General features: G+C 65.0%; 1 protein-coding gene and 1 long non-coding RNA gene across 10 annotated transcripts; one reads left to right on the top strand and one right to left on the bottom strand.

Annotated features, from left to right (window-relative positions):
• Positions 1–19,286: 19,286 nt before the first annotated feature.
• On the bottom strand, positions 19,287–24,618 carry LOC146407331 (uncharacterized). The gene is made up of 2 exons (XR_014842337.1): positions 24,558–24,618; positions 19,287–23,142 (listed from the first exon to the last, which is right to left on the bottom strand). It is a non-coding gene; the product is annotated as an uncharacterized LOC146407331 (long non-coding RNA).
• On the top strand, positions 24,265–118,648 carry RXRA (retinoid X receptor alpha). Of its 9 annotated transcripts, XM_085019682.1 has the most exons (11): positions 74,816–75,051; positions 75,264–75,343; positions 92,017–92,282; positions 97,331–97,481; positions 97,835–98,014; positions 106,054–106,223; positions 108,420–108,549; positions 110,202–110,334; positions 111,770–111,861; positions 113,370–113,475; positions 115,057–118,648. In XM_085019682.1, exons 3-11 carry the CDS (start codon positions 92,073–92,075, stop codon positions 115,202–115,204), a joined length of 1,320 nt encoding a protein of 439 aa, XP_084875808.1. In that variant the 5' UTR covers positions 74,816–75,051; positions 75,264–75,343; positions 92,017–92,072; the 3' UTR covers positions 115,205–118,648. The 9 variants fall into 9 exon arrangements, with proteins under 9 accessions (XP_020927113.2, XP_020927136.1, XP_020927173.1 ...); XM_021071477.2 differs by lacking the exons at positions 74,816–75,051; positions 75,264–75,343 and adding an exon at positions 24,919–25,106; XM_021071514.2 differs by lacking the exons at positions 74,816–75,051; positions 75,264–75,343 and adding an exon at positions 26,599–26,662.
• The last annotated feature ends 17,317 nt before the right edge of the window (positions 118,649–135,965 follow it).

Consider the following 135,965-nt stretch of genomic DNA (forward strand, 5'->3'; position numbering starts at 1 on the left):
CTAGTCACTTCCTCTCTGTGACACCTGCTGCTCACGTGTCCCCCGCGTGGCCTCTGACTTCTCCCACAGTCCAGCCCGTGGGTGGCAGCGTCCCCACTTCACAGATGAAGAGACTGAGCACAGGGGTCGGGGTTGGGTGGCGAGGTCAGGAGTGGCTTTGCCCCAGCCAGGCCCTCCCTGACCCCTGACCTCAGGGGAAGACAAGGCCAAGCTGACCGGGGGTCTGCTCACCTTTGAGTATCGGGGAAACGGGGCTTGACTGGAGGCTCAGGTCTTGGGCAGGCCCACCTTTGCTCAGGGCAGAAAGTCCTTGTGGAAATGCAATGACACAGGCTCCTCCCAGGATTGATGGCAAACTGAACCTGAAATGTCAGTGTTGACGTTTCCTGTAACAAAAGGATCACTCATCTGTTTCCTTGGCTGGTTCCTCCTTCATGGGGGGGGGGGTGTGGAGCATCTGTATTCACAAGAGCCAAGAGCTGGAAGTGGCCCTCATGTCCATCAGCCAAGGGACGGACAACAGCCTGTGTCCATCCACACAGTGGAATATTACTCAGCCGTAAAAAGGGAGTCTGATGGAGTTCCCTGGTAGCCTAGCAGTTTAAGCATCTGGAGTTGTCCCTGCTGTGGCTCCGGTCAATGCCGTGGTGTGGGTTTGTTCCCCGGCCTGGGAAGTTCCGCATGGTGCCAAAAAATAAAATAATAATAATGAAAAATGAAAATAAGACACATCTTTTTCCAAAAAGGGAGTTCTGACACATGCTACGGTGAGGGCGAATCTCAGAAACATTATGCTAAGTGCAAAAGGCCAGACACAAACAGTCACGTGTTGTATGATCCCACTTACAGGAAAGTTCCAGAATGGGCAAATCCCCAGAGACAGAGAGGAAATGAGAATTGCCAGGGGCTAGGGGAGGGGGAAGGGGAGCAACTGCTGGATGACATAGGGTTTCTTTTTCTTTTTGGCCCTGCCCAGGGCATGCAGAACTTCCTGGGCCAGGGATTGAACCCCGGGCACAGCAGTGACCCAAGCCACTGCAGTGACAACGCCTCGTCCTTAAACCACTGTGCCACAAGGGAAGTCTAGGGTTGCTTTTCAGAGTGATGAACATATGGAATCAGTGGTGATGTTTATACAACTCTGTAAATATACTCGAAGTCACTGAGGTGTACACTTTCCAAAGGGAGACTGATGGTTAGCCAATGATTTCTCGATTTTTAAAATACGACGACAGCGACAACAGCAAAAGCCATCCGGGGGAGCTCTGCTTGGCTGGGGGCAGGACCCTCCTCTCCGGCTACACGAAGAGCAGAGCAGGTCCTGTTCCTGGAAGGGGGCACAGGTGCAGACCAGGCTCCGCTCCAGGAAGGGAAGCAGGTGTCAGGAGTGGGATGGGCTCTGTCCACGCTGACCTCAGAGCCTCAGAAGGTCAGGGCTTCCCAGCCCAGCTCTTTCATTTTACCGATGGGGAGACGGAGGCGCAGAGAGGGACACTGACTCCGTGGGGGGGCTCTGAACCCCCGACCCTCGGTCTTGAACTCTCCTCCCTGAGATCTGCCCCAACCCTTGATTTCAAATGGTTCTGCAGTTTGCAGTGAACTCTTATGCGTGTACCTACTGCTGCAGAAGATTCCGCTACGTGTTGCAGCTTAAAAGAACAGTAACCATTTCTGTTCCTGCACTGTTTCTGGGCCTCATGGCGCTGGAATTCAGGAGCCCCTTCGCCGGGCAGGGCTGGCGGGCCGTCTCTCTAGAGGTTGCTGTCAACGTGTCAGCGGGGCTCATGTGACCTGACTGGGAGGGAAGGGGCCACTCCCAAGGGGCTGGAGCACGACCTCCCTGGCGAGGTGGTGCTGGCTGTGGGTCGGAGGCCTCGGTTCCTCCCCACCTGGACCTCCCAAGGGGCTGACCGAGCGTCCTCACTGCAGGGCCTCCAGTGATTGAGAGGGAGCCAGGCGGAAGCCAAGTGTCTTACAAGCTGGACCCAGGAGCCACACGCCGTCACGTGCACGGGGTCCTAGTGGTCACACAGACCAGCGCCACTCATGGTGGGGGGACACAGGAGAGCAGACGCCGGGAGGCGGGGTGGTGGGGGCCGTCCTGCCTGCGGCACAGGAACTGCCAGTTTGCCTTTGAAACCAAAATATTCTTGGAGTTGGGGGCCTGCAGCCTCTTCACCCCTTGATGTTCTTTCTCTTTTCTTCTGTCTTTTTTAGGGCCGCACCCTCGGCACATGGAGGTTCCCAGGCCAGGGGTCGAATCCCACAGCAACATGAGATCCGAGCCACATCTGCGACCTACACCACCGCCCACGGCAACACCAGATCCTTAACCCACTGAGCGAGGCCAGGGATCAAACCCACAACCTCATGGTTCCTAGTCAGATTCGGTTTCCACTGCGCCACAGCAGGAGCTCCTCATTATAAATGATAATCTGAGTATTTAACGAGAGAGGAAAGCATGCATTATATAATTTTCCCCCCCTTTTTAGGGCCACACCTGCGGCATATGGAAGTTCCTAGGCTAGAGGTCGAATCAGAGGCTGCAGCTGCTGGCCTATATGCTACAGCCACAGCAACACGGGATCTGAGATGCATCTGCAAACCCTACCACAGCTTGTGCCAGATCCTTAAGCCCCTGAGTGAGGCCAGTGGGACACAGGGTCAGGTCCTTAACCTGCTGAGCTACTACAGGAACTCTGCATCACATAATTTTGGTTGGAAAAAAAAAGAGGGTACGAAATGGCAAATATAGTATGATCTCTAGGTTAAAAAAATGCACATATGTGTATAGCCATGGAAAAAAAAAGACTAGTGGAAAAGACTATTTTAATAATGATTATTTCTTTGTGCTGGGGTTATTAGTATTTTTATTTTGTCTCTTATCCTTTATCTGCATTCTCCAGTCTTTCTCAAACAAATTACTTTTTTCCCTCGTTTGTTTAAAAAGGAAACAGTCGAGGAACTTCCTGTTGTGGCAACGAATCCGACTCGGAACCATGAGGTTGTGGGTTCGATCCCTGGCCCTGCTCAGTGGGTTAAGGATCTGGCACAAGCTGTGAGCTGTGGGGTAGGTTGCAGACACGGCTCAGATCCTGCGTTGCTGTGGCTGTGGCTTAGGCCGGCGGCTGCAGCTCGGATTCAGTCTCTAGCCTGGGAACCTCCATAGGCTGCGGATGCGGCCCTAAAAAGCAAAAAAAAAAAAAAGCAAAAAAGCAAAAAGCAAAAAGCAAAAAAAAAAAAGACGGCTCCAGAAAAGGCAGGTACATTCAGAAGACACACCCGGGGAGACCGCATGAGGCGACCGGGACGGCACCCCCCACACACACACCTGTGCACCGCACGCTCCAGTTTCCCAGTGACAATCGTGGGCATTGTCTGCGGGGAAAGACCCAGCAGAGGGTCCTGGGGCCGTGGTCACAGGCAGCTTAGGCCTGTCTCACTGCCGGTCATCGGTCCCCTCAGGCGGGGTCAGGATGCCTGCCCTGGGCCTGACTCCCTCCGCACGCTCTTCTTGTAAGCCCTCTGCCAGGGGGCACCGAGGTCGGCCGGGGCAAGGAGGTCGCGTCCCAGGGTCCTGAGTCTTCCGAGCCGAGCTGGCGCAGGGCCGCGGGGCCCCGGGAAACGTCCGCTCATCGTGCACCTAAAGCCGTGGAAGAAAAAAGTGGCAGGTGGCGAAGGGTCCAACCGAGGTGAAGGGTCCAGAGATGGCGGGACGGCAGGACAGAGGGAGCAGCCGAGGCTGGTTAGGGGCAGACAGAGAGAGGGTTGCCACAGGGACCGCACAGGAAACAGGACTTTATAGAGAAATCTTGGGAAATGCAGCTGCGTGGACGATGGGCAGGTCGTCCGTCACATCCCGCACCTGCAGGGCCGACCTCTGAGGCCCTGGACCTAAATTTGCACCTGCAGTTTTGCATTTGTTTCTCTGACAGAGGCCCTCACGGCGCTTAGGCTCCCTGGCCCTCAGAGCCTGGACCCGCCTGGCAGGGGTGTCCGTCTCAGCCCCGTGGGTCCCCTGTCGCGGCCAAACCCCGCGGCAGGTGGGCCGGCTGTTTCACCTCGGACGTGCCGCTTGTCGGTAACACCCTGCTCCGAGCTGAAAATACCCTTTCCTCCTGCTGATCTTTTTCCTTTTCATTTAGCAACATTGATTTCCCTCCGTCATGCAGATGGAAGAGAAATGAAGTCACACACGTCTCTTCGGGGTGATGGAGCTGTCAGAGCCGGAGGCGGTGGGCAGGCGCCGTCTTCTCTGTCATGTCATCCGTGTGTCGCCTTGCGACCTCGGAGAGTCATTTAGCCTTTCTTGGCCGCCCGCCCCTCCTCCCACCCCCACCGACTAGAAAAGGAGACCCCCGTGCCCCTGGGCCTGAGGGATGGAGGCGCTATTCACCGGCCACAGGAGAAGTTCAGAAGAAACCTTCCGTAAAAAAAAGCCAAGGTCAAGGCTGTGTCAACACCAAACACCATGAAGGGGCAATTATCCAATTAGCTTGATTCGTGTAGACAGAACCGCCAATGTCTGCTCAACACACCCACTTCCGCCGTCGCCCGAGCTTAGGCAGCTGCGGCGGCAGAGAGGATCTGTTGGAAACGAGAGCCTGGGCCCCCGCCCTGGTGTCCCCAACTCTAATTTGGAGGTGACAGAGCCTCCAGGTTTGTGCTGAGACTTTGTGGGCTGACCTCGGCCAGCGCTCTGGGGGGGGACGAGGAGCGTGGGGGGCGGGGGCAAGACCAACCTGCATCTGGGGACCGTCACTCTTTTCTTTGGTGACGCCGAGGGCTTGCTACCTGTGCCTCCCTTGGGCGAGCTGCTCTGTGTCTGTGTTTCTTCACCTGTGCTCAAGGGGCGTCGAATGGCCTTGGCCTCACACGGGGAGGCACGGGCCCAGGTGGCTGGTCACCACACCACGAGCAAGATGATGGCGGCGGTGCGGGTGACGGTGTGTCGATGGCAGTGATGGAGGTAGGGGTGGTGGCGGTCGTGGCGACAGTAAGGAAGGCGAGGGTGGTGGTGATGAGGGTATAGAAGGTGGTAGGGGTGGTGGCGGTGGCGCTGATGGCAACCACGGCAGGGAAGGTGGCGGCGCTGATGGTGGTGGCAGTGCTCGTGCTGCAGTAAAGATGGCGGTGTTGGTGATGGGCTGGTGGAAGATGCTGGTGGTGGTCACGATGATGGCGACGATGATGCCAGGATGGAGGTGACCAAACACCCTGCTCGTGGGCTCCCTGTACACCAACCAAGGAAACAGCCTGCCAGAGAGCCCTTCCCAAGTGATCTCTCCCCACTGAGAGCTGGAGTCAAATCCTTTCTCCTTGAATCTGGGTTGGCCCTACAGCTTGCTGAGCCGATAGAATGCCGTGGAAATGGTGCCAAGTCTCGGTCAGATGAAGCCTTCCAGCCTGCCCGCCTCCATGCCGGAGAGGCCATGTGGAGGCCATCTGGGTGACAGTCCCAGCTAAGCCCTTCTGGCCATGCAGCAAAGAAGCAGACCAGCCTGGCTGTCTACCACATACCACCAAGTGAACCCAGCCAGTGCCACGTGGAGCAGAAGGGTTGCCCATTGGACCCCACTGGAATTCCTGACTCAATCTTGAGCTACTAAATTTGGGGGCAGTACGTCATGCAGCAACAGCCATGCGTCCAGCCATGGACCTGGATGGCTGGTTCTCAGCCACTTCCTGGGCAGACATGCATCCACCGTGGCTGCTTGGTTCAGCATCACAGACCTGAGTGACCTGCCTGGGCCTTGCTACCTTGGGGCCCACTTCAGACAAAGGGCAATTCAACTTTCTCCAACTCCTCAGCGTAGGAAAGGCAGGTAGGCACTGAATCTGGTGTTCACAGAGCTGCGAAAAGACATCAAAATAAGGCCCCATGGGCCCAGAAAGAACCCAGCACAGTGGGAGCCAAGAGCTCCCCGGGCCCTCCTGGGGCCCCAGCAGTGGCCCCAAGCACGTCCACTTAGGGCAGGGCGGCTGGACAAGAGCGGCTGGAGGGCAGCTCCAGAGGTCCCCAGGCTGGCCACAGCCTGGCACTTTCTCCTGCCAGGCCCTGCTTAGGGGGGTCCCCTGGGAGGGTGGGTGGGGTCCTGGCTGGCTGCCCTGAGGGAAAGGGGGGTGGAGACAGAGGCAGGAGAAGGAGTCGGAGCAGGGACAGTCCACCTGGTCCTTCCTGTCCCCAGGCTGGAGGGGAAGAGGTGCCAGCGCCCCTGCCAGCAATGACTCTGCTTAGCTCTGCTCCCACAGAGCCTCGGAATTGGCCTGTGTGAGGGGGCTTCCTCTCCCACCCATGTTACAGTGAGAATTTGGGGTCTCAGAGTTTCAGGACTGGACCGAGGTCACAATGCAGTGGACGGATTTGAAGCCAGGACTGCCTGACCCCCAGGCTGTGCCCCTGTCCCTACTTGGGCTGCCACGAGGAGACATAAGGTGTTTACACTTTAGGGCAAGGGAAATCCTTTCTCATCTCTTCCTCCTTGGAGGCCCCCAGTTTTTTTTTTCCTTTCTTTTTAAGGCCATTCCCACTGCATATGGAAGTTCCGGGGCCAGAGGCTGAATCGGAACTACGGCTGCAGGGCTACACAACAGCCACGGCAACGTGGCATCTGAGCTGCAACTGTGACCCACATGGCAGCTTGTGGCCATGCTGGATCCTTAACCCACAGAGCGAGGCCAAGGGTGGAACCCGCATCCTCACGGAGACAACACTGGGTCCTTAACCTGATAAGCCACAATGGGAACGCCCCAATTTTCAAAGAACAATCACCCCTCACCTCCTGCACAAGCGAAGTTCAAAACCTCTGATCAGACAAAACCAGCACGAGTAGCTCATTGTCATTTATTTTGGGGGGATCGGGAAGAAAATGCAGCCACATTCCAGAAGGCTGGGTTCTGGGGGGCCGGGGGGCCCAGAGGAGCTGAGGGCTTGCCTCTTTGGGGTGGGGGCATCTTTTTAACACCAGCAGGAGCCACTTGTGGCCCTGGGTCCCAGACATCTGGGGAAGCCCCCGACGCAGACGGAGGGTGAGGCCCCTCTAACCCTCTCTCACCTGAGAGCCGGGGAGGGAACAGTTAACAGGTGGCCAATCCCAGGCCTGACCTCCGGGCCTCCAGGTCCCCCTTCTTTCTTGCATGGCCCCCGGGGCCCCATCCCAGCCCTCTCTGTTTGCTTCCTCTGCAGATGCGATGCAGGGCTGGAGGAGGACAGCCCGCTCTGGGGGCACCCACCAAACATTCGGGTCTGTGAATGTACATCCCGGGAGCGCGTGGCTGGGGCACACGGATGACGACGATTTACCGTTTCGAGAAAACAGGTAAAGACTTGAGAAAGCGGAAAGTGACTTTCCCAAAGCCATCGACAGGTAACCAGTGCACGAGCCGCCCGGGGGCCCCGCATCCTCATCAGCGGTTGGATTGGCAGGTCCTCTTAATTTTAGCCAATCCAGTGAGTGCGTCGCGCTGCCTCAGGATGTTTTCAGGGCAATTCCCCGATTGTTAACGTGGCACTGTTTTCGGTGTACTTATTGGCCGTTTGCGTATTTTCTTCTGTGAAGTGTATGTTTAGATCTCTTGCCTGTTTTTAATTTTTTTAAATGACTCTTTAAAAACTTATTGAAGTATAGTTGATTTACAATGTTGTGTGAATGTCTGCTGTACAGCAGACTCACGATGCATATTTTTTTCATATATTTTTCCATTGTGGTCCTGCCCATTTAAAAATTTGTTTCCCGTCTTCTTACTACTGAGTTTTAAAAATTCTTTATTTATCCTAGACACAAAACTTCTGTATGCTGTATTTCTTGCAGCTTTGTCTCTCCATGTATGCCTTGCCTTTTTTTTTTTTAATGGTATCCTTTGAAGAGCAAAAGTTTTCAACTTTTTTTTTCTTTTTAGGGCCATATCTGTGACATATGGAGGTTCCCAGGCTAGGGGTCCAATCAGAGCTGCAGCCACCAGCCTAGACCACAGCCACAGCAACGCAGGATCCGAGCCGGGTCTTCGACCTGCACCACAGCTCACGGCAACGCCTGATCTTTAACCCACTGATCGAGGCCGGGGATCGAACCCACATCCTCATGGATCCTAGTCTTGTTCGTTACCGCCGAGCCACAATGGGAACTCCAGAAGTTTTTAATTTTGATCAAGTCCAATACAGCTTTTTAAAAAAGGTTTCATGATTTTTGCTCTTAGATTCCTTTGCCTATCCCAAGTTTGCAAAGGTCTTTTTCCCCAATATTTTCTTTTCTTCTTCTTCTTTTTAAATCATTTGGCCTAATTTTAATATGAGATTTTTATTTTTTTAAAATTTTTATTACTCAAATGAATTTATCACATCTGTACTTGTATAATGATCATAACAATCCAATTTCACAGGATTTCCATCCCACAGCCCAGGCACATCCCCTCACCCCCCAAACTGTCTCCTCTGGAGACCATAAGTTTTTCAAAGTCTGTGAGTCAGTATCTGTTCTGCAAGTAAGTTCAGTCTGTCCTTTTTTCAGATTCCACATGTCAGGGAAAGCATTTGATGTTGGTGTCTCATTGTGTGGCTGACTTCACTTAGCATGATGATTTCTAGGTCCGTCCATGTTGCTAAAAATGCTGGCATTTCATTCCTTTTAATGGCTGAGTAATATTCCATTGTGTATGTGTAGCACATCTTCTTGATCCAGGCCTCTGTCGATGGACATTTAGGTTGTTTCCATGTCTTGGCTACTGCAAATAGTGCTGCAATGAACATCGGAGCACATGTGTCTTTGCGAGTCATGGTTTTCTTTGGACCCAATATTTTCTTTTACAGGTTTTATAATTTTAGGTTTTCCTCTTCGTTTCTGATCCATCACAGGTTAATTTCTGAGTGTGATGTAACAGTGGATGTTTACTTATTTATTTTTTCTTTTTAGGGCTGAACCTGTGGCTATGGAAGTTCCCAGGCCAGGGATCCAACCCTGGTCCTCATGGAAACCAGTCTGGCTCATTACCACTGAGCCACAGAGGGAACTCCTAATTTTTTATATGGATGTTGAAAACTCTCCTTCCTCTATTGAATTGCTTTGGCCTTGGATTGATTGTAGGGAGGTGGGTGTGCGTGTTGTGTCATCTCTATTCTATTACATACACACATGCATGCATCTTCCAACTTTGTTCTTTTAAAAATCCACTTTGGTTTCTACATCATTTGCATATCGATAAACATTTTCAAAGTAATTTGCTGACTTCCATCAGAAAGCTTGATGAAATTTTGACTGGGATTGTGTGAAATCATTGTGGAGAAATTGTCTTCTTATCTGTCATATGATCCATGAACATGGTATATAGTCTTTTTAAAAACATTTAAAAAAAAATTTTATGGCTGCACTCATGGCATATGAAAGCTGCTGAGCCAGAGACTGAATCCAAGCCACAGCTGTGACCGATGCTGCAGCTGTGGCAATGCCAGATAATTTAATCCCTTACACGGGGTTAGGGAGGGAACCGTCGTCTCTTCAGCGACCCAAGCTGCTGACGTCAGTTTCTTAACCTACCGCACCACATCGGGAACTCCCTGGTATAGTCTTTCATTTATTTAGATCTTTATTTTTTTCTCAGCACTCTTTTGTGCTTTTCAGTGTCGGGACCTTGGATAATGTTGTCATATTAATTCCTAAGCATTTTACCGTTTTGTGCTATTGCAAGGGCGATGGTTACGACTTTAGTTTCCAACTCTTTGCTGCTCACCTGTGGGAGCGCCATAGATTTTTTACATTGACCTTGTATCCTGGGACTTTTGCCAAGTTCATTCATGGGTTTTCAAGGTGGTTTTGAATATTCCTCAGGGTTTTCTACATAAATAATCGTATCATCTGCAATAGAGACAGTTTTACTTCTTTTCGGATCGTTGTGTCTTGCATTTCTTTTGTCCTGGCCTGTAGCGATGTCTAGAACAGCCTGTATAGTGCTGACCAGGAGGAGCAAGAGAACGCCCTTGCTTCCAGGCAACACGTCGGTTTCTCACTGCGAAGAATGATGTTGTCTCCACGTTGGTTTTTTGTAGATTCCCTCTAGGAGTTTGAGTACATCTCCTGTTGTACCCAGTTTAATGAGCTTTGTAAAAATACTGAATGGGCAGTGACTTTTGTCAAGTGCTTTTTCCGAATCTTTTGCAAGAATATGATTTTTCTCCTTTAGTCTGTTCATAGGATGACGTCTCTAGCTTTTTTCAAATGCGAAACCAGCATCACGTTTCTGAGATAAGTCTCAGGAATTGAGCTATTATCTCAATTTAGTACTCTCTCATGAGGTATTATCCCTTTTCAATATTGTGGGATTTAATTTGTTAATATTTAGATATTTTATTACACCGTTGAAAAATACTTTTATTAAATCTTTGGCATAGGACTTGAATGACTGATAGATTTCATCAATGAAACCATCCGGGCCTGGCATTTTGAGATTATTTCTGATGAATTAAATTTCCTTAATACCTTTGGAAATGACTGAACGGATTTTCCATTCCTTCTTCTGTCAATTTGGGTGAGTTTTTTTTTTTTTTTTTTTTTTTGCCAAGAAATATGTAAGTATCATCTACACTGGCATATTTGGGGTATAAATCTGTAGAGAATACTCTCATTATCTTATTCATACTTAGAGGATCTGAAGTGACAACCCCTTTTTCATTCTGTTACTGGTGATTTTTCTGCTCTTTTTTTCCTGATCATTCTGGGTAGGGGTTTGTCAATTTTGTTGATACTTTCAAAGACCCAGTTTTGGCTTTGTTAATTGTCTCTGAGGCCTATTTCATGAATTTCTGCTATTACCTTTATGACATCCTTCCTTTTTCTTACTTTGGTTTTAGCTTGCTCTTTTTTCTTTCTTTTTTTTTTCTGAATCATCTTGAGGAGAAAACTCAGGTCATTGATTTTAGATCTTTCTTTGTTTCTAATAGCATTATGTAAAGCTATAAGTTTTCCTCTAAGCACTGCTTTAGCTGCATCCCATATATTTTGGTATGTGGGATCATTTTTATTGATTAATTATTACGATGATTTTAATTGACAATAGACATTTACTTTTCCCAGTTATGGAGGCTGGAGAGGTCAAGATCAAGGTGCTCACATGGTTTTGTGAAAGCCTTCTTTTTATTTTATTTTTTTAGTTGAATTTTTATTAAAGTATAATTGATTTACAATATGCCAATTTCTGCTGCACAACATAGTGACCCAATCATACGTGTGTGAATGTGTGTGTGTGTATGTGTATGTGTGTCATATATATATATACACACACACGCACTCCTCTTCTTATATTCTCTTCCATCGTGGTCTATCCCAAGAGACTGGATAGAGTTCCCTGTGCTGTACAGCAGGACCTCAATGCCCATCCATTCTAAATGTCATAGTTTGCATCTACTTACTCCAAACTCTCCCTCCATCCCTCTCCCTCCCCTCTGGCAACCATAACCCTGTTCCCGATGTCTGTGAGTCTCTTTCTGTTTTGTAGACAGGTTCATTTGTGCCCTGTTTGAGATCCCACATGTAGGTGATATCACATGGTATTTGTATGGGATCGTTTTGAGATTGTACCTTTATTCTCTATATTTGGAGAGAACAGACTGGACCCAAGAGTCACACCTACGATTCCATTTCTGAACACTAGGACAGAAATCAGCCCACGATGCAAAGTCTTTGGCCTGATGTGGAAAGGGCAGGGGATCACCTAGATTCTCATGTGGGTGCCATCCTGCACCCCCTCCTATCGCAGGCCTCGTCACCCTCCTCCTCTCAGAAGCCATCCTGCCAAGCTTCTGCCTGAGGCCCTCTGTCCTCTGTGTCATTGCTCCAGGCTCAGGTCAAAGCGACCTGTGCCAGCATCCATGGATCCCTCTGGACCTCAGTTTCTTCATGCAAAAAGGCAGTGTCTTTTTTTTTTTTTTTAAGTTTCGTGGATTTTATTTCATTTAAACTTTTTTCTGGCCGCACCTGCTGCATGCAGGTGTTCTTGGGTCAGGGATCAAATCCGAGCCACAGGGATGAAATCCCTAACCTCCTGGAGTTCCCTGAGCCCCGTGCTTCCAGGAACTTAGAAGTTTGTCTGGCCTCCTCCTCTAGGCTCCACTGCCGGAAGCCTGGGAATCGTGACAAAGCACAGCTTACCATGCTCTTGTCTCCTCACTGACTCCTGGGTGGGGACTGTTCCCCATTTGCAGATGGGGAAGTGGGGTCTGACATGCTGGGGTCTTGTCCACACTCCCGGTCACAGGGCTCATCTGCTGGGGGGAAGGGGATTCAGCCCAGGCCTCTCTGCTGAAGGACCGGGTGCGCCTGGGGTATGGAAGGGCTGCAGTGTCCTCCTGGTCCAGCTGCGGGGCTGATCCTTTGCTTCTGAGGGGCCCCTTCCTCCTGAAGAGACCCTAGTGAAGACAGGAGGCCAGCTAGTTGGGTGGGGGGGGCTCAGAAGTTTGGGGGCACTGCTTACAGGAGAAGGGCCAGCCTCCTTCCTCAGCCATGAGGATAATTTAAGGAGTCTCTGGGAGTTTCCTTTTCTTCTTCTAATGGTCAAGTTTTACTTTATTTGGGGGGAGGGCACACCCATGGCATATGGAGGTTCCCAGGCTAGGGGTCTCATCGGAGTTGCACCTGCCGGCCTACATCACAGCCACAGCCACAACAACGCAGGATCTGAGCTGCACCTGTGACCTGCATCACACCTCCTGGCAATGCCGGATCCTTAAACCACTGAGCAAGGATCGAACCTGCAACCTCTCAGCCCACCGAGCCACAACGGGAACTCCCCGGTTTTATTTTTTTAAAGCAAAAGTATGAAATGGGTGCTCTGTAAGTGCACAAAGTCACTCTCTTTCTGCTACACTGGGTCCTGCAACCGTCCCCAGGGGGTAGGGGTGGTGCTATTACTGGTGCCTGTTTTATAGGTGAGGAAATTGGGGCTTGGAGAAGTGATTGCCCAGGACACACAGCCAGAGGAACAGGACAAGCCACACGTCCTCCCATTGTTCCTGGAAAGCCTTGGAGAATGCAGGTACCTGAGACCCAGGGCTCTCCTTTGGGGGCCTGCGGGGGGAGGCCGTCGGGGCTCTGCAGGGTGTTTCCCTGGGCCAGTGGAAGCCAGCATAGCCTTGCTGGAGAGAGCGACACAGATGGCTGCCCAGGACTTCTCAGCAGCCCCAGGCAGAGAGCCTAGACCCCCCAGGGTGGGGCAGCTGCAGCACTGGGGGGACCTTTCCTCAGGGGACCCAGCAAACCCAGTATCAGTTAAAAGGTCCCCTAGAATGAGACACGAGGCTCGGTTAATAAGCATCCTTTGCGGTGTCATTGGTCCAATCACCTACTCTGTGCCGACGCTACAGGCTGCAGCTCTGACATTTACAAGGGTCTTCCAGGGAGGTCCAGGGCCCTCGTTTCGTGGGGGGGGGGCACGGGGAGCAGGGGCAGGGCAGCCAAGGTCCTCACCCGGGCCTCAGGGACGTGTGAGCCAACAGAGCGGGGATTCCACCTCGGGCCGCTTCGAAGGCTCCGCTCTCTTTGTGCCCCCACCCGTGGGCCCCCAGCAAAGGGGCAGAGGGCTGGCTGGCTCAGGAGAGGGTTGGCCTTCCGTGCGGGCACCGTGGGCTGCTGGGCCCGGTCGGAGGGGCCTGAAATCCGGCTTAGCTGCGAGGTTGACTGTTAACACACAGATGCAGGGGAGCGGCTCAGGGCTGGTGGTCTGTCTGGGCGGAGGGAGGGGCGTCAACACTAATTCGTCTTCCGATGGCCCGAAGGGGGTGGTCGTGGGACGGACAGGGCTGAGAAATCCTGTTAGTCCTTTAGGCAGCTCCGTCTGTCAAGCGGCGTCCAGACAAAGCCGCTCCCGGAGGCAGCGGGCGTGGTGAAGAGCGCAGGCATGCACGAGGGCAGGCGACAGGGACCCCGGAGAGGCACTAATCCCCTGCAGCTCACTGGAGGGGGACTGGGGGGGAGCGCTCAACTTCAGAGCCTGGGGGAGCCTCTGGGCTGGAGGGCCTGGGGTGGGACCGGGGAAGCCCCTCTCTCCCTGGGCCCCTGAGTCCCAAGAGTAGAACTGGGGCAGGGTGGGGCCAGGGGTGGGGGGGAGTTCCTGTTGTGGCTCGGCAGGTTAAGAATCCGACTAGTATCCATGAGGACACGGGTTCTGTCCCTGGCCTTGCTCAGTGGGTTAAGGATCTGGCATTGCCATGAGCTGTGGGGTAGGTTGTAGATGTAGCTCAGGTCTGGTGTGGCTGTGGCTGTGGCCTACGCTGGCAGCTGCAGCTCCAGTTCGACCTCTAGCCTGGGAACTTCCATATGCCGCAGTGTGGCCCTAAAAAGATAAACAAATTCCTTTTTTTTTGAAAACCCATGGGAGTTTCCTGGTGGGTCAGTGCGTTAGGGATCCAACGTTGTCACTGCTGTCCCACAGGCTCCATCCCTGGCCCAGGAACTTCCACAGGCCGCGGGTACAGCCAATAAAGAAAGAAATAAAGAAAGAAAATAAAAGCTGGGGTGGGGCAGGGAGGGAAGACCCCCGTGGGGGGGTCAGTGTGGTCTGGGGGCATCTGGACTCCCGCCTGGGATAGCTTTGCTCACCAGGCCTCTGGAAGGCGGTCTGGACAGGCAGAGGCCACAGGCTCTTCTTTTGGCCCAGGGCAGTGTGGGCCCAGCGCTGACCTGACCCAGGCTGAGCTGGGCTTGGGCTCCCGCACCAGTGCCCACAGGTCTCCTTTACCGGCCAGTTTTGTCCCCTCGGACCGCTCCAGCGGAGACCCGCCCGGACTGCGTTCCAGGCAGCGCCCTGGGGGAGCTGCGGTGCAAAGCGAGTCACAGCATCTCGAAGCCTGGTTCCTTCTGCAAGATGGGCGCCCTGGTCACTTTCCCCTCCGCGTGAGCGCAGCACCTGGAGGCGGGGCGCCCGGCGAGCTCAGCCCCCCCGGGGCTCCCAGTCCCCCTGTTTCTGGGCACTTTCCGGGGTGATGGAGGCCCTTCCAAACCTGGGCCACTCCGACCTAGAGCCATTGTCCCCCACGGAGCAGCCTGACCCCCATCCCCTGCCCAGCAGGGCTCTGGCCTCCCCAGCAGGGGCCCGTCACGTCCCCAGGTCCAGGTCTCTGGGGAGCATGTGCCCTGACCCCTGGCCAGAGGGCGCAGAGCCCCTTCTGAGCGTGTCTCATCCCTCCCTCCTTTTCCGCCTTGCTCTGTGTCCTGTCCCCTCTCTGGCCTGTGAGTATCTGGTCCATGAGACTTGGTGCACAGGGTGTGTGTCACCTGGAACGGAGGAAGGAAGGGGCCTGGACCGTGTGGCGTTCCCTTCCGCATCGTCCCCACCCCTTCGAGGGAGGGAGGGGGTGATTGCGGGGTGCTGGGGCCCAGGGCGCCGTCTTGCAGCTCAGAACCTCTTGGATGAGCCCAGCCATTCAGTTGCGTTGGCAACAGACAGCCAGGAACAAAAGCCAAGTGGCCTCTGTGTCAGCCTTTAAAACCACTGAAATGATCTCACTTGTCACGCTGTGGTCCAAGTGTTTTGGCCATTTAGGCGCAACCTTCTGTGCTTGTGACATTAAGTGTATTATTAATCTCACCTGGCCCAGTGACAAGGTGTGCAGATCAGATAAACGTCTGCACAGTCGTCGAGCAAGTGTGAGCGCGTCCTTCTCGGCCCCACGGAGACCCGGGTGTCTTGCCAGACTTCACGAGGCGCTTCTGGCAAGACACTGATGGAGCAGCGCCTGCCCAGGGTGGCAGGAGGGTGGCTGTCGCCACAGTGAGGAGGATGGGGGGGTGCAGGGGTGCTTCGAGAGGAGACAAGACCACTGGTTTCTAGGACCCACGAGGCTGTCACGTGTCCCCCCCCCCCCGGGGTGGGGACGGCTGGGGTCTTCTGAGATGGGATGGGAGCAGGAGGGGGCCATAGCACGAGTCAGGTTTCAGATGCGCTCACTCAGACAGGCTTTTGTGAACTCGTTTTTGTTGTGTGTGTGTGTGTGTGTGTGTGTTTTTCCGTTTTAAATGTAATAAAGGCTCATTATAGAAAACGAAAATTGCAAAGGAGGATGTGGAAAGCTCCCTGGCTCCATTGCTACAACTCGCCACCGGTAACAGACAGAGAGGGGCTTCTTTTGAGACTTCTGTGTGTGCCACTGCAACTGGAAGCTTTCTGTAGACGATTCGAAGCGGCCTTTTCCCACGTGGCAGCATGTTCTTCTCAGCACCCGTGTGCGTCTTATTGAGCGGATCCCTTGCTGCGTAACCGCTGACTGGGAGGCTGTTTTCCACCTGCTGCCCGGGCGGTGCTGACCGCCTTCCTTGCTGAATCTCCGTCCGAGTTTCTCTTTTCTTAGGATGGGAAGCAGCCGGCTCAGATTTGGGCAGGGTTCCTGCTCCTCGCTGGGCACCGCTGAGCCGCTGACGACGGGGGCACCCCCAGGAGAGGGTTCTGGAACCCCACACCAGCGCGGTGTGGGAGGCAGGCTTATGTTACAGCAGAGGAAACAGGTTGGGAGGGGACGGCCAGCCAGCAGACAGGCTGAGCCCATGGGGGCGCCTCGTGGAGTCTGAAACCAAGGATGTGACACCGGTCAGGCTATCAGGGTGACAGTGTCCCCGTCAGCTAATGTTTCTTTGAACCTGGGGAGCCGAGGGGACCAGCCGCTGGGCTGCCATGTGCCAGGAGCTCCAGGGGCCAGCTCGGCCAGCCCGCTCCTTGGGATGGCCTGACACAGGCGTGGGCCACGTTGTGTGGGGACAGCCGGCTTCTGGGTTCTCTGACTCACCCTCTCTGCCCAGGGCTGGTGGGTGTGTAGTGGGCAAGGCCAGAGCTCACCTCTTTGCCGGTGCCCGGTGCCCTCTGCGGCAGCTGAGTAGCCCCGAGGGCCCCCTGGGAGGCCTTTCTACCTTCCCAAGGAGATGCTTCTTAGGAGTGAGACCTAGGGCTCAGGCAGCAGAGCACGGCTCGTGGGGCAGGGCCTTTCTTCATCCAGCTCTGCTCTGAGGGCTCGAGTCACGGCCGTCTCCGCTCCACGTGGGCAGACGTAGCTAAAGCAGGCCTGTCCCCGCCGCGAGGCATGGCGGTCTGGATGATCAGGGACCCCCATGTCAACACTAGGACGGTCTGGAAATTTCCGGCCACGAGGCTTAAACTGGGCGATGCCGGGACCAGGCCTGGGTGAGCTCGTCTTCTGCAAAGCCACCGGGGCTCTCGGCTGTGCCTTGGGGACGTGGCGTGAGATGTGCCCTGACGGTCACTGTGGAGGCTGTGCCCAGCCAAGCTCGGCAGCACTGCTACCTGCGCCGTTTCCTCCAGGCTGGCCCAGGGCAGGCCCAGGGGCGTTGGGACTTGGGGGTCTGTGATTTGGTGGGGTGGGGTTGGTCCAGCCTCTCAGGGGTGGGGGGCTGGGGGGCAGGCTCCAGCATCACCAGGTGGCCTCAGCTGGGACATGGGACCCTCCCCTGTCTCAACTTCGGCCTCCACATCAAGGGCCTCGGAGCAAAGAGCCTTGGTGCAAAGCGCACTTGAGGCCACTGGTCCCGAGCAGCGTGGGACCCGAGAGCGCCTGGTATCCCGGTCCTGTTCCCATCGCCCTGGGCCGGGAGAAACATCCCAGGGGGACACGAGGATGGAGGGACCAGTGTGGGGGGCAAGGTGAGGGCAGCCTTCTGCACGCACGGCCCGGGGGCTCTGGGGGTGGAGTGGGGAGCCCGAGGGAGGCCTGGCGGGTTGCCACGACGCAGCTGAACCCCCTGTTCTGGGAAGGTATTGGTGGAAGGTCTGGCAGGAGCCCACACATGGCGAGCGCTGCCTGGAGCAGGGCGCGTGGACTGGGGGTCGGGGGAGGGGCAGGTTCCCCCAAAGGGGAAATTGAAGGCCCAGGCGGTGCCTGCGGCCGAGGAAACTTGCTGTTCCCTTTGGCTCATCGGTGATGCTCCGGCCTGGGGCTCACCTTTCTGGTCTGAAGGTGGCGTCCCCCCCCTTGGGGGAGGAAGGGTGCTGAGGCCGCGCCAGCTGCAGGCTGGGGGGTCTGGGCTTCTCCTGGGCGACCGCGTTTCCAGGACAGCCCCTCCTCTCTGGGCAGGTTCTGCGCTCAGAAGCGGCTCCTCTGGGGAACGGGGACTCCGGTTAGTGAGAAGAACAAAGCCTGTCATCAACCTGGGGATGGCCCCCCCGAAGGGCGCGCTGGGGCCCAGGGATTGGGACTAGATGGGGTGATGGTGGAGGGGGCTTGACACCCCCCGGAGGTCTTCTCAGGGCCAGGCCTCTGGGCTCCTCCTGAGGCAGAGCCTCCAAGGCCTCCGCGGTGTCCAAGCCTGGCTCAGGGGCCGAAGACGCATGGCGCTGATGCGGAAACCGAAGCCCTGGGAGGAAGGAAGTGCTTCTCAGTACAGAAGACCTGGGGTGTCAACGGGGATATGCTGAGAGCCCCCTACCCCGGGGGTGCTTGGAGAGGAACCCTGCTGTGGCGGCAGGAGCCAGGCCCCTCGGGGCTCCCATCATATGTCGGGTGAAGAATTGGGAGCTGGTAGTCCCATCCCCTGGTCCCCAGCTCTGGAGAGCTCACAGGCTGGGGGGGAGCCTCACAGAGGGACAGAGGGTGCAAGCTGCCGCTGGGCTCAGGAAGCCCCGGCCAGGCTCGGGGCTGGTCAGCCAGCTGCCCACGGGGCCACGTAGGGGCTGGGCCTTCCCGTGGCATGTGGAGTGGCCAGTGTGGAGCCGGTCCAGAGCAGCAGTCTGTCCCGGGGACAGGGGTGGCTTGTGGGCAGGGCTGGGTGCCCGCGGGGAGGGAGATGACTCAGGGAGGGAGGGAGGCAGGGCCCGGCCGGTGTTCTCAGCAGTTTGGACTTTATCCCAAGGGCAATGGGGAGCAGGGAAGGGTTTTAAGCTGGGAGGGACCTGATGAGTGACGGGCGCTCTATGCTGGGTGGAGGGAGGCAGGGGACAGGCTGACCAGATGGGGGGCTCTGGCCAGAGAGTGCGAGGCCTGGGCCTTGCAGGGGCCCCCCTGTGGAAGGGCAGCTTCATCAGACCCAAGCTGTAGGCCTGGAGCGAGTCCAGGCCCTCCTTGGACCCGCCGGCCAAGGGCCGCAGGAGAGTGTGTGCCAGGCCGCCTTTACCCCGCTTGCTGGCCGGTCTGGGGCTGGGGGGCCCGCGGTCGCCAGCCCAGGGAGCAAGGGGCCAGCCCCTCTGTAACTTCCCCGTTGCTCGACGTGGAACAGCTCCTCCGATGGCCGCTATCAAGAACCGCTCTCATCGCCCTGCTGCGGCAGTGGCCACATACATAATATTTAAACCACGCCGGTGGGTGACAGAGACGTACGGATATTTTTAATCCCAACAGGCTATTACGGTTCATATCATGTCTGTCAAATAAATATTATGAATCATCTCCCGTTATCTTTATGGGGGCAGGAAGACTACATCAGTGAGACTGAGCACGGCGGCTCGGCCCGTCTTATTTATCCATCTCTTCTGTATATGTATGTGGATTCGGGGAGATTTATGCAGCAATTGTCGATAATAAATGGCCCCGATAAAACACATTATCTTCTGGGTTGGTGGGCGGCGTCTGGATAGGAGAGCCGTCATCAGAGCCAGGCTGGGGACGGGATCGGTGCCCCAGGCTGGGATTCTTGGCTTCGGCTTTTCTCCTCAGCGCCCAGGATGTGTTAACACTGAGGTCCCTGTTGATAGGTTCTTACTTCATGTGAAAAAAACAAAACAAAACAAAACAAAACAAAAAACCTCTGTGATTAGCTGGCTCTTTCCTCCCATTTTATGGACGAAGAGACTGAGGTTCAGAGAGGACCACGTGAGAGTCGGTGGCGGAGCCAGGCTTGGCCTCCCGGTTCCGGCTCCTGCCCCAGCACCCAGTTTTCCCAGTCTGCAGCCTGGCCCTTGCTCTGGACTCTGGTCTTAACACCTGCACACTGGTGGGGAGCCTGAAGGTGGAGCCGTTCTCTGACGGCAGGAGGCCGAAGTGGGTGCTTGTCCCTACGGGGTCGGACCGTCCACCTCGATTGTGACTCTGCTGACCTCGGCGCTGGAGCTGCTGCATGACCTGCAGCCTGTCACGGCTCCCCTCAGCCTCAGCATCGCCTTCTGTGAGACGGGAAGGCAGGAATCCGTCGGCAGAGCTGGGGGTGGAGCTGGCAGTGTGTGGCAGGTCCCTTCTCTGCTACCCCGGGCTCGCTGGACGCCCCCTGGCATCCTCTAAACCCCCGAGCCGCTCCCCGCCCCTGCATCCATGACCCCTTCTAGGTGGCCTTGGGGTTTTGGCAGGACCATCTGTTTGGAGGCCTCTGGAGGGAACCCACCAGCTCCTGCCTGGAGCCGCCCTGAAATCCTGGGCTTTGTCCACAAAGCAGCCCCTATGCCCTTGGGCCTGTCCCACAGGAGCCGGGGCGCCAAACCGCCCTCAGCTCCCAGAGGTTTGGAACGAGGCTCCCTCGTGATGGAGCAAAGCTGCTTGCCTTGAGGTCACCCGATTCACACGGAACCCAACCTTTCTCTGGCCTGTGCACTGGGCTGGGGGTGCAGGGCCAGCTGTCCTTCAGGTCTGGGAGCTGCGGTCAAGGTCCTGCAGGGCTGCAGACATTTAACAGAGGGCGTCCTCTCCTCCCCCGCGTGTCCCCCCCCTTCTCCGAGTACAACAGACTGGAGGCCGAGTGTGGCCAGGCAGCTTCCTGGTGCCCCCCCCCCCCGATGACGGCGAGACAGGCCAGGACTCCGGCCAGCTCCATCTGCCTCCCACGTGGGCTCGGCCAGCCTTTGCCTCTCTGGGCTCCATCCCCACCCGCCACCCCTCCCCCAGCTCAACTCATCCGTCACCAGGGACAGAGACTGTCACCCCCAAGAGGGCCTCTGGGCTGGGGGTCTTGGAAGACTCTTCCCTGCTTGATGAGGGCTGAGGGCCCCAAACCCCTGTGACATCCCAGGGGTCGCCAGGCTGGAATCCCACGGACTTTCCCTTGGGGGAAGGAACCGGAAGCGCCAAGGTGCCCCCTGGTGCCCCTGGAATTGCTGGGAGCCGTCCACCCAGACGCCAGTCTCGGGGGCCCCAGCCTGGCAGACACCGGCCTTTAAAAATATTATTCACCAAGCGATTCCGGAGACTGTTTACAAGACTGAGCTGAGACAGGCGCGTGGAAGAGGCCAAAGTACCTTAAAAAGCATCCTTCAGGGGGAAAAAAAAGCCAAACAAAAAACAAAACCCTCTCAGATCCCAGGTTGTAAATAGATGGATATTACTATAAAAATATTTTTGGCTGCAGAAGCACATGGCAGGAAGGCTGGGGGCGGTTTTTTCCATGGTTAGCTTGGGCCTGGCGTCTCCAAATGGGGCAGCCACCGTCCAGGGCGGTGTCCTGTGGGATCATTCGCACCAAAAAGCCCCAGCTTGAGGGGAGAGCGAGGACTAGGAATAGCACACAGCGTGCACACTTGCCAGCAGGGAGCGGGGCCTTCGCCTCCCCTGCAGCTGGCTCCCTTTCCCGGTCCCAGCCGGCCGGCTCTCTGAGCACCCTTGCCCCCCGCCCCTCCGCAGATGGGGAGGCGAGGCTGAGCCTCTGTAGGCCCTGAGGCTGGACTGGAGCCAGGTCTGCAGGGCTCTGGACTCCGGGCTCGCCCCACTGTGCCCGCGGCCTGGAGCCCTGGGAGAGGCTGGGGCTGGGGGACGCCTTCGCGGGTCTCTGAGGAATAGAGGCCCCCTCTCGCATCCTCAGCGGATCCGCCTGCGTGTGGCTCCCTGGCTCCAGGCGCCAACAGTTCCGAATGGAGTCTCAAGTTTTCCGTGGCCAGGGGGTGGGAGGAGTGGGGCTGGGCGCCCAGGTCCCAGGCAACCCACTGTCTCAAGCAGGTGACTTCGGATGCTTGAGCTCAGCCTTCGAGGCCTCCAGGACCAGCTTTCCCACAATTGCCCGGCGTGTTCTGACCTGCCCGCTGAACGGGCTGTTCCTGCGACGTGCCGACTACCTCCCACCTCCGGGCCCTGCTCATGCCGGTCCTTCTGCCTGCAGTGCTCTCAGCCCTGCTTCTATCTGATGAAAACCTCCCTCCTTCGAAACCCAGCTCAGGAACCAGCCATGCCCAGAAGCTGTCCAGGCCCCCTGGCTGGACACGTCCTCACCCTCCGGTCACTGTTCTCCCACTCCCGGGCTGCCCGTGACTCTCCGTCTCAAACAGCAGCTCCTGTGGGCGTGTCCTACCTGCCCTCTGCGCTGGGGCTCCCAGGGGCCTAAGCCAGCGATGACAGCAGTGGTCGCAGCATCACTTACGGAGCTCCTCTTCCTTGAGGCCAGACTCTGCCTGTATGACCTCAATGAGCCACCTCCGTGACTCAGCGGGAGGGGGTGGCCATGCCCACTTCACAGATGAGAAGACTGAGACACAGAGAAGGGAGTGACGGACCGGGCCACACAGCTGGTGAGAGGCAGAGCTGGGATCCCATCCACGCCCGTCCAGCTGGGACCACACCTCCACCCAAGGACCCAGCCCGAGCACAGGGTCTGGCCTCGTGGTGAGCGCTGAGCAGATGTTTGTCGAATGACTGACTGATCTACGGCACTGGACATGGGGACCACTCACGTTTCTCTCACCCCCTCACCCCCACCCACACAGCCTCGCCTTCTCCACCTCATGACCTGGGGTGACACAGCATGGATGGCCTGTCCCCACGGGGTGGGGCAGGAAGGCAGTGCTGCATCGAAGGTCACTGGGGACCCCTGAGGCCTGGGCAAACTTACCCCCTCGGTGGCCCAGAGGTTCCAAGGACAGGCCTTGGGCTCAAAGGTTGGCTTCCCCCCTCACCACAGAGTGACGTGTCCCACGGTGTCCCCTCTCCTAGCCTTGCTGTCCTCACCAGCCAGGTGGAATGGCAGTGCCCGCTGCCCACAGGCTGTTGGGATGATCAGCAAAGAAGTGGGTGCCATGGCTCCGGGTCACCTATGCCCAGAGGGGCGGCCGAGTGGTGAGGGCATCTGGCCTCCTCCTTGCCAGGAGAGGCGAGGTCTGCTACAGGTCAGGAGGACAGGATAGGACGATGGGTGCACATGCGTAGGGCCGTGCCAGAGGAGCTGGAGACAGGCCTTCGAAGTGGGGCTTTCTCCCCAGACACGTCAGCACCATGGCTGCTCCTTCCTGCATGCTTGCCAGCCCCCAGCCCTGGCAGGAGGAAACCAGGTTTAGAATCGGGTGGCCGTGGTTTGGAAAGGGGGGGAGTGGGTTTGCTGTGATGACAGTGGATGAGAACCACAATTAAATAGGCTGCTGCTTGGGGCAGGGGATGGTGGTGGACCGGGCGCAGTGGGCAGGTGGCCCAGGATCCAGCAACCAGGAGGCCTTCTAGAGTGGGGGAGGGGAGCACAGGTCAAGCAGAAGCCAGGAGGACAGGACAAGCCTGGGCCATGACCTGTGGTTGTGCGGGGGGAGGGAGGGCTCCCCAACCAGCGCTTTCCCCCCTGCTCCTGCCCCAGGTGGCTCTGGGGTCTTCCTCCTGGAGGGGTCTCAGTGGCCCTGGTGGTATCTGACTCCTGGCTGCCCGGTGGGAGGGGTCCTGTTGCTCCTCCATTCCACAGAGGGCAGGTGAAGCCCAGAGGGGTGATGAGGCTTCTCCAGGTCTCACAGGTGGCAGGTAGGACTTCCTCTCTTGCCAAGAGCCGTGGTGGTCCCTGGGCAGCGGTGATGGCCACCCGCTCTCAGTCATCACCCCCTTCCCTATTAGAGGCCCCCCCCACCCCCCACCTGGCAGCTGGGTGACCTTGGGACGCCCCCCTGCCTCCTGGAGCCTGGATCACCACAGGTTCACCTTTGGGAATATAGGTGTCCCATGGCAGCAAGCGGTGGGGCGGGGCAGGGGTGGGGTGAGGAGGGAAGCACAGCCTGGCGCCTGGGCTGCGCATGCTCAGGAGGCTCTGCTCCGCGCAGGTAACTCACACCCGAACCCCAACTGCAGCGGCAGGGTCAGGCGTCCTTCCTTTCGCTTTTAAACAAACGAGTCATGAATTTAGAAGTCAGGGCAGAGGACTATCCGAGGCGTAAAAATAGCCACCGGCCACAGAGTCAGCACCCATCTGGGGGCAGCTCGTCCCCAGCCCGGTGCCTTTCGACAGGGCTCCCTGAGGGCCGGGCCACCGCTCAGCACAGCGTGAGCCCCTACCCCCCTGCCCGGCGGCGGTCAGTCCCCGCCGTGGGGGCGGGGCTGGGGGTGCCCTTCGGTCTCTGGTAGTCCCAAGCGGGAAAGTGGGGGCGGACTGGGGGCTCCAGAAAGTAAGACACTCCCCAGACCACGGAGCCGAGCCGATGCTGCCGCGACAGGGCTCGCGGCCACTCTGGGCCTCAGTTTCCCCACGTGTCACCCAGGGTCGGCGCGCAGCGCCGCTGGCCGCTTTGTGTGGCCGCCCAGACAATGGCCCGGCCGTGCCGGTGCGCCAGCCCTCCTCTCCGCCTGCTTCGCCGGGTAGTTTTTTGGGGGCGGGGGGGAAGGAATTCGGCCCCGGCCTCGCCCGCCCGCGCCCCCCCGCCCCCCCCCCCGCCGCCCCCGCGCGGCTCCCGGGAACCCCTGGCGGAGGGAAACTTGCAAGTTTGCACTGCGCTCGCTAGCTTGCAACTCGGCGGCAGGGCGGGCGGCGCGCGGGGGGCGGGGGGCGCGCTCCGGGCGGCGCGTCGGGGCGGGGGGAGAGAGGGGGGCCGCGGGGCGGGCGGCGGGGGGGGGGGTGCGGCGCGCTCCGGGCGGGCGGGCGGGGGGACCGGCGGGGGGGTGCACTCCGGGCGGGGCTGGGCGGGCACGCAGGCTGGGCGGGCGGCGGCGCTGCGCCGAGTCCGCGCCCGTCGCGGGCCCCCCGCCGCCCCCCCGCCGGCGCCGCAGCGGTCGGAGCGGGGCGCGGGCGCGCGCGGCGGGGGCGCGGGCGCGGGCGCGCGGCGGCGGCGCGCAGCACAAGTAGTTTACATTGTTGGGCGACTTTTGCAACAACTCGCCGCGCCGCGGCCTCCGCGCGCCGCCGCCGCCGCCGCCGCCGCCGGCTCCCGCCGCCCGGGCCCGGCCGGCCGCGCCGGGGGCCGCCGCGCTCGCCCGCCCTCCCGCCGCGAGATCGCCGCAGACATGGACACCAAACATTTCCTGCCGCTCGGTGAGTGCTCGCGGGCGGCGGCGGCGGGGGCGGCGGCGGCGGCGGCGGCGGCGGGGCGCGTTCCCGGCGCGCGCGGGGGCCCGGCCCGCCCCGCTCGGCCCCGCGCCCCCCGCCGGCCCGCGCGGAGTTGGGGCGCCGGGCGGAGCGGGTGGGCCGGGTAACTTTTCCCCGGGCCGGCCGGGAGGGGAGGGGGCGAAGGCGGCGGGCGGCCCCCGGTCAGCGCCGGGCCGCCGACTTGCTGGCGGAGGGTGATCCGGCAGCGGGCCGGCGGCGGGGCCAGAGAGGCGGCCGGTCGGCGGGACGAGGGGGCTGCGGGCCCTGCCTGGCAGCGTCCCGAGCCCCCGCGGCCCCGGGCGCCCAGCTCCGGCGGGGCGGTGCAACTTGTGCGCTCGCAGCCTCCGGCAGCCCTTGGCATCGGACGGCCTCTGCGCCGCCGCCCGGGCTGCTGCCGAGTCCAGCAGGCCGCCGGCCCTGGAACCCTCGGGACCCCTCCTCCCCCAGAGCGGCCCAGGCGCGGGTGGGCAGGGTCATGAAGGGGCCGGCCGCCTGGGCACATCAAACCTGGGAAGGCCCTATTCCAGAAACGGGGCCCCTCGCTCTGGCGCACCCGACTGTTCCCCGGGCGGTCGCTGGAGCTGGCCCTGCTCTTGCGGGAGGACACGCTAGAAGCACGGAGGGCCAGTTTTGCTGCCATCCCGCCCTGTGGCTCCCCTGCCCCAGACTGCCGTCCAACTCCGGGCCCACGCAGGAGGACGAGGGGGCCTGGCCGGGTGCCCCCAGCCAGTGTCCTCCCCAGGGTTTGGGAGCCCGGGAGAGGCTGCGAAGGAGGGAGGGGGTGGGGAGACTTTATAAACGAGCGCCGGGAAGGATATTAATTTGGTGGTGGGGCCGGCAGCCAGGCTGTCAGGCTGGGTGAAGGATTTGTGCTGAATGGAAATGAAAACAGCTGATTATGAATGAAACTCGCGCTCTGTTGCCCCTCGTGCCTGCCCACCCTCCTGCAGCCTGGGGTGCAGTTTGGCCGCGGGGTTGGCGGCCAGAACGCAGCACAGCTGCAGGGACGTTTGGTGAGATTAGGCGGTGGAGGGGAGCCTCGTGGAGCCGCACCCCCCCCCATGTCTGGGTGGGGGTGAGCGCGCTGGGGAGGGGGGTGTGTGGCTGGGGCACTGGGGTAGGGCTCCAAGTTTGTCACACCGAAGAAGATCCTTCCCTGACTGTGTACAAGGAAGACCTCTGCAGGTGCCAGGCTGAGCGCCCTCCTTCTTCGCCAGGGCGGGCCCTCGTGCCCATTCTGCAGATGAGAAAACTGGCTGGGAGGGACTGGGGCCACAGGCTACAAAGGGATGGGCCCCCAGCCTGTGGTGGCTGTGGGTGTGGAGCAAAAATGAAAGCTGAGTTATCTGTGATTCGCCGTGGCTGCCGGGCCTGGCGTGGGGCGGTCAGCATCTCCTTTGCCCCATTAAGGCTTTGCACGCTTGCGTCCCCCCCACACAGAGCCAGGCTCTCCTGGAGGATCCTTCTGGAACAAGAATGCTCCCCTCCCCGCCCCTGATAAGGTAGGGCCAAGGTTGGGTGCTTGGAGCAGGACAGGTCCTGACATCCTGAGAGGGCCCTGGGAGTTGGCACATGCAGGGCCCGGGCCTCAGGGTGGCTGTGCTGGAGCCCCCACGAGGAGAAAAGGGGGTGCCCCCGGAACCTGGAGGGGTGTCATGTGCTGTCCCCTCCCCCAGGCCGCAAGGAGGCTCAGCGGCTTCTCCCAGACCCAGCCTGCGGCCTCCCAGGCAGCCCGCGCCCCAGGCCTGAGCAGAGAGCCCTGGGCTCTGATTACACTTTATTTTTTTCTAAGCTTGTGACCAGCTCTGAAGTCCAGTGGAGTTGAAGGTCCATTTAAGCGGCTACTTGCCTAAGCCCTTTTGTCAACACGGCCTAATCCCTCGTGGGGGCTGAGTGTCAGAAGGCCTGGCTTGTCCAGGCGTGGCCAGGGGCCTGGGGCAGACCTGGAGCTGCTGGGAAGGTGGCATTGCCCCTTAACGGCTGTCGGGCCACTTTCGGGGCCTTGGACAGAGGGCTCCTCCTTCCAGCACCCGCGGCCTCGGGGCTTGGTGGGCCGGGGCGCTGGCTCTCCCCACCCAGGAGTCCCCAGGGACGGGCAGGGACGAGCCCAAGGTACAGGTCTGGAGGCCCAGGAGCTTGCCCACGGCGGCCCCTGCTTCCTGCTCCTGCTGCCCAGGACTGCCCACTGCCTCGTGCCCGGTGGGGAAAGCCTGTGCTGGCGTCGGTCTGGACGGTGGAACGGGAAGGCTCAGCCTGCGGAGACCTCAGAGGCCCCACTGCTGGAGGCCCGTTTCCCCGGGGAGGGATGGGGGGCCAGTAGCCGAGCACTAGGCCCGCAGGCCACCCTCTGGGCGGCTCTTGGGGACACGGAGGAGCTTAGAGTCCTGATGAGGGGCTTCTGGTAACATCAGAGCCCTCGGGACCCAAAATAGAGCACATTCCGGGGCCTCCCGAAATAACAGGGTCACGTGACTCTCTGGAGGCCGGGCTTGGAGGCCGGGCTTGGAGGCCGGCCTACCAGGCAGTCCTGTCTTGGCCTGGGCACTGCCGACTGTTGGGGCGTTTGTTTGGGTAAACTCCGGAGGGGGCTCTGTTTGTTGACCGGGGAAGTGTCAGGGTGAGAAAAACAGCCCTCAGATGGGCCCGGCCGTGGCCGTGGCCTTGCTGGCCGGCGTCCTTGCCTGGGGTTGGCTGCCTGTCTGCGGTGCCTGGGCCCAGCATGCAGCCCAAGCAGGGGTGGGACGAGCTAGGGGCGCCCAGGAAGGGCCACGGATGGAGGGCCGGGCAGCTCTGAGCTGGGGTTTGGCGTGGCGGAGCTTCGGGAAGCCGCGCTCGCATGGGGGTGGCTCCTGCCCCCAGCTCCACCAGCTCTTCCAGCTGTGCCTGTCCTTCAGGGCCTGCGGGCCGCTGCACCGCCTCCTCCAGGAGGCCCTCTGCCTGCCTTGCCCTGGCCCCCTGGCTCCACCCCCTCTGTGGCTCTGGGGGTGGCTTTCGATTGGTGGCCCTGGGAAGGGAGGCCCAGGGGCTGGTTGTGGAATTACTGTGTAGCGCGGAGTGGGTGCGCGGCGGGGGTGGGGGGCACGGGCTCTTGGGGGGCAGTAAGTGGAGGCGAGACAGACTTCGGCTGCACAGGAGGTGATGGGGGGGATGAAGGCCCCAAATGCCTGCCCGGAGCCAGTGGAAGCCGCCCGCGGAGTTTCATCTTGCCGGTGGCCCTGACTCTTTCCACAGTTGCTGTTTTTCAGGGCTGTGGTCTCGGGGGGCGGTGGTCTCCGTCCTTTAGGGCTGCGGGCCCCTGGGCTCGTAGGACAGAGCAGAGGCCCCTGAGCTGGCCCCGGACAAGATCTCCCTTCCTTCTCCTCCTTGTCCTGCTTTGTCAAAGTTTGTCCTTTGTAGCTGGCTCCGGGGACCCGGGTCTTGGGGCGAGCCACGGACAGGTCCGTTCCCACGGAACGGGCCACCGGGCAGGGCCAGGGATGGGCAGGGGTCCGGGCCCTCGGGGGCCTGTGTGTTGGGACTCAGAGCCTGGGTGGCTGGCGGGGCTGGTGTCCGTCTGGGGGTCACCCTCGAGACCTTTGTCCCACGCACGCTCTGCAGGTCTGTTTCCTGGACGCCACGGAAGCGGGGGGCGGGGGGGAGAGGGCCGCGCCCCACCCTGCCTCCCCATCTGCTCCCTTCACGTTTCGTAGGTGCAGGTGCGTCTTCGCTCTCCCCCTGCTCCTCCTCGGCCTCCTCCTCGGCCCCCTTGTCACTCCCGGCACCTGCTCTCTTTCTGCAGTGACTGACCTGGCCGTCCCTGGGGTGGTGGTGGGGCTTGGGAGCTGCACCTTCCTGGGGGGCTGTGTCCCCTTGGGCTGGTGGTCAGGCCCCTGCGGCTTGGGTCCTCTGTCCCTGCTGCCTGTGTGTGTGGCCTGCCCACTGGCCTCCCAGAGCCTCGACTCTCCGTCTCTAGAAGGGACCCTGCGTTGGCTTCTCGGTGGTGCTGCCCATCTTGTGGTAGGAACGTGTGTACCTGGTGCCCCTCCTCAAAGGTGAGGCCGGCAGCCAGAGCCTCCCCGTGTCCCCTGCCCGAGTCCGGGTGAGCTCCAGGTCTCGAGGGTCAGACCAGAGCAGGACCACGGAGCAGACGAGGCGGCTGGTGCCGTCCAGGGTGCGGGGCAGACGCCGGGTGGGAGGGCGGCCCCCGGCGCCCTCCTCCGCGCGGAGCGGGCCCTGCCGGGGCCCCGGGTGGCCCCTGCTCTGCACCCTCCCCGGGCCCGCAGGAGGCGGGTGGGGCGGGGGCCTCGCGGGCACGCACCCGAGCCTGGTGCGAGATGTTCCGAGCAGTTGTGGCCCAGCGCCTCGCAGACGGGGAAATTGCACCCTAGAGTTACAAAGCAATTGTCTAGCTCAGCAGCCGAATGAGCGTGAAATGGAGCAGAAAGCAGCTAAATAAAATTGGCCCAGGCCGACGCAGGGGAGAGTGGGACGCACACGCGCGTGTCGGCCCGCGTGAGCACGCTCACGCCGCACTCGCTCCCCCTCCCGGCGGCTCCGGCTACACCGGGCTCTCCCGCCTGTTACGTGCGCCTGCGTCTGCGTGTCCCCTCGTCCCGCGTCCCCCTGTCCCCGCGTGAGTGGAGGTGAGCCAGGCGGCCCCTCGGGGCCCGATTACCTTGCTCTCTGGCACCCAGGTGGGTCTCCTTGGTCCCTGCCTGTCCCATTTTTCTAAACTTCTCCCGGCTGGTCTGGGCCAGGGCCGCCCCTCCGAGCACGTGATGGCTGCATCCACGGGGCACCTGCTTGTGGACCTGGGTCTGGATTCGCAGGACCTGGCGACGGGCACGGGGATGGCCCACTGAGCCGGTGGGGAAGCCCAGGCCTGCCCTGAGGTCTCTCACAGCCTCTGCGAGGTGCCGCGCCTCTGGGCCGTCTCGCTGCTCTTCCTCTGTAAACTGGTTTCCCAGTCGGGGGTCCCGAGCACCAGCTGGGCCAGGACTGGTCCCTGGGGTGGGGCACTGCTGCCCCCCTCAGGTGGCATCTTCGGAAGCCACTTGCCTGGTAGAGCCTGGGTCTGCGCCCCCTCCTGGCTCCCGGGGCGCCCTGGGGTGAGAGGGTGGGAGACGCGGTGGGGGCCAAAGCTTCTCTGAGTTTGCTCTGTCCCGTTCACCCCGGTGGGTGAAGGCTGTCTGGGGAGTGGAGACCCTGAGCCTCCGCCAGCGTTGTCCTTGGCTGGGGGTGGGGCAGGGTCGAGGGTCTGGATAGGCTGGAAAACCGTGGGCTAGGTCAGCAGCCAGAGGTGCTGCCCGAGGACCCCCGTGGCTGGTGCCCCCGCTTCCTTCCGCCGCCAGGGCAGACCTGTCTGGCAGCAGATTCCTGAGGGACCTGGGGGTGCTGGGCGAGGACAGCCACACTGGGTCCCCAGGGCAGGGCGGGGCCTCGGTTATCTCCCTGTTCCCCGCCCCCAGTGCACTCACACGTCCACATACAAGACTGCACACGTAGACACGTCCACGTGCACACACAGACATGCACGCACACGCTCACGCTAGTGCTTGTGGGCACGCGTGCCCACACACGCACACACGCACGTGTGCACGGCCTTCCCGGCTGATCTAACAGGGTCGGGGTGAGCCCTTCCTCCGAGGGACTCGGGTCTGCTGGTTGGGCTCCGTCCGCCAGGCGCCTGGGGCGCACCTGCCGAGCGCCGGCCTGGTCCTGCCGCCCCGTGGAGGTGGGTGTGTGCTGTGGAGGTGGCGCAGGCGTCCCGTTGGAGCCAGTCCTGGCCTGGACGCTGAAGGAGAGGCGGGTTGCGACAGGTGGTGGGGGAGGGGCGCCCGGCGCAGGGTCAGCTGAGACAAAGGCCCGAGGCCTGTGTGGCCAGAGCTGGGGGAGGTGGCATCGTGTGAGAGGTGGCTGGGAGGCACAGCGCCAGGCGGGTCCCGGGGCCATGGGGGTCGTGGTGCTATTCAGTGGGAAATAGGCCTCCAGCTCCGTGCAGAGGGTGCGCTGGAGGAGGGGGGGCCCTGGCTGGGCCCGGAGCCCGACCCGCCAGGTGCTCCCAGCCCTGGGCCCTGGCTGGGCCACTCAGCACAGCAGCCTGGGTCGGGGCGAGGACTGCCAGGGGCTTCCTGGGGGGCTCAGGCTGGGCCGGCAGGCTGGGCTGGGGCTCTCCCCTTCCCTGAGCGTGGGGCGGGCAGAGGAAGCCCCCCCTCCTGCCCGGCCCTGGCTCTCCTCCTGTCCCCTTGTCCCCGCCTGGCCCTTGGCCTGTCCTTGGGCTGCGTGTGCTCCTCCCCATGTGCAAATGGCAGCAAATTCTTGAGGGACCTGGGGGGCTGGGCGAGGTCGCGTCAGGCCCAAAGCACCCGATAAAGCGCGGGGAGCAGGGGATGGGCCGTCTGTGGGGGCCAGGGCAGGGACCTGAGAGCTAGGGTGGGAACTCGCCTTGGGGCTGGAGACACAAGGGCTTCCGTGTGAGGTGTCCCCTCCAGGTTCTCTGTCCTCAGATGGTCGTGGCTGGCCCTTGGCTCGAGTTCCTGAGACAGGGACCAGGAGCACCGCCCGCTGGGGCTGAGGTCGCAGAGGCGTGACTCCGAGCCTGAGCCTGGCCCTGGCCACCTTGCTCGCTGCAGGCCCGTCTGAGCAACAGGGGCGTCCCGCTGTGCCTCAGTTTCCCTGGCTGGGCGGGGGTGTGGGGCCGGCGGCCGTGGGTCTCAGCCGAGGCTGCGGCCCTCTCAGTCCCGAGCCTCCAGCGTGGAGGGGGGCGGTGAGCGAGTTGGGCCCTGGGCCAGCCGTGTGTAATTCCTGCAGCGGCCGTGGATAAACCCTGCGGAGTTCAAAGCCGGCCCGGGTGTGGCTGCCGGGCTGTAATGAGGTTACTGATTCAACAGGCTTCCTGGTGCTGCCGCCCAGAACCGAGGGAGCCCCCAGGGAGGGATCTAAGCACCCATAACCGACCCATTTAGCTTAAGTGTCCGCGCTGGCCCGGGCAGAGGTCAGGTGGTGACAGCCCAGGTGGCCGGAGTCGCTGTGCTCTTGAGCGCCTGATGGACGGCCGCCTTCCGCCAAGCCCTCTGGGGCAGGCGGGGTCAGGCGGCTGGCCCAGGGCCCCCACCTGGAGCTCCCTGTCCTGGTCCCCTCCCGGCCTTTCTGCAGGGCCCTGTCCCCTGGAAGCCTGCGTTCCCCAGCCAGCCTGCGCCCTGTCGTGGGTTTGTGTGCCGCGTAGAGCGGGCACGGGGCGGGGTCCCCGGCTGACTGGGCTCATTGCCGTCGTGTCCCATGTGTACTTGAGGTAACGTCACCGCCTCGTAAGGACACAGCAGGGTCAGTTGAGCGGTGCGGTTGGCAGGCTCCTGGCCGTCCTCGTAGAGCAGGTGCCAATGAGGGTGGGCGCTCTGAAGCGTGGGTGCCCCCGTGGCACCCGGCCTGGCATCCAGGAAGGCACGAGTGGTGGAGGAGTGGGGTGGAGGTGACCCCAGACTGGCCATCGGTGGCAGCTCACCCCACACTGTGCAGAACGTGCCCGGGCCCATCTGGCCCTTGCTCTCCAGGAAATCCAGGCCTTGTGTCTAGAGCGTCCGCTCCGCCGGCCTCGTGCCCCTCAGAGGCCAGGCCAGGTGATGGGTGGCCTTGGTCGGCGGTGGTGACTTGTGCTGAGCTGTCCCCGAGCTCAGCCCTCCATGTGGATGGGCCCTGGTGGCAGGGAGGAGGGCTTCAGGCCCCGGGAGCTCGGCTGGTGAGGGCCCACCTCGGGGGTCCTTCTAGAGACGGGCAGTGCCTGCTGTGCACCCTGTGACCCGGCCTCTTCTGGAGTGGCTTTGAGGTGCCCTCAGCAGAGACTGCCATTGCTCTTCCTGGGAGCTTTGGGGGGGACCCCTGAACCCCTTTGTCTTGCCCTGCCTGGGCAGGCAGGTGGTCACCCCCCCGGGGGCGGGGGGCAGGAGAGCCCCTCCCCTGCAGGGCCGCAGCCTGGGGTGGGGGATGTCCCGTTTGCTCTGTGACCCGCCTGCCGCATGTCTGGGCTGGTCTCGGTTTCCCTGAGGCCCCCTCGCTGCCAGAAGCCTCCGTCCGTCCCCCCTGAGCCTTGTTCCCATGAGCTGGTGGCCTTGCGATTGGGGTGGCATAGCTGGGGACCAGCTCTTCAAGAAATGGCTCCATGTCTTCCTCCTGTGGAGGGGACAGGACGTGGGCTCTGGGGGAGAGGTGGGTGCCTGGGGTGGGGACCACGGTCCCGCAGCTGGGAGAGTTGGGGCGAGGTGCTGGCGGGGAGCCGCCAGGAACCTTATGAGTGGGGGGCTGGGTGGCTCAGGGCAGGGGCTGCAGAGGCCCGAGCCGAGGCCAGGCCGGCCCCTGCCGTGCTTGAGCCCTGGCATTCCCAGCCCGGAACTCAGGCGGGCCCCGGTGTGGAGGTCGGGGCTCTGCTGGGTGTCCGCAGCCCCCAGCCCTCCCACTCACTCTGCCTTCTGGCTCTCGTGCTCCCCGCTTGCTGGTGAGAGAGGCTCCCCCGTGGGGCGAAGGAGCGGCTCCGAGCTGGGGGCTGTGTGGCCCTGGGCTGGTGCAATGACCTTTCTGGGCCTCCGTTGCCTCACCGGTAAACCGCCTGAGAAAGCCAGGGAGGCTTCAAAGAGGAGGCGACGTGGGCAGGTTTTCGGGGATACATCAGGGTTGCTGGCGGGCTGTGGGAAGGCGGTCCCTGGGGAGGGGCCCTCCCTGGAGGAGCGGGCTGCGTGGCCTCTGGCCGCCGGGTCCCGGGGTCTGTGCGGGGCTGTGGTCAGCTGCTCTGGGAATAATTAACCTTGGGAGGAGGTGAGGCTGGGAGCGGGCCTGGCTGCGACCTGGCGGCCCCCAGCCTGGCTGCCTGCAGCCCCTCTGAGCCGTTCTCGGCTGGCCTGCTGTCCCCTCTGCTCCCCGGGCCCTGGGATGGCCCTGTCTGGAGTGTGACCCACGCTGGCCCGCCGTGTCCTTCTGCCAGCTCGGAGCTCCAGCTCCTGGGTGCAGGGGCCAGGGTTGGGCCCCTCTCGGCCGAGCAGTTGGGGGGCCTTTCCCCACCCCTCCGTCTGTCCCCACATCCCTTGGTCCATCCCCAGCGCCCCTGCCCCTCTCGTGGGCAGCGCCAGATGTCACGTGCCCTGGAGCCTCCCGTGTGAGCTGAGCTGCGTGGTGGCCTCTCCCTCCTTGCGTGCGTGAGGAAAATAGCTGTGACTGGGGCCAGAGTCCGCGGGAGGTGGCGGAGCAGCCCCCGCCCCACCCCGGCTCCTGGACTTTCTGCCCAGGATCAAGGTCAGGAGGAGGGCTGGGAGGTGGGGGCCTTGGGCCTTGGGTGCCAGACCGCTCCGGGCTCATTCAGCGGCGAGCTGAGCCATGGCCCGGGGCGGGGCAGTGCTGGGGGCTGCCTTCCTGGGCCCGGCTGGAGGGGCAGGACAGCAGGAGGGAGCCAGGGCTGTCCCCTTCCCTCTCCTGTGTCCCTTGGCAGCCGTTCAGGGGCACCAGCCTCCCCCCGCCCCCAGGCTGGGACTCCAGGGCCGCTCACCCCCAGGAGGCCGGCCCCTGCATCCTGCCGACCAGGGACGGGGACGGGGTGGGGGGCACGCTCGGAGCCCCAGGCCCGAACCGATCCGGCTCTGCCACGTGAACGTTGTGACGGGGGCTTGTGGCTTCTTCCCCGCTTATCTGGGTTTCCTCATTTGCGAGATGGAAGGAGGGCCATGGGCCGAGCTGGAGGTAGGAAGCACACGGCCGCTGCTCCCCCGCCCGGACCCTCGGCCGATGCCGCTGATGAGCGCAGCCCTTTGCCCTGTGGGGCCCCGAGACCTCTGGGTGCCCCAGCTCACCATGGGCTTGGCTCAAAGGTCTCGTTTGCTGCCCGGCCCACCGTGCCAGGTGCCGCACCAGCCTTGGAGAAAGCTTGTTGATTGAATTGGTGCTTTCGGCAAATGACGCCCCTGCCCCACCCCCCCGGCTTCGGAAGTGTCGTGGGGGGTGAGCCACCCTCGCGAGGCACACTGTTAACATTGCTGTTATTTGAATCACCCCTCCTCTGGGGGTCCGTCCGCCTTTCAAGGGAGGGAGGTCCTGCTGTTTTTCTACCCTGGTGCTGATTCCTGCAAGTGGGGCTGGGAGAGCCTGGGGCCACAGGTGGGGGCCCACTCTGCAGGACCCCTGGGTCTGGAGTCACACCTGGGGGCCCGAGGAGCCCTGGAGGCGGCCTGAGGCCAAGGTTGCTGCCTGTGTGTTCCTGCCTTGGGGGGGCCTTGCCCCCAGCCGTGCCCGTAGATGAAGCTACCCCTGCTGCTGGCCGGAACCTGGGTTGCCCCTGGGCTCGGTGCCCACATGCAGAGTGGGGGCCTCAAGCCCCAGCTGACTGTCCCTGTTGAGACCTGGTTCCTTCCTCTGCTGCTCAGCACATCTTGTTGAGCCTTCGCTGATGGGGCCAGAGCAGGGGAGTCAACGCCTGGCTGAGAGCCTCTGAGCCAACCTCTCACCTGCCCGCCGTCTCTTCATCCGTCCGTCCTTCTGACTGGCTGTCTGTCTGCAGGCGTGGGCCTCCTGCTGGCCAGCGCGGAGGCAGAACTGAGGCCCAGCCCCCTAGATGCTGAGTGGTGCTTGGAGTCAGATGGACTGGGATGGACTCTAGCCCTACCCCAGCCCTACCACTTGTATCACCTTGGACCAGAGTTTTTTTTTTTTTTTGTCTTTTCTATGGCCGCACCTGCGGCATATGTAGGTTCCCAGGCTAGGGAGCTGTAGCTGCCGCCCTATGACAGAGCCACGGCAACGTGGGATCTGAGCTGCGTCTGCGGCCTACACCACAGCTCACGGCGACGCCCGATCCTTAACCCACTGAGCAAGGCCAGGGATCGAACCCAAAACCTCATGGTTCCTAGTTGGATTCGTTAACCACTGAGCCATGATGGGAACTCCTGGACCAGTGTTTTAAGACCTCTCTGGGCCTCAGTTTTCTCTTCTGTGAAGTGCGGCTGATAGTGTGTGTCGGGGTAGATTACTCGTAGTGAGTGGGGAGCTGAGGTTGCCTCTTGTGGTCAGGCCTGCCTTCGTGTGGGCGAGGGGACACTGTGAGTGTGGTGGTGGGGGGACGGACTACTGGGAGCAGAGGGAGCACAGAGGTGTTTTCAGCTTGCCCTGGTGTTCAGTGGGTTGGGCTTTCTGATTTGGGTCATGAAGGATGCATAGGAGTTTGCCTGGGAGACGTTAGTTTCTGCATGCTCAGATGTGTATGTTAGCTCTGTCTGTCTGGGCCTCCCCCTCAGAGCCCCTGGAATCTACCTGTGTGGCTGGAGCCCAGCCACGAGGGGAAAGGATAGAGGTGGTGTCGGAGAGCATGGGGAAGGCTCTGGAAATTCTGCTCCTGGGGAGGTGCAGCTGTTGGAGGGTCCTGGGCTGGAGAGGGTGGGGTCTGGCCCATGCTTTGTAGGAGGCTCTGCTGCTGTGTGAAGTGGGGGCAGGAGGGCGGGGCAGGGGAGTGGAAACAGGCAGGAGTGGCCTCTGGCCTGAGCATCTGGAAGGCTGATGTGCTTTCAGGCAGCTGGGCCGTCTAGAGCTGGCGCCTTTAGGCAGCCTTGGCCTGGGCTGGGTCCCCAGCTTCGTTCTGCAGCTGCGCATGAGGCTCAAGGCAGCCCCAGGGAGCGGGAGATGCTGCCGGCAAAGTGCAGAGCACGGTCTGGGGGTCCCGGAACCTCCCTTCCAGGCCGGAAGTGTGGGCAGGTATGCAGGTACAGCCCCGGCCCGTGATGGGCTGCCACCGAGCGTTTGATCCCTGCCAGCTTATTCCTGGCTCCGTGGCTGGCATGGGATGGGATTTATAAAAAGAAAAGGCTGTGGTATCCAGAGCACCTCCGTGGGGTGCCGTCTGGCTGCAGGACCGAGGGCAGCTCGGGTTCTAGGCTGAACGGCCCCCAGCTGGGGGGCGCCCCTCCCACCTGCTGTCCCAGGGTCACGGGGCAAGGTCGCATCTCCTGCCGCCCTGGCTGGCTGCAGTTCCCGCGCGCGCCTCCCAGCCGCAGCGGCCCCCCTGCCCGCGCTCCCTGCCGAGACTTATCTGCTTGTGGACAGTTGCTGTGTCTCCCGCATTGGGCAGCGGGGACGCTCTCGTGGCCGGTGGACGAATGGGGGAGGGATGGCTCCTGCGCCCGTGAAGGTCCTGGATGTGGCCGATAAGCTGTGGCGCTCGTTATCAGAGGGGGGCAGCCGCGCACCCCCCCCAGCCCCTTGGCCATCACTTCAGTCGGCATTGAGGCTGGGCCCTGGGCTCTGCCCGGCCCCTGGGAAGGGGAGGGGGCAGGTGCAGTGTGGCCTCGGGGGGTGGCAGGCCTCCTCGGGACCTGCGGGTCCTGGGGAGACTCCCCTCCGGGGCTCCCTCCCCTGCTGACCTCTGGCCCCTCTCGGTGGCTGGCCCTGCACAGCACCCCCCCACCCCCCAGGTTTCTGAGTTGACTCACTGCTGCTGCAGTGTCCCTGGCTGTCTGGACTCTGCTTGGTGCTCGTGGCCCATGTGCCTGCACTGGTGGGCTGCTGGAGGCTCTCCCTCTGGCCTTGGCCCCAGGGCCCGAGGCCAAAGGGCCCAGGGTCTGCCCTCTCGTCCTCTGCTCTCACCCATGGGACCGCGGCCGGCTCAGAGGGAGCTCGGCAGAGAGGCCAGGCCTGGGAGTGGGCTGTGTTGTCTGCTGCTCCCTGTCCCCCCCACCCCCACGCCCCAGGGAGCCCATCCTCACCAGACCCTCCTTGGAGACTTGGAGCCAGGACCACGAGGGTGCTGAGACCAGGCAGGGTCTCCCCGGTGCCAGAGTGCACGTGTGCGAGCCTCTGTGGGTGGGGGTGAAAGGCTGTGAGCCCATGTATGAGCATGTGCCCGTGTGAGTGTGTGCTCCCCGTGCCCCGCACGGGCAAGTGCAGGCTGGAGATGGGCCCCGGTCCTCGTGGGCCGGTTCCCTCCGTGAGCGTGGGCCCGAGGCTGGGAGCCCAGGCCGAGCTGCTGGCTGGGCAGGTGCCTGGGGCAGGGAGGCCCGGCTGGGCGGAGGGAGCTCGAAAAAGAGGGGGGAAGGGGCAAGTGGGCCGTCCCGGGAATCGGGGTTTCTGCTGAGGGTGGAGGCTGGGGAGGGCTGAGAGCAGCTGCATGTTCTCGAAAGACCTCGGGCTGTCATGGGGAGGGTGGTTTGGGGACGACCGGTGCTGGGTCAGACCCTGGAGGCCACCCCTGGACCTCCCTGGCCAGTCCCCCAGAGCTCACCCCAGTTCCCGAGGGGTTCGATGCGTGTTAGACCCAGCAGTGGGGACCGAAGGGGCGCTGGGGGTGACGAGGACACTACAGGGTACGTGGGGTGGGGGGCGGGGGGGCTCCTCCACGGTGCGTGTCCCGCTGGCCCGGGTCTAGCAGCATCACCGATGGTGTGCAGTCCCCGTGCCCTCACAGCGGGTGCCCTTGGCGGGAACCGATCGATGGGCGCTGACCCAGCAAGTGCCTGCCTGGGCGAGCGGGCAGGGCAGTCCTCACACTGCTGGTGGGTGGGTGGGGGATTGGACGCGCGCCACAGCCTGGCCCCACCGGGGACCCTCGGCCCCTGGTGTGTCCCTGCCCCGGAGCAGAGGCTCCCTTTCCAAACAACTCTGCGCCTGGGAGAGCCGGCCGGTCTTGCAGCCGGGGTCAGTCATGCACCCTCTAGTGTGAACAAGCCTGTCACCAGCCCCGGGAAGGCCCAACGAGGAAGGAAGCGCCTCTGATCGCGTAGATGAGGAAATTGAGGTCTGAGCTGCACGGGAGCCAGGCCCGTTCGCCACCGCCGTCTGGTGCTCGTATCCCGACCGCCCACCTTGGGGCCGAGGGCTGGGCGGGTGGCAAGGGTCCTGGAGGGGGCCCTGGCAGAGAGAGGCGCGTGGCAGGCCCCAGGGGGTGCTGGGCCTGGGGTAGGGCGTGGATCTGCCGCCCGGCGCTGGCCAGGAGGCGGAGGCCCGGAGAGGGCGCCCAGCTCCTCGCCCGGGGTCACTTGGCTGGGCAGTGGCAGAGGCAAGGTTGGAACCAGACTCTGGGGGGTCCCTCTCTGGGGCGCTACCTGTCTGGGTGGGGGGTGGGGGAGCTCGAGGCGGAGGGACATTCCTTGGCTGGGAGGGGCCCGGAGCTGAGCCTGCCCAGCAGGGCGGGGAGATGCCTTGTTTCCTACACAAACAACCAGGGCTGGCGGGAGCAATTTTATTTTTATTTCCTATTTTTACTTCCCCGTTGGCTCTTTTTAGCAACTCTGGGTTCGATAGGCCCCCGCCCTCTGGCCTCCACCCGGCTTCCTGGCCCGGCCTGGGGCCGCGGGGAAGGCAAATGTGAGACCCCGTGAGCAGCGTGGCGCGCACACCCTTGGCCCTGGGGAGCGCGCCCTCCCCAGGTAGCTTGCAGGGTGGCCCCCTCCACCCCCGGGACCAGCCGTGGGGAGTGGGTGGGCCTCGGCACCTGACTCCCCGCATTCTTGGCTGGAAGTGGAAGTTTGGGGTGTCGTGACAGAGGAGAAGGGGTGACCAGAGTGGGTGTGCCTGCTGGGTGGGCCGCGGGCAAACAGATACTCAGTGTTTCTGCCTCAGACCTGGCAGGTGCGCCGCGGGCAGGGCTGGGCTTGGCCTCGTTCAGTCTGCATCTGCCCTGGGCCCAGGCCCGCCCCGCCTAGGGTCCAGCCCTGCCGCGGGGTTGGCCGAGCCCACTCTGCGGCAGCAGGGTCATTGGAGGGGCTGGCCAACGGAGGTCTCCCTGTGATGGGGGCTGCTGGCCGTGGGAAATGTAACCCCCAGGTTGGGGGGGCATCTCAAGGGCTTGTAGCCTGGCCTGGGGTGGGGGGCCTCGCCTGCCTGCCTGCCTGCGGAGCACAGCTGGGGCTCTCATGGGCATTTGGGGGGTGGGGTTCCGGACCCCTGGACTCAGGCCAGGGAAAGGCCAGGCCCGAGAGGGGCTAGGGTTCAGGCAGGGGGACTGGTGGGCTGCCGTCCAAGCGCCCGGGGCCCGGCCTGTGTCCAGCGCACTGCACTGCCCACCACACAGAGGCCGAGCAGATCCCCGAGGCCACACAGATCGTGGTTGTGGGGCAGTCGGTCCCGAGTGTGGTGTAGACACGGCAGGTGCAGAGAGCCGGGGTGCCTCTGCCAAGGTCCCTGGGGTGCTGCCCCTCATGGCGGAGGGGCAGGGTTTATCCAGGACTTGCTGTAGGTCTGAGCACACGGCGGGTAGGGGGCCGTGGGGTCCGAACAGAAGGCCGTGTGGTCCGGACCTCGGGGAGCTGCTCACCTGGATGGGGTCACGGGATACAGACATTTCCACGCGGAAAGGTCCATCTCAGCCCTCAGTGCGTGCTGCGCGCCGGGCGCCGGGCGGTCCGGGCGTGGACGAATGAGTCTGGCGGACACCCCGGTGTGCCGAGACACCGGAGGACATGGGCTCTGCGGGTCAGGAGGGGGCCGCCCGGGTGAGTGGGGACGGACGAAGGACGCGGGCGCCCAGCCTCGTCGCCCTCCTCGCCAGAGGTGCCCGCTGTGTGCCCGTCACTCCGTCCTTTGGCAGTGGCTCCTGGACTCGGTCCTGCTGAGCCTCGCTGGTCCCTGGGACCCTCTGCCACCCCGGCGGTGCTGGGTGGGCTGCCAGGGCCAGCATGGGCAGCTCCGGCAGTGCCCAGACCCCCCCGGTAGGTCTGGGATTCCGGCCCTTCCTGCCCTGGCTGGCTCCGCCAGACCCAGCGCTGGCTGTCGTCCGGCGCCGAGGTGGCTTTTTCCCCTGGTGTGAGCCATGTGTCCTCAGGCCCCGCAGCCATGCACGAGTGGGTGCCAGGGTTCTGGGTGATCTCTTGATTAGAGGCCAGGAAACCGAATTCTGTGGCCGAGGCGGGTGGGGGGCACCTCCTCCTGGGAGCGGCCCTGGAGACGGGATTTCCACCCGCCCTGCCCTGGGGAGGCGGTGTGGCCGGAGGTGTCCGGCTGGTAGGGCTGCCCTTCGCTGCCTGGGAGGTGGCCTGGGGCGGCGGCGCCCTCTCTGAGCCTGGAGGGTGTCGTCTGTGGAGTGGGCGGCTGACCCTGTCGTCTGGGGTGGTCGTGAGGGTGTAGGGCCAGACCTTTAGTTCTTGCCTGGGGCCGGGAAGGGCCGTGACTGGGGGCCCCTCGGACCCTCATCTGCGGGCGGGCAGAGGAGTTTCGGGCTCTGGTGCGGGGTGGGGGTGGCGGCTGAGAAGGAGCGCCCGGGGGTGGGCTGGGAACGACGGGCCAGGAGGATGTGGGGATTCTCCCCAGAGGAAGTGTTTCCCTGGGAGGGGCGGCTTCGGGGGCAGCTGGTTCCAGAATGTTCTGGGGCCCAGGACTCTCCCAGGGCCAGGAAGCCAGACCACTGCCCGGTGTGGCCTTGACGCGGATGGGAGGTGGGTTAAGTCCCCACCGGCCTCTCCCGGCTTCGAGTCCTGGGAGGGGCGTGGGTCCTGGTGGGTGGGTGGGCTCCGCCCCCCCCCCCCGCCCCCACCACGAGCCTCCCTGGGCCCGGGGGGTGTGATTCCGGGCCTGCCCCCCCTTGGGCGACGAGGCTCTTTCGTAACTGTGGGAAAGAGCGCTTCCTCCCTGAAGCCGGCGGGGCGGGGCTCGGTCAGCGCATGTGACGTCCTGGCGCCCTCCTGCCCTCCTGCCCTCCTGCCTGTGACACTCCCGGGCCCGCTGCCAGCCCTCGTGGCTCCCAAGTGGGGTGGTCCCGCCTGGTCAGCACTCCCCCCAGCCCCGGCACCGCCCCCCTGAGCCCCGGGGTCCCAAGGGCCGAGCAGAGCCCCGAGAGGTTCCCCTCTGGGCTGTGGCCTGTGTGTCCCCACTTTTGAGCCTTTGCGCAGACTGTTGCCTCTGCCTGGTAGGACCGTCCTGCTCCCGCTGGAATGCTTTGCCCCCAGATCCTGATTCCAGGGCCTCCTCCTCTTGAGACTGTCCCCGGGCCTGAGCCCCGGCGTCCTTGCCCTCTGCAGGTCCCTGGTCCACGCCACAGGGACCTCGCCAGACATGGACTAGCCACCCTGTCCTCCCAGGCCCCAGTGTCCCCGGGCCCAAGTGGGTCCTTCCTGCGCTGACACGTGAGGGAGGGTGTTGTGGCTTCGGGTCCCAGGGCGGGGTGCTGGGCAGGGAGGGGTCCGGGTAGCCTGGCCTGGGCCTGGGTGTCAGTGTGCTCGACTTCCTGCCCACGCTGCTGGAAGGGGCTGTGATTTCCCCCCCCCCCGCCCCCGCCCCCGCCCTGGGCTCCTGACTCAGCACTGCAGAGTGGGGGAAACCGGATTTCGCGACAAAATCCCCAGCCCGGGGCACCCATGGCCCAGATTTCTTTGGCGAAGGTGGGCGTGGGGCCCTGGGCTCCTGCCTGGGCTCCAGCAGCAGGCTGGGGGGAGGCTGCAGTGGCTCTGGGCTCCGGGGCCTGCTGCTTCTGCTTCTCCTGGCCACCTCCCCTCCCCACGAGACCGTCCTTTCCCTGCATGACCTGCGTGGCTCCCCCGTGCCCGCAGGGTGATGTTCCCCCTGCTGCCTGGCCCTGCGCGCCCTCTGCCCACCCTGTGCCCCTTGGTCCTTCGGAGCCATGTCTGCTACCTCCTCTGGGTCCTGCTGGCTCTGCACTTTTTCCTCTGCTTCCTGTGCTGTCAGGTGTCTGCCTAGATGCAGCCCCCTCCAGGAAGCCCCCCTGGGTTGGGCCTGCTCCACCCCACAGCACAGAACCTGCTGTCCCTTCACGCAGGAGGAAGTGACGGATGTGGGCCTAGAGCCCTCAGCAGCGTTTAGTGCCGGGCCCATGCCAGAGACAGGGGGTGTGCAGCTGGGCGAGCAGGGGAGCCTGCCTGCTGGGGCTCTGGGCCCCGGGACAGGCGGGGTCTACGTTCACGGGCCTGTTGCTTAGGCCGCTTGAACAGGAGGGCGCTCGGGCCTGGTCCCGTGTGTGTGGTGACTCCTCTTTGCCTGGAGAGTGGATGTGGCTGTGCCCAGAGGCCCTCTGTGAGCGCCCAGGATCGGCAGGACCTCGGGCCAGGGCCTCGACGGTCGCCGACCTGTCAGGTGAGGGTGTCGGAGCTCAAGGTTGTGCCCGAGGTACGGGCTGCTGGGAGGGATGTCCAAAGACCCAGAGAGGGGGTTTTTGTGTCCTCTCGGCCGTCAGCGGGGTAGGGGGGGGGTCGCTGGTAGGTTCCTGGCCCTTCAGGCCCTGCTGGGGGCCAGCCGCGGGCTTCGCATCCTGGGGTGGGGGAGCCTTAGTCCTGGCATGCAGCGGCCACAGCCAGGGCTCGGGTTGGTGGGGACAGATCTCTGTCCGGAGGACATTGTGTTCCTGGCCTGGCCCTTCCTGCAGGGTCTTAATTCAGTGTCTGATAACAGACCTGGTGTCCCCCACCCCTGCGGTGCCCCAGCATCCGCTACCATCGGCCGCCCGCTGGACCCCTTAAGGTGTTTGTGAAACATGAGCTAAAAAAGGCTCCCCCCATGGGGAGGGCGGGGGGGGGGCGAGAACAATTGAAGCTGAAATTAATTGTGCTGCCTGCTTTTCCTCCTGCCCGCTCCCCTCGCTGGCTGTCAATGCATAATGCGTGACCAGGGGAAGTGAAAAGTAATTAGAGGCTCGACGCTCGGCCGGTTCATTCATGACTAAATCTGGGTCAACTCCTGGCGCAGATAAGCGCGCCATGTGGTGGGACGGTGGCGGTGCTGCTGCACCTGCTTGGCGGCTGCGCCCAGATGCCCCCTCTTCTGGGAAGCCCTTCTTGACGCCCCCACTTGGGAGGGAGGGCCCCCCATAGCGCTGTGCCATGTACATCTGATGGTGTCTCCCCCCGCCCCCGCCGCCCCCAAAGGACCGTGTTGGGAGTGGGGCGGGGCACATGGGGGTGGGAGTGCCCCCCAGAGCGATGTGACCTCAGGGGCCGCGCACGGCCTCCTGGCGGCTCTCACTCGTTCTGAAACGCTTGACTGCGACGAGGCTGTCCACCTCCCACGCGGCCGGGTCCTCGGGGCGAAGTCCCAGCGCTGGCCCTGGCGCCGCCCCTGCTGGGAGGGGGACCAGCTGTACCCATGTGCCTTCTGTTCCTGGAGGGTTCCCAGCCCTTCCCCGGCTCCCAGCCCTTGCACGTGCTGTTCCTTCCCCCTGGGCCACCCGAGCCTGCTCTTTCCTTCCAAGGCTCTATGCATCCGGGGGTGGGGGGGGTGCTTGGCTGGTGGGCTCTCCCCTGTCCCCAGGGACTGCGGGGTCCGGGGAGGGGGGACCTGCTCAGGTCCAGGTTCCCCCCTCCCCCACCAAGACCTTCAGCGCCGTTTATGGAGGAAGAACATGCCTGGTGCCAGGGGTGCTGCCCCCAGCTGGGCCCCCATTGCCCCCGCCCCCTGCCCCCTCCTCCTGTGACCTTGGGGGGGCCGCAGGAGAGCCTGTGGGGTGAAGGGAAGGGGCTGCCCTGGGGGGAGTTCCTCCTTGAAGCCTTGCGGGGCTCTGGGGCCTCAGGTGCTGGGCGAAGCCTAGTCTGGACAGTGGGGCGGGGCGGTGATAACGGTGCCTGGCGGGCCGAGTTGTAGGAGAGAAACTGAGGCCTGAGGGCCGTGGGTTGCCTGACGCAAGGCCGTGGAGGAGACTGGGGTGGGGGGCGCTGCTCTCTGGCTGCACTGGGCCAGAGCTGGACCCCAGGAGGGGGCTTTGGCTGTGGGGGAGGGAGGAGCCTGGACTTGAGCAGGGGGGTGGGCCCCTGGCCGTGGGGGAGGGGCCTATGCTGGGGGCGTGGGCCCTGTGCTGGGGGGCGGTGGGATGGGCTGGGCACAGTGGAGGTGACAGGCAGGTGGAGGTGGGTGGGAGCCTGGCTGTCACTTGGGGTGGACAGCGAGGGGAGGCTGCGTGCAGAGCAGGGCAGAGAAGGAGTTAAGGCTGAGGGAAGTAATAACGTTTCTAATTTTCTCCAGTGATTTAATAAAAATGTAAATCACGGGGCAGACGCCCCGCCCCGCCGTGGTGTGACCGAGATTAATCGTGGGCTCCGGGTGGTCAGCCTGCCTTTGTCTCCACGCCTCCGAGCAGAGCCGGGAGCCTCCGTCAGCCCAGGAGGCCAGACAGCGAGGGGCAGGCCCGTGCCCTCTGCCCGGATGGCTGGGAGCTGGGGGGCGGGGGGTGGTCGTCACAGTATCGGGGGGTCCACGGAGCAGGAGGAGCCTTCTGTGTCCTGGCTGGTCAGAGCCGGGCTCCCCTCTGACCCCCACACCCCTGCCTTCAGAGGAGCCCGAGGCCTGTGGTGACCATGGCCAAGTCCAGGGTACGTGGGATGACGTTGGAGGTGAGGCTGTCGGACGAGAAGGGGCAGCCGGGTGAGACGGCCAGGAAGAGCTCCCCCGGCTGGGCGAGCAGTGCGTGCAAAGGCCCTGAGGTGGCCGGAGCTCGGCCCGTGGGGGTCGGACCAGAGGCTGGGGCTGGATGGCAGTGGGGGCAGGGTGGGGGGGTGAGAGAGGAGCCAGGCGGGGGCCAGCAGGGCACCGGGCCTGTCTGGCAGCTGGCGAGACTGGGCCCAGGGGCAGGGGTGGGGTCCTGAGGCTGTGAGGAGGTGGCAGCTGTGGCGATGGGGACGGGCAGGGGTCTGGGCTGCAGTTAAAGCCTCATGGGTTGGGCTGGGGATGAGAGGGGTGCTCTTTGTGGGGGGCGTGGCAGGGGAGGAGGCGGGGGTCCCGGTGGTCCTTGGGGACGGGGAGGGCCACGTGGAGGCTGGAAGAGCTGAGGACACTGATGCCTGGCCTTGGGGACACTGACGCCTGGCCTTGGGGGAGAGACTTGGGAATCGGGTCTGTGGTCAAGAGTGTGGAATGTTCCAGCTGCAGCATTTGGTCTGCGTGACCAGGGGCCTGAGGTGGACACAGGCGGCAGCGGCGGTCAGACGGCCTTGGCTGGTGTGTGGCGAGCACGCGTCTGTGGAGGGATGGGTCCTGGCAGCGAGTTCCCCCCTGGTGGCGGGGGTGCGCCCTGAGCTCAGGACAGTTCTGGGCGGGTCCGGCTGCAGGTTGGGGTCCATCTTGAACGGTTGTGCTGCAGCCCAGGGACTGGGGAGCCTATCTTGGCTTCCTGGGCGGGGTGGGGGACGGGGGGCTGGGCTCTGGCGTGTTCTCACCCTGGTCCTGGGCTCCTGGGTCCTGGATCCTGGGACCTAGGGTTTTGGGGTCCTGGGTCCTGGGGTTCTGCGGCTCGTTGCTCCTGCTCATCCGTCTGTTGTTGGATGTCTGATCAACCCACCAGGACGCTGCCCAGGGATGCTGGGTGCTGGGGAGGGGCAACTGGGACCCGGATGGGGGCTCACGGTCCTCCAGCGAGAGCGGAATTCTGCGTGTGGCGCTGAAACCCTGCCCCAGCCTCTGGAAGCACCTCCAGACGTCGGTAGGGTTTCTCCCTGGACACCAGCTCCGCCCAGCCTCGGTGGGGCTGCAGTGTTGCGCTGGCGGGCAGAGAGGCCCCAGGGAGGGGGCAGGCGCGTGGGAGACCCAGTTCTGTCTCAGGTAGTGGTGGGAGGGCCTTTGCCGGAGAGACGGGTGATGGTTGGGTTGGTGCTGCTGCCAGGCAGAGACCTGCGCTGCCCTGGGACTCATCTTGGGGCTGGGGGTCCCCCACGGCTGGCTGCGGGCTCAGCAGGGCCTGCGTGGAGGCCCTTCCAGGTGGGGGGCCTAGAGCCGCCGCCCCTGCCCCCATGATAGAGGAGTCCCCCACCCCAGCTGTGCCTGCTTTGTGTCTGGGTGACAGTTGTCAGCGGTCCTGCTTAGGGCGGCTCTGGGTGGGGAGTGACCTGGCTGGAGTGGAGGGTTGGGTGGGCTGGAGGGTGGCCGGTCCCTGTAGGGACTCTACCGGGGGCTCTGCGGTTGGGGGCTGGCGGCTCGGAGTTGAGGAGCCTGGCTGGGGAGGGGGCGAGGGAATAGCAGCCCACCTGGGGGGCTGGGACCTGTGGGGGCTGCAGGTGGTGCTGGATCCGTGAGGCTTGATGTCTCAGGGTCTAAGGGACTGGTGGGTCGTGTCCCTCCCTGGCCACAGAGGGCTTGGGCCGAGGCCAGGCATTCGCCGAGGCTCATTAAAGGCAGGGAGCATCAGAGAATGGGACTGGCGCCTGGGTGAGCATGGGCACTCCTGGGCGGGCGACATCGGAGCCCCGTGCTGGGCTGGGCCCCTGGGGGCCCCCACCTTGTCCTGTGCGGTTTGGGTCTCTGGTCCCAGCTGAGCCTGTGCCTCCCTCTGTTTTCACTCTGAGCGTGTAGCCAGGTGTGAACCTTGCAGTCTCGTCTCTGTACACGGTCCCCCGGGGCCGAGCTCAAGCGCTGTGCCCGCCCGGGGGCTGCTTGGAGGGGGGCCAGTGCGGGCTGGCCCAGGTGGTCGGCAGGTGCGTGGCTGGTGGCTGGATGACAGCAAACCCCCGCATTCTGCCCTCAGTACTGCCCCGCCCCCACACGGCCGGACCCCCTGCCCTGTGCCCTGGACTCAGGCCTCCGTCCAGAGCACACGCAGGCCCAGGATCAGGAAGAGCGGGCGCACCAGATGGCCAGGCGGGTGCAGCTGCCCAGCGATGCCAGGAGGTGCCGTGTGGATCACAGGCTTTGATTAAACGACCTGTCCAGGCCGACTGGGCAGCTGGTCAGTGTCACGGCAGGATGCGAGGCAGCGCCCAGCACTGCGGGGGCAGGGGGATCTGAGAGCCCTCGGGGCGGGGGCCAGGCACATCGCTGGCCTTAGAGACCCCCGGCCCCTGCCCCCCACCTCCCCGAGGGGCTCTGGGGCCCCTTTGCCCCCACCCTGCCTCAGTTCCCCATCCGTATAGGAAGCTGCCTATGCTGGTGTCACAGCCGGTGGCGCAGAGCCCCACTGCTGGCAGGTCAGTGGCTGACGGTACCCTGGCTGCTGCCAGTGGAGGGGTCGGGCTCCTTGGAGGGCACAGCGGGCATCCAGTTGCTGGCTGTGCACACCGTGTGGTCTCCAGAGGAGGTCGAAGGATCTTGCTCTCGGAGCCTCGCCGGCAGCGTGGGGGCCTCGCTCCGCACCCCGTCCCACCCAGGGGCTGCTCCCCGGGGCGTTTTCCCCATCTGCTCCGAGGTGGGCAGGAGGGAGGCGGGCCAGGGTCCTCGCCCCTCCCCCTCACTCAGGGTCCCATTTCAGGGTGCCGAAGGTCCTGGGCTCCTCCCCGGCTCTGTCCTTATCTGTACCGGGGCGTCGTCAGCCCTGTGAGAGGCCAGGGGCTGCACTGCCACCGCCAGAGGCCGAGTGTCACCTGCCCCCCTCACCGGGCCATTCCCGAGCTCCTTGGCGAGAGTGGGCAGACGCCCTCAAGGGCGGCCAGGGCCTCTCCTCTCCACCTCAGTGTCCCCACCTGTAAAATGGGTGCAGCCGACTCTACCGTCATGAGACGTGTCGGCAGCCTTGAGCTATGAAAGGCCCGTGGGGAGGAGGTGTCGGCGGGAGGGCTGGGTCCTCTGATGTTTTGTTCAGGGAACCACCATGCCGGGGGCTGGTTCTCCTCGAGGGGTCGGGCTGGCCCTGGAGGGCCGCATATGCCAGGACTGGGACCAGGAGGCTGGAGGGGGACATTGCTGGTGACCTTGGGCCCCTGTGTCCCCTTGGAGAGCCACCCCCGAGGCCCCCCGGCCGTGGGCTCTGTGATCCACCCAGCGCAGGACACAAGGGAGGCGGAGGCCGTGGCCAGGTGATGGGCAGGGTGCTGGGGTGGGTGGGGGGCGGGCGTGGTCTGGCCCCATCCTCTGGGCTCTGCTGCTCCAGACTGCCCTGACCCCACCACCCCAAACTCGGTGTCCTCCCGGCTCGGGGAGCCCCCGGAGAGGCAGGGATCCCACACCTCGGGAAACGCGATCCCCACCCTGGCCCCTGAATATTTCATCAGCGGATTAAAAATTGAAGCTGAACCATCATCCCCTGCTCCGCGAGGGCAGGAGGGGGCACCAGCTCCATTGTAGGCCCGTTTGAGGCGTTTTCTTGCTAACGGAGCCTTGCCAACTAGAGAACGACGCTGCTGTTTAAAGGGCCGTGCCGCGGGCCTCTTTAATTAAGGCCGAGGTGTAATAACCGATTGCTGCCGTGACGAGTTTTTAACCATCGAAATGAGAGGTGAACGGGGCACCGCGGGGCCTGCCAGAGGCGGCGGCCCTGGCCGGGCGAGGCTGCGTGGCTGCGTGGCTGCGTGGCTGGCGGGGCCGCTCTGGTCTGTGTGTGTGTTGGGTTGGGTGGTAGACGCTGGCCTCTGTGTGCACGTGTGTGCGTGTGTCAGGATGGGGAGAGCCTGGTGGCTGAGCTCTGGCTTCCTGTGGGTCAGGAGGCCTGATGTGTATGTTGGGGGGGGGGTTGGAGCCCTGCCGTCCCCGAAGGAGGGTCCCAGCATGATGTGAGGGGGGCTTGGGTTCAGCGCAGGGCAGTGTCCTGGGCTCCAGGGCGGAGGGCTGCGGTGGGCTTAGGCCTGCCCGGGTGCGTGGTGGGTGCCTGGCCAGACAGGGCAGGTGAGCCTCCCGGGTTGTGGGGGAGCCTGGACGTGGCTGGATGGCGCTGCTCCAGACGGGCAGGCCCGGGGAGGGGGACCCAGCTGGGCTTGGTGGCAGCTCGCCAGGGCCCTCGGGGCTCTGAAGGGCTGCATCAGGGCCCGTGGGTGCGTCTTGGGCACCAGGGAGGGTGCAGGGCCACTCCGCCCCACGGACGGATGGCACAGGGCTGGGCAGTGCTGCCCTGCTCCCCCACCTCGCCCCTGCCCAGCAGCGGGTAGAGGTGGCCGCTCGCCAGCAGCAGCCCATGTGAGGTTAAGTGTCTGGACCACCCAGCCTCCAGCCACCCTCTGCCGGGCCTCCCTTGTTTTCCTTTGGTGGGGCCGCCGCTGATCCCCTGGCCACGGCCTGCGGCTCCTGCTCGATCGGGTGGCCGTTGCCTCGGGGAGACAGAGTCAGGGTGCGGCGTCAGGGGGCGGTGACAGGGGCAGGGCGGGGCCAGCCTGGGAGGAGGCTCAACCCCCTGCCGTTCCGGCTGTGCCCCCGGCCGGGGGGTGCCCGGGGAGCGGGGGTGCGGGTGGCCCCCCAGCACTGCCGAGGGGCAGGCCCACAGCTGGGATCCTGGGGCCTGGGGAGGTGAGAGGCAGCGCCGGGCCGAGGCGGCTGCGCTGGGGGGCAGGCGTGTTTATTTTCCCTCGTGGATTTGAAGGCTGCTGGAGTCCCGCTCCTGATGTGCCCAGAAGGTGGAATTTCTGGCGGCCCTGGTGGGGGAGGTGGGGGGGGGCGCTGGGGGCCTGGGCAGTGCGCGGGCGTGGGCGCCTTTAGGCGGGTTCCCCTCACGTGGGGGACATTCCCCGTTTCTCGCAAAGCCTCGCTTTGTTGTTTGTCCCCAGGGCGCCCGCTGGGCCTTGAAGCCCTCCTGAAGCTGGTGGCCCAGACACAGCCCTCCTCCTCCAGGCCGGCGGGCCATCTGCCCCCCCTCCCCGCCCCCTTCCCGAGGGCAGGAGGGCTGAGCTGCCCTTCTGGGGGGGATGCCAGGCCTTGGGAGAGGAATCCCTTTCTCCCTGGAGCCTCCTGGTGCCTTTGAAAGGTGATTCATTTGCAGGGCTGGGTGCCCCGGTGGGGGAAGCCGAGCCACCTGTGACCTGGGATTCCTGCCGTGTCACTGATGTTGGCCAGACTCGGGGACCGCTCCAAACACATGTCCAGGCCACGCTGGAGATGATCTTAGAAAGCCACGCCTGCCCCCGGGGGAGTGTCCCGAGGGTGCTCCTGGGGAAGCGGGGGGTGAGCTTGGGAGAGCAGAAGTCACGGCCCCCTGGAGCAGGAACTCAGGCCGTGACAGCTCTTGCTTCAGAAAATCCCCTCTCGGTCTGTGCCTGGGAGAGCAGGGGCCTGGCCCAGCCCGCGGGTTGCTTCTGATCGGCTGCCTGTGGCCGCCTCGGGGCTCAGCAGTGAGACGTTCTGGGCCCCGCGTGGGAAAGGGGTGCTGTGGCGGAGGGCAGGGGGGCCCCCGGGGCAGGGGAGGCTCAGCCGTGCCGTTGGCATCCTGGGCCTGCCAGCGCCCGCAGCTAATCGAATTGAGCTTCTCCACCAGGAGCTGAATGATGAGGCCTTGTCCGTTGTCACAGCATCTGCGGAATTTCCAGCCCAACGCTGCGCGGGCCGTCCTGCCTCCTCCTCCTTGGCCAGCCTGGTGTGAGGAGGCTGGGGCCACGGCAGCTGTAGCCTCGCGGTGACCTGGTCAGAGCCTCTCCCCCGGCCTGCTCTCCTTTGAAAGCAGGGGAGCTTTCAGAAACCCCCGTGCCCAGGCCGCACCCCAGACCCATTAGATCAGCAGCCGCTGGGGCCATGCCTGGGACCAGGGCTTTTCACTGGGAGACACCAAGGTGCACCTGTCACTGGGTGCTTCCTGTGTCCTTTCAATACCTGTGTGTGTGTGAGAGACTGAGTGTGTGGCGCTGTGACAGAGTGTGTGTGTGTGTGTGTGTGTGTGTGTGTGTGTGTGTGTGTGTGTGGCTTCCCATGGGATTTATTTATTTGTCTTTTTGCCTTTTCTAGGGCCGCACCCGTGGCATATGGAGGTTCCCAGGCCAGGGGTCCAATAGGAACTGCCGCTTCCGGCCTACACTGCAGCCACAGCAACGTCAGCTCCAAGCCGTGTCTGCGACCTACACCACAGCTCATGACAATGCCAGATCCTTAACCCACTGAGAGAGGCCAGGGATCGAACCCACAATCTCATGGTTCCTAGTCGGATTCGTTCACCACCGAGCCACGACGGGAACGCCCTCCCACGAGATTTAAATCTCCAGGAGTACCAAAGTCTCAGCTCTGGGTCAGCCCTCGCCCCCATCTCGGGCTCTCCGTGCCCCGCAGGCAATGGTTCATCTGAATCCCCAGTTGCTGGCTCCCGTGCCGTGGACCTGTGCCCTCTGACTCCCCTGCCAGCATCCATGGGCCTGCCAGGGCTGGCCCTGGGTGTGGGACAGAGGGACTCGGAGGCCACTGGGAGTCTCCATGGGACGTGGGGAGCCTGCCCTATTGTTAGAGGGACCCCCAGAGACTGGGTCCCAGGCTCTCGGGACGCTGTGCGTGCAGGCTCTCTGTTCTAGATGTGCTCTGGATCCGTGATGCCAGGAAGGCGTGCGTTCTCTGTCCTCTGCCCAGGTTGGCCTTTGGGGCTCAGGGTGGGCGGGGGCTGGCCACCCCACTTCTGCAGGCGGGAGCCAGCTCTCTGTCTCCGAGCCCCCTCTGTGCCTGGCTCCCTGGCTCTTTCTCCTCTGGGCTCCATGTTCACCTGGGGGAGGGCGGGCGCAGGCCCAGGCTCTGTGCTGTGGGTGCCTGCAGGCTGGGCAGCTGAGCTCCCCAACTGGCTCGGCTGATAGGGGGCAGGGAGGCCTATTAACCGAATGGCTGACGGTGAAAACCAGCTGGACCCTCGTGGGTCAGGAGACATGGGGCCCACGCCTCCCACTCCCCAGTCTGTTTCCTGATCTGCCCTTGGGGGCTGGGAAGCTGAACGGTCCCCCAGCTCCACCAGCCGCGGGAATCACTGCTTGTCGCTTTGGGTCCCTCTTCTCTGGCTTGGGCTTTGCCTCTCGGTGAATTACGGGAGAAGCACAGGCCCACGGTTAGGGGGCTGCAGAGCCCAGGAGGACGGGTGGGACGGTGGCCGTCCTCAGAGAGGTTTCGCAGCATCATCTGTGGTCGGGGCCCGGGGCCCAGAGGTCGGGTCCTGGCGCCCCCTGCCCCCCACCCCCAGGACTCCACCTTCAGGACTCAGTGGCCCGAAGGGTGGCAGGTCCTTGCAACACTGCAGAGGCAGGTAGGGACCTGGCCGGTTGTGCAACCTGCAGCTCTTTGGGGAATGCTGCCCCGGGCCCCTGCTCTGCCCTGCCCTGGAGTCTGTGTTTTTTGGAAAGTGTCGTGGCAGCCTGATCCCAGGGGAGCAGAGGCTGTGAGGAGGCTGCGCCCAGGTGTCAGATAAGCCCTTGGCTGGGAGTGGGCACAGCCAGGTTTGGGGGGACGAGTCTGGGATGGCCCTGGACCTTGGTGCCCCCTGGGGAGAGGCAGGGTATGCCCGCGGGGAGCGGAGCCAGGCCCACCAGAGGAGCCAGGGCTCTGGGAAAGCGTGAGGCCTGCTGGTCTTTGTCCCTTCCCTGCTACCCCTGGCGGGCGGGGGCCTCCTGGGGAAGCTGCCCGACTGTCGTCCGACTTCCCAGCGCCCCCCACCGCGTGTGGCTGAGAGGGCTGCTCCCTGGGGGGTGCAGGGTGAGGCGTTAGTGGGCCGCCCTCGCTGGGGAGCAGCGGCGGGAGGGCGCGCTCCGTAACCGCCCTGAACCTTGGTTTCCACGTCCCTGGGTCAGGAAGGATAGACTGCCCCTTGCGGGTCCCTGTGAGCGCGTGGCCGTGGGTCTGGGGTCCCGGGGCCCAGCCCTGTGTTGGACGTGAGAAAAGAGCTCCGGCGGGCGGTGGGCTCGCAGACTCCAGAGTCCTCACGGCACGCTGGCCACACGGCCCTGCAGATGTGGGGGCGGGGGGGGGGGGCTCGGCCAGCAGCTGCTTTGCACAGAAACGCACAGCTTCCCAGCCCCCCGCCCCCGACCCCGTGTGGCTGAGAGGGCTTTGCACAGAGGAGGCTGGGGCCCCACCCCCAAGTGAAGGCCCCGTTGTCCCTGTGCCCTGCTTGATGACACGGGGACAATCCGGTTCAGTGGCTCCGGGCTTCGGACGGGGGAGGGTGGCCTTTCTCATCACCGGCCTGCCGTGCGCGGCCACAGCAGTTGGGAAGGGTCCCCCCCCCTTGCCTGGGGCCTGCTCAGCCCCCACCCTATGAGGGGGGGTGTCTCCCTGGGGCCCCCTCACCCGCCTCCCTCCCAGCCCAGCATCCCTGCAGGTGGCCCCGGACCTGGGAGCTCAGGCCCTGCCCTGGGCACGCCCCTTGGCAGCCTGGGGTGGGGGGCCCAGCAGGGCTGGGGGCGGGGAAGGCACCGGGAGGGCGGAAACTAAACAAAGCAAAGCAAAGCGAGAACCCACCCCAACCCACCCAGCCCGCGCCCGCCGGCTTATCTGCGTCCGCAAGGCCTGACGCAACGGCGAGCAGCTCGGCGGGTTGAGAAACGCGATGAACTGATAGTCGCCTCGGCGCTGAGTCTGGGGCAGTTGGACGGGTTTGGGTCCCGCCCGGGGGGAGGGCCTTCCCCGCTGCGGGAGCGGCGCGTGCGCCCTTCCACCCGCTCCCCCGGGGGCAGGGGTCTCCTTCGGCCCCCGTCGTGCAGCCGGCGAGCAGGTTCCTCCTCGGCCCCTGGCGTGGGGTTGGGAGAGCTCGTGTGTCTGCTGGGGTCGTGTCCCGTGAGGGCAGAGGGCCGCGTGGCAGGCCCGGCAGCAGGTGGAGGGGAGCGTGGGAGCTTCTGGGGCCCCGGGGACCCCATGCCCACCAGGCGCCTGAGGCCTGAGCAGGTTCTAGGGAGGGATTTCTGTTAACCGGAACCTTCCAGAACACAGCTGTGCCAGAGGCAAGCAGGAAGGATCACCCTCGGGTCAGAGCCCATGTCGTTACAAAGGGGGCGTCGGAGCTCCCTGGCGGCACGGTGGGTTCAGGATCTGGCGTTGTCCCTGCTGTGGCTCAGGTTTGAACCCTGGCCTGGGAACCTCTGTGGGGCCGGGGTGTGGATGAAAAAGAAAAAGGGGTGTAAATCACGGCTTCTCCATCGGATTCTCAGGTGTGCCCCGCAACCTGTGGCCTGTCTCATCACAGGATGGGCTGCGGGGGCAGTTCCTGGCAGACCCACGGTCAGCAGCGAGAAGAGATGGCGGAGAAGGAGGCCTGGGCCCCCGTGGTGGTCCGTGGGGCCCAGGGATGCAGAGAGCCGGGCGGGAGGACCGTCGTGTGTGGCCTGGGATCCTTCTGGCGCTCCGGGGCGTGGGGGGAGTGAGATGCAACCCCCCGCCCCTCCATCTGTTTTCGTGGACAAACCCTGGTCCCCTGTCCACCTGAGCGTTGTGTCCTTCAGAGGGGGTCCCCGTGGGAGGCTCTGTGTCCCTTCTGGGCACAGCCCCCACCGAGGAAGGAGCCAAGTGTAACTCCTTTCCCGTGTCAGAGCCAAAGCCGCCAAGTGCTGCGCGGGCCAGGCCGGTACCCTCGCCAGGTGAGTGTCCTGGTCCAAGGAGCCGTGAGCTAGGCAGGAGGCCGGCCGGGTGGTCAGCGGCCACTTTCAGGCAGGAGGTAGGCGCGGGTAGCTGCAGTCCAGGGTAAAAGGACCTCTCTCCACCTGGGCTGGGCTGGAGCTTGCGGGCGGGCTTCCTGGAGGCGGTGGCAGGGGAATGGAGGGGAAACAGCAAATGCAAAGGCAGTGTGAGGGGAGTTTGGGGTTCGTGTGGGGAGAGCAAGACCTGAGGCCGGGCTGGTCCAGAGGGCCTGCAGTGGGTCTGGACTTGCAGTGGGTCTGAGGGAGCCCTGGGCGTGTTGTGTGCTGGAGCCAACAAGATCTGGTTCCAGAGAATTCTCCAGGAATCTGGCTTTCCAGGCTTCTGTTTGGGTGCTGTTTCAGGAGAGCAGGGCCGCCCCCAGGCTTGCTGTCAGCAGGCCAGGGCAGGGCTGCTCAGCCCTGCCAGAGACAGGCCATTCTGGGGCAGGGCAGGCCCGGGCCCGGGCTGGGGTCTCGGCGAGGCGGTGGCAGCAGCCTCGGGAATGCTGGCAGGTCTGAGCCTGGCCTGTGTGCCTGTGGGCTGAAGGCCAGGAGCCCCGCAGTTGGCAATTCACTGCTGTGGCCTGGGGGGGGGGGCAGGGGCAGCGTTCCCTAGAGCCCAGTAGAGGGGGTGCAAGCTGGAGTTGCCCAGGGGCTCAAACCCCGCGTGGGGCGTGGGGCGTTTGCATTTTAAGGGGCCGTGCCCTTGTGTCACCACCCGCTTGCTTGCCTGCAGAGGGGCCGTTCTGTGCAGGGCGCATGCGAGCATCTCCTGGTACGGGACGCCTGGGGCGAGGTGGGGCGGCGCAGAGGCTGGAGGAGGCCGGGGTCTCTGTGGGAGGGCGAGGTGTGCCTGCTGGGCAGGGCTGGGGTCCCCTGCTCCACCCGAGGGGGACCTGCCGTCTGTGAGGCCCAGCGGTGGGGGCCCGAGGCCGTGCAGAGCCTGGGAGGGCGCGGGGCTCGGCGGCTTTGCTGGGCTCCCTTGGCAGGGCTGCCCGCGGGCTTCTGGTTTGGGAGCGCACTTTGTGATCCTGTTCTGCAGTAATGAGCTAATTAATCGTTCAGGGCGTGTGTGTGTGTGTGTGTGTGTGTGTGTGTGTGTGTGTGTGCGCGCGTGCGTGTGCGCGCGTGTGTGCACGCTGGGCGCCCAGCCCGGCCCTCCCCGGGCGCTCCCCTCTCTGGCTCGCTGCCCTTGCTCCGCGCCCCTCTTGTGCTCTGCTGCTCCCGCCCGGGGCGCCCGCCCACCTGGCCCCCCTCGCCCACGCTGCCACCCCCCAGCCCTGAGGAAAATGAATTCCATCAATCTGCCTCATTCTCCTCCAGTCTCCGCGCCGTCTCGGGGGACGCTGAGTGCGGCTTCATGCGTCGGAAGGATGCCCGGCTGCTGGGGCGGGTGCCCAGTAGCTGGGGAGGGTGGGACCCCAGAGCAGGGAGGCTACCCCTTCTCCCCTTTGATAGTGGGCCTGGATTTGATTTTTCCTGAAGATTGCTAAAGAAAGACCCTTCACTCAATTCTGTTGAATAAATAATATAAAACCCGGTAATCGTTTGTGGCCTGAATCCCAGGAGAGGACAGAGTCTGTGCGGCTCCCTGGCAGGAAGCAGCCGTGGTGGAGCCCTGAGGGGGTGCGCGGCGGGGGGGCAGGTGGCCCCTCCTGGGTTCCCCCCACCCCCACCTGAACACATCGGGTTGGAGCATCCAGTGACAGCCCCTTGTGCCCCAGCCGGCCTCCTGGCCACTTCCCTCATGGGCTGGCTCGGGCCCTTTGCCCTCCTGGGCAGGGCGGCCTGGGGGGCCAGGCCTGAGGCTCCTTGTCACCCCACCAGAGGCTGGTGGAAGGTTCTGGAGCCCCTGGGGATCCTGGGCTGAGACGGGGCGGGAGCCAAGCTAGGCACCAGGCGGGGGTGGCAGCCACGGGGCTGGCGCGTGTGTCCCTCAGTGCGTGGTCCAGGCTGGTTTTGTCACGGCCACTTTCCCCCCGGGAAGCAGAGGTGTTGGGGCCCCGGGCTCTTGCCGAAAGCCCCTGATTTCACTGTCTTGCCTGGGAGCGGTCCATGGTCCCTGGAGGCTGTGGAGTGTGGGCTCCGTGTCCGGCTGCTGCCTGAGCTGGTGACAGGCTGCAGATCCCCTTGTCGTCGGGGTTGGGGCCGAGCTGGCAGGAAGCAGCTGTTCCTGCCCGTTCCCACTCCTGCTGGTCACGGGGTCCTGCTGGGACGATGAGGCCTGGGCTGCCCTGTGGTCGTGCAGAAGTCCCCAGGTCAGGTTGGGCCTCCCCGAGCCGGTTTCCTTCTCTGTAGGACTGGCGGTGGGGGTGGTGTGGGTGCCGCACCTGTCCAGCACCCTGCGTCCAGCGCCCCCGTCGAAACACCACCTTCAGGTCTGTCGCAAGGTCTTCAGTCACCGAGGGGCCTTGCAGGCCTCGGGCGGGAAGTGCTTCGGCCGCAGGGCTGCCTTGTTTGGGGGCCGACCTGGCGTTCGGGGCCGTCCAGGGAGGAGTTCTGGCCAGAACCTCTGGGGAGGGATCCAGGCGAGGCCACAGCCTGGGACTTGCGTCTGGGGGAGGCTGGTGACGGGGGCTGAGGTGAGGGCAGACCTGTGGGCGCCGAGCTGAGCTGTTGGCGAGTCTGGGGAGGAAGGGTGCTGGGCCGGGACCAGGGCGCAGCCCTGGGGCTGTCGGGGCTCCACGTGAGCCCCGTCTCTGTCCTGGTCTGGGGCTGGGAGCCCCCTTGGGGTATCCCGGGGGCCCAGTCAGCCTGGCGGGGTTTGCGACGGGCCCCCGCCACCGGAGCCCCACGTGGTGCCTGGCTCAGCCCACGGATCCCTTTGAGCCCTGGGCCGGCCAGCGCCTCCTTCCCGGGCTGTGCAGGGATTTTGCCTGATGGGAGACAGCAAGCAGCCTTCGCTGTTGGACTTGACTTTCCCACATGCCCTGCCATCTGACTCATCAGATTAACGCGGTGACCGTGGTGCTAATTGGCTCATCACCTAATTAATTCTGGAACTTTCTCCGGGTCTGGCACCTGGCCCCAGCCAGAAGGGGGCTTGGAGATCCTGTTTAATGTTCTCGTGCCACAGGTGGGGAAGAGGAGGAGGCCTCCCTCGAGGCCGGGGCGGCTGCCCCCTCGCGGGCCCGACACCGCCTGGGCCCGAGACCTGCTGCCCCTTGCTGTCGCCGTGCGTCTGGCCCCGTGTCCCACCCCCCGTTGCCCCACACTGCCCCCTGCCCTCTCCAGCCACGTGCATCCTGGCAGGGCTGGGACAGTCATGGCCAGAGGGTGCGGGGACGGGGGGGGCACAGGGCTCCTCAGGGGCCCCAGCGGCCCAGTCCTCTGTCAGAATGAGCTATTCCTCCTGTGCTTTGTCTCCAGGCCGAGCTGATGCCTCGTGGATCTGATGGATTCGGGGGTGGGGGGGGCTCCGGAGGGTCCTTGTCTGCGAGCAGGCCTGTGGTTCTTAGAGCCACCCAGTGCCTCTGCAGGTGACCAGGCGGAGATGGAAGGTTCTGGAACAGGAGCTCAGAGCCTGAGCTCCTTGGGCCTCCCTCTCCCTGCCGGGCTGTGGAGGGACGGGGCTGGGGGGGTGGGGACAGCAGCCCTCCACCCCTGCAGCCAGTGCCCGGAGCCACGTGTCCCCACAGCCTTGCGGGCTGGCGTCTCTGCCCGGTGGGGACGCCCCCCGCCCTGGCCCTCTTCCAGCCCTGCACTCGCCCCGGGCTGGCACCGCCTTTCCTGGCCGTTGTCCCACTGGCCGTGTGGGTTGGGAGGGGACGTGGCTCTGAAAAGTGAGCCGTGCTTGTCCCTGCTCGAGCTCAGGCCGCTGCCGCCCCTGGGCCTCGCCTGCGCCCTCACCTCACGGGTGTTGGGCCAGAGTCTGTGCAGGGAAGAGCCACCCCTGTCAGCCTTTCCCCAGGCCTCGTTTCTCCCTCCTGCTGCAGGTGCCGTGTTTGGGGGGCTGGCTCGGGGTCCTCTCTGAGTCCCGTCCGACTGAACGTTGAGAGCGGAGCTGGCCGTGTCCGGCACTCAGTGAATCAATGATGGCGTTGGAGGTGGCAGAGCCCCTCGGGGCCGGGCCGCCCTCCCTCCCCGAGGATGTCCTGCTACAGCCCAGGTGCTGGGCGGGGCTGGGCCACGTGAGGCTTTGTGCGCGGGAGGGACGCCCCCACCCCCCGCCTGGGCCTCAGGGTCTTTGTGGGGCCATGTCCCTCATACGGCCGTGGCTGCTGGCGGGGTGGACGCCCACGGTGGTGGCCAAGCCAGGCAGGCGGGGCTTGGGGGTGGGGTGGGGAGGGGCTTCTCTTCTGCCCGCAGCTGTCCCTGCTCCGTCCTTGTCCCCTCCTGCCCCACCTGAGCCTGCGGGAGCCTGGCTCCCACAGCATGGCCCCAAAGTGTCCCTTGCCACAGCCATTGCACCCCTCCCCATCTCTCTGTCCGCAATCAGAGCAGGGCGGGAGGGGCTGCACAGCTGGCACCGCGCCCCCGCCCCCGAAGCTCCGAGAAGGTGTCCTCTGCCTCCTGGAGCCCTGGGCACTCATTTCCTGCAGGCTCGGCCTGGGGGCTGGGACCCTTCTGGGGACCTCATGGCCGGTGATGGATGTCACGCAGTGGTGGCCCCGGGCAGGTGGGCAACGGGGCCTCCTTGCTCTGTCCCTGCACTGCCTGGTGGCAGCGGGGCAGCCTCTGCGGCAGGGGACCAGGCGGAGATGGAAGGTTGTGGAACAGGAGCTCAGAGCCTGAGCTCCTTGGGCCTCCCTCTCCCTGCCGGGCTGTGGGGCTGGGGACAGCATCCGTGCCTCTGGGAGACAAGCGGTGGCCCAGGAGGCTCCAGCCTTGTCTGCCCACCCCTTCCCTGGCGGGAGGCGGGAGGTGGAAGGTGTCCATTTAGAGGATCGGCTAATTTCACGGCTCACCGGGTTCCCATCTCCGAGCCCAGGCCGAATGGGCCTGCGCTGGGCCCTGCTCCTCGCCCCTCGCCCTGCAGGGGCGCCCCTCTCTGCGGCCTGGTTTCTGTAACTTGCTGGCACCGTTTCCAGGAAGGCCCTGATGGCGCATGGGGGCCGAGGGTGGTGTGGGGTGGCCCCGGAGCGCACACGGCCGGGAGCCTGTGTCCGGGGCCGTGCCAAGGACTAAGCGTGCGTTTATGTTCGGCTAACAGGGTGGCCGCTGTCCATCGGCCTGAGTCCAGCCCTCGGAGAAAGGCCCCGCGCCCGCCGCCCCTCCCTCGCCCGGGCAACACGCCGTCAGGGGGCAGGGTGTGTGTGTGTGCAGGGCCGGCGGAGGGCTTTTGGGGGGATGCAGGTGGTGTGACTTCGGGGCAAACGGTCGTGTTGCCTTTGTGGCAACTTCAGGAGGGGACAGCTGCACCTCCACTTGCTCTAGCCTCTGGGGGATGCCTCTCTTAAGACCTTCCCAGCAGGAACATGACAGAGCGAGTCCCTAGAAGGAAGGCGGCCTGCGGGCGAACACAGTTGCTGGGACGCGCCCCGGCCCGGGGAATCCTCCCCGCGCCCCCTCCGGCCTGCTTCTCCAGCCTCTTCCACCAGCATGAGTCCCTAAATCTCTGGCTGAGCTGAGCTTCCAAGGCCCACGGCGTCTTAGCCAGGCGTCCAGACCAGGGTGCAGAGGCTGGGGGGGCAGAACCGCGGGTCCTGGCGGCGTGCGACCTCCCTGAGCTGGGATGCAGGCTCCGGGCCCTGGCCAGTGGCCCCAGCTTCTGAACCTTATGGGCGAAGATCTCCAGTTCTTCCCCGACCCCCCGGAGATGAGGGAGCTGAGGCTGGGGGCGGGGGTACCCTGCGGAGGGTGGGCAGTCCCACAGCGGCTGGGGGGCATGCCCCGCGGTAAAGGCTGTGAGGCTTTGGGCGGGCAGTGTAGCCAGGGTCGGGGGGCTGGAAGGGAGGGGCGGGGAGCCCACTGCTCCTGGGGGTGGGACGGGGCGGCTGCCGGCTGCACAGGCCTGGGTTTTGCCTCCCACCCCTTGTGCCATCTCCCAGGCCCGCTCAGGAGTCCCCACTTAAAGACAGAAGGCTGGAGACTCGGGCCACACCCAGTAGTGCCTGGGCCGGTGACTGAGGAGGCATTTGGCCCCAGCCCCGGGTGTGCTCAGAGTGCGGGCCGACCCTGCTCGGAGGGTGGCGTTCGCCAGGGGTGTCTGCCCCCCAAAACACAGCTGCCCCTGGGTCCAGCCTGAGACCTGGGCGTTCTTGGCCTTGCTGTGGCTCTCATGTGCTGGCCTCGGTGTGGCCGCTGGGCCTAGGCCCCTGCTCTTCTTGACAGGGGCTGTGCATGTGTGCGGCCTGGGGCCCTGCTGTCCCTCAGCGGGCCTGGGACAAGACAGTTGGACCAGTTTTACAGCTGCCCTTGGTGGCTGCCCTGGTGGGGTGGCTCCGAGGGGCTGGGCGGCCTTGGGGAAGGGCAGTCGGCAGCCTCATGATGGAAGGAAGATGCTTCGGGCAGGACTCACCTGTCCACTCACCCTGCCTGGTCGGGGCCGGCCTGGGGGAGGGGTCCCGTGCTGGGGCTCGGCTGGCAGGGGGGGCAGCCCAGATGCCTGGCAGTGATGGGGCTGGGTCCTTGCTCTGTGTCAGCCTGTGGTTGGCCCGGAGGTGGTGGGTCAAGGGTCAGGTCGGCGACCTCGGGGAGCGTGGTCCTCTCTTGGCCTGAGCCCGAAGACTGTGGGATTTTGTCTGGCGCCTGCTTCTCGCCCCGCTTCCTTTCAAGGGGAGGGGGGTTGACACTTGCTCAGCCTCTCTCAGGCCCACCCTGAGTGTTTCAGCAGCAGCCTGGCGTCGCTCAGGGAGGCTGAGGCTGGGAGACACCAGGCCCCCTCGGGGAGGTGGCTGGGGAGGGCCTGGGGGGTGGGTCTCCAGCGTCAGTGCCGCCTGGGTGGTCTCTGCACACGCTCGCGTGCCCGGGAGCGGTGTAGGCGCTCCTCTCCTCAACAGCCCGCCTCCCCCTCCGGGCCCACGGGCCTTGGCACGGGCTCAGGAATCCACATTATCTCAGGCCCGTTCCAGCTTCCTCAGCAGGGCGCGGGGCTGCTCCTGTGTTCCACCAGCCACATCTGGAACGTGTTACCTCAGGGTGTCAGCGACACAGCGGCCCGGCTGCAGCAGCCCCCTCCCCAGCAGCAGCCGCAGCCGGAGGCCGGCCTGGGGGCAGTGTGGCCAGCTGGGCGGCGGGGTGAGGGGAGAAGCGTCCCCACCAGTGGGTGCGGGCGTCCCGCTGGGCTTCCCGCCTCCACAAGTTGCGCCTGGCAATCCGGTGTCTGAAGGGCTGAGTGGGCCGTCCAGGGCGCGTGGGAACCAGGCCATGCAGCGCCCCGGGGCCGAGGACTGCCCCCTCTCTCCACGCCCTTGGAGGGGCAGCCGGCGGGGTGGTCTTGAGCCTCCATGGCAGGTGGCACAGAGCAGACAAGGAGCCAGCCTCTCGGAGACCGGGTGTGAACCTGTGCCAAGCTGTCGGACTGCCAGGGAGGGCGTGGTGGGCTTTTCTCCGCAGCCCTTTGAGGCGCAGCCTGGACGTTGAGTTTGCCTTGAGTGCGGCCCCCCCGCCTCCCTGGCCTCGACGGGCCCACCTGCGCAGTGGGCACCTGGAGCACACGCGCCCCCGGGGGCAGAGACGGCCTTCGCACCTGCAGGTGGGGTGCCGCGCGGGGCGGCCGCGCTCTCTGGCGGCGCCTCATTCACCGCTGGGTCCCTCTCCCTCCAGTCACCGGGGGACCCGCCCAGCCCGGCCCTGGCAGCCACGCGGGTTCCAGGGCCCCAGCTCAGCCAGCACTTTTTGCTGATCCTGCAGGAACTGCTAATTAAGCTAATAGTTCCCAGAGCTCCCTGACATCAGCCGAAGGTATCTGCCCAGCGGAGATCCTGCGATAAGGCGCTGCCTGCCTGCTCGGGTCCTTTGTTCCCAAACAGCCGCTCCTTCACCCATGGAGGTGCCAGGCGAGTGTGGGCCTGGGTCTCCTCGGCTGCCTGGCTGCCTGGGGACGCTCCGCCGTCGGAGGGGCAGTGACGGGAGCGTCCTCAGCTGGAGCCCCAGGGCCCGGAGGAAGCCCAGGCCCTCAGCCTGGGGCCACAGCCCGTTGGTCACCTCCTGGTCCCTGTTCCAGTTGCGGAGGCTCACCCCTCCCGTGTCACCCAGTGGGGGGCTGGGGGAGGGGCCTTAAAATGAGGCCTCCTCCGGACCGTCTGCGGGAGCCCCATCCCTGTCCCTGTCCCTGTCCCTGCAGAGGCCTCCTGCTGGGTACAGGAGGACCTGCTGGGGACGTGGCCCTGGCACTCCAGGCTCCCAGTGCCCCCCTGCCCAACAGGGGAGGCCTTGATAGAGGCGTGGCCGGGAGCCCAGGAGGAGGCAAGGCCCCTTCCTGGAAGCCAGTGGCAGTAGCAGCAGCAACGCCGCCTCTGGCGAGGACGCCCCCGAAGGCCTGGGCTTCCCTCCGGGCTGGGCCTTCCTGCGCTAGGACGTGTCCTGTCAGGTGAGAGGGCCTGGAGGCACAGTTTGGGAGCTGGCTGTCTTTTTTTTTTTTTTTTTTTGCTTTTTAGGGCCCCACTCCCGGCATAAGGAGGTTCCTAGGCGAGGGGTCCAGTTGGAGCAGCTGCCGGCCTGCACCACAGCCACAGCATCACGGGATCTGAGCCATATCTGCGACCTACACCACAGCTCACGGCAACGCCAGATCCTTAACCCGTTGAGCGAGGCCAGGGATTGAACCCGTGCCCCCACAGATGCCGGTTGGTTCGTTAACCGCTGAGCCATGGCAGGAACTCCGGGAGCTGGCTGTCTTTGAGTGAGAAGTTGGGCTCTGTGGCGTGGGCAGTGCACGTGTGTGAGGGGGGGTGAGGGATGACGCCCTCCCGACCCCGGCCCTGTCGCTCTGTGCCCGTGAGGTCCCCACACCCCAGCCCCTCCCCGGGCCTCCTTGTCCTGCGGGGGCCGCCTGGGTTTGGGAATCCGAGCGCTGGCTCCGGCCTGGGATGTCTGGGTCCCTCTGGGCTGAGTGACCGCAGGAAGTCCCTTCCCCGCTCAGGCCAGGTGGGTGCCGTCGCAGCTGCCCCGCCGTCTGCCGCAGCCCCGAGGTTCAGAGGCAGAGAGGGAGTTGCTGGTGAGTCGGGACGCCCCCTCCTCCCGCCCATTTAACCCGAAATCTTCCACGTGGGGTTTACACGGTCACACACGCACACACATACGTGCACAGACACACGTGCGACCTTGCACCAGACCCTGGACTGTGTCTCCGCACGTGGCAAGCGGGGCGTTCGAAGCGCCGCATCTTGCTCAAGATAACTCGTCCCTCGTCCCTCCCGGGCTTCGGATCCTGCTGGGCCTGAAGACCTAGTGGGTGCAGGGCGGGGCTCCCGGGCACGGGCACCTGCAGGGGGAGCCTGTCGCCCGACGGGCTGGGATGCAGGCAGGTGCGGCCCCTGGTGTTCTGATGGGAAAGGAGGGACGCCTGTCTGTCTCCGTCCGGGTGTCTCGGGGCTGCAGAGGGCACTTGGGGGGACGTCCATCCACAGCGGGCCCTGGGAGAACCTGGGTTCTGATGACCTTGTGCCCGAGTTGGATCCCTGGCAGACCGCGCTGCCTGGCGGTTCCCGCTGCTTGGTGTGCTGGGCCTCCTCCCTCATGGCCTGGCCCTCTCGGTTTTTCCTGTGTCCCCACGGGGGCTCCCCGCCTGGTGGCCCCTAACTGCCTTCCTTGTGTCTGTACCTGCCCACGCTCCGTCTCCCACAGGGAGTGCTCTGCTGTGTCCCCAGACCTGGGCCAGCACCTGCTGTGTACAAGCTACTTGGTCCCTATCCAACAGAGGGCACGCGGTCACCCCTTGTTTGAAATTCTGTGTGTCTCTTGGTGCCACCGGCCGTGTAAATCCTTTCGGGGTTTCAGAGCCGATTGTGGCCTGGCGGCCCTGTCACTCTTCCTGGTGAGCCCTTGCTGTCGGCTGGGCAGTGTGCTGGCCACTGGCGGGGGCACCTGGGTAGAAGGGGTGGCCCCATGGAGGCCCAGGTGTGGCGAGGCTGCAGGGGGGCAGGGCAGGCCGTGGCAGGGCCTGTGGGCCTTGTGCTCAGCAGAGCTCAGACCACGGTGGGGACGCGGGGGCGCAGGGGATGCTTGGCCGTTCTCGGAGAGGGTGCCGCCTGGCCAGGCGGCTGGCTGAGGGCTGCTGCAGTCACTGTGGGCGGGGACGGCCAGTGGCCAGGGCAGGGTTCCCCCCCCACTAACCGGTTCTGGGTGTCTCCTGTGGGCCTGGGTGAGGCCATGCCAGGCCTGCATGGCGGGTGGCTCTCCTGGAAACCTCCGCCCCCTGGGCTGAAGCTAGAGTTGGGGAGGGTGGCTGGTGCTGGGGACCCCCGGCAAGCTCGGGGGCTCAGCGGGTGGTGGGCAGACAGCCCTGCTCAGCCCCTCACTCCTGGGGTACACGCAGAGGGCTCTTGGAGAGGGTTTACCTCCGTGGTCGGCCCCACCCCAAGGAAACTCAGACCCCAGCCTCCACTGCAGCTCCTCCCTCCTCCTGGTCCTGGGGCTACGGTGGGGTCCCCGCGGCTAGTCCCTTGCCCTCCCCGGGCCTGCTTCCTCCTGTGGGTGGTGCAGCCTGGAGGGCTCAGTGGGGCTTTGCCTGGAGCAGGGGTCCCCTGACCGACAGCTGCTGCCCCAGGTCCCCCTGGTCTCAGCCGAGGTGCGCAGGCGGGGGCTGTGCCTGCTGCGCTGGCTGCTGCCCTGCAGAGCCTGAGGCCTGGGCAGCCAGGCTGAAGCCTCCCCGCCTCCCCTGAGTTGGCCGTGACCTCCTGGGGCCGGTGGGGAGCCCGGGCCCCGCGGGCGCCCTTTCTAGAATGTCATCTCTCCAGCTTGAGCCCTGGTGGGTCTGCAGAGCGCTGGGCTCGGGGCCGAGCAGGGCGTGGGGTGGCCTCTGCACCTTCGAAATGACCCGGCCCAATTCTGGGCGCCTTGAGGACGAGGGCTGCATCCCGGCCGGGCTCGGGGGATGGCCAGGATGGCTGCGGCCCTCCCCGTCCGCCACTGCGTGTCGAAACCGGTCGCTGACGCAGCCCCGGTGTTGAAATCCGTGCCCGTGGGTTTCCCAATGTCCTGCCAGCCTGTCACAGGACTGCACGGCAGGATCGGGTACCAGGCCCGGCTGGACCTCCCTCTCGGGGTGCCTGGCTCCCTGTTTCCTCCCTGGGCGGGGCAGAGGTTGTGACATGAGGGCAGGGTGACGTTAGTTACCCTGGGCCCACGTAATCCTTGTGACCTGCCCAGTGTACGGAAGTCACATGGCTTTGGAGGCAGGATTTGAACCCAGGCCTCGGAGTCTGTGCCAATGCTGCCCTCTGGGCAGGAAGGAGGGGCAGGGATGGAGGGAGGAGCCGGCAGGCCAGGGCGTGCCCTGTGCCCCTGCGCCCGTGTCCTCCAAGGGACTTTCCGTTACGGAGCCGCCCCCCTCGAGGAGACGGTGGGGGGGGAGCCTTGAGCCCTACCAGGCGGTGTCTGTCATTCTTTGGCTGCAGCGGGCCTGGGGCCTGGCACTGCCCTGTGAGCGGGCAGACAGTGACCACGATGGCTGCAGATTCATTGCTCGTCCAGGCAGTCAGCACCTGCCCGGAACCTCCTGGAGGGCGAGGCTGTTTTCACACTCAGAGCTTTGAGGAGGAAACCGGGGCTCAGAGAGGCCAAGTGACCTGCTGGGGGTGCGCAGCGGCGGGCAGGGAGCTGCTGTGCAGGCCACTGGGCGCTGAAGACCGCTCTCCGGGCTTCTGCTGGGTCAGACGTGGGGGAGACAGTAGAGTGGAAAGTCCACTCTGAGGCGTGGGCCCTGGCTCTGCCTCCAGAGCTGTGTGACCTTGGGCGAGTAGCCAGGCTCTCTGATCCCTGAGGGGCTCTGTGGGCTTGGGTGTGGAGCTTGTTGAGGGTTGGAATCGGACTTTCTGGGTGAAGAGGAGGAGGAGGGGGCTCGGGACCGCCTTGCCAGCGGGCCGCTACTGCAAGGAACCTGTGGTCAGGCGTCGCCCCGACTGTGGCGTCTGCCTGTCGCCCGTCAGCAGGGGAGGGGCCCTGGCGACAAGCCTCTTAGGGATGAGGAAGTGGGTGCTCAGAGAGGGCGAGGGGCTGGGCTCAGGCCACACAGCGAGGCAGCTGCTGAGCCAGGGGCCTGTGGAGAGAGGGGGGCCCTGGGAGCCCCGTGCTCTGGTAAGGTGGACGTCTCAGTAGTTGGGTACGGGGGGGTGGGGCATGCTGGTTCCAGCTGGTGGCACTTGGCGCCTTCCCCGGAGCTGTGAGTGACACGACAGGAAGAGTGGCCACCTCTGGAGTGTCGGGTTGTCGCACCTGCAGTGCCCCGGGCACTGTGGCTGGCGCGCCGGGCTCAGCCGAACCCACTGTGTCCTACTCAGTCCTGTCTGCAGGGTTTACTGGCCCACCGTCTGCTGGAGGACACTGGCGCCCAGAGAGGCGACGTGGTTGACTGTGGTCCTTAGCAGGGAAGAGGTGGGGCTGGACGTGGCCCCTGGTCTCCATGCCTCCTGGTACTGGGGGTCCCCTGTGTGACTGGGTGGCCCTCCCCGGGGCTCTGGCGGGGGCGGCCGTCCAGGGTTGGGCATGTCCGCAGGCCTGTCCTGTCCCCGAACTGTGCCCAGAGAGCCCAGGGCTGGGCTGGGGGCATAGGCATCTACTCTGAGTGACACCTGGAGTTAGGCAAGCGGTGCCTCCCACAGGAAGCCCTCCGTGATGTCTGCACCTGGCAGAGTGCCCCTGCTCCTGCTGCGTCACGGCCAGGGCTCCTGGAAGAGGCCCACTCCGGCCCAGCCCTCCCTGTTTCCAGCCCAGGGGAGGGCGGCAGGGGAGGGGACGTCCCCCGAGGGAGTGCGCTGTGGTACATGGAGGGAGCCAGAGCCATTGGCACCGTCCCCTCTGAGGACAGGGACACGGAGACAGATGCCTGTGGCCCCACCCAGCCATGAGGTGCGCAGCCAGGCCTCGAACCCCGATCTGTCGGCTGCAGGCCACCTGCTCGGCTCCCCCTGCACTCGCCGCCTATGGGCCTGGATGAGGAAAGGCCGGCTCTGTGGGCACTCGGTCACGTCCACGGCCTCCGCCGCTTTCTTCACATGCGACACCTCTTTGCAGAGGAGGAAATGAAGGCTCAGAGAGGTCGTTCAGTCTGCTTGGGGTTGCACAGCTTGTCAGCACCTTGGGGTCTCCTTGAAACTTGGTGCTTGCTCAGCTGGTTCCTAAGGACCCTGGTGAACCCTGCGGCCTGTGTGGCCCATCGCTAGCTCTCTCCTCCCCACTCGGCTCATCCGTTTCGTCTTTATTTGGTGCCTACTGTGTACCAGGCCCGAGGCCAGGCCTCAGGGACGCCTGATGAACCAGTGGTGGCTTCTACCCTTAGGAGCCTCAGACGTGGGCTGGCAGCACCCGGTAGTGTGGTGAGTGCCCTTTAGAGGGTGAGCAGTAGAAGAGACCCCTGCTCTGCCTGGGGGAATCAGGAGGGCTTCCTGGAGGAGACGTGGTTTCAACTGGGCAGGAGTGAGCCAAGAGAGGTGTAAGGGGAGATTCAGGCCCAGGAAACAGCACGTCCAAGCCGAGAGGCGAGAGAGCTGCTGTGTTCCTGGCAGTGACCCGGTTCCCAAGACTGGGGGTGGAGAGTGGGCAGGCCCAGTAGCCCCGAGGGCTGGTGAGGAGGAGGGCAGGAGGTGGCTGCTGTGGCCGTTGTCGGCCCGGGCACCTGGGGGACCTTCCTGCCTCCAGAACCACAGCAGCATCTGGGCGCTTGGCGGCTCAGGCCTGGTCTGGGAGGTGGGTGAGCGTCTTCGGCGGAGGGTCCCCTGCTGGGCCTTGGCCCTTCCTGGAGTCCTGGGGTTGGGATGCTGAGGCCAGTTGGTCCTTGCCGGCTGGCGGAGGCTTCCAGGCAGGCCCTGGCCCCGAGTGAGCCCGGTTCATCTTGGGGTCAGCCCAGGAACTGTGTGGACTGGCTGGCCTTAGCGTTTGGGCCTGAGTGATGCTGGGTCAGCCGTCTCATCTTACAGCGACACAGGCGGGTGGGCAGCGCGTGCGGGGCTGGGCAGGGGGCTCCCCACTGTCCTGGGGCACCTTCCAGCCCATGGTGGGGGCCTTCGAAGGGCTGGGGTGGGGGGGGGCGTGATTCTGGAGAAAATCCAGTCTGCCTTTGGTTTGGAGAGAACTTTTGGCGGGAGAATTTGTGCGCTTGGCTGCTCAGGGAAATGCTGGGGGTCTAGAAAGTGACCTCCCCCCCTTCTCCCTCCCCCCAAAAAAAGGAAAAGCAAAGCCCAGTCACCCTGCAGCTCTGTGACCAAAGCCAAAGAACGTCAAAGCCGGTCATTGAGTCCCACCGGCCCAAGGTTGGGGCGCAGGTGGCCGTCCTCCCTGTGCAGACAGGTGGTGGCCTCTCGGGGTGTGTGCTGCTTTTTCAATAAAATAGGATACGGATGTTCAGTTTCTATCGGTGTTAAGGTCTCCCGTAGCAAGGAGAGACCCCCTTTCTTTTGGTGGCAGAAGGTGGCATTTGGTGGGTGACCAGGCCCTCCTCCCCCGCCGGCCGGTGGAGGAGAGAACGGCCCAGAAGCCCGGGTCCTGCGCTGGTCACGGCTCTCCCACCTGAGGGCATTGCCTCGTTGGGGGGTTTGCTGGGCAGGTGGGGGGACGCACGCCCGTGCCTCATGCCCTGCTCCCCACTGCCTGCTCGCCTCCCCCTCCCCTGCCCCCTGCCCCTGTGCCCAGGCAGCCTTGGGCCCCGTCTCCCCGACACGGACTGCCCGGTGGCCTTGGGCAGCTTGAACTTCGTATCTCTGAGCCTCGCTTCTCTTCTGGAAAAGACAGTGGTGCTTGTAGGGTTTCTGAAGGAGTCGGGTGAGCACGTGTTCCCAAGTGTCGTTGCGGCTCCCGGTGCGGGGTAGTCAGGAAACGCTGGCAGCTGCCCCCGCCCGGCTGGCATTGATAGATGGACGGGGGCGGGAGGCCCACAGAGCTGGCGGGAGGGACCCACCTGGCTCCCTGCACCTGAGACCCGCGAGGGGACTGGGGACGGGTTCTGTGGGGCTCTGGCGGGCTGCGAGGTCTGGGGGGGCAGGCCCTGGGGTTTCTGGGCCCGTGGAGGGCTGGGGGAGGGGGCAGGACGCACGCACCTCCCTGCCCTGGGCTGGCCGGGCCGGCAGGCGGGCCCATCTCTGAGCTGAGTGGGGTCGGTGTCCTGGCCCCACGCCCTCCGTCCGCCCGAGGAAGGCTCACTGCTGTCCCGGCCTGGAGGCTTTGTGGTGGCCTTGCAGACGCTGGCCTAAGTGTGGTGCTAGTGAGGGCTGGTCCCGGGGAGCAGGGACCCGACCAGTCTTGCTTCGCCTCTGGGACCTGGTGGGGGACAGAGCCCCAGGCTTGCAGCTTCTGAGCTGGGGGACCGGGGGTGCTCCGCCCGCACTCCTGCACCCCGGGGCAGGCTTGGCGCTGGCAGCTCTCTGCCAGCACGGCCGGTCCGTGGGTCCCTGGTGCACTAGCTGCCTGCCCTCCCGTCGCCTGTGCCTCCCCATTCCCGGTGACCACCTGAGCAATGAGCAGGTGAGAATGGGGGTGACCCAGCCCTCTGCACCCCAGGGCTGTGGGGTTGAGGTGTGGAGCCGTGCAGGTCCTCGAGTCGAGCTTTCAGAGCTTGCCCGGTGTCAGGGGTGCGGTGCTCACAGCAAAAGCACGTGTCCCTGTGTCCAGGTGCACCCAGAGCGAGAGCTGGCCCCCCGGGCCCTTGTGTCACTTTGCTCTCCTCGCTGCCCCGCACAGAACCTGCGCTTTAGCAGCCCTGGCCCACCGGGCACTGGTTCCCAGGAGGCAGGACTGTCTCTGTCAAGTTCCCCGTGTGAGGGTCCTGGTTCACATGTCCTCCTGTGTCACTGTCCCTGGCGGCTGCTCTCCTAGCCGGGACCGGGGCTGCGACACCACGTTCAAGGCAGCGGTTCCCCAGAGGTGCACGCTTTACCCCGGCCCCCGGCCCCCATGTCACTGATGGCCTGTGAAGGCGGGGTGTTGGGCGCCCCGGTCCCCAGCTCCATCTCCAACCTGTGTTGGCGGGGCGGGGGGGGGGGCGTGAGACGCATCCTTTTCCCCAGAGATTTGAAGTTTTCCACACCAAGTCTGATTTCTCCTCTTTAAAAGCCCTCCCTGTGCGTGCGTTGATGGCTCACGGAGCCCGGCCGCCCAGACCACCCTGTGTCCCGGGAGCCTGCCGTGCCCCCTGAGACCCAGCAGGGGGCCTTGGAGGTGACCGGTCTGAGCGAGGCCCTGGATAGCTGAGAGGGTGCCAGTGTCGCAGGGCTGGCTTGGAGCTGCACGGGGCCCGCAGGTCCTCCCTGGTGGCATCTGCGTGGCGGCCCGTGGTGCCCTGGGTGGCGAGCCGATTTACACTGACTGGGGATCAGGAGCATGCTTAGCAGGAAGCTGGCAGCCGCCACGCCTTCTGGGCAGGGGCAGGGAGGGGCAGAGAGCACGGGCGAGGCCCTGAACTCCCGGGGGCGAGGGCGCAGGTGCCAGGCCTCCCCAGGCTGTTTTGGGGCTGCATTCTGGGACGGGTACTGTTGTCACGGGGAGAGAGGTGGCGAGCAGGACCCTGGGTAGAGGTGGGGCTCAGGCCGAGCTTCACCAGGGCCCGTCGAGAGCTCGGTTGCAGCCAGAGCGGGGCACTGACCCCCACGTGCCTGGCACTTTCTGTTCCGCTCCGGCGAGCAGCTTGGAGCTGGGTTTGCTGAGGGAGGCCGGTTCCCTGCACCGAACAGAGGTGTCACAGCCTGGCCGTGTGTCCATCTGCTCCCAGGAGTGGCCCTCCCGGCCGCGGCCAGGCCGCCTCTGCGAGTCCCCTTGAGTCGAGAGCAGGGTGAGAGCCAGGCCATCCTTGGCTGTGACTTTGTTTTGGTTCCTCGAGTCAGATTGTCCTGCTCCATCCTGTGCCCGGAAGAGAGGTCTGCTCCTGCCTCGGGTGGGGCCCCGGCCCCTCGCCTTCCCTCCGGTGGGGGCGGGGCCCTGCCGACATCCGTCCAGCAGTCACTCAGCACACGCGCCGCTGCTGCGGGTCACTCTCCTGCTGACACAGCTCCGCAGGCAGGTCCCTCCCACCCGCACCGCCTGCCCCTGCGGCAGGACTGGGCTTCGCGCCGTTCCCTGTCGTCCCGCGTGTGGGGGGCTCTCCCCTCTTCCTGTGAGCTCCCTGCGGGGGGGTGGGGGTGAGGGGCCTGGGCCGGGGCCTCCTTTGCTCTCTGGCCTCAGGGGTGCGAAGGGGAGTTTGAGGAGGGCCCTGCCCCGGGCGGTGGGTGGGGCGGTGGCCCTTCTGTGTCAAGGCCCCCTCGGGCCTTTGGAGCAGCGGTGTGGCTGCCCCTGTGGAGGCGTTTGCCACGCCCCTGATGGCTGGCAGGGCCTCGGCCCTTCTGGTTCTGGGAGGTGACAGCCCCCCCTGCCCCCCCACTGCCGATTGATGGCCAACACCTCAGGCACCGCCTGAACAGAAGCAAGGCTCTAGCCAAGCCCCTCTTGAGATGGGCTTCCTCGCGTAGGCACCGGGCCAGGGGGCCCCCGGCCCCTCCAGGGTACAGCTGGCCTCACCTGGGGAGGGCTGCAGTCCAGCCTGGGTTCGGAGGCCTCAGCACCCTCCCCTGCCGGCCGACACGCTGGCCTCTGGGCTGATGACTCAAGGAGGGCGCGGGCCCAGTCCCGGCTCCCAGGCCCTTTCCCGCACCACTGCCTGGCCCGCGTGGGGGTCTGGGGGACCAGGCTCCAGCCCTGCAGGGGCTGCCATTCTCGGGCCACCCGCCCAGTGTGACCCCCTTCCTAGGCCCCTCCTGGGGGCCCCTCTGTGGCCGGGTGCCTGGCTGGCCCCACCCACGGTGCCTGGGCCCGTCCTGCCGGCCGCCGGCGTCAAGTCTGGACAGGTGTGTGTGTTCAGGGCGGCCGCCGGCCCTGTGAGTCATGCCCAGCCTGGGAGTGGGGGCGGCAGGGGCCGGGTTGTGGGCTGGCATGACGAGGCTTGCCACTGGCCTGGCATGGGAACCGGCCGTGGCCCGGGGGGGTGGGGGACAGGACCCAGATCAGGGGTTGGGGTCTCTGAGGCCCAGCTTAGTGCCCGGTGCAGGAGCAGACCCTGCCCAGTGGGCAGAGGCCCGGCTCGAGGGGAGGAGGGGGAGGTGGGCAGGGGGATACGGATGCGGGCCTCTTCTGCGCCGGGGATGGGGGGGACCACGTTGTTAGATGTCTCAGGGGGCAGTGGGGCGAGTCTGAAGGGGCAGGAGTGCCCCAGAGCACCCCCAGGCCAGACCCCACCCTCCCGGGCCTGGGCCTGTTGGCCTGGAGGTGACGCTGGCTGCCGAGGCCACTGAACACCTCTGCAGACCCCTTGTACTGGGGTCGTGGGGTCAGGGGCCAGAGGAAGGGCCTCCGTGGTGCTTCTGGGCCGCTGGTCCTGGGGTCGGGGGTGTAGAGCTGCCGGGTCCCGGCGTGGACCGCGGCCTCACCCCCTCCTGAGGGGCAGCACCCCACTTTGTAGCAGAGACAGCAGAGCTCCAGGAGGGATGGGAGTGGGGGCCCCCACTTTGGGGGTGTCGACTCTGCAGGGCAGTTGGACGGAGCCTCTCACCAGTTCTGTGGCCTGGGCACTGGCTGCCCCCCAAGCCTGAGCTGCTGCTCCAGGAAAGGAGGAAAGCCCCCGCCCCAGAGGTTGGACTGCCCATGCGGGTCCTGGGGAGGGGGTGGGGGGCGGCAGCTCAGAGGTGGCCAAGACGTCGAAGAGGCAGCGTGGCTGTGGTGGCGACCCTGGCTGCCTGCAGGGCCTGCTGTTCGGGGCTTAGAGCTGAGCCAGCCTCTGCAGGCTGGGCCACGTCTGGACCTCCCTACTCCGTCTGGCAGGTGCGGGAGGGCTTCTTGGAGGACGTATCCTGGACGGAGACCTAGAAGGAGTGACAGTGCCTGCTCCGAGGGCCAGGGGGCTGGCCTGGGCTGAGGCCGTGTCTGGCAGATGGGCCGTGGTGGCCACAGGGCCCCTGAGGGGGTGGTGGGCCGGCCCTGGTGGGAGCCATCGATAGAGAACCCTGGGCTGATGCCAGGTCTTTCCAGGATAGCGGTTGGCGGCCTTGGTCAGTGGGGCTCCTGTGGGGGCCTTGAGGGGCACCTCCCTGCGGGTGAGCTCTGGTCTCCGGGCGTCTCCTGAGTGTGAGGGGACGGGAGGGCCAGGTGCCGTCTGGGGGAGGGGGTGTAGGTGGGGGCAAAAATAGCCTTGGGCTGCCCGTGGCCGTGGGGGGGGTGCTGGGGGGGCCCTTCCCGTCTCTGCCCCATCCCTGCCCCCAGACCCAGCTGGCCTCAGGACTGGGCCCTGGTCTCCGTGCCGCCCCCCAGCAACTCCCCCGCCCCGCCCCCACCAGGATGTGAGTGAGAGCGAGGGGGCTGCTGGCGGAGCCCAGGGGCAGCACCGTGGTGGGGCCGCCTCCGCCCGCCCTCTGCCCTGCCCGCCGCATCGCTGCCGGCCCTGCGGAGGAAGGAAGCTGAGGCTTGGGTGGTGTGAGTGTTTGTTTTTGGCTGGGCTCCGGGGGCTGGCCAGGGCCCGGGGCTGGCCTGCAGCGCCTTGACGGGGAGGGCGAGGCCTGGGGAAGGCCAGGGGGCCGTGGTGGGGCCTCCGGGGGGCCAGGAGCTGGACACGGAGGCAGGTCTAGGGCGCTGGCGGGAGAGAGAAGTCTGCCCTGGGGCCCATCTGCCGGGGGCATCCCTGGGCCAACATCTTGGATGTGTCTGGGCTGGTGAGTGGTCCAGAAGCGGGGGCCGGACAAAGGCCCCTGGGCCTGGAAGGGACGGTAGGTCTCTGGGATTGAGGGGTGCGGGGACCTGGGAAGGCCACCTGCCAACCCCGCCAGCTACACATGGGGGAGGCTGGAGGCGGGAGAGGGGCAGCCATGTGGCCCTGGGCTGGGGTGGGGGGGGTGAGCCGTGTTTTCTTTCTACTTCTGTGCAGTAAACGCCTGCCGTGGCCGCTGTAAGCTGTTGACGGGATGTCGCCAAATGCTGGTGAGGAGGAGAGGCGTGCCTGAGCAGGTCCGAGCTGGTTCGGCCCCCGCGGGCCAGCCCCCCAGGCCCCCGATTCCTGCCCACCTGGAGGCAGCACATGCTGCTGTGGGAGACTCTGTTAGTGCCCGGCACAGGCTTGGTGCTCCCTGAACGCTCGGGCGCCTTCGGCTGGGCCTGTTTGGGGAGACCTGGCAGGGGGCCCGGGGGCACCTGGCTGTACCTAGCGCGGATGCGTGGGCTGCCTGACCCACACGGATGGCTCGTGGGTGCACCGGCGGCGGGGCTGGTGGCGTGCATCCCAGGACTGGTCCTGCCAGCGGCCTCCCCAGTTGTCACCACATAGGTGGGTCACGTGCCCAGGCTGTGTCACCCCCGGGCCACCCAGCCGGTGGGACAGGCCCTGCGCCTGGTCAGCTGGACTTGCTCAGAGGGCACAGAGGCTGGGTCTCCCTGTCACATGCATGAGCCGTGTTGGGCGGGACAAGAGGTGAGACTGTTGGGATGGGCGGTGTTGGGGGGCCTGAGGCTGAGGGGGTGCGGTGGGGGGGTGGCTGTCGGCCACAACGCGACCTCAGCACTGGCCTTGCTGGGGCGGGGGCGGGGGCGGGGGTGGTGTCTGTGTTCACCCTGGGAGGCGGCCCTCCATCCTGGGCCCTGCCTGCCACTTGCGGGGCTGAGGGTGTGTGGGGCGGGGCTGAGCAACCCCCCGCCCCCCACCCCAGGTGACAGGAGCTGGCTTTCAAGGGATGGGGCTTGTGGAGCGCAGGTGAGCCGAGTCTGTGGCCCCAGGGACCTCACAGGCGCCTCCCTCCTGGTTCTGGGAGCAGCAGCCTCAGGTGGCTGTGGAGGATCTGGGGGTCAGTTGACCACCAGCCACAGCCGAGTTGGTGTGGCCTGACTCTTGGGAGTCAGGCTTTGATGGGGGCTGGGCTGTGGTCCTCGCCGCAGGCCCTCGCTGCACCCCTACCCAGCGGGTGAGGGGCCCGGAACTGGACCAGCAGGGAGCTGGGAGCCGCGGAGAGAGGGGTGAATGAGGGATCCTGGCCAGCGCGGAGGGGGGGCAGGAGCCTCAGGACTGTCTGGCTGGGTCTTGCTAAAATCAGGCCTCCGCAGAGGCCGTCGGCGTCACTGTCATGAAACCGCCTGTGCACATGGCAGAATCCCAGCCCCGCAGCCTGGGGAGTGACGTTCCTGGCTCCCCAGGCCCAGAGCCGGCCTCCTGGACCCGCCACTCTGCAGTGTGGCCCCTGGGGTTTCCCTCATAAGCCTTGAACCCCAGCCTTAGTGGGGACCTTTGCAGGCAGGTGGGTGGGTGGGATTCGAGGCCCCTGGAGGGGAGGGACCTGCCTGGGTTCCATAGCAGGTTGGATCTCAGGTGGCGGGTGCGCTGTGAGCAGATGGGGCTGCGTGTGTGGGTGCGCTGGAGCTGCTGGGCGCAGGGCTGCTGCTGGGCCCTGGTCAGCCTGGTCAGCCGGGATCTGCAGCCTCTGTGAGGAGCAGGCCGCCTGGGCCCCACCTGGGCCCCACGGCCAGTGCCAGAGGCTTCCACACATGTTCAAGGGCGGGCAGTGCCTGCCTCCGTCCAGGGCTGGCCTGCCTGCCAGTGTGACCGACAGCTGCCACGGCACGGAGCCAGCCTGCCATGTACAGAGTTGGGTAGACCTCAGGGCTCTGGCGGGCGGGGGCTGAGGACTCCCCCCACCTGCCTGCCATGCACCAGCTGCCTAAGGGCTGTGTGGTGCCGCCTCGCGCCCCCACTTCCACTGCTGGCCCTGGGCTGGGCTGCTGGCTCACAGGCTACAAAAGCCGTTCTGTGCCCGGGAGAATGACCCCGTTGTGTGGCCGCAGGGTGGCCGGGAGCCACGAAGCCCTCCTTCCTTCCGCCTTCCTGCGCCCCCTCTGAGACGGGGGCCCCCACGTGGGGCGCATCTTGTCCGGCTCGGCCCCGCTGCCCTGTCGGTGGGGTCGAGTTGCTCCCCACAGCTCCTGGCGGTCAAGGCTCTGCTCCCCCCCAACCCCCGCTTCCCTGCCAGGCCCGGTGCCCCTGGACTCCCGGCCTCCGGGCCTGAGCCTTTGCGTTCCTGTCTCCTGCAGGAGGCGCCCCCCGCCGCCGTGGGCTGCCTGGGCTTCTTCCAGGCCTCCCCCCACCCCCAGGCCAGGCACATGCATCTGCATGACTGTGCGCTCCCGGGTGTGCTGGCACCGTGTCGGGGAGCAGGCCCCATCCCCACGTCCTCACACCAGCAGCTGGGGAAGCGGGCTCAGCCAGATTACCTGACCTGCCTGCACCCAGGCAGCTGGGCAGCGGTGGAGTGGATTTGAACTTGGGTCCGGGCCTTGGCCTTCCGCTCTGCCAGGCCCTGGCTGGGCAAGGGTCCCGGGTGCTGTGCTGTCGGCAGGCTGGGACTCTCATTCTCCTTTGGGCAAGAGACTGGGGCAAGAGGCTGGGATCCTTGTCCTCTTCCGAGAAGCACTGGCTTCGGCCAATGGGAGCCGCCTGTGGTCACAGGTGTCTGGGTGAGGGTGGTGGGCCGGGCGGGCGCTGGGAAAGGGGAACTCGGCCGCTCTGCTGGGTTCCCAGCTCTGACAGAGCCGCTGGTCCCACTGGGCCTCCTTCCCCCGCGGCTGCTGCTGCTGCTGCTTGCCGACCCACCACGCTGCGTCGCTGGAGGCTGCGGGACCCCGAGCCTTTGGGCCGGGGGCTGATGGGGCCGCCCCCGTGGTGGGACCTCTCACCCTCCCTGGCCATGAGGCTGCACCTCCTGGGCTCTCTTTCGGGAGGTGGCCTGGCCTGGCGGGCGGGGGACCACGGGTGGCTGGCAGGTGAGGCCTGGGCTTGGCGGGCCCCGGGAGCAGGATGGCTTGGGAGGTGCCAGGGCCTTGCCTTCAGGGTGTGGCTTTCACGGCGTGTGGCGGGGGGGCAGGTGAGGAGGGGTGGGGGCAGGTGAGGAGAGCTGGGGCCTGGGCATCACAGCAGAGCAGGCCTTTCTAAGGCCCTGACACGGCTGCCCCAGTGCCCGGCCGTGCTGAGGGCAGCTGGTTCCTGTCCTGATTCCTGCCCCCGGCCTGAAGCCAGGACCACTGGGCCCTGGCCTGCCCTGGGTGTCTGGGCCAGCGGGTTTCGGGGTGGGGAGGGGGCAGTGGCTGGCCCTTTGCCCTCCTTGCCCTGAGGCTGTGCGGAGGGCCTTGGGGTCCGGTGCACCCCCTTTCCAGATGAGGAAACTGAGGCTGGGGGCAGCGGGGACATGTCTGGCTGAGGATGGGGAGCTGGCGCGCCCTCCTGGGCTGGACGTCTGTTCTCGGGTTCCCTCCGAGGCCGGGATGGGCGGGCGTGGGGGGGTTGCTGGACTCGGCTCCGCCCTGGGCCTTAGCGCTGGCTCCCGTGGCCAGGTGGGGCCTGCGGGGAGGCGAGAGGCTAGCCTCCCCGCAGGACCCGGTCCCCTGCCCTGTGGCGCTGATGGGGGCCGGCGCCTGTTCCCTGCCCCGCCCGGCTCACGGGCCCCTTCCCTTGGTTTTGGTTCCAAGGAGCTCCGTCCCTTCTTGCTCACCCTATGGGTCACTCACTGACCCTCACAGAGGCCTCTAGGGGGCGCTTCTCTGTGCCAGGTTCTGGGGGCCGCTGAGCCCCTGGCTGGGGAGGGGCTCCGACAGGACCTGGCGGCCCGGGGTGGGAGCTGGGCCCCCCCTGATCTTTCAGGGCTTTTAAAGCCCCTTTGTGATCCGTGAGCCATCAGCCCTCTCATCCTGTGGGGCGCGGGGCCTGGCCTCCCTCCAGCCATGTGGGCGGTGGTGGACGCCAGGCGAGGCTGCGTGGGGCAGGGTCTGGGATCCTCTCGGTTTTGGACCCGAACTTGAAATTAGAGAACCGCGCTGTCCTGACGGGAGCCGCCTGCCCTCCTCACCCTCGAGAGCCCTGCCCACGTCCTGCTTGGTCAGGATGTAGGGGACAGGCACTCGGGGTGTCCTTCGCCCTCACACTCGTCCTGGGGCCCGCCCCGGGGTGTCCCTTAGCGGGGGGGGGGTCTGTGTTTACGCCCCCTGGCAGATCTTCCTCAAGGGCAAGGACTGTGTGCGCCCCTTGCCCGCCACACGTGACCCTGGGCAGGCCTCTTCGGCTCTTGGCTTTGGGTTTTTGTCCTAAAACAGGTGCCAGAAAGAGACTCTTTCAGGTCAGCTCATCTCTTGACTTGGTAAAACGTTTAAAATCGTGCGGCATGACCTTTGGGCGTCGTCCTGGGCTGTCAGGCTCTGTGCTCTCAGCGTGGGGCAGGCGTTAAGGTTTTGTTTGTTCCCTGGGTCTCAGCCAGGAGCAGGGACGAGGTGTGTGTGAGGGGCCTTTGGTTGTTGCAGCGCGCGCGCGTGTGTGTGTGCACGCACGCACCCGTGCAGGGGTCGTTGTGGTCGTGGGAGGCTGGGCCAGGCACCTGCCCGTCCCCCCGCCCCTGCAGGCGATGGCACCGTTGCTCGGGTCTTGAGCAGGAGAGGACGTGGGCTGTTTGTTTCTCTACACGGAGGGTGCCCTTGGCTGCTGGGTGTTTGTTTGAATTTTCTTTTTTTTCCCCTGTCACCTCCTGCCTGAAGTTGCTGCCACTTTGAGCTTTTCTCAGGGGTTCGTTCTCTGGGAGATCGCGCCGGGCGGCGTGCCAGCACTGTGTGTGCCGTCGAGTCCACTGGCTCTGAGCAAGCCCGTCTCCTGTGAGGTGGACGCGGGAAGCCTTTCAGTCTCTGGAGTTGGTGGCAGCTGTTTTGAGCGCATAGGCCGTCTTGCTAAGTTCAGGGTCTTCCTGCGCCTGCGTCTGTGCCCGGGTCTGCATGGGTGATGGTGCTGCTCTCAGGAGCTCTGACGGAGGCTCCCTCCGGCAGCCGTGGAGCTGGGACCTCTGCCTGCCTGGCTTGTTTCCCCCAGGCCTTGGTGTGGCCCCACCCCGAAGCTGGCCTCGCCGTGGTTCTGGTCACTGGGGGCCTTCAGCGTGGCCCTGGCCCTGGCCGGGGTGCGTGTCGGGCACCTGCTGCTGGTGTGGTCGGCAGCCCCCGCCCCGCCCCCACCCTGCATGCAGGCATACGCGTGCTTCCCAGTCCGTGGAAGCTGCTTGCCGCGCTTCCCGAGGACAGGGGTGAGCAGTGAGATGGACTCTCCCCGGATCCCCTCTCCCCTGGCCTTGGCCACTGCTGGGGGTTGTTGTGGTTGTTGGCGAGGCCAAGGGGGCCCGGAAGGGGCACTGAGGCAGGGAGTGAGCGGGCCGAGGTCCCGGCCCCAGGGGGCCCGAGCAAGGGGGTGGGCTGCTGCGGGGGCTTTGGGGTTTGGCGGCTGTAATGGGGAACCCTGGGTGGTGGCGAATGAGTGGACAGTGGCCCTACTGCCAAGTGACCGGGGCAGGGGATGACCTGGGGGAGGCAGGCAGAGCTGGCTATGGCCTGCCCGGGGCCGGGTCCAAGCCCGCCACGTGTGGCTCTCATCTGTGCGGGGGGTGGGGGCACTCCCGGGGGCAGTGCTGTGCAGGTGGAGGGTTCTCCGGCCCTTGGTCTGTCCCCTTCCTGCCTGGAGGAGCCGGGTGGCCGGGATGGGTGCTGCCTGGGATGCTTGCCGCAGCCCATCTGGATTCTCAGCGCTGGAGGGGCATGGGTGCTGCCTGTTACTTGTCACCCTTGTAGCTGCAGGGTCAGCTGGCTTGTTCCTTCTGCTGCTGCTTCAGCCCCTGATAGGTGCCCGCTGGGGGGTGAGAAGGTTCCCCGCCTCCCGCCCCGAGTGTGTCAGGAACGAGGCCTTAAGGTCGGAGGCTCGGGGATGTGGTTCCGTGTTTGTGAGGCCGGGGCTGGGCGTCCCCTGGCCCTGGCCTCCTGGGCCTCCGTCTCCCGGTGCGGGGTGGGGTCTTCTCCTGTCCCTGCACCTGCTGGGGGCCTGGAGGGGACGTGGAGGGCAGAGCCTGGCACACAGAAGGTCCCCAAGCGGTGGCTGAGTTGGGGGTTGGATCTCAGCCTGGGAACCAGTCCTGTGAGCCTTCCGGGCCCCAAGTTGAGCTGGCCCAGTGGGGACCTGAGGCGGGTGAGAGGCTCAGCCTGGGCGGGGTCTGCCTGTGAGGGAGGAGGACTGGCAGGGCTTCTGGCAAGGCCGGGATTGGGGAACAATGTGGCGGCTGCAGGGCGGCCCGGGCCGCTGGGCCGTCCAGGTGGGGGGTGCCCACGCTGCGGCTGAGATGGGCGGTTCCACGCCCATGGGCAGATGTCGTGTTCTCGGTCTGTCTCATAGGTGAGGCCCTGTGATGGGCACCAGCCTGAAAGCCCTGGGTAGCTGGGCAGGCGCTCTGCCTTCTGGCGTCTCCAGCTGGCCCTGGCCCACCCACTGCGTGGCCCTGGGTGCCCACACCCTAGAGATGCCGAGCATCCCTGCCCACATCCGAGAAACGGCGATGCTCAGAGGGCAGTGGGAGGACTGGGGACATCCCCGGGGAAGGCTAGGCCGGGCCGTGCCGGGCCCAAGGAGCAGTGTCAGGACTGTGCCCTCTCCCTAATGGTCCCATGGTCCCCTGGCAGGTTGGCCACCTGGCGGGGCCCCCTCCCCCCGCCACTCCACCATAGGCTTTGGCCCAAGTGTCTGCAGGCGAGTTCCCGACGCCGCAGGGGATGCAAGAAAGTTCGAAAAACAGCCAGGGCGGGGGTGGAAAGTGTTCCACGACAGAGCTCGCGGCGGGCCCCTGAGCCAGCAAGAGCAACACGGCTCAAAATGAAACAAGAATCATTTCTTTTCCTGTTGAAGAGAAACTGCCTCAGCCAGCCCGCAGGCCCGGAGGCCCCCTCGCCCCCCGGCTGCCGAGGAGCAGGCGGGGTTTTATCAGGAATTCCCCCCTCCCCGCCTGCCCTCCCTGCCGCCGTCTGGGCGCGCACCCCGGAGGTGCTGGGGACAGTTTGGGGGCGCTGCTTGGACGGGAGGCTGTGGCGCCCGGGAGCCCCTGCCTGGCCCCGGAGAGGAGAGGTGAGCTTGCTCCTGGCTCCCTGCACCCCTGTCGCCCCCACGGTGGGCATCACTGCCGGGCACCGGCCTGGGCCTGGAGCTCTGTGCCCGCCACCCTGGCTGGCCGCGGGGGCTCTTGGTGAGAGCGTGGCGTGTTGGGAGCCCCATGGCTCTGGCTCTGGCTTGGGGGGGGGCGCCCCGCCCTCTGAGCCCCGGCCTCATCTGCAGGCAGGGACGGGGCACGGAGCGGTTCCCGTGTCCCTGGCTTCCCGGGGCTCCTGTGACAGATCCAGGAGACTGCGCAGGTGCTGCACTGAGACCACAGCTTTGCCTTGGGGACTTCACAAGCCACCAGGCCGCCAGCACGGCAGGCCGTCTGTCCGGGGATCTCCATTGCGCCACGGCGGCAACAGTGTCACGCACAGGTTCATTGCGGCTGCCTCCCAGCTGCGCCGTGGCCCTGTCCCTCTTGTCCCCCCCTTTCTGGGCCTGTGCTCCTCCCCCGGGGATCCCAGCAGGCTCGGGGGTTTGACTGGGGCCCACCCCCGTGTCTCCCCCAGGCAGCACATGTTAGGCCACTGAGCGGGGGGCGTGACCTGGCTGTCCAGCCCTGGATGGAGGTGGTGGCTGCTATGCGCAGGGGAGGGGTCAGCCCTGCAGGGGTGCAGCCTGGCTGGCTGAGGGCCTTTGGCCACGGGGTTGGAGGCCAGCTCTGGGGACTCTCTGGGGTCCCTTGGCATCTTTCTGGGCAGTTAGCCCTGTGCTGTCCCCACCCGGCGGCCCCCCTGTGGGGGCTCCTTTATGGCACCCACTGGAGGGAGCGTTGCTGGATGAGGCTGAGCCAGGTATGCCTGTCACCTCACTGTTCTGACTCTCTCCCCGGTGCCAGCCAGGCTGGGCCTCTCTCACTTCTGGGTCCTGTCACTGAGGCCACACGAAGCCTCGCTGGCCCCCAGCCATCTCTGGCGGATGCGGGCCCTTTTGGTAAAAGTCAGACTCCTTGGGCCTCTTCTAAGAGAGGACCAGCCTCATACTGGGGGTCCCAGGTGATGGCCACGTGACCTGGACCCTGGGGTGGGCGTCTTGTTGGATGGATGGGTGGGTGGAGAGGTAGCACCCAAGTGGCAGCCTGGCCCTGGCATGGTCTCTCAGTCCCATGGCCACAGCCCAGCCATTGTCCCCTCCCCCCTTCCCACGGCCTCTGGGGACAGACCCACCTCCTGGTCCTGGCCAGGGGCCTGCTGTGCCTGTGGTCAGCTGGCTTCTCCTGAAAAACCGGCCCTGCCTCAGAGGGAGGCCCCAGAGGGACCCCTGGAGTCACGGGGGAGGAGAGCAAGGTGGGGAATTAATACTTTCCGAGGTAACTTTCGGGGCATCTGTGCTGTGGGCAGGATGGAGCCGGGAGACGGTATCTGTGCACCAGGCCCTGGACCCCTTGGGGGGTCTTGTTCCCGTAGCACTTGGGTGCACTCTGGGTGGCCGGGTGAAGAGGGGCGTGGTGCAGCCAGGGGCGTGGGCCAGAGAAGCAGGGCTGCACAGGGGGCCGGCCCCAGCCTCTGAGTGTCTGGCCAGCATGTGTCCCCTGGGCCCCCACCGAGCCCCTCTCCCTGAGCACGTTGCTCTAAACGTGAAGAGTTAGGGTGTGGACGTGGCTTTGGGACTCAGATCCCTCGTCTGTGCCGTGGTGGTTTAAGCAGCACTCGCCCCAGGCTAAGTGTGCAGCTTAGCACCTCGGGTACCTGCCCCAGGGGGTGCCCTCCACGGGCATCTGTCCCAGTGCCGCCGCCCCGGTGAGGGATGGCAGCGCCCACGGCAGGAATCGAGGGCGAGGTGGTATAGACACATTTGGTGACTGTCGAGCCAGGTCTAGTGTGAGGGCTCTGGCCACAGGCCCCTTGGACCGTGAGTTTCTGGAGGGTGGGCCTAGGGGCAGCCTCCTGCCAAGACCCTGGCCTCGGTGCCCCAGGGCACTGGCGCTGTCATCCCTTGACTCTTTCCTGGACACCTTTCCGGCCCAGGTGCTCGCTGGCTGGTCACGGGGAGCCCCTCCTGGCACCCCTTTCTTCCTGGCTGTGCTCCCCACTTCCCCCATAGCGGCCAGGCTCCAGCCACACCTGCCACCACGGGGCCCAACCACATTGCCCCCAGGCTGTACGAGTGTGCTGAGCGAGGGTGGCTGCCACCACTTCCCCTTCCTTCCCCTGGCCCTCCCCAGCCCCGGCCGGCTCAGCGCAGCCATCGGCATCCCGCCCGAAACACCGTCCCTTTGCCACGTGTGGCAAAACCCATCCAGTGTTACCATCGGCTTCTTTGCACGGCAGCCGTTTGTGTGTGCAGGCTGGGGTGGGGTGGGCAGGGCACGGGGCGGCGGCGGCGGCGGTGGGGATGGCGGCGGTGGGGACAGGGTGGTGATGGTGGTGGGGACGGTGGTGATGGCGAGGACGGCGCTGTGGGGGAGGTGGGGAGCACAGCCAGGACATGATGGTGGTGAGGAGCAAGGGGACCGCGGTGGGGATGGTGGTGGGGGGTGGGGACGATGACAATGACGGAGAGGAAGGAGGTGGTGGTGAGGATGAAGAAGAAGCAGGTGATGATGTGGTGGTGGGGATGTTGGTGACGGTGATGGTGGCGGGGATGGTGGTGGAGATGATGAGGTTGATGGTGGTGGTGGGGATGATGGTGGGGGGTGGGGACGATGACAATGACGAGGAAGGAGGTGGTGGTGAGGATGATGATGAAGAAGAAGTGGGTGATGGTGGGGATGGCGGTGACGGGGATGGTGGGGATGTTGGTGACGGTGATGGTGGTGGTGGGGATGTTGATGGCGGTGATGGTGGCGGGGATGTTGGTGGGGATGATGAGGTTGGTGGTGGTGGTGGGGGGTGGGGACGATGACAATGACGGAGAGGAGAAGATGGTGGTGAGGATGAAGAAGAAGCAGGTGATGATGTGGTGGTGGGGATGTTGGTGACGGTGATGGTGGCGGGGATGGTGGTGGAGATGATGAGGTTGATGGTGGTGGTGGGGGTGGGGACGATGACAATGACGAGGAAGGAGGTGGTGGTGAGGATGATGATGAAGAAGAAGTGGGTGATGGTGGGGATGTTGGTGACGGTGATGAGGTTGATGGTGGTGGTGGGGATGGTGGTGGAGATGATGAGGTTGGTGGTGGCAGTGGTGGTGGGGATGGTGATGACGGTGATGTAATGATGGTGGTGTTCATGGTGGGATGATGAGGTTGACGGCGAGGAGGGTGGTGATGATGGTGGGGGATGGTGACGATGACAATGACGATGAGGAGAAGATGGTGGTGAGGATGAAGAAGAAGCAGGTGATGGTGGTGGTGGGGATGTTGATGGCGGTGATGGTGGCGGGGATGTTGGTGGGGATGATGAGGTTGGTGGTGGTGGTGGGGGGTGGGGACGATGACAATGACGGAGAGGAGAAGATGGTGGTGAGGATGATGATGAAGAAGAAGCGGGTGATGGTGGGGATGTTGGTGACGGTGATGAGGTTGATGGTGGTGGTGGGGATGATGGTGGGGGGTGGGGACGATGACAATGACGGAGAGGAGAAGATGGTGGTGAGGATGATGATGAAGAAGAAGCGGGTGGTGGCGGGGATGTTGGTGAGGGTGACGAGGTGGCGGGGATGGTGGGGAGGATGGCGGTGACGGTGATGGTGGTGGAGATGATGAGGTCGGTGGTGGGGATGTTGGTGACGGTGACGAGGTGGCGGGGATGGTGGGGAGGATGGCGGCAGCAGTGACGATGGTGGGGATGTTGACGACGGTGACGGTGGTGGGAGGACGGTGGTGGGAGGACGGTGGGGATGGTGGGGGGTGGTGACGAGGAGGAAGAGCAGGGCGGAATGATGGGGATGGTGGGGGTGGCGACAGGGACGGCAGTGACGGTGGCAGGGAGGAGGAAGAGGATGGTGGCGGGGGGATGGTGTAGCCTCTGTCTGCTGGACCCGCCATGCCCGGTCACTTTGGCCCCCTAGTCACCTTGGGGTTGGTGGCGTCGTGGTGTCTGTCCCTCACTCAGAAGAGTGTCCTGCTTCTCCCTCGGCCTTGGGTGTCCACTCTGCCTGCCTCCCCGCCAGGGTCCCTGCCCGTGTCGCAGAGGGCTGGGCAGGGCAGTGCCAGGAAGCAGCCCTTGGGAGAGGCCAGCGAGTGTGCTCCACGCGGCCTGGGGGGGGGTGCAGAGCCCCCGTGGATGCCCCGTGGGACTCTGAGCGGTGGGGGTGAAGGAGACGCACCAGGCTCACTGCGCTGCCCCCCTCTCCTCTGAGGTCTGGGCAGGCCCGGGCCACCCTGGGCTCCCCTGGCCCACTGGGGGCTTCTCGGTAGGGCCCCCGAGGCTGCCTGCCGGCTGTGCTCCCGGAAGACCGTGCTTTGAGGCCCCAGGCTCTTGGGGGTGGGGGGGCTGGAGGCTGGAGTTTCTCCTGATCGCTCGTGAGGGCTGTGCTGACCTGGCGTTTCCGTGGTGGGGGTTGAGATTTGGGGCTGGGGGCTTCGGTTGGGAAAAGGGCAGGGTGACCCCAGAGAAGCTGAAATTTCAGCCCAGGCCACCTGAGCTGTCAGCTGACACCTGGCCGGAGGTGGTGAACTGGCCATGCTCTCTGGGGTAGGAGGTGACAGGCCACCCTCTGTGGGGAGGTCGGAAGCAGGCCCAGGGCACGTGCTGGAACCCCACCCTGTGACGGCTCGCGGGGTCCCTCCTCTGGGTCATCACAGCATCCCTGCTGTTGGCGCCCCGTTTTACAGAAGGGCAAACTGAGGGGCAGGCGTCTCCCAGCAGGGCCAGCGCCTCCCTGCCTCCCTGCCTCCCCGCCTCCAGTTTTCCTGCAGACCCCTCCTCCTATGGCTTCCGTGGACGCGTCTTGCCCCCTCCCCTCCAGCCACCCCCGGCTTCCCCCAAACCCCGACGCGCCGTGGTCCACCACAGTCCCGCCGGCTGCCACTTCTCCGTCCCTGGCGGCAGGGGAAGCAGTCCTTCCGGAGGGTGGGGCTGGGGGTGGGCGTCCCAGGAAGCTCCCGAGGGCCCGCCAGCTCCCCATTGTGGGGTTTCGGTTCCGGGGGGGTCCCCAGGCGGGGGCACAGCGTGGCAGGGGTGGGGGAGCAGAGGCCTTGCTCAGAGCCGGCTCTTGGTCTTGCCGGGGGCTGGCTCTCCCGGGCTCTCCCTCACCCCGTCGGGCCCCTCGCCCTCCAGGCCCCGTCCCCACCCCACACTGACCCGCACGGCCTCCTCTCAAGTTCCCGGCGCCCTCCGGCCCCACGGGACACCCCCCCCGCCCCCCGCCGGTCTCCTTCGGTTGGGCCGCCCATCCCTCCCTCCGCTGGGCTTCCTGCTGGGCTGGGCCCGGTGTCCTCCTGGTCCACAGGACACGTGGCCCCAGCCCTGGACCCCAGCCTGTGGCCTGCTCGGACCTGCTCCGATGGGGCCTGCACATTCAGAAAGGCTCCCCTTTCCAAGAGGGGGGTTCCCTGGCTTCCGAGGCGGGGCTGGAGTCCGAGGGGCTGGCCCCCGCCCTGGCCACAGTGGGGCTGGCATTTCCTGCCACCTCCCCTGCCTTCCCCAACTGCCTGGCAGAGGCCGGAAGGGAGTTGGTGGGGGTTCCCCAGCTTCCTGGCCCGGGTTCTTGGCTGGTGGGGGGGTGTCCTGATGGGCATTTGGAGGGGGCCCGGGCAGTTCAGGAATTTCGGCCGGGGGATGTCCCCTCCCTCTCCCCGAGGGAGCTTGGGGCCCAGCTGCTCGGCCGGTCCTGAGGGTGGGTGTAGTTTCTGCTTGCCTATGGCTATGACGGGGAACTCACCACCTCAAGAAGCAGCCTGTGCCCTGTCAGCTACTGTGAGAATGTTCTTTATTTTAACTTCACTGAATAGAACTTTTTGCTCTCATATTGTGGGGCACAGGGGTTACTGTGCGCTTGCTCTGGGCGCTGAGCCTTCCACGGCGTTCCAGCCCTGCTGCATGGCTTCCGTTTCTGGCCTCCAGGTATGGAGAGTCAGTTCGGTGGCCTGAAATGCTTTTTGTGCCAGTTGAGAGATTGGCGCACCCCCGCCTCTTCCATGCAGCTTTCCCAGCCTGAATCTGGCGGTGCGTCCAAGTCTCTTGGCCCAGGTTGGGGCTGCTGGGTGGTCCCCCTGCCTGGACCCGGGGCCTGCCTCCTTTTGGAGGCCCCTGTGAGCTCCCGGGCCGGGCCTCCTTCCCGGAGCCCAGAGTCTCACAGACGCTGCTGGCCCTGAGGTGCTGGTTCCGGTCCGGGAGGGCCCCGGTTCCGAGGGGGAGAGACTGAGCAGCTGGGTTTTGCCCCTCTCTGCGAGGCCCGCGACCCCCTTGGGTGGGGAGGGCTGGGTGTCAGGGGCTCCTGGGGTCGGGTCTCGGCACAAGCCTGATGACCTGCAGCCCAGGCCCGCCAGCCACTGCGCCAAGGATCAGATAAGTGTGTGGTGACTCTGGTGACAAGTCCCTGCAAGTCCAAAGTATGACTTTAAGAATAAGCCTTATCGCAGCTGCAGCTTATCAGCGGGTGGGGACAGATAGTGGCCCGGAAAAGGCAGAGCCTGCGCGCACGTGGAGGCGGGGGGCCCGGGCCTTTCTGCAAGCGGGGTGTGTAGGCATTTTCCCCTTTTCCTCCTAACATGCCCTTCCTGGCCAGAAAGTGTCCAGAAGACTCTAGAAAACACACCCAGCGCCTTGTCATCCAGGATCCAGGACGGTGTCTGGCGAGTGTTCTGCGTCCACGGGAAGGGCCTGGAGCCAGGGCCTGGGGGCGTCGGGGGTCACTGAGGTGGGCCCTGGCCAGGGCGGCCTCCCCCACCCCCCCGCCCCAGGGACAGTCCCCTGGTTTGGTGCCCTTGCTGTTGGCTCGCCCCCGGGCGTGCAGAGGGTGGGCGCCTGCCTGAGGAGCCAGGCCCCTACCTTTGAGTCTGGGGGATTGGCTGCGCCCGGAGGCGGGGGTCAGGTGCCCTCCCGGGCTCCCCTCCCTTCCAGCCCCTCCCTGCACCCGCTCTCCTCTCCTGCCCAGGTGCCCCGCCCTCTCCCCACTGTCGTCCCCGAGGTTCTCAGATCCGGGCCGGGTTCCTTGGGGGGCTGCGGAAGTTTGGGGTGCAGCCTGGCAGCTGGCAGGCGACAGGCCCCTTCCCTCCCTCCTTCCTTCCGGCCAGAGCCTTCTCCCGCCTCTCCCTCCCTTCCTGCCAGGAGCAGGAGCAAACAAACAAACAAGGCAGCAGCTCAGGCCCCGGTGGGCCTCGGGCGGGGGGGGCCTCTGCAGCTGCGTGAGCTGGAAGCCCCGGTGCCCTCGGCCCCGCGGGTGTGGCCCTGGGCCTCCCGTCCTCACTCTGGTTCAGAGCCCTCCCGACCCCCCCGGGATTACCCGGGCAGGACGCGGCGGTGGGGGAGCTGCAAGAATCCTTTTGCGCCCCAGACCCCCGTCTCCTGCCCGGAGGCTGGGAGGAAAGCTGCGGGGGGCTCCCCTCTGGTGGGGCCAGGCCCTCGGGCTTCTGCATGCACTGCCGGGGCCGGGCCCCCTGCTCCTAGCGGTGCCCCCGTGCTCTCGGCTGGAGACGTAGTGGAGGGTCCCCCTCGAAGTCAGGGGGTACTTCTGGGGACCGAATAAAGGGGAGAGGTGTGCACCTCCTGCAGAGAGGCTGGCTCAGAGTCCCCGGGGCAGGGGCAGTAGAGGGCCAGGAAAGGGGACCTTCCAGGTGTCCCAAGGGCCTGGTGGAAATGAGTGCTTGCTCAGCCTGGGGGCACCCGCAGGCTAGGGGAGTGTCCTGGGCAGCTTCTGCGCCTTCCCTGTGCCAGCGTCCTTGTCTGTCACAGGGGGCGGACGTGGCCGCAGGGCTATGTCAACAGACCTGCTACCTGCTTCTCTTCCTCTTGTCCTCTCTCGCCAGCCCCTGGCGCAGACCTCTGGGCCCACGGCGTTCAGCGTCCCCGTGTGGGTGTGGGGAGCCTAACGGCTGATGGGGCTGGTGTGCGGGACCCGTCTTTGCCAGAAGGTGCTGCTGCCTCCGGTTCTGGAATTCCTTAGGCTCACCTTCCAGTTGAGTGAAACGGTCTGTTCCCGGTTTTGTGAAGGGCGAGGGTTCAGATGGGTCAGATGCGGCTCTTGTGCGGGTGCCGGGCCAGGCAGGCCCCAGTCCCTGGCGGGCAGGTGGGAGTCCAGGCCCCCTTCCTGGTCGTGCCTCTGTTTGGCTTGGGGGCTGCAGGGCAGAATGGGGGTCCACGGGTTGGCAGAGCTCGTCTGTTCCCACGGGGACCACCCCACCTCACGGGCTGGCCACTGCCCAGCACCTCCGCGGACAAGTCCGTAAGGCCCTGGATGAAAGCTTGGCTCTGGCTGGAGTCAGGTAGGCTCGAGTCCCGGCTCTGCCTGTTGGTAGCGGTGTCCTGCGCGTGTCCCCTGCACGTGTCCCCAAGATTTCGTTTGTGCCCGTGGCTGAAGTTGGTGAGGGCTTGGGGGCCGTGCACTAATAGGGCTTCTTCCTGCCCCGAGCCAGACACTCAGGACACTCAGGGCACAGCCGCTCGGAAGTTGAGGCGGGCGTCATGCTGGGGCTGTTGGGTGGTGTGAGCAGGGCGTGTCCCCTGACCTGGGGGCTGCGTCGACAGAGGCCACTCCATTGCACCCGTGGTCCCCTTGACCTCCTGGAGGCGTGTGTGCTCCCTAGGGCCTGGCGCGAAGGGGCCCGAGAGTCCGTTTTGCAGATGGGAAGGCTGAGGCCCCGGGAGCGGGCGAGGCTTGCTCAGGACACCCTGTCCCCTGCTGCCTTGTTCGGGGCTCCTCCACTCCACTCTGCTCTGCTCTGCTCAGGCCCGAGGGCAGTGGATTTGCTGCCCGAGAGCCTCTCTCCTGGGGAAGCTTCTACTGGGCCCTGAGGGTGGGGAGGGCAGCCTAATTAGTGCAGGTTGGGGCTTTGAAATCCCTGAGATGAAAGGCTGGTGTGTGGGAGGTCCCTGGCGCGCCAGAGCCGCTGCGGGTTGCCCCGCTCCAGGCCTGGCACATACGCCGGCCCCCTCCACCAGGCCCACCTGGAAGCTCCCCGCCCCCGGGCCGCACACCACCAGGCTGGGGTGCACAGGAATCAGAGGGCCCTGCGGGTCTGGTGTCTCGGCCACCACTGCTGGGGCACCTGCGCAGGTCCGGGTGGTGCGCTGGGCCCGCCCTGCCACGGGCAGCTGTACAGACACGAGGCCACGTTTTCTCATCTGTAAAATGGGATGATAGCATCTGCCGTCGCCGTCTAACTCCGCGCCGTCATTGCCGTCAAGGACATGGACTTGTTTCTGCCGCGTACGTAGCGGGTGCTGGAAAACGTCCGCCTGCGTTATCATTCTCAGCCTTTCATCCTGGCCTCCGAGTAGGTGGCAGAGGGGGCTGGCAGCTCCTGGCCACCAGGCATTCCAGGTGGACAGGCCTGGGGTGCTGAGGGTCCCGGGGGCGGCCGCCTGGCCTCCCTGCCCAGAGAGGCATCTGGGAGCAGCCGTCCGCCTGCTCTTCCTGTTTTTGCCTCGGGCTCAGCTGGACCCTTAGAACGGGGCCGGTGGGGCTGGTTCCCCGGGAAGGGGGCGCTCTGGGCCTGCCCGACCCGGCCTCGCGAGGAGGGGGATTTGCATCGGGGAGCTGGAGGAGGGCAGTGGGGGCGCCCGGGGCCCTGCCTGGTGTGGCGGCAGTGGCCCGAGGGTAGCAGGCCAGTCGGTGTGGATTCCTGACCCGCCTCCTGTGGCTTCTTGTTTTGCAGACTTCTCCACCCAGGTGAACTCCTCTTCCCTCAACTCCCCCACGGGCCGCGGCTCCATGGCCGCCCCCTCGCTGCACCCCTCCCTGGGGCCCGGCATCGGCTCCTCGCTCGGCTCCCCCGGACAGCTGCACTCGCCCATCAGCACCCTGAGCTCCCCCATCAACGGCATGGGCCCGCCCTTCTCGGTCATCAGCTCCCCCATGGGCCCCCACTCCTTGTCGGTGCCCACCACCCCCACCCTGGGCTTCGGCACCGGCAGCCCCCAGGTAAGTGCGGGGGCGGGGCCTGGGCCTGGACCCGAGGGGCGGGGCCTGGGCCCGAGGGGCGGGGCCTGGCTCTGCCTGCTTCCTCCTGTGCCCCGCGGAGGCAGGTGCTGCCATTGGCTTTGGAAGCATCTCAGGTGGCCGGAGCCTGGCTTTGCGCCCAGGTCTGGCCAACCCCTGCGCCTGTGACCCTCAGAGGTCATGAGCCAAGCTTCCTGGCTGGCCCTCTGTTCCAGTGAGGCTCCCTCCAGTGTGTGTGTGTGTGTGTGTGTGTGTGTGTGTGAGGGCCTCCTAGTCCCTAGGACTGGGAGCTCTGGGGGGTGGGGACTCAGAGTTCTCAGGCTTAAACGCACCACCCTGGAGCCCCGAGGGCCCTCAGCTGCCCTTTAGCCCCTGGCCTGTCCCTCTCAGGTCCAGGTCCGTGCCCTTCCCCACGTTCCAGTGCTCCCTGCCTGGACCCCCGGGCTTGGGGCAGAGACCCCTTCTCGGGGTGCCAGGCTGGAGTCCTGCCGTGCCTTCGGCTCTCCCGCCGATGGTGCTTGATGGTCTCCACGGTCTTGTTTGCCCAGATGGTTCTCTGAACAGCCTGGCTTTGGGGCAGGGGTCTGGATGGGGATGCAGCTGGCACTTGGCAGCCTGACTCTGCCAGGTCTTGCCGTGGGGACCCCAGGGCCCGGCCCACCTGTCCCCTGAGCGCTTCCTGTCAGAGGCCCTGCAGAGCTGTCTGGAGCTCCCAGGGCTCAGACAGGCATCTCCTCCCCTGGTTCCGGTGGTTTCCTGGCGGCTTGCTCCCTGGATGCCTGGGAATCCTCCAAGGAGGAGGACCCCCCAGAGGGGAGGACCCACCATAGAGGCGCCCCCCCAGAGAGGAGGGGTCCCTGTGGAGGAGGCCCCGTCTGGCAGCCGTCTCTGGGGGCACAGGGAAGCTGGCTGGATACAGACTCCAGGGCAGACTCCACTGTCCAGAGCCGCACAGGTAACCGTGTTAACACGCGTGTCCTGTGGACTCCCTGCTGCCCGTGGGCTGGGCTGTCGTCTGTGTAGAGCTGGTCTTGGTGGAGCGTATCGCTGGCTCTTTCAGGGCTGGCTGTCGCCCCTTTGCGTCTGGAGGATGGGGCAGTAGAGCTAGGCCTCGGGGGCCCTAACACCCCCTGACCTTCCCGAAACCGGCAGGCGGCGTCTCAGCTGCCCGCCTGGGCCTGGCTGCCACACCCCGATTCTTGCTGGCTGCCCCGTGCCGTTAGGTGAGAGGGCAAATGACCGGGACAGGGGCGGCATGTGCTGGCCTCCTGCACGCCCCCGCCCCGAGGATGGCAGCAATGCCCCCAAACCTTCGGGGTGCCTGATGCCCCCTGGTGCTGTTAGTGGGGGTGGGGCGGTGCTGGGAGAGGCCTGGGGGCCGCGTCGCTCCTGTTCTCCGTTGTGCTCTGCTCGCCGCGAGGTCCCTGGCACATCGTGGGTGCTGTGAGTCCAGGCTCCTGGTGAGCCAGGGGCTCCAGGTCCCTTGAGGCTGATGAGGGGACCAGTGCGAGAGAGGGCTGGGGAGGGGCCAGGGTGCAAACCCCGTGTGACCCCCGCGTCTGTGTCTGTGTGTTCCTCCGAAAGCCGGTTAGGCTGCGGGTGGTTAGCCATGGTCTGAGCCCGGAGCTCGGCCTCTGGCTGCCATTCTGGGAGGCCTCCGTCCTCGGGCCCTGCCTCCACTCCCCCGCGTGACCCCTTCCTGGAGCCGCGTTCAGCTGCTCGGCTTCAGCAGTTTGTCTCGGAAACTCGCGGTTCCCCATATTTGTGGACGTGTGTGTGGAGTTGGAATTGGGGGGGGCGCGCATGCCCCCAGCTGCGCCTCCAGACCACACCCGCCGGGTCGGAGTGCCGGAACCAGCAAGGTCCTCGCTTGGCCGTTGTCGGGGGTGGGGGGTGCTGGCGCTTCGCAGGGAGGGCTGTCGACCTCCGCCCACAGGGAAGCAGGTGCAGGTGCGGGGGTCTGGGCAGAGCCAGGCCGGGCCACGGGCACCGTTGCCCGAGTGGCCCCGCGTTTCTCCCCTGGCACGCAGGGGGCACCCTACCACATCCCAGAGCTCCTGTAGTGCCCGGCCTCACCAGCCTGGGGGCCTCCCTGTTCCTCGATGTGGGCACTGCGGCTGCGAGGCCTTGTGATGGGGTGTCCATGAGGCCATGTGCCCTTCCCAGGCTTTGCCTCCTGCCTCGACGGGCAGGCGGAGGCCAGTGAGGCCAAGGGCCTCCCACGCCAGCTCTCACCGTGGGTAATGGGCTTTCCAGCGTGGGCTGGAAGGAAGGGCATGGTGGGTGTGGAAGAGGGGGCATGGCGAGACGAGCAGGGGACCTGGGGGCAGTGATGGAGGCGGGGCTTATTTTAGTAAGTCCTGTAGGCTCCACGGGAACTGAAATAAATGCCAGGGATTTGAAACGGGAAACGCGATGGCTCCGCCCTGCACGCCGTGGAGACTTCGGGCTTCAGAAAGGGGTGTTGATGCCCTGGCCGTGCTCAGAGGGGAGCTGCCCCCAGGCCTTGGGGAGGGGCGTGCGCCTGGCAGAACAAGACACCCCCCACCCCAGCTCCGTGCTCTGTCCTGGGAGCTGTGAACACAGCCTGAGGCCCAGCTCCCATCCCCACAACTGGTGCTGGGCCGCCCACCAGTTGAGGCAGAGAAGTGGCGGCCCAGGCCTGGGGTGAGGGTGGGGCTGCAGCCCGGCCATGATCTTCCTACGTGCACGGGTTCCCCGAGCTCCCCTGGAGCTGACTGCTGTGCCCAGGGGAAGGAAGCCTGAGCCCAGGTGGGCAGGGATGCCCTCAGCCCATGGCCCAGGGGCCAGCGTGGCCGTGATACGGACCGTAGCTCACGGCAGCTCGGTCCATCCTGCCTGCAGCTCCTTCCTCGGTGTGCACTGGGCAGCCTTCCTTGGAGCCGCGGCCCTGCCTGAGTTTATCCCGGCAGGGACCTGTCCCAAGGGCCAGGCCGGGGAACAGGACAGGTGACCCCTACTCACTCAGGCTGGTCCGGGCCCCGGTAGGAGGAGGAAACGCCCGAGGTCCTCTCCTCGATGCCGCCAAGGGGGTCCAGCTGCGGGGAGTCGTGGCTGTGCTCCCCCAGCTGCGCGAGGCCTGGGACCCAGCCTCCGGCCTGGCCTCCTGCTCTTGCGACCTCAGTGGCGGCCCAGTCCACCCCTCAGGACCTGCCCGGCCCTGCTCTGACCTTCCACTCCTGGCCGCACCCACTTCCTGCGCTTTGCCTGGCGGTCCTTGGGTTTCACGGTCCCCGAGGGTCTGCTCGGTGGCCTTCTGCCTGGGGTGCCGCTTTCTGTCCTCCGAGGCCCAGCTGTGGTGGTGTCCCCGAGGCCTGGTGCTCCTGCAGAGGCCGTTTGCTGCTCCAAGCTGGGTCCGTTAGCCATGCTCTCAGCGCTGCCCACGAACCGCTGTCGCCCTGGCGGTGCCCTTGGATGGAGGTGCTTGTGTTTTCTGGTTTTCAGGCTCAGAGCGGTCAGAGAATTTCCCGAGTTGTGTGCACCCTCCCACCTGCAGGCGAGCTCTGCCGGCCGGGTAGGGCGCATGCTCAGGGGCCTCCAGGCGCCTGTCTGGGCACTCAGGTCTGATGGATGGCACTGCTCAGTGGCTTTGGGCCAGCCTGTCCTCTGGGGCCCCAGGTGCCCCTTCTTGTTTGCTGATGACTCCCAGAGGCCTGAGCTCAGACCTGCGCAGCCACCGAGCAAACGTGTGCCCTCGGCGGTCCCCCGCCCTCCCCAGCTCCGTGTCCGCTCTGGAAAGGAGACCGCAGGGCCGCCGCTCCCTCGGGGCCTGCCCCGTGGGGAAGCCCATGCACAGGAGCACTTAGCAAAGGCGTGGCCCCCCACCTGCTCTGCACCCTTCCCTGGGAGAGGCTCCTGGAGCCTGCAGACCCTGCACTGGGCACGCTCTCAGGTTACACGGGGCGCCTAGTTCTGCGGCTGGTCCCCTGGACATGCTGTCACCCCACCTCCTGAGTGTGGGCAGCCCCAAGAGGCTGGAGCTGGCCTCCCAGCCTCCCTGCAGCCCCCAGGCCCTGTGGGTGACGTGTCCTCGCGGGACAACAGGACCCACAGGCTGGAGGCAGAGCCCAGAGCTGGCTGGGCCAGAAGGGGCACTGCAGGCACCAAGGCTGGGCTGAAACAGCCTTTGGGGTGGTCTGTGCCCTGTGCTTTCCTGTCCCGTGAGAAAGGGGCATGGGAGCCCAGGGCTGCGGGGACGGAAGAGGGTGAGGTTCCCTTGGCAGGAGGGCCCAGCCCCGGGCTACCAGGCACTGCACGGCCGGCTGGCTGCCGTCTGTCCAGAGACATTGCAGGGCTGACTTCCGCCTTTGTTGGGGGTTTGCAGAAGTGGGGGTGCTGGGGGCTGCCAGGCTGGGGTCCTGGCGCCTGCGGAGACCGGCAGGCTCTCAGGAGGCAGCGGGAAGCACCTCTGGGCCCTTGGTGCTGATGGGAGAGCTGGGGTGGGTGCAGCGGAACCAAAACTGCTGTGTCACTGTGGCCGCGGCAGCTGTTGCCAGGGTGACTGGTGAGTTTCCCACGCTTCCTCCTGGCGCAGCGTCAGGCTGGCGGGAGGGGCGGAGGGTGTGTGTGTGTGTGTGTGTGTGTGTGTAGAGGGATGGCGTCAACTCCCTTTCTCATTGGGTCGCGTGATCAGAGACCCCCCACCCTGCCCACAGAGGCTGGGACAGTGTCGCCTGCGGGGCTGGACCCTGGCCCTCCTCCCTCCACGCTGTGACCAGGCCTCAGAGCTCATCTGTGGGTGGGGGGTCCTTCAAGCACCTGCCACAGCAGAGGGTCCAGGGGCTCTCGCTGTGCTGTTGGGGGAGCGCCCAGAAATGGCAGGCAGGTCTTATTTAGGTGGGGGTCCCATGGAGGGTGGGACCCCGGAATCAGGACAGCCCCCCCGGCCTGGCTGCCCCCAGTGCGGCTGGGGGTGGGCGGGGCCCCCTCTGCGCCTCGGTTTCTCTGTCTGTAACGTGGGGTGGGGCAGCACCGTCCTGGTGCCAGGCTGACCTGCTTCCCCTCCTCAGCTCAGCTCGCCCATGAACCCGGTCAGCAGCAGCGAGGACATCAAGCCCCCGCTGGGCATCAACGGGGTCCTCAAAGTCCCGGCCCACCCCTCAGGGAACATGGCGTCCTTCACCAAGCACATCTGTGCCATCTGTGGGGACCGCTCCTCAGGTGAGCCCTGGGCACAGCGGGGCTGCAGGACCCCCGAGCGGGGCGAGAGGGGGAGTCTGGCCCGGCCAGAGAGGGGGCCCCGAAGCCTTTCACTCTGGGCCTTCTAGTATGTTTGTGTCGTCGGGGGTGTGGGCAGTAAGTGGTGTGTGGCGCGGAGGCTCCCGGCGGAGGAGGCAGCTGTCAGCGGGGCTGATGGGGGCGCAGGCGGGCTGGGCCCCCCACCCACGCAGCGTGGCAGCCCAGGGCCCGGCCGGCCGTCCTCTCTCCGGGCCGCCGGCTCAGGGGCAGCGAGGCTGAGTCCGGGGTCCTGGGGCGCGGGGAGGCCGGCTCCCTCACTGGCACTGGGCCCGCAGGCAAGCACTACGGGGTGTACAGCTGCGAGGGCTGCAAGGGCTTCTTCAAACGGACGGTGCGCAAGGACCTGACCTACACGTGCCGCGACAACAAGGACTGCCTGATCGACAAGCGCCAGCGGAACCGGTGCCAGTACTGCCGCTACCAGAAGTGCCTGGCCATGGGCATGAAGCGTGAAGGTAGGCACCCCGGGCGGGCGGGGCGGCACCCCCTCCCCGCCCCGGCCTCCTCGTCCAGTCTCCTCTGAGCACCGGTCCGGCCCTGGACTCGCAGCTCTGCCTGCCTCGGCTGAGGGGGCGCACGCTCCCCCAGAGGCCGCTCATCCCTGCGGGCCGGGGTCTCGCTCGGCGAATCTTTTTCTTTTAATGCACCCGTGACATATGGAGGTTCCCAGGCTGGGGGTCGAATTGGAGCTGCAGCTGCCGGCGTACACCACAGCCACAGCAATGCCAGATCTGAGCTGTGTCTGCGACCTATACCATCGCTCATGGCAATGTCAGATCCTTAACCCACGGAGCGAGGCCAGGGATTGAACCCACATCCTCATGGTTACTAGTTGGGTTCATTACCGCTGAGCCACAGCGGGAACTCCCTCCCTCACTGGATCTTTACTGAGTGCCGGCTGTGTGCCAGGCTCTGGGCTTACAGAGGGCTCAGCCTCGGTCCTGCCTGCCGGTGACTCCAGCCCTGTTGGTGACAGGCGTTGATCAGAGCCTCTTCAAGGTCGTATGGGCCCCCGGAGAGGCTGGAGGTGGCAGGTGGGGGCCCCGAAGGAAACGAGCCCAGGAGAGCAGGTGCATGTGGGTCCTGGGGGCTGGTTCCCGATGTCCGGTAAGGGGACAGTCGAGGAGACCCTGAGGGGCCGGCGCTGACTGGGGGGCGGGTGGCAGGGAATCTAGAGCCCGTCACGATGTCCCCGAGCCCGCTGGACGCCGGGCCCTGCTCTCTGCTTCCTCCTGCACACCTGGCTGGGGGGCCCTTGGCTTTGGATTTGTGACGGTCACCGAGCGTTTTTTAGGGGCAGGTGGGGAGGGGTGGCATAGAAGGTCACTGTCGTGTTTGGAAATTGTCAGGCTCTGCAGCCAGACCGGCCGGGGCCCAGTGTTCGCTCCTCACGGTGCCTGCGTCGGTGGGCCCCGGTCGCTCTGTTGCAGTTTTGGTGGCTCCTGTGTTCTGGTGGCTCCTCTCCGTTTTGGTCCGTGTCTGTGCTGAGTGCTGGGTGCTGGGTGCGGAGTGCTGGGCACAGAGTGGGCCCATCCCCCGAGTCTCATGCCCGCCCTCTTGGGGTTGGGAGGTGCTGTCTGGGGTCAGGGTCGCCCGTCTGGCTGTTCCCACCGTCCACGCGTGGCTCGGGTCTGTCTGCCTCCCCCGCCCCAGCTTGTCGGGGTCCCCAGGCTGGTGGCTCACCACCGAGGACTGTCCTCGCTGGGGAACTGCAGGTTTCATCTCATTTCCTTTGTTTTTGTTTTAATCCCTTCAGCCCCCATTGCTCTTGGTGAGAAACCAAAAGCTCGGCTGGGCTGCAAGGGCGCCCGAGGGGTGCACCATGGGCAGGGGGCTCGGCCGCAGCCCTTGGAGGGGCGGTGTATCTGTGGACCCCACAGAGGCTGCCTGGGCTCCCGTGTGCGCTGAGCGGCTGGCCTGGCCACGTGTCTGCCCGCCAGGCTTTTCGGACCTGGGCAAAGAGAGCTTGATCCGCCCTGTGTGCGTGTAGAGAAACTGAGCCCGCAGGCTCCAGGGCTTGTCCGGGGTCCCGTGCTGGACCTGGGCCCCAGCTTCTGGTGCAGACCTTTCTCCTTTAGGCTGGCAGGAGGGCAGAGGAAGCATGTGTTTGGCTGGGGGGGCAGGTGTGCCCAGCTGCAGTTCCTCTGGCCACCTCCGTGTGGTCAGGGTGGGCTTGCTGGGGGTGGTGAGCACAGCATTGTTCTGAAGGGTGGAATCTTGGGCGGGAGGCAAGCATGTGGTGGGCGGTGGATGAGGGGGCGCCCGGGCGGCGGCCAGGTGCCCTGTGGGGGTAGGAAGGGCGAGGTGGGGCCTGACGTGCAGCCTGAAGCTCCCTGGGGGCCACCATGCACAGAGTGCGGCTGGATGAGCCCCCGAGAGCATGCCCTCGCTGAGCTTACCACCCGAGTGCTGGGCACACAGCATGAGCTGCGGGCGTCCGCCTGTTGAGACCGACCGTCAGCAGCCAGGCACGGCCCCAGGTGTGATCCCTGCTGACTTGGGGTGAAGCCCAGGGAACCGTGGGAGCCCAGAGGGGGCCCCTGGCCCAGCTGTGGGCGTCGGGCAAGGCTCGGACAGACGGATGTCCAGGTGTCCACCTGAGGAGTGGAAGGGGGTTCAGGGGACCATGGGCCCAGCTGGAGGGGGCAGCGTGTGCAGAGGCTGCCAGTGTCAGCAGACATGGCCCCCGGCGGGGCCCCGGGGCTGTCCACTGAGTGCTGCTGACCCCTTCCCGAGGCCTGTCCATCTGTAAGCCTGGGCATCGTCAGACTCCAGCTGCTGGTCCCCCGGGGCCTGGGGGAGAGTGGACGACCCCATGCTCCCGTTCCATGGGTGCTGCAGTCTCGGGGCTGGGGTGTCCCCGTGCCTGGCCCCTCCCCAGTGCTCCCCAGCGCTGGGTCTCGTGGCCTTGCTGTCAGGAGCGCCGGCTGTTGTGGGGCCCCTGTGGGCACCCTCTCCTCGGCACACACATGCTCAGCCACCGTGGTGCCGTGATGCCGGCCCCGCACCTCCCAGGTGGATGGGGGCGCTGCAGGGAGGAGCGGCTCACGGGGTCCTCGGGGCCCAGGACCGGCAGGGCCCGGGCGGCTCCCGTTTGCCCAGCCCAGAGCCACGCGGCCTGTGCTCTCCCGTCTGGGGCATAAATCTGGAGCTTTGGCCGCGCTCCCCAGGCAGCACGGCCCTCCAGCCTGATTTATGGGTCATTAGATAAATACCTGATCCCATCAGGACCCGCCTCCCTCTTGCCTCCTGCTGGATTTATAAGTCACGAACAGGCAGTAAAAACCCTCCTACACAGCTCTTCCGAGCTCCAAACACAACGTACGACTCTCCTCGCCAGCCGTGGAGGGTGGTTCTGTGCGGCCCTGAGAGCCCTGGTCGGGGGGGCGTGGGGGGGGCGCAGGACGAGGCCTGGGCCTCCTGCCGGGTGGGCTCTGTCCTCCGGGGGCTGCCAGCACCTGTTACCCATGCCCGTGGGAGGAGCGCCGCTGGCCCTGGTGCAGCCTCGGTGCCAGCCCTGCGGGGAGCTCCACCGTCTCATTGATGACGGGCCAGAGGCGTGGGGGAGGGGGGCCGGGGCGGGGGTCGCGCCCCCTCCCCTGCCTTGCAGCCCGCAGCTGGGCGCTGTCGCAGGCAGTGGTCCTGAACTCGGGCTCCTCACCCCTCGGCGTCCTGGGATGACCCCACAGGAGGGCTCCCGGGCAGTGGCAGGGCTCTTGGCGGCCTGAGTCTGGGCAGTGTGGCTGTCCTGGGGACGGGGCCCATGTGCCACTCCCGCCTCGGCCAGGAGCACACAAGACAGCTCCCAAGGCCAGCCCGAGCCCTCCGAAGTGCCTGCCCCGTGACCGGCAGCTTTGCCCTCTGGCCTTGGTGCCACACCGGTACAGGTGAGGCCCGCACCCAGGCCACATTGCCCAGGGCAGCGCTGGGACGGAGCAGCTCAGGGCTGGCTCGTGGGTGGGTTGAGGGGGACCCCAGCCCCTCGCTGGCCAGTGAGGGGTGCCTCAGGCTGACAGCGTCCAGTGTGGGGTGACCGCGGGGGCCTGAGCACACACACACAGCCCTGGGGACTCACACGTTTCTCTGCACTTGGGGTGGGAGAACCAGGTGGGACGTGCCCCGCGGGCCCACCCGGGCTGAGCCCCGGCTGTCAGCTGAGCCTGCGGCTGCAAGGCTGGGGGCTGCAGGCGCCCCTGCTCTGCTGAGGGAGGCAGCCCCGCGGCCAGGGCTGCCCAGTCCGATGGGGGGGACCCGGCCCGGGCTGGAGGGTCACCCTGCCGGCCCGCCTCTCTGTGTCCTTCCTCCCTCAGGAAGGCCTCTCCCCGCTTCCTTCCTGCCTCCTTTGCTTCCTGCGCCCCGTCTCCTGACTCCGAAGGACCGGGGTGTGGAGATGCAGTGTGCAGGGTGTGTGCACGGGCACGCGCGGCCCCCACTTGCTGCCACAGAGAAGGAGCTCCAGCTGGGTTCTGTGTCCCCCGCCCCATCAACTTGGGGCCCACGGCCCCACCCCCTGAGCCTCAGTTTCCTCGTGGGAGTGTCAGAAAGGCTGCCCCGGGGCCTGTCGGGACGAACGTGGCTGGGAGAGGGGTCGGGAGTGGGGGCCACAGCGTGCGAGCGTGGGATCCCATCACCCTGTGTGCAGACGGCTCGTCTGGCTTGAGTCCTGGGGGTCGGGTGGGGTGTGTCTTTTGAGACCGAGCAGGTAACTCACCCTGCGACCTCTGGCAGGGGCGTCCCCTTCAGCCCCAAGGCCAGGCGGCTGGGCCAGAGCCTTTTGGTGGAATCCAGTCCTGCCTGCCTCTGGGGCCGTGCGGGGATGTAGGAAGCGCCTGCCGGCCGTGCCAGGCAGAGAAGCTTGCAGGCCTGAAATGCCCCCGCCGCCCCAGCTCCCAGCTTCCTGTCTGGCCCCAGCAGCCTGGAGGGGCAGTGGGCGATGGGGCAGGTCGGGGGTGTCCCACTGTGGCTGAGGGGCCGCTGCCCCCCCGCCTCCTGACCTTGGGGACCCTGGTTCTGTTTGGCCTTGAGCCCCCTCCAGGCCTGAGCTGGGCTGCGGGGGAGGGGTCAGCCGAGGGTTTTCCCGGGGATCCCCAGCGCAGCCTCCCCCGCCCGGCCGGCAGCGTCCCCTCCCTTGCCGGGCCCTCCGCTCCCCACACTCAGGGCCGGGAGGATAACGAGGCCCTGTCTTCGCCGACGCCTCCCGCCCGAGGCTTCCCGGCGCCAGCGGGACGTAAGTCAAACATGACTACGTCTAGAAGGTGATGGAGCTGGCAAAACATGAATCCCCGGGCTGCCTCCTGCCCCCTCCGCCGTCTATAAATAAAACCATAATATTTATAATGATGCTGCTCAGAGCTGCCGGGCCCTTCACGGCTTCAAATGCTTCACAAAGCGCTCGCTAATTAATTCTCGCCGCCCCCGCGCAGGAGGCAGGTGCGGGGGGACCCTCGCCCGCTCCCCTGCCGGGGGCGCCACCTCCACGCGGAGGGCCACCTCGTGCGGGCCTTCCTGTGCCCCGCGCTGTCTGTGGAGTCGGAGGAGATCCCGTCACTGGGCCACTACGTGGGGAGCGTGGGAGCGGGAGGCGCGGAGACGGAGCCGGGAGCATCCCGAAGGCATCGCCTTGCGGATCCAGCCTGGATGTGATGGGGCCGCTGCTGTCACTCTCCCCGTGTGGCCCAGGAAGCTGGGGTGCAGAGAGGCCAGGGACCCAGCCGGGCCACACAGCCGTTGGGGCAGAGGAAGGTCTGACTTCAGAGCCTGGAGCTCTCAGCTGCCTCTCCTAAGCGCTCAGCCATGCCCTGTGGTGTTCCGGGCGTTTCCCCGCCTGGTAAAATGGGCCTCTCAGCTGTGTCCTGGCTTTGTGGGCTTAGGATTCCGTCCAGGGGACAGACCTGGGGACGCCCTCCGCAGGGGCTCAGGGACACCGGCCCGCAGGGTTTTGGGCCCCATCACACCAGATGCTGACACAGGTCAGCCTGTGTGGCTGCCTCTCACCGGGTCCACCCTGCTGGTCTATGACCTTGTCCCCTAGGACAGACGGTGACGCAAGGGGGTGCCCTGTGTTAGCCCAGCACCTGCTCGCTGTGTGGGGAGGGGCCGGAGCCAGGCCTGCCAGCTGGAGCTCCCCACCCAGCCTCACTGGCTGTCAGAGTTTCCAGGAGCTCCAGCCTTGCTTGCAAAAGCTCCAGCCCGAGGCCTCCCTCCTGGCTCGGTGGGCCAGCTGGTGTGATCTGAAGCGTTGGCCGGCCTTGCCCGGGTCTCACCACATGGGCGGAAAGCCCCTCACGCAAGTCAGCGCGGCGCCTGGGTGCGGGAGCACGCGGCCCTGGCGCAGCCTCCGTGGCCATGTTTCAATGCAGGAGGGGTGCAGGGCCCGCCCTCAGGGAGCCCCGCGGCCCCGAGAGGCACAGGTGGGTCCCAGCATCTCTGAACGGCCGTCGGTGGGGCTGGCAGGAGGCGCCTGCCACAGCGTGGTGGACAGGGGCCGACGTGGGCTGTCGCAGAGCTGCGGGCAGTGCTACGGGAACTGCACAGGCCTGGGGGGAGCCCCAGGCAGCTGCACTGGGGAGCCCTCACACCCCCAGGCCTGGAGGAGGGTGAGGAGGTTGCCTTGCAGAGCCCCTGGGGCTGTGGCCTGAGGAGGACGTGGCCTCGGAGAACCGTGGCTGGACGGGGCGGGGGCACCAGAGCCCTGATGCCCCCCCTTTCTGCTGGTCCCGACTTGCCACACCCACCCGACGCCAAGGGGGAGGGGGCCTGGGTGGGTCTGGAGGTGCGCGGGGGGGCTGCGTGTGCTGCAGGGGACGTGCCCCCAGGGTGATGGCATGTAGGAAGCCTCGTGAGGGGCTGCGCCTTTCCGGCCTCCGGCAGGCCTGTCCTGGCAGTTGGACCAGGAAAGAGGTGGGGGCACTGACAGAGGTTCAGTGGGGAGGGGGCTTGGAGCTGAATTTGGGGACACAAGTTTGGGATGGGTCAGAAGTAGGGAGAAGACGTTCAGGTGGGAATAGGGCTGGAGGCGGGGAGGCACCAGCCTCTGGCCGTCCTGCAGGCGTCCCCGGGAGGCCCTGAAGGCCCCCTCGCTGAGCCCCCGTCTGCAGGGCTGGCCGAGGCGGGCAGGGGGCCAGCGAGCCTGCAGCTGTTGAAGTCAGCCGGCCTGAGTCAGCCCCTGTGCGTGGGCTGAACGGGCTGCAGGCTCGGCTTCCTGCTCCCTTTGCTGTCTTCTCTCTGAACGTCCCGCCTGCAGGGCCCCCAGGAGTGGGCCGCTGGGGGGACCTCGTGGTGCTGTGGCTCCGAGCGTGGCCGGGGGAGCAGGATGGTCCCTAGAGAGGCAGAGGAGTTAGCGGCCGTGTGGCCTGGGCCCAAGCAGGGTGGGCTGGTGACTTGTCCCTTCCCTCTGGCAGGGCCGGGCCTGTGGCTGGTGCGGTCTGCAGAGCCCTCGAGGGCCTTCACGCTTGCGCAGCTGCGCCTCTGAGCCCTGAGGTCCATCCAGGCGGGAGTGGTCTGGGAGTCGGGCTGCGTGGTGGCCGTGGCCACCTCCTGTTCCACCCCTCGAGGCCCAGTGCGGTGCCCGTCCATTTCTCAGAGCTCGGGGACTCCGGCAGGGGGCGAGCCGCCCATGCCACCAGCCCCTCTTGGGAAAGGGCAGCTTGAGCTACAAGGTCCGAGATCGAGGGTCTGCGGACGCCCAGCCGTGGCGTGCCCGGTCTCAGCCTTTCTCCCATGTGGGTCTCCTTGGGGACAGCGTTACAGTGACCGTTCCCTCTCTGCCTCCTCCCATCAGCTTCACTCCCCGGGCTTCCCAGAAACGAGCCCTCACCTCCGACGACCCCAGTGGCTCAGCCTGCCACCCTGGTGCTGCCCCCCGCCCCTGCCCCTGCCAGACTGTCCCAGCTTGGGCCCTCTCCCCCCTGTTCCTTTCTGGGGGCACCTTGGACCCTGTCTGGAGCTGGGCCCGGCTCTCCCGAGTCGTATCCCGTCCCTCGTCCTGACTCTCCCCTGCTCCCCCCCCGCCCCCACCACGAGAGGCCCTTTTGTCGCGCTGCTCTGCCCCGGCTCTGGGCCTTTGCTGAGGTTACTGCTCCTGCCTCACTTGTTATCCCTGGTTCTCCTGTCCCTTCAATGTCACTGCCACTTGTTTCAGGAAGCCTTCCTGGCTTTGCCCGAGTCCATCGCTCATCAAAGCCCTTTTAACTCCTTGTCGGGATCCCCGCTGAATCGTCAGCTTCCCCAGAGCCGGGCCCCCTCCGCCCGGTGTGAACAGTCGTTGGTGTGCCCAGTAGTTGAATGAATTAACGAGAGGCGACAGGCTCGGTTCCAGAGTGGGCGCGGCCACCGGGAGGCCAGGGCGTGGGGCAGAGGCGGGGCGGCGGTCTGGCCGGTCTGAGCAGGGCTCTTCTCCCGGGCCCTGGCCGGCCTTGGGGCTGCGCCGCCGGGAGCGGGTGCTGCTCGGGCCCTGGCGGCGGAGGGGCTGACCGGCAGCCTCCCCGTGCTGCAGCCGTGCAGGAGGAGCGGCAGCGGGGCAAGGACCGCGGAGAGAACGAGGTGGAGTCCACGAGCAGCGCCAACGAGGACATGCCGGTGGAGAAGATCCTGGAGGCCGAGCTGGCCGTCGAGCCCAAGACCGAGACGTACGTGGAGGCGAACGTGGGGCTGAACCCCAGCTCGGTGAGTGCGCCCCGCCCGCTGGGCCGGCGCTGCTGCAGGCCTTGCGGTTGCCTCTGAGCTGCGACCCGCCCCGGTCCGTGTCCAGCCGGTGTCAGAGGTTCTGGGTCTGCCCCAGGTTTGCGGGCAGTGTTGGGTCTAGACTGCATCTGTCTCCCCCGTGTAGGTTCTGGGCTGGGACCTGAGCCCAGCCCGGTCCTGAGGTGGTTGTGCAGGCGGCCTCTGTCCCTCTCCTGTCCCCAACTCACTGCGGCCCAGACCCACGACCTCTGGCGGCACTGGGTGCACCCTGCCCATCCCCCACCTGCCCCGGGGCCTTTGCAGGAGCTGCTCCCTCTGTCCCTGCTGAGACTTCTGTCTCAGAAAGGGGTCACATCTGTGGGGGGCCCTTTCCCTCAGGAGCCCCCTCGGGCCCCTTTTATGGCGTCAGCCTTCTGGGCCCCTAGCACGTGGGGGCCCTGCAGTGGCGTGTGTGGCGGGTCAGTCTCCCTCCCCGCCAAGGAAGGCGCGTGCAGGGCTCTGAAGGCAGGCCCCCTCCTTCCTGGGATGCCGCGTCTGGTGGCGGCAGGACCCCCCCGGCTTTGCTTCTCGGGGGTGCTGTCCCCTCTCTGGTCTGGGCCACTCTCCACCCCGTCTCCAGTGCCAGCGAGGGAGCCCCTAGAGAAACGGCAGGAGATCTGTGAAGGTCCCCCAGCCCTAGTTTTGTCAAAAGTAAGAACACTACGTGGGAGAAACAAACCTGCCACCTGCGGAGCCGGCCGAGGGCAGCCCTCGCTCGGGAGCGCCTGTGGTTCCGTGACTGGCCCGACCTGCCTCCTAGGTCTCACCTTCTGAGTCCGCCTGGGTCCCCCCGCTGCCCTCCTCAGGCCAGCCTCTTAGGCTGGCACCCCTTGAGCCCAGGAGAGCCTCAGGCCTCTGCCTGGGGCCCTGCTGTCACCTCCCAGGACAGGGAAGGTCCCCCTGCTCTTGGGTACGAGGCTGGAGCTCATGAAACATCTGCCGTTGAGCGAGGCCCGTTTCGTCTCTGGGTGGGAATCCAGGCTCAGACGTGCCCACGGCCACCCTGCGGGGTGGAGCAGGGCAGAACTGGAGCCCTGGCCCAGAGCGGCCCTCAGGCCTCGCCCTTCCCCTCGGCCATGGCTGCCGTCACCCATCAGGCGGGATGGGCACTCACAGGGTGCCTTGGGCTCGGGCCCGTGATGCCCCGGGCCTGGTGGGAGCCCAGGCTGCTGGTGGACGCACCCAGAAGGTTTGCGGGGAGCAGACGGAGGAGGGGCTGGCCCCCTGCAGCCGAGGGACTTTGGGGGCGTCTGGGTGCGGGCGTCCGGCCACCTCTTCCAGCTGGGGGCCGCAGGCTGACTGGCCACGCGCCCCAGAAGCCCCGGCCGCCGCCTCCCCCTGCAGCCCCCGGTCCCCTTTCCACACACCACCCTGTCGCCCGGGCGGCCTTGGTGCCAGCTTGTCACCAGGCGTCCTGCGGGAGCCCTCAGCAGGCCCTTCGCGGGCGGCTCGTTTGGACTGTCCCTGCAGGCGGATGGTCTCTGTCACGAGAGGCTTGTCCCAGGAGGCCCCGCGTGCGGATGCCCGGCCATCGTGGTTTCTGCAGTGAGGGGTTTCCGCATCTCGGCCGGGCGTCGGTTCCCTGGGACTCAGAGGTGTCGCCATCCGAGCCCCGGGGGCCGGAGCTGGGAGCCGCCGAGGCCCGCCTGGCTTTCCTCGTCTGGGAGGGTGGCTTTCTGGAGGCCTCAGTGCACCCCGTCTGTCTGTCACCTCCGAGGCTCTGCGGCTGCTGGGAGAAGTGACCCCAGACGGGGTGTCGAGAGCAACACAGGGCGGATGCCTCACGCCTCCCGAGGCCACAGGTCTGATCTGCGTCCTCGGGCGAGTCAGGGCCCCTGCAGGCTGGCTCCCCGGGGCGAAGGCGCGTCTCCGGCCTCACGGCCAGCAGCCTCCTCTCCTCCACCGGCTCTGAGCTCCTCCCCCTGTAGTGAGGCCCCCCTTGTGATGGCGCTGGGCGCCCCCCCCCGGGGTAACCTCCCGCCGCAGCACCCTTGACTCCGTCACGTCCGCAGCCTCTGTTGCCGTGGAAAGTGGCACCTTCGTGGGGTCTGGGACGTGCGTGTCTTTGGGGGCATGATTTAGCCCCTCCGGGGAAGGGTCTGGGGCCGGGGTGCTAACTGCGGTGCCCCCTGCCCCCAGCCCAATGACCCCGTCACCAACATCTGCCAAGCGGCCGACAAGCAGCTCTTCACCCTGGTGGAGTGGGCCAAGCGGGTCCCGCACTTCTCCGAGCTGCCCCTGGACGACCAGGTCATCCTGCTGAGGGCAGGTGAGTGGCCCGGCCCGCGGGCGCGGGGGGTGCGGGAGGGCCTTGGAGCCCCCCCGGGGGGGAACGGGGCCGTCCTCCTGCTGGGTGGGGCTCCCGCTCCAGCGCTGCTCCCTCTGGCCTTGGCCCCCCCTGCCCCCCAGAAGAGGGTATTCAGTTTGGGGTCTCTCCTGGTGGCCTTCAAAGAGGTAAAGGGCTGTCGGGGGGCCGTGGAGAGGGAGGGTGAGCGTGTCTGGCGGGGCTGCCCTTGGGGTCTGTTCTGCCTTCTTCCTGCACTGAGGCTTCAGCCCCTTTCCTAGGCTGGGTTTACTGTCTGTGTACCTGGTGCCCATAAAAGCGTGCTCTGTACAGGACCTGCGACCGGATGGGGCAGGACGGGGTGCTGGAACACGGAGGGCGGGAGCATTCACTCTGGGCATGGGGTCAGGCCGGAGTCCGGACGAGGCTGTCGCCCTCTGAGCCGTTCCCTTATTTGGAAAGTGGGCACAGCAGACGTGCCGCGGGGAGGCCGGTTTCTGCTGTGAGGCACAGGTCCTGGGTGCAAGTTCCTGCTGGAGAGAGTGCAGGGACGGGCGAGTTGGGAGGGCCACCCGTCCCGCGGCCCCTCCCTGTGTCCTGGGCCCTGCGGGCTGCACCCAGCTCTGCAGCCGCCTCCAGACCCTTGTGCACCAGGCCTGAGCAGGGAGCCGCAGGGGTGTCAGGCCAGCCCAGCCCAGGGCCGGCCAGGCTCTGGGTGTTCTTGGGGCAGGGGGACAGGTGGCAGCTGGGTCAGAGGAGGCCGGGGCTGGGCAGGCCTGGAGGTGGGGAAGGTGGGAGGGAGAGACCCAGAGTGATGGCGGAGTGGCTGGGACAGATCCGGGTGGGGGTGGGGGGAGCTCGGGGGCTGGTGCTGCCCCTTGCAGAACCCTCCTCTCCCTGGGCCGCTTCCCCGGTGAAACGGGGCTGATGCCTGCCCTGTAGGACGACCCCGTGGTACCGGCTGGCTCTGCCTGGAACCTCTGGGCGCCCGGAGGGGGCGGGGCTGTGACCGTTGCTAGTCGTGTCCCGCGGGAGATGGTGAACGCTGTCCGGTGTACTGGTCCCTGAGACACTTGCGCACAGAATAGGTCTGTCCCCCTGCCTGGTCCTTGCCTCGCCTCTGGGCATGCTGGGCCCGAGAGCTGGAGAGCGGCGGCTTGGCCTTTGGCTCCAGATCGCCTTGTGTCAGCTCAGTGCTTGACCATTTGGTGGCATCCACCATGTGTCCGTCTCTGGGAGTTGGCCTTTGGGCCAGTGGGCGGCAGCTGGCGTGGGGCTGCCGGAGAGGGTCGAGGGAGCTCCCGCGAGCTCCTTGGCACAGCATCTTGGCCCTTGCAGAAGGCGGCTTCCCTGGCACCTGCGTTTGGGAGCCCCTGGGTTAAACTGGCTACAGGACATGTCATGTGCGGGACTTCTCAGGGCCCTTACTGTGCCAGTGTGCCCCAGAGAGGCCTTTCCCAGGCGTCTGTGCTCAGGAACTTCCTTTCTGTGGGACGTTTGCAGGCTCGAGGCTCCCCGGAGCCCATTCTGGGAACCCCGGCCTGGGTTCCCCAAGGAATGGGTCTGAGGTTTGCCTTTGGGGGCAGGGCGGCCTGGGGCCTGGAGACGTGGTGACCGTGTGCCCCCTCCTCCTGCAGGCTGGAACGAGCTGCTCATCGCCTCCTTCTCGCACCGCTCCATAGCCGTGAAGGACGGCATCCTCCTGGCCACCGGGCTGCACGTGCACCGCAACAGCGCCCACAGCGCGGGGGTGGGCGCCATCTTTGACAGGTGGGGGCCCGCCCAGGGCACGGCCCGCTTGGCATCTGTCCTGTTCTCGAAGGTTCTACGTGCGGAAAGGTCCCGGCGCTACCATAAGATTTCCTGGGGCTACCGACAACCACAGTCAGCATCTGGGTTCCCTTCCTTCCTGTCCTTCTGAAAATCCTGCTGCTGTTTTAAAGCAAAGACAGGTTACGCTGTCGCTAGACTTGCCTGGCGGCTGTCACGGTGGACACGTGGGGACTCTTTCGCGCGCTTATGCCTCAGAGCCCACGTGTGTCTGCTCGCTGCCCTGTCCCTGGGCACTAGCTGCCTCTGAGTGCTGCTCTTGGCATATCGCCATTGGGGCGGGGACAGGGGGCCAGTGCGGGTGGCTGGGCGGGCATGTCCGTTCTGGTGGCTCCCAAATCACGGCTCGATGGTGCTGCAGGCGAGGCAGATGGGAGCTGCCCGCTCCTGTGTCTGGCTGGCCTTGCCTATGAGCCCGGAGGACCTGGGTGTCAACTCAGCCAGCCGGAGCGGGAAGCGCTGGAAAGGGGGCGCAGCCCAGGTGTGGCACGTGGGAAGGAGCAGGCCAGGGAGGAGGAGGCAGGAGGGGTCCCAGGCGAGCCCTGAGAACAGGAGCTTTGAAGGGGGAGGGGAGCGAGGCCCCCCCCCCCAGTCACCCCGGGGATACCTGCGGGCACAGGGCTGCCCCGTGGGATGGAGCAGGTGGGACAAAGTGCAGCCCCAGACCGCCCTGCCTGCGCCATGCACCGTGGGCAGGCGCTGGTGTAGACAGACCCCGGGGTGTCTCTGCTACAGGCCGTCGCAGGGCCTTTCACAGCTCGGGTGCAGAAGTGCCACCCAAGGGGGCAGCGGGGGGCAGCATTTGTTCCCCATAGAAGCCACCCCAGAGGGCACGTCCCCAGGATGTTTAGAAATGCAGCCCCTGCCTCACACCAGCTGGCACTTCCATGGTTCCCAGCTGCTGGAGAGGTGACAGTGGTGGGGGTCTGGTCGGTGGCTGATGACAGGAGGGGAACAGAGCCGCCCTGCAGTGGGGAAGGGGCCGGGGACATGGACTCGAGGGCTGTGGTGCCCGGGCTCGGCCTGAGGCTGCGTGCCCGCCTGCAGCCCGGCGGGCCCCTGGGCCGGTGGACCCCTGGGCCGGCGGGCCCCTGGGCCGGTGGACCTTGCCCCCGACGTCCAGGGCTCTGGCTCACCCCGGCTGTCACGAGGTCCCACTTCAGCCCCCAGGTTCCCAGAAACAAATCCCACGCGCAGACCCTCTTGAGTGAGAGGAGAGGAGCCCACCGCCGGGGCGGAACCGGACAGGCGGTGGCTCCCGGGTTCGCCGTGACCGTCTCAGCCGCCCTCCGGGCCCAGACCGGGCTTCCCGGGCCTCCGGGGTTCCGGGGCGAGGGCGCGGTCTGACCCGAAGCCTGCCCCCGCTTCCCCGCAGGGTGCTGACGGAGCTGGTGTCCAAGATGAGGGACATGCAGATGGACAAGACGGAGCTCGGCTGCCTGCGCGCCATCGTCCTCTTCAACCCGGGTGCGCCTCCTCCCCGCCGCCACCCGCCCCCGGGCCAGCCCCGTCCTGCCTGCGCTGCCGCCTCGGCCAGCGGCCCCTCGCCTGGGCCCTGATGGGTTTCTCCCTTGTGATGGGGGCGCAGCCGTGCTGCCCTCTTCTCGAGGCCCGCGTGAGGGTCAGACTGGCTCGGTCAGCCGAGCTCATCCTCCGTGTCCGGGCGAGGCCTCCTGGAGCCCTGGGGGTCTGGGGCTGGGTGGGGACGTCGGGGGCAGGTTCCGGGCTGCCTCGGTGTTCTGGGGGCAGGGGCAGGGGGCTGACCAGGTGGCGAGGAGGAGGGGGCGGCCCCAGGGGTGGAGGGTCCCGACTCCCTGTTCTCCGTCAGCTCCAGCGCTGAGAGGCGGGGCCCGGGTGGCCATGGGGTCCCCTCGGGGGAGAGCCCGTTTCCCCAGGTTTGTGCTCCAGCCGTGACCCTGCCCTGCAGGGCGCTGCCCTGCAGAATCTGCATTGAAGCTTTGTGTGGCTTGGCTGCTGGTTCACCCGATGGGGCCTGGGTGTGGGTGTTCGCCCAAGACAGGAGTTAGCACAGCCCCAGGGCCGGGGGAGCCCAGCTGCCGAGGAGCCTGGCAGGTTCCCAAAGCTCTTAGGACCCCCGGCCACCATGGCATTCGCTCTGGGCCATGGGCCTGTGCCGGACGTCAGGCAGCCTGGGCTGGGCTGTGTGGGACCCCTCGCCCTGGGCCTCGGAGGACCTGACAGTGGGCCTGTCCCATGGCTGAGCCTCCAGGCGCTACAGCGGCTTCAGACCAGCAATGGGTTGGTGGGGCTGCCCTGGCCTCTGGTCCCTTTGCCACCAGGAGGGACCACCTCCCCCAGCTGAGGCCAGATTTGGGGCTGTGTGAGCCCGAATCCTGATGCCCAGTGGTGGGTGCTGTCGGGGACAGTGAGGAGAGAAGCTGGCCCAGCGTCAGTTTGGGGGTGACTGCGGGAGAGGACGGAGCCCTGCCCGGCCTGGGGGCTCCCCCTGCTTCAGATGCCTGGGACTCGCCAGGACAACCCGGTCGGCCCTTGCTCCTGTGGCCTCATCCCTGGGCCTGGAGGTTTGGGCGGCTCTGGTGCTGGCATCTGTGTCCACAGGCAGAGCCCCTTCCACACTGGGCTCCGGCCCCAGGGTCCCCGGGCTCAGGATGGCCTCATGGCCGCTCTGCCCCCACCCCTGACCCGGGAGGGGCCTGGCTGCTTCAGGAAGAGACTGTGAACCCTTCTTTCGGGTCTGAGGGCCTCAGACCCAGGGCTGCAGAAGCTTGAGAGTTGACCCGATTGCTGTGATGGCCAGGAGCTGGCAGGGCAGGTCAGCCCCCTTTTCAGAGGGGGGAGCTGAAGGACAGGAGCTCAGGGACTGGGCCAAGGTCAGGTGGCCAGCGAGCGGCAGGGTGGGCCTCCCGTGCAGGGCAGCCTCGTCCCAGTGGGTCTGTGGGTTCCTGGGGCAGCTTCCCAGGGGGCTCTGACCTGCGGTCCCTGCTCCCTCGCAGACTCCAAGGGACTCTCGAACCCGGCCGAGGTGGAGGCCCTTCGCGAGAAGGTCTACGCGTCCCTGGAGGCGTACTGCAAACACAAGTACCCCGAGCAGCCCGGAAGGTGAGCCCCGGACCGACCTCAGGGTCTCCCTCCAGGCCCCCTGCCCAGGCAGGGCCACCCCCAGCCCTCAGACATGCGGGTGGGTTAGAAGGCGTTGCCCCTCGTCTGTCCAGGGCCTTGCTCCTGGCCCCACGCACACACTCTCACACTTCCCTGCAGCCCCACCGAAAGGATGGGCCCTGTGCCGGCACATAGTAGGTAACGTGTCCCTGCCCAAAGAGGCGGGGCCCTGGTTGCTCGTCTCTAGCAGGGACAGTGCCAGCACACAGTAGGTGCTTTGTAGACAGGTGCAGAGTAGATGGCCGAGGCGTGGCCTGGGTGCAGAGCTTGACTCCCTCTGCCAACTGCAGGCCCTGGAAGGGCTGGAATTGTCTCTTTTCTGGGTCCACAGTGCCAGGCGCCCAGCGGGTGTCTGGGTGAGGGGGAGGTCGGTGGCTTCGCGGCCTTTCAGGTCTCCTGTCCTGATCGGACCCGCTTCCTCCCAAAGGGGGTCTCCTGGGAGCGGGTGGGGGTCCCCCCCAGCCCCAGGCCTCCCTCTCCCCCTTCCCACCCCACCGACCGGCGCGCACAGGGTTACCCGCCCTGCTCGGCCTCATCTGGTTTGGTTTAAAGTGAGACTTCCCGGAGGAGGAGGGGGAGGGGAGGGGAGGGGCAGCAGGCCCGCCTGTTTTTCCTGGCCTCCGGCCCCAGCCCATCTCGCCAGCTCAGCAGAAAACGGCTCGTTCCCTGGCCCTGCTCCAGCCTCTAAGCCGCGCTTTTGCCTTTAAAACACGGGTTGTGTTGCAGCCAAGCACGGGGCTGTCCCCCTGAAATACAGACATTGTTAATAATTAATGAGGCCCCGGGGGTCCCCGGAGGGTCGTGCGGAGAGAGCTGGCAGCACGCGGGCTGGGGACGAGGAGGGGCAGACGTGGGTGTTCCTGGAGGGACCTCTGGCCCCGTCCCCACACGGCCCTGTCCTTGGCGGCAGAGCCACTGAGCCTGGCTTTCCTCCTCCAAGAGCCCCCCAGAGGCTCCCCCATCAGTGTCCTCCCCCGAAACTGCCCCGGGGGAGGGCCCGGCCTGCAGAGGCTTCCCTCCCACCTGCCCTCCTGGCAGCCAGCAGAGCCCCCCGAAGGTGAGGGCTGGTGGGGGCGCCCTGGAGCTGGTCCTTTCTGAGAAGGGCCTGTCGCTCAGGCTCCAGGGCTGCTTCCCCCGCAGGCCTCCCTCGGCCAGCGGCAGGGCTGCGACTCAGAGCAGCCCTTGTGGTTCTCCCTCCTGCTTAAAACCCTGCCGCGGCTCCCTGCGGCCCTGGGAGGAAGCCCACGTGTTTTGACGTTGCCCAAAGCCCTGTCCAGCCCGGCCCCGTCCAGCCGCCGTCTCCCCCTGGCCCTTCCTCCGGGATCTCCGCCCCGAAGGGCTTCTTTCCAGGTCTGCACCCCCCTCTGCGCTCCCGGCCGCCGGGCCGCCTGCCGCCTTCTCTGCCCAGAGCCGTCCTGCCTCCGAGGCTCCGCTCAGGCGGCCCCCAGCCCAGCGGCGGCAGCGCCCGGGGCTGGGCGGGGGGCCGTGGCCCGGGCCCCTCACGCGGCTCGGCTCCCGCAGGTTCGCCAAGCTGCTGCTGCGCCTGCCGGCTCTGCGCTCCATCGGCCTCAAGTGCCTGGAACACCTCTTCTTCTTCAAGCTCATCGGGGACACGCCCATCGACACCTTCCTCATGGAGATGCTGGAGGCCCCCCACCAAATGACCTAGGCCCGCGGGCCGCCCTCCGCCTGGCCGCCGGCCGCTCTTCTCAGCCAGCTCGTCTGCCCCCGCTCGCCTGGCTGTTTGGACTCCGGGAGTGGCCCGTCCCTGCTAAGCCTGAGATGTGCTGCCACCCTGTTACCTTCCATTCTGCTCGTCTGGACCGGGCAGCGGCTTTCCTGGGGCGGCCGCTGGAGTGGCAGGAGCCGGCGGGAGCCCCGGCCAGGCCCGCCAGGCTCTCCCCGGGGGACGCCCGGGGGACTCACGGGTCTTGGGCCCCTGGCCCTGGAGCTGCCCCCCCGTCAGAGGGCAGCTTCGTTCGGTCACGGTTGTCGCTGGTTTGGGAAGTCTCCCGTGCGAGGTCCTCTGTGTGGGGTGCCCTGCCTTCGCGGCCCGCCAGCCCGGGCCCACCCACCAGCAGGAGGAGGGGACGGGTGGGGTGGGGTGGGGGGGGCGGGCGTTTCATGGAGGAAGGCCCCTCCTGGCCCCCAGGGAGAGGAGAGGGGCTCGGGGGCGGGTGGCCTCGCCTTCCCTCAGAGCCAAGGGTGAGGAGCCACCCCCTTTTCCAAAGATGACTTTCCGCTTCACCCCCGAGCCAATCAGAACAGGAGCCGACCTCTGCGCAGGGCTGGGGCCACCTCAAGGCTGCAGAGACGGGGGTCGCCCACCCCCACCTCCGCTTTCCCTTTGCGTTGTCGTGGTTTCAGCTTCTTGCCCAACGTGGGCCCGCACACCCCAGGGTGCCCCCGATCTTCCACGGCCGGCCCCTGGGCCTGGAGGGCTGGCCTGCTGTCTGCCCTTCCTGGAACCCCTGGGGGGGGCTAGGCCGACTCGGGCTCTGCTGACCTCTCAAGGCCAGAGGTCACCCCCCAGCAGGCCCACGGGGATGGAGGGAGGAGGGTTGGTCCTTGGGCAGCCGTGTCCAAGGATGGAGAGCTGGAGGGACGTGTGGGCACAGCCGGGGCTTGGGGGGTGGGGAGGCCTCGGTCCAGAGCTCTCTGGGGCACAGACCCCTGGCGGGCTCTTCGGATCAGGGCCCTTGAGTGCCAGCATCCTCAGCTGGATGCCCCTTGGCGTCCGGTCTGGGTGACGGAGCCCCGAGTGGGAGCTCCAGCAACACCTGCTCTGGCCGAGGGCCCCCCTCCAGCCCTGGGCCCTTCGCTCTGTAACGCCCCCCCCCCAGGTCTCACTGCTTTGCCTTTAGGGCCTCTAACCCCGTGAACCCAGCCTTCGCCAGTAGTGGGGGCCTGACCTGGGCGGGGGGCGGGGGTTGCATCTTCCCAGCCCCTCAGGGGGAGCTCTGTCAAGCCCGTCTTCCCCCTGCCCCCACCAGAGACCCGGAGCTGGGGTGAGGGCAGGGCTTGTGCCCGCTCTCCCCGAGGCCGCGTCCCCAGGTGGTGCGGGCCCTGACTGGGGCTCCCCCGCACCCCTGGGGCTGGGTGGGGAGAGGCCGGCCTCCAGGCCTCCGTGGGGAAGAGTCCGTTCTTCGCTGTCCCAAGTCTGGCCCAAGAGGAGCGTGAGGCCTGGGTGCAGGTGTGGGAGAGTCCACGGACGCCCCCGTTCTCTTGCCCCACCCCCAGCCTGGTGGCCCAGGAGAGGCGAGGCGTCCCCTGCCCCGTGGGCACTTTCCCTGTCCACCCTCTGAGGCAGAGATGGGGCGAGCCAGGCCTGCCCAACTGTCCCTCCTCCCAGACTCTCCCCGAAGGTCTTGGCAGCCTTTGGGGGCATGGCGGTGTCAGGCAGGGTGACACAGGCGCCCTCGGGTCCTCCCTCCGGGGACCCCTACACCCAGCACCCCTGGTGCCTTCTGCAGCCAGGTGCACCCCGTCCGCACCCGGCCCACTCCGGCTCCCTCGGGCCTCTCGGGAACGTGGTGGCTCCCGTGGAGACAGCCCAGGTTGGAGCCCTGTGTTGGGGGGCCGCCTCTCGGGCTGGCCACGTGGCCAGCCCTGAGGTCCCCAGGCCACCCCCTCGCGAAGGCAGAGCCTCCCCAGCCCCTGGCCGCCCGAGGCCATTCCCGCAGCATCTTGGGCCGTGGGGCCGCCCTCCCCGCTCCAACCCGGTTTGCGGTCATGGTCCGCGTGGCGCTGTTGGAAAAGGAGACGGTGGGGGAAGGGCCGACTCCGCAGAGAGGTCGCCAGATGTAACCAGCCCTCCTAGGGTGACCAAGCTGGTTCAACTGAGGTGGTTTTTGTAATTATTATTATTATTATTATTGTTTGGTGGGACAATCTTTAATTTTCTAAAGATAACACTAACATCAGCTCGTTAGCCACCGTGTGCCCGGCCCGCCTCGGCCGGCTGGTGTTTCCAGCGTGCTCCCCCGAGGCGTCACCTCCCCGCCTGGACATCAGATGGGGCCCCCGGGGCCAAGGAGTGAAGATGACCGTGTCCTGGGGCCCGACGGTGTCAGCACGGCTGGCCTCAGGGGACGTCCACCGGACAGCTCCCCTGTCGGCCGCCCGCCGCCCTGCCTCGGGGCGGGGAGACGGCGCGGACTCCCGTGTCCGGGTGTCCGGGGGGGCTTCAGGCTGGCAGGTCCGTGGCAAAGCGCTGGAGACCCTCCTCCGCGGGGGCCCCTGGGAGGGCCCGGCTGGAACGCGCAGCCCTTGGAAATGGGCTGATGTTGTCCCCATCACGGAAAGCGGGCGTGTGCGCAGACCTGTGCGCCCCCCGCAGACACGCAGCGGCTACCAGCGTCTCCTGTTTGTTTTCCACCAAGACTCCCCCCGGCCCCCGATTTCCTATAAATTTGCTTCATGTAAGCAGGTGCGTAAGGACCCCGCCTTTGGTGAAATCCGGGATCGAGTGACTGTCTCGAGGCCAGGAGATGCATCTATTTTCAGATGCTTTGGAGCCAACAGCTTTAGCAGTTCCCAGCCCTTAGCAATGCCTTAGCCGGGCCTCGCAGCTCACACTTTAGAGAGAATGGCAAATACAGAGAGAAGCGATGTCTAAAGCATCAGGAAAGGTAGAAAAAAAATCTATTTTTGTACAAATGTAATTTTATCCCTCATGTATACTTGGAGGGTGCGGCGGGAGGGGGGCTTGTTTTGTTTCTGCTTCTAGAGACGGAGGCGAGAAGCTTTCTGAGCGAACGTTCGGACGTGAGGCGGAGCGGAGGAGGGGGCTCCCGGGACGGGGCGCGCAGGCTTCGGACGACCCCCGCCGCGTCGCTGTGCGCCCTCCGGGCCAGGAGATTGGGCCTGAGACTTTCAAGGGTTTTCTTCCCCTTTCGAGTAATTTTTAAGCCTTGCTCTGTTCTGTCCGTGTTGCCAGCTGGCCTTCCTGCGACTCTGACTGTGAAATTACTTGCCCACATGATTGTTCTCGAAGACACCGTGGCCGCAGGTGCCGGGATGGATGGATCTTGGGATTGGGATTGTGGAAAGAGAAAGGCAAAGAAAAGCCGTGAGAAGAGAAACAAACAAAACATGAGTGTTTAAAAATACACCCACCCCTGCTGCTTTGTTCCGGGGGGTTCTCCCGTGTGGGTCTGGAAGTCCGCCAGGCTGGGGGGCCCTGGCGCGGGAGGGTCTGCTGGGCTCCCCCTGACCGGGCCGGTCCCCATGAGGCGCCCAGCTGCCCTCCACAGCCGTGGTGGCTGGGCCAAGGCAGTGAGCCTCTGGGGCTGGGGGGCACCTTGGCTCTTTTCTCTGCACCACAGAGCTCCTGGGAGGCCCCCCCTACTCCCGGGCCTGGAGAGGGCTGTCCCCCGCATTCACGAGACGGGGCGTGTGGCCGCCTGCCCTGCCCCGGGTCCACACTGGCCCGAATGGCTAGGAGGTTCACGTACAGCCACAGAATGAGTGATGTCATCTAACTGCCATTAACGACCAGGTGGTGACGCCCCGTCTGCTCCAGCCCGTCTCCATGCTGTCTGGGCGCTGGGCTGGGCCCGGCCGCAGATTGGCAAAGGTGCCCAAACGTTCTGGTGCCCTGCTGTCCAGCGGGCACCCTCCGGGGAGGCCCCGGGGATCCTGGGGCTGGAATCTGGAGGCCCTGCCTGGTGGACGACAGAGCCAAGGGCACAGGCGCCCTCAGGGGGGCTTGTGACCAGAGAGGCAGGGGTCCCCTGTGGACCACCCCCTGTGTGCTTGCGTACGTGTGACACACGGCGTTCACACATGCTGATACAGGCGTGTGCCACCCCCCCGCCCCCACGCTTGTGGAAGCCCCGGGCAGCTCATGGTGGGTGATTCGGGCACCGCGTTTCCCTCCCCCATCCTGAGGTGTGTTGGGGGGAAAGTGACCCGAAACCTGGTGGCTCCCGCCCCAACTGTGGCTGCAGGGTGGTGCCAGCGGGACTCGAAGCAGGTGGCGCTGATGCCTTTGCCGCCACTTTGAGACGCACTGCCAGGTCGGCTGCTGGTCGTGAGGGCCTCCCGGGGTCAGGGCTCGGCCTTGCCCTCCGGAGCCCTGCCCGGACCCCCCGGAAGAGGTGGGTGTGGGGAGACAGCCCCCCACCGGCCTCTGGTTTCCTGCCATAGAATATACCAGCCGCGGGCCCCCTGCTTGGTCTGGAAAGGGGTCAGACCTGGCGGCCTGGAGAATTGGAGGGTTGGCTCCCCATCCAGGGCCACTTGCCCTGCCTCCCCCACACCCAGGGCCCCAGCAGGGGCGTCTCGAGTAGGGCGTGAGGGCACAGTTGTGCGGGGGCCCTGGAGAGAGACAGCTGCCATGGCTGCAGGGTAGGGAGGGGCCCAGGGCTCAGTGTCCTCGCGGGTTCCCTGGCCGGAGCAGTGACCCAGATGGCCTGCCCGGGCCCCGTGTCCCCCAGACATCATTCTGGGCTCCAGGCACTACACCTGGGGTGGCGGGGTTACCCTGGAGGAGCAGGAGCAAAGGCGGCAGCAGCCAAGAGGCGGGGGAGTCCAGGTGGGCAGGGCCGCGACACCGTTTCTTGCAGTCAGCCGTGCCCGCAGCCTCCAGAGGCAGGGGCAGTGCCCGGTGCCACTGAGCATCCACCGGTCAAACGGAGACCCACAGGCCGTCCATGGGCATTGCATGGCACCCTGGCTTTGGGCCTCCCTGCTGCCTCCAGTTGCCATGGTGACTCCTGCCCAGGGCAGCCCCCTGGACCAGAGCTGCTGGGCCTGATAAGTTCATCACCAGCAGGGTCAGGTGGTGACAGGCCTAGCCCCCGGGGCTCGGGGTTTGTGACCTGAGAGGCGAGGGCTGGGTGGCGGGGTGGGGAAGCTCTTGGCTAGGACAGTGCTGAGCACCCAGTGATGGCAAAGGGCTGGCCCTGAGTGATGAGGAAAAGGGCAGGCGTGGGAAGCAGGGGGCAGCCTGGGAAGATGGGCTGAGCCCCCCAGAGCAGGCCGCCCTGGCCCAGAAGACAGAGGAGTGGGTGTCATGGCTGGGCCCAAGGGCAGCAGCACCCAGAGTGGCAAGCACCCTGCCGAGGTGGGGGGTGGGGGCCTCAGGCAGGAAGGGGCGGGCCAGCCCTGGATGCCCACGAGGCCCCATCTGCCCCCAGATTCGGGGGGCACTGCCTTGTCTGCCAGCCCGGCAGGGTCCCCAGGGGAGCTGCCAGCCTGCTGCCTGCAGACTTTGCAGGCCTCCTGCCCCTCGGCGCGTCCTGGCTGCTGTGACCTCGGGGATTCAGTGCAGAGTGGATTGGCCATTTCATCGGGTGTGTCCCCGACCCTGCAGCCGCAGAATCCTTCTCCCCAGAAGCCTGGGGGACCCACAGGAGGCTGGGAGGGGGCCGCAGCCCCAGGGCCGTGTTCCTAGGAGGGGCCCTGAGACGGGCGACGGAGCCAGAAACAGGACCCGCCCAGTGCCCAGTCCCTGCTCCGACGGACCCCCCGGAAGGGTGCGCTGGATGCCTCAGAAGGACGCGCGGCAGCACCAAGGGGCCCCAGGTGTGAGGCGGCACCGCCCCCTGCTGGCGGTGCCGGGAAGCGCCCACTCTGGTCCCTCAGGTCCCGGGTCCCTTCTGTCTGCAGGCACTTCCTGTACTCACCACGCCGCGTCCCAAACCGATTATCAGAGGGTCAGGGCGTGTGCGGGGGTGGCACTGGTGCTTTGCAAAGATGCCCGGAGTGGGCTGAGCAGCAGAGTCCTACTGTGCGCTCGGTCCGGGCAGGGGGGTGGGGAGTGGGGCAGGTCCTGCCCTCCCTGGGCCTCCCTGTCCACAACGAGGACAGACGTGTCCACCTCCCAGGACCCTTGTGACAAGGGGTGCAAAGCCCCAGTCATCCAGAAAAGGCTCTGAAGTCACCACTTCCTGTTTGACTTTGCTGTGAAGAGGCGGTCACGCTGGGGCAGACGGTTTATGAGGCAGATGTCGGCCAGGAGCGTCTAATAAGTCCAGGCCCACAGCCAGAGGGGCCCGGGGTGGGGGGCGCCCTGTCCCCCCACAGTGGTCCTGATGCAGGTTTGCGAAGCCCGCCCTGGCTGGGGAGCAACAGGGGAGCCACCAAAGGCGGGCCTCCATCTTCGTGCCATCGTCCCCAGCAGCTGCCAGTGCCTGGTTGGGGCCACGGGGGCGGGGGGGGGCACAAGGCTCAGGATGCCAGACCTGGGGTCCAACCGTCTATGGAACTGTAGTGAGCAGGTGCTGCGAAGGCTCAGAGCAGAGTGATAACCTCACCAGAGCTGCGTAGCCCCATCGCTCAGGCAAGAAACTGAGGCCAGGAGAGGAGGTGACGGCTCGGGCTCAGCTCCGCTGTGGAACCCAGGCTGCCCAGGGGAGCAGGTGGGGCCCCAGGTGCCCGGGAGGAGCAGCCCTGGCAGAGATGCCTGTACCATCTGCTGCTGCCCCTCGTCCTCGGGGAGGCAGGTAGGGGCTGTGCGGTGAGTCCGACCTCCTTAGATGCCCAAGGCCACTTGAGAGCTCAGCAAGGGGAGAGGCTGCGGGGGCAGCGGGGGGCTCCCTCGGGCACGTGCCCCCCACCCCGAGGGCGGGATAATGGCTTTGGAAGGCAAAGCGGGACTCATTCACTCCCTGCATGCCTAGGTGTTTACACAATGGCTTGGAAAACATATGATGCGTCCCCCGCAACCTGTACTCACACCTTGACGGCAGCTTTATTCACAGTTGCTGAAAACTGGAAGCGGCCCAGACGCCCTTCAGGAGGGGGGCGGAGCAAGCTGACTGCGGTCTGCCCAGACCTTGGCGCGCTCTTAGCCGTTGAAAGAAGTGAGCTATCAAGCCACGAAAAGACACGGATGAGTCATAAGTGCGAATCACGAAGGGGAGACGCCTAGGAAAGACGAAAGGCTGCGGGACGGCCAACGGAGCCTCGGTGGCCAGGGCGGGAGGGGAGTCGGAGAGCACAGGGTTTTGAGGGCGGAGAAGCTGTTCTGTCACAGGCTCCGGGGGGATGTGACACTGCACACTTGCAAAGCCCCTAGGACTTGGCAGCCCACGCAGTGAGCTTTACCTTAACGCAAGTTAAAAAGCTACCCCGGAGGTCGGCGGAGTCCCGGGAGGGCAGGCAGACGGTGACAAAACCATCTCCCCAAATCAACCCACTGAAGGGGCGGTGGGAACAGCTGCGGAGCTAGCAGCTTCGGCAATGAGCGTGGGGGGTTTGTCAAATTCAAGGTGAAGGGCGCCCTGGGAGGCTGTACTGCGCTGATAAAGCTGTTTCCAGGCTGACGCTCTGATGCTGCAGCACGTGGGTGCTTGAGCTGAGCCGGGCATCGAGGTGGGAGCCAGTGTGTCACAGCTGGAGCGGAAGGGACAGACCAGCACCGGGGGTGGGGTGGGGGGCTCGAATGATCCGTGTCGCGATGGGTCAGAGCTGGAGACCCAGCAGGCTGATGGGTTTCGCATCATACAGACGCTGCTTAAGGAGGTGCCTGCGACTGTGGGTAACCCGGCCCAGGTCGGGGACCACGCGGTTCCTTTGCTCCGTCGGCAGAGAGAGACTGAAACACGGAGAGCTCCCCGCAGCCACGAGCACCCCAGCGCCTGGGGCTTGGTGTCTACCACCAGCCTCCAGCGCAGGGACCAGGACTCCTGGGGGAAAGGGCTGCTTCCAGGGCCGGGGCAGGAGAAGGCCGGGATGACCCAGAGCGTCTCGGGCCGGAAAGTAGAAGTTAAGAAGTGCGGGAGCCGCCAGATTGCGACGGGGGCGCCATCAGGGAGACGCAGGATGTGCCTGGCGCCGCAGCAGCCAAAGCTGGAGCAGCCAGAGCTGGGGCAGAATAAACAGGGTCCAAGTGGATTGTGACTCAGGGGGTGCCACGGCCATCTGTCAGCCTGTGCTCGTGTAAACACGTGGTGGAATAAACGGGGTACCTGTCTCTGCAGGAGAATTCCTCGTGACTTCTGGGGGGCTCGGCCTCCGGGACATGGAATCCAACCCCCATCCTCCAGTGTGGACTGCGCCCCCAACTTCCTTATAAAGAGGCCCTTCAGGGAGGGAGAAGGGGTAACTTCACGGGGTCGGGGGAGGGCAGACACGCCCTCAGCCAGTGGCCAAGGTCAACGCCAGCAGCGATGTCAGGGTGACAGCCTTCATCCCGGCGTGACGACATGGAGAGGGCCCCTCCCCTCGGGGTCTCCCTCCCGAACCCACCACCTGGTTCAACCCGAGGAAAACACTCATGAACCCCCGCAGAAGGACACGCTGCAGAATCCCCGAGCAGCCCCTTCAAAACGGTCAAGGTCAATGTTGAGAAGCCATTCCTTTGTGAAGGCAAAGGAAACGTTCCTGAAGGAAATTAAAGTTGTTCTAAAAGTTGTTAGAATACACCGATGATAAGAGAGCAAAGCAGCCTTATTGCTGATACAGAGGCGGTTCGGTCTGGGTAGAAGATCAGACCGGCCATACTGCTCCCTTGAAACAAAGCGACACCCACAGCAAGGCCCTGACCCTCCGAGTCCACGAGGGCTTCTGAGAAGGTGGCGAAGCTGCGGGAGGGAAGGGTGACGCCGGCAGAGGCTGGTCCATGAGGCTGAAGGCAAGAGCCCTTTCCGTAGCATCACCGCACAAGGGGAGCAGCAGGTGCTGATGCAGAAGCTGCAGCGAATTATCCAGAAGCTCCAGCTCAGATACTGAACGCAGGCGGCCGCCCCGAACCACGGATTTTCAGTGCAGCGGAAACAGCCTTCCACTGGAAGAAGACGCCGACCGGGACTCGGAGCTGGAGAGGAGTCGGTGCCTGAATTCCAGGCGTCAAAGGACAGGCCACCTCTGTCATTAGGGGCTGATGCTGCTGGTGACTCGGAGCTGAAGCCAGTGCTCGTGGACCGTGTCCCAGCTCGTAGGGCCCGTCAGAATGCTGCTGCCTCTGCTCTGCCCGTGCTCCCTAAACGGGAGCGCGGAGCCGGGACCACAGCACCTCTGGGTACCACATGGTTTACTGAATATTTTAAGTCCACTGTTGAGACCTCCTGCTCAGAAAAGAAGATTCCTTTCAAAGAATCACTGCTCACGGATGAGGCATGGATCAAGGAATCATTTCGACTCTTATACTTTAAGAAACAAGTCTTGTAAGGCTACGGCTGCTGTACGGAGTGATTCCTCTGATGGCTCTGGGCAACGTTAACTGAAAATATTCTGGAAAGCATTCACCATTCTAGAGGCCATGAAGCCAGCATGCATAATTCATGGGAAGAGGTCAAAACATCAACATGCACAGGAGTTTGGATAAAGCGGATCCCAACCCTCCCGGGTGACTCTGAGGGGATCAGGACTCAGTGGAGGAAGGCACTGCAGAGGTGGTGGAAACAGCAAGAGAACTAGGGTGAGAAACGGCGTACGCTCCACTGATTCACTTCGCTGCGCACCTGAAACTAACGCAACCTTGTACGTCCACTGTACGCCGATCGAATTTTTAAAAACGGAACGATGTGACAGAATTGCTGCAACCTCATCCTAAAACGTTCATGAATGAGGAGGAGCAAACAAGGTGGTTTCTTGATGGGCTCCACCTCCTGCGAAGATGCTGCGGAGATTGCGGGCTTCGTGGATAAAGCAGCCTCCACCAGCAGCACAGCCGCAGCTTACCCAGGGCTCAGATGGTGGTTAGCGTTTTTCGGCAAGCAAATATTTTTATGTTATTCACTTCTTTCTTTATTTTTGCTGCACCTGCAGTGTGTGGAAGTTCCCAGGCCAAGGATCCAACCCGCACGAGCCGCTGCAGGGACAAAGCCGGATCCTTAATCCGTGGAGCCACTGGGGAATTCCAGCCGTGGAGTATTTTAAATTAAGATTTGTGCATTTTTTAAGACACAGCATTATTGCACACTTAACAGCAATAGTACAGTGTAAACATAACTTTTCTTCATTTTATTTTATTTTGGGGGGAGTTCTATAATGATTTTTATTTTTTCCAATACAGCTGGTTTCAGCATTCTGTCAATTTTCTCCTGCACAGCAAGGTGACCCCGTCACACGTACATGTATACATTCCTTTTTGCTCACATGATCATGCTCCATCGTAAGTGCCTAGTTATAGTTCCCAGGGCTATACAGCAGGGTCTCATTGCTGATGCATCCAAAGGCAATCGTTTGCATCTACGAACCCCCAGTTCCCAGTCCATCCCAGTCCCTCCCCTAAACATAACCTTTCTGTGCACTGGGAAACCAAAAATTCCTGCGACTTCTCTTCTCGCGATGTTCGCTTCGTGGCAGGTGTCTGGAACCTAAGCTGCCGTATCTCGGAGGTGTGCCTTTAATATCGTATCATCTTTCGTCTCCACAAACGGGGGCCGACTGGGGGAGGGTCTCTGGAGACGCCCTGTATTAGCTTTGCGGCTCTCTGGTAAATCGAAGACTACTCTCAAATTGTTTTAAAAAAGTTTATTTAGAGAATTCAAGTGGCGTGCATATGTAAAGAACTGTCACGCACTGTAGCCTAAATACCGACTTTCGGAAACCAGTGTGTTTACCAAAGACCTCTGGTGAGCTAGGCCAGCTGTCATAAGGACATAGCTTTTCTAGAAAGATTCCCTCTCCAGCCTGTATGTAATACCCACATTTCGACTGGGGGAGGGGAGAGAGAGGGAGAGAGGGGGCACGTGGTGGGGGCAGCTGGGCTTCGGGGATGGGAGGGGCCTGAAGAGCTGACCCCCCAGAGGGCTGGCTCCCCATGCCCCCTCCCTTCTAAGGTCACTTACTAGGGTCCCTGTTGCACGTGCCTTTCCCAGGAATGAAAGCTGTATCTGGGGACGGAAAAGACCCCAATGACAGAACTGCAGGGGCAAGATTTTGTCCCGTAGCTCAGCCTTTTTTTTTTTTTTTTTTTTGCTTTTTTGGGCCATAACTGCAGCATATGGACGTTCCCAGGCCAAGGGTCGAATCAGAGCTGCAGCTGCCGGCCTACACCACAGCCACAGCAACACCAGATCTGAGCCGCCTCTGTGACCTACACCACAGCTCATGGCAACGCCGGATCCTTAACCCACTGAGCAAGGCCAGGGATTGAACCCACGTCGGGTTCATTTCCACTGCGCCACAACAGGAACTCCCCCTAGTTCAGCTTCTGTATTTCAGTCTGACAGGCTGCCAGCTCAGCTGATCCGGAAGCAGCCTGGGTGCCCCGAGCAAGGCCTGGGCTGCTGGGCGGAAACCGGTCCCACTGCACCTTCAGCCCCCACCTGGCAGACCCGTGGCCTGGCTCCCAGGGCCACTGCTTGTGAGCACAACAGGGATGGCAGCGGGGCAGGGGCTCAGCTGGACCCCCAGGCCGCACCTGAGGTTTGGACTCCAGCTCTCCCGTCGAACACCCTCCAAGTTCTAGGTCAGGGGGACCTGGGCCGGAAAGGCCCATGACCAGGGGGCCTCAAGGGGCGCTTTCCCAGGAGAGAGGCACATCTTCTGAGTTGTCTGGGGTGGGGGTGGGGTGGGCCTGGGAGGGGCATTATAATGAGCAGGAAGTGGGCTCTGCAGAGCCTCTGTGGCCCTCAGGGGTGGCCAGGGACCGGGAGACCCAGGGCCCTGCTGGATCCCAGCCTCGGGCCTCTTCTACCCTGTGTCTGGGGGGTACGAGTGTGGGTTCTGGAGTCACAGGCCGGAGCGGTGGTGGCCCGGCAGGTGGGGGCAATGTCATCAGCGTTGCTGGAGGCCCTGAGGTCAGAGGGCCCTGGTGGAACAAGGCGAAGAAGGGGTCCTGGGACTTGCATATGAATCCAGTGAGCTTCCGGTGCAACAAATAAGTGAGAAAAAAAAAATATATACATATGATTGGGTCACTCTGCTGAACAGTAGAAATGGACGGAACGCTATAAATCAACTCTAATGGAAAAAATAAAAATCATGAAAAAGAGCAAAAAAAGTGATACATGAATTTTAAAAAGACATTTACAAAAAAGAAAATAACGAGTTCGGTGCCGATGGAACGTGGATCCAAGGGCTGTTCTGAGCGACTCCTCTCCAGGGCCAGCTGTTCGCGTCTTCCCGCCAACAGCAGGGGCTGCCACGAGCCCTGTGCTGAGAAGGATTCCGACGCCTGATGGGCCGGTTCCGCCACGGCTTTGGGAGGGTGGAGGTTGTACACTTAGCCGATGGCACTGTCTCTGTCAGCTGCGCACTTCAGAGGGTCGGTTAGAATGTGTGAGAGGGCAGCTGGCTTAAAGGCCCAGAACTGGCCGCCCCACCTGCTCATCCCTCTGATATATAGGTGGTTTCTTTCTGCTGGTCCCGCCAGGACCTCTTAGGGCTCCGGAAATCCCACAGATTCCTGGACACCCTTCCTAACCCCTCCAGCACCCTCCCCCCAACACACACACACACACACACACACACACACACACACACACACAGAGGCTCAGCCTCTTCTGTTTGAAGAGTTACAACAGCATAAAGCTGGGCTGCAATTCTCTGGGTTGACAGTGGGTGGTATGCTCTAATTATTCCAAGCTGAAAGTTTCTCAATTCTGCAATGTTAGGGTTCAGGAAACCAAAATCACTTAACTGACTGGGCAAGTTCCGTAAAGCTTACCTTTGTGCCGAGAATTCTGTGGATGATAACTGAATTAAGTCAGATTCAAGGAAATGGGCATTTTGTGATCTATCGCCCCGCAAAGAGCTTTCCTTAACTTGTGGGGCAGCGGGGGAGGGTGATTCCGACAAAAAGTCAACTCCGCGGAGTACAGGACGGTTGTGGAACTTGCCACACATGCATCTATTCGGTCTCATTCTCCCAGTGAAGCCCATGCCTTCCCAGATGTCTTTACTGTACCTGAACGAAGGGGAAAAAAATCGCCAGGCACCTCCACCTGGCATGATGGCAGAGCCCAGGCCAGGGTGTAAGCCCCCCTTTCACCAGCGGAGGGCAGCATTGCCCCACCGAGCGCACCTCACGGCCAGGCTCGGTGGCCAGTGCTGATTGGCTGAGCCCTGCCGTCTCCCTGGCAACCATCTCCAGCCCTGCCTCTCCCAGCGCCCCGTCAGCAGCCCACCGAGGCTAGACGGGCAGGTGCTGTCCCTGCGCTCCCTGACCCCGTGACTGGGAGGAGGAGCTGCCCAAGTGGCCTGAGAAGGCAGCCAGGGCCCCATACCAGCATCTCCGATTTCCTCTTGGCTGAGGGGTCCTCCTTTCCCCAAATGCTTCCTTTCGCCTATCCTGTTCCGGAAACGCAGAGTAGGAAACAGAGAGGGAAGTTTCAGAGTCAGGCGCAAACGCAGCGGTCATCTCACCCCCCCTCCCCCGTGAAGGGGCACGTGCCCGCGCAGTGCACCTTCTGGAAGGGGGTGCGGGACCCAGGAGAGCACAGGTGGAAGGGTGGAGGTCCCCGGACGTCTGCCCCCAGCCGGTCCTGGAGGAGGTCTGGTGGGAGCCTCCTTGGTGGCCAGACCTTGTCACGTGCGAAGTGATTATGCATCTTGACCCCTCTGGACCCTGATGTGACCACCCAGTTGTCCCCAGAGCCTGCAGGAGGCCCCAGGTGGGCACCTTCCTGTTCAGAGCGAGACTAAGAGAAGGGAGGTTAGGACACCCCAGGAGCCCTGGCAGGGCATCTGGCGCCCGCGTGGAGGGGGGCGGGCAGGGCCATGGGTCCCAGCCAAGCACTGAGGAGTAGAGGTGTGGGGCAGTGGGGGACGCCTCTGGACAGCACGGGCAGAGCCGGCCTCGGGGGAGGGGCCCAGCCACACAGTGACCGGGGAAGGACATCATAGCCTCCTGCCTCCCGTCTCCAGCTCGGCCTGGCAGGCTCACCCCGAGCAGAAGGCAGCACCCAGCCTGCCCGCTGTGTGTGCTGCCCGCATGAGCCTGCAGGAGCGGTCAAGGGTGTACTGGCTGATCCTGGGCTTCTCACTCCTGGGGGCTCCCCGTCTTCCCCTGGAGGAGCCCTGCTTTCTCCCCAGGGTGCCCTGAGACCCCAGTACAAGGCCAGGGGCCCAGAGGGGCTGATGACACGACACAGGGCTGGGTGTGGACTCCAGAGCAGAGAGCCGTGTTCGGGAAAATTCGCCCGTCCTCTGTATTTCAACGGGACGGCCAGGGCTCACGCTGGGGCGAGTCTGAGGCTCAGGGCCCCAGTGCCCATACGTTTACTTATTCACTCAACAAACACTGCTTGGAAACCGCACGGGCCAGGCCTAGTGTTGGCTCGGGAGAGAGCCGAGTCTGTCCCAGAGGCTGGAATGTGGCCTGCGTGTGACTGCAAACTGTCTCGTCGCCACATTAAGAGCCACATGAATTTCATAATATATTTTATTTAAACCAATACGTCAGACGATTATTATTTCAATATGCGAGCAATCTAAACATTATTAATGAGCTATTATGCATTTTCCTTTCGGGGGCCAAGTCTGAGAGTGGGTGTATCTTTTACACTTACGGCACACCCCCATATACAAGCCACGTTTCACACTCTCAGGAGCCACATGTGGACAGCGGCTGGCATATGAGACTGGGAAAGTCTAGAACATTCTTTTGGGGCTGCATGCGGGCAGCAGATGTGGGCTGGTCGGGGCCAGGGGGTGGGTGGGGAGGCCATGTTCAAGGTGCTGTGGGAAGTCACAGGAGGGAGCAGCCCGTGGGGGAAAAGGCTGGAACGCTACCCGGAGGAGGTGGCGTTTGTGCTGGGCACTGAAGGGTACATAGGAGTTCTCTGGGTACACAGTAGGGAAAAGAACATTTTCTAATGTCATTGCTGGTTCCCCAGGTAGGGTCTGAGGAAAACAAGGACTTTCAGGGAACTCCTAGCAGGTGCCCCCTGAAGAACTGCTGGTTTAAATCCTCTTATTTCTGCCCGTGAGCCTGTGCCAATATTTTGCCATCTTTTAGTTACAAACACTGTGAGGTGTACAGGTTTAGCTACAAATAGCTGGGTCATAAATCTTAGCTGGATTGGCCAGGCCACTGGATGGTATTATCTGGTCCTACCACTGTTTTCTGAGGCTGTTGTGCATGTGCCTGTGCCTTCCAGAACCTTCTCTCATGTGCTGCAGGGATGAGGGGCGGGAGGATATTCTCACAACTTGTCTGTAACCAGGTCCTCCTGGGTCCCACCCCTGCGGTCTTCCTTTGGTCTAACTGAAGTCTCTCTTGCTGCAGTTGGGGTCTCCGGCGAGGCTGCTTGAGTGCTGCCCAGGCTGATGGCAGGAACCGCCCGGGAAGCCGCTGTGTTCATAAAAACCTTTAGACACGAATTGTCCAAAGCGTTTCTACAAAGACTCAAGATTAAGCCCGCCTGGGGGCGCCTGTGGAGAGGTGACCAGTGGGGGTGGCCCAGGGCTGTGACAGCTCTGTGTGTCCAGACGCGTATCCCTTCCTCTCTCCGGGGGTCAGCTTTTCTTTCTGTAGGAAGAGGGGGTTTATCTGGAATCGACACTGGGGTTCCGGGTGATGGGGGGGGGGCGGCTCAAAGGCCCTCCTTTCCTAAAGCCTCCCTCCTCTGTTGTCTGGAATCCGAGCGTCAGAGTTTCATTCTGGGGAGCTAAGCATCGCCTCCCACCCTCCCAGAGCTTGCCACGCATCCCGAAACGGAAGCCGTGCAATGAAGGTCTGGGCCTGCCTGGCTCCTGGGAGGGGCTCGGAGCCCCTGGGACACCCCCTGAGAAGCTCATCGTAGTTCACCCGGGGCGCTGGGCCAGGCCAGAGAGTCTGCGCTAATGATGGGTTCACGGGGCCTCTGGAGGGGCTGGAGGTCAAGGCCACCCCCGTGGGCAGTTAGCCGGGTCCCCAAAGAGACCTGGCCCCCAGCGCTCAAGGAGGTCCCCTGGCTGGCCACCCCGCACGTGACGTCACACGTCCACCAGGATGGGCTGGTGACTGGCCTCTCCTGGACTTGCCCCACGCACGGACTGTCCTGTGGCAGGTGTTATTCTGTCCTTTCGCTGTGAGAAAAACATCACTGTGAGACAGCGGCCTGGCCGAGAGCTGTGCCTTCGTCCAGGGAATCAGAGCCCCAGACGGCAGTGTCTCAGCGTCGCAGTGTCACGGTGTCAGCCTCCCTGAGGCGTGTGGGGCATAGGTACAACTCCCGGCCGGCAGGCTTGTGTCCAGCTTCAGACCGCTGGACATTCTGCCGAGGCCTCCCTGGCCTTGACTCCTCTCCCCGCCTGCCGTGTGCCCAGCTCTGCCCATCGGGCCTCCGCCTGGCACCCACAGTCCTGGGGAGAACCAAACTGTTCTGGGGGGCAGCGTTCCTGAGTTGGGGGTCCTGTCCACCGAGGTGGGGCATGGCCTACCCCCTGCACCCCACCCCCTCCTAAACCTGGAGGCACCCAGGATGGAGGGAGGGGACACTGCCTGCGGAGACTTGGACTCTGCGTCTGTGTGAAGACTCTGCTTGTCTTGGAAGTGCTGGCAGCTGGGCGGGGCTGGAGGGCCCCCCAAGGCAGTTTCTGGGTCCTTCTCCCCTGGCTCAGCTCACGCCTCTGTCCTGCCCTCACCAAGGCTTTGGTGGTGGCCAGGAGAGCAGCGTGGCCCGGCCCCACCTCGCAGGGCCTCCAGGGGTCCTTGCAGGCCAGCTCTCCCGGGGCGCCTTGGCCCCCACAGTGGAGGCTGCTGCATAAGCCTGTCCCCGCCCCGTCTTTCCTGGGGGTCCTTTCCGAGCCCTCTCCTCCTGTGGAACCTCTGGACCCGCCTCCAGGTGAGCTGGTCTAGGTGACGTGCTCCCTGGTGCCAGCCCCGGACAGGGGCTGCTGGTCGTCAAGGCTCCCAGCCTCCGTGGGGACCTGGCTCCCCCGGGGCCACCCACGTGTGTGAGCGCGGAGCAGGGATCCCACCCGGCTCAGCCGGGGCCCCAGGCCCGCCCTCGAGCTCTGCCTGGCTCTTCCCAGGGCCGCAGCCGGGCCAGGGCCCTGCATCCAGGGAGAGGGGCTGTTCCTGGGGCCCTGGGGCCCCGCGGCCACGTCCCACGGGCGTCGGGCCCCGGGGCCCGGCTGCAGCGGCGGCCGCCGTCCCCGCCCTGCCACGTCGCCACTTCCACCCGAGCCGGCAGGAAGCTGCGCGCTCGCTTCTCCTTTTGTCCACGTCTGGAGGGTTTGCTGTTGCAGGAAACATCTGGCCGGGGTCCAAGGAGCGGAATAAAAAGAGAGTGGGAGCGGGGGTGGGGGAGGGCCGGGCCGGAGGTTTGGAAAAACCATCTGATTTCACTTTGCAAAGACAACTGCAATTATGCCTCTGAGGGTTTCGAAGTCACTGCCCATTCAAACCATGCGGGTGACGTCAGGGGAACCTCTGAAGCGCCTGGGGCCCAGCACACACGCCGCCGCGGCAAGAAACAGGTCCCAGGCCGTCTCGAGCCCGGGGAGCTGGAGACCTGGGGTCTTGTGCAGAAGCGGGGGGACGGGGTCCCAGGCTTGGGGAGTCCTGCTTATCTGGTCTCCGCCCCGCGGCCTGAGCCAGGCGGGAGGAGGGGGCCGCCCACCAGGCTCCTCCCGAAAAGTTCAGTCTCTCCCAACCCCGCCGAGAGCCCGCTGGCCCGGATGGAAACTGCCGGGTTCCTGGGCCTGCTCCGCTTCCCTCCAGGCCTCGTCATCCACACGGAGAGGCCCCGGGTCTGGGAGGGCCCCCTGGGGCCGCGGGGCTGGCTCAAGCCCTCAGGACTCCAGCTCTTTCCACTGTCTGCCCTGAGGCCGGGGACCAGGAGCTGGGACCCTCACGGTGTCCCTAGCATCTGGCTACCGTGGGCCCTGGAGGGGAGCGAGGATGGTAGCCCACCCCTGTCCCTGGCCCCTGAGTCAGGACCCTGCTTGTCCCAGCACCTCCAGATGGGATCTCCAGGGGGCCTGTCCCTGAGCCAGGGGCCCTGGGACTGGACAGGAGCTGACGTGCCCCCCGTGGCCCCCGCACGGACTCCCCATGGACACGCCGCACACCCAGGCCTCGGGGCCAAGTTCACCACAGCCTCAGGCCCCTCCCACCCCTAGAGGCAGGGCTACCTGGGCAGGAAGGGCCTTGCCAGCCACTCCTAAAGCCCCGTCACGCACGAGCCCTGCCAACCCTGAGGAGTCACTCTGGAGGGGTCTGCACAGCTGGCCAGTGTTGTGTCTCAGGAACATTTCTTGAAATAAAACCTAGCAGAGAGCCCAGTGACAGAGCACAGATGGGGTCTCATTCCAGTGGACCGGCGTTTATCGGCGGCTGACTGGTGCCAGGGCCAGAGGCCGCCCTCCAGGGTCACCCCTGAGCAAAGCCCCCCATGGGCTCAGAGGGCCCAGCGTGAAACCAGCCGCAGCTCTCCTTTCCACTGTGCAGGTGGCCGGCGACCTCCTGGAGGACAGGGGGCTCGCAGTGGGGCCGGGCCGGAGCAGAGGGCCAGGGGTCTGCTGGGGGCCGTGGCGCCTGGCGGTGGGGCTCAGCCTGGAGGCGGCCCTCGCTGTGACCGAGGGGCAGGGGGCGGAGCCTGGCTTAGAACGGGGTTGGGGGCGAGGGGGGCTGTCTGTCCAGGAAGCGATTCGGCAGTGGCTACAGCAGAGCCTTGACCGTGGGCTGAGGCCTCCGGGGCTCTGGGGGTCTGAAGACATTTTTTCCATGGAAAGTAGCCGCTGGCCCTCGCCCAACAGGGAGCTCTCTGTCCCCCTCCCCCTGCCTGCTCGGGCCTTGGACGTGGGCTGCGCTGTCCTGGGGCTGATACTCTTTGCCGGACGTTCCGTGGGCCTGGGGTGGGGCCGGATCGCCAGGCAGGGGTCAGACGAGCGGTTCTGGCCGCTGGTCAGCCTCCAGCAAGCACTGCACCGAGGCCTCGCCTTTCTCCCTGCCTGCGGTGGTGGGTGGGGTGGGGGGGGGTCCGAATGTCCAGGTCTGGCTGTAGGGGATGGTTCCTTCCGTAACCATCTGCGGGCAGGTGGGGGCAAGGAGGTGGAGCGTCCTCTCGGGAATTGCAGAGACGGGCGGTGCTGGGGGGGTGGCAGTGCTGTGGGCGTGTGCGGATGCTGAGGGATTTGGGAGCCGCTACCCTGAAACCTTCCCACTGAGGTGTCACCCGAGGCCAGTTCTCCGCTGGGGCATCCTGGCCCTGACGCCTCGGAGCCCCGGAAAGCCTCATGCCCCCACAGGAAACACAGGTGCCCCCCTTCCCCCCCAGGAGCCCACGGACACGCGCTGATCAAGAGCCTTATGTCCTGGGGCGGGGGGTCCGCAGGGATGGGGGGTCCTGGCTAAGCTCGGGGCTTGGGCCCCCTCTTCTTCTCTGAGGCTCAGCTGGCCTCCAGCCTGTGTCGGGGCCTCCTGGCTGGGCGTGGATGCAGCCGAGGAAAGACCCCAAGTGGTCTTGGCGACGTGGCCCTGGGGCTCTGACAGGGAACACTGGCCATCCCCGGCCCTTCCTCCAGGAAGCCCTCCTGGACCGCCCCGCCGGCCCGAGCTGCTTCCTCCTTTGGATTCCGTGGCGTTGGCCTTGTGGGCCACGCAGTCTGACCTTTCCTTCTTCTACGCTTTCGTGATCAGAAGTCTTATCCCTTAGAAGAGCCGGGGGCAGGGCGTCTGCCGAGTCCCCCAAAAGTGCTAGTTGTGTGGGCCCCGAGAAGCCACCTGTTTGCGGGAAAACTGGCCCAGGTGTGACTCCCAGCGATGCCAGCCACAGTCTGCCTGGCCTTGAGCTGTCTGCCCATGGCTTTGAGCCTCAGTTTCCCCGTCTGGGAGATGGGATCTCGGTAGCACTGGCCTCACTGGGTTACTGGAAGGGTTTAAGACAGAAGGTAAAGGCAGCCCCCCAGTGCCTGCTGCCTGGAGAGGCTGGGAGCTCCAGAGTGATCCAGGCTGATGGGGCCCTGGACGCAGAGTGCCCAGGCCCTGTTCGGAGGCAGGCCTGCCCCCCTTCTGCAAGTCCTGCCAAGCACTCAGGGCTGAGCCTCCTCCAGGAAGCCCTCCAAGCCTGCCCTGACCCGGCTCTTCATCTGGGCTCTGGGTGCTCCAGGCCACTCATGAGGGTGTATTTTTGGGGGGTGGGCGAGGGTTGCTGTGGTGAGACTGTGCAAATATCCTCTTTGTTCTGAAACGTTTGTCGGCTGATATTCGCTGACGGCAGTCGCCGCCGCCCACTGGGGACCGACCGTGTCTGCTTTGTCTCCCCGCCGAGGCCCAGAGTGAGTGGCCCTGCTTGTCCCAGGGCGGCAGGACAGGGGTCGGGGGGCCCAGCCACGCCCCCACCATCTCTCTGACCTCGGGTAATGATGGGCCTCCTAAGCCTCAGTGTCCCCATTTGCACGATGTGACTGTTGCGACAAGTCCGTGAGCCACTGGGTGTGAACGTTCCACTCAGGGTGAGGGCCACGGGGGTGGCGGCTAGTGGTGGTGGCAGTGGCACTTGTCCGGGCCGTGAGGCCCCTGCCTGGCTGCTGTCTCTTGACATTGAGAGGGAATCTTTTAGGGCCTCTTGGCACCCCCAGAACAAGCTCTCGCTTTGCAG

The sequence above is a fragment of the Sus scrofa genome, chromosome 1 (genome assembly GCF_054392235.1).
Source record: "Sus scrofa isolate SSC_HxYL_T2T_F1_AM1 chromosome 1, Sscrofa_HxYL_maternal_Yorkshire_Landrace_v2.0, whole genome shotgun sequence".
Lineage (NCBI taxonomy): Eukaryota > Metazoa > Chordata > Mammalia > Artiodactyla > Suidae > Sus > Sus scrofa.

Coding starts and splice junctions, on each gene's coding strand:
- RXRA (XM_021071451.2), top strand. CDS start 78,022: ATGGGGCCGCCCCCGTGGTGGGACCTCTCACCCTCCCTGGCCATGAGG. Junction 78,140..92,016: donor GGACCACGGGTGGCTGGCAG/GTGAGGCCTGGG, acceptor CTTGTTTTGCAG/ACTTCTCCACCCAGGTGAAC. Junction 97,482..97,834: donor CTGTGGGGACCGCTCCTCAG/GTGAGCCCTGGG, acceptor CTGGGCCCGCAG/GCAAGCACTACGGGGTGTAC.